General features: G+C 47.6%; 2 protein-coding genes across 4 annotated transcripts; both read left to right on the forward strand.

Moving 5' to 3' along the window:
- Positions 1-21,346: 21,346 nt before the first annotated feature.
- MAP2K2 (mitogen-activated protein kinase kinase 2) lies at positions 21,347-49,174 on the forward strand. Its single transcript, XM_063290943.1, has 11 exons — positions 21,347-21,638; positions 27,400-27,610; positions 31,770-31,916; positions 34,679-34,756; positions 35,017-35,068; positions 36,172-36,296; positions 38,201-38,414; positions 40,816-40,880; positions 42,295-42,356; positions 42,823-42,868; positions 45,357-49,174. Exons 1-11 carry the CDS (start codon positions 21,541-21,543, stop codon positions 45,465-45,467), a joined length of 1,209 nt encoding a protein of 402 aa, XP_063147013.1. The 5' UTR covers positions 21,347-21,540; the 3' UTR covers positions 45,468-49,174.
- A 12,121-nt stretch (positions 49,175-61,295) lies between these two features.
- Positions 61,296-99,936, forward strand: ZBTB7A (zinc finger and BTB domain containing 7A). Of its 3 annotated transcripts, none has more exons than XM_063290954.1 (3): positions 61,296-61,330; positions 93,585-94,792; positions 97,831-99,936. In XM_063290954.1, the coding sequence occupies exons 2-3, from the start codon at positions 93,600-93,602 to the stop codon at positions 98,264-98,266; spliced, it is 1,629 nt and encodes a 542-aa protein (XP_063147024.1). In that variant the 5' UTR covers positions 61,296-61,330; positions 93,585-93,599; the 3' UTR covers positions 98,267-99,936. The 3 variants fall into 3 exon arrangements, with proteins under 3 accessions (XP_063147024.1, XP_063147023.1, XP_063147025.1); XM_063290953.1 differs by lacking the exon at positions 61,296-61,330 and adding an exon at positions 62,079-62,184; XM_063290955.1 differs by lacking the exon at positions 61,296-61,330 and adding an exon at positions 63,501-63,636.
- Positions 99,937-136,893: the final 36,957 nt, after the last annotated feature.

Consider the following 136,893-nt stretch of genomic DNA (forward strand, 5'->3'; position numbering starts at 1 on the left):
AATAGTCCATGCTGATTTAAAATTGCTTCCTGGGATTTCAGACCAGGTCCCGCCAGTAAATCCTGGAATTTGGGATCTTCTCCATGCAAAGCATGTCCTTTGTTTATTTTTATTTATTTATTTATCATATTTTTCCACTGCCCATCTCGAAAATGACTGTGTTGCTGAGTTACAGTCTTTTCTGATGCGGCTGTCTTCCAAACATTCTTCACAATTCCAGATTTATGGAAGCTAATAAGTAAAAGGCCTGGATTCTTCCTTACAGCAGGTTAAGGCATGTGTTTGTCGAACCCAGGATTGTCCATACTGCACATGTTTCCAAGATTCCCACTCCTGATATTTTTCCCCAAGTCTCTCCAGAAACACTGAACATGGAATTGTTTGCATACAAAGTCAATGAGTAGTGCTAACATTTTGTTGCTTGTGATTCTGAAAAACTGCTCGGCCCTTATTCAGCAAATGCACGGGGCATTTTTTAGGGGAGGTTTATTTAAGAACAATTGGATCCGAACCTAAAAATATTAGCTAAACTTGGGCAGCAAAACTGGGGCTTGCATTTAGCAGCTTGCACTGGTGCACATCCCCTTGATGCAGCTGGAAGAGACGGTCCATTGGTTTCCACCTGAGTTTCTGCTCTGGTCTACCTAGTGGGGCTGACAGCAGAGACCCCATAACAAAGCCTTCTTGATTGTGCCCCCTTCCCTGCAACAGCTTATTTGTTTATTTGTTTATCAATCATATTTACAGGCCGCCCCGTCGGTCCAATTCTTGCCCTCAGACATCCAAACGCCACCTCCCTGCCTTGTTCTCCAAGGGCTGTTAAAACATGGCTTTTCAGAGTGTTTTCAGGATGCTAAAATAGGACCTGCCCCTGAGAAGTGACCCTGTTACTGCTTTTCTTTTTGTCTTTTGAGTTTATAGGTTTGTAATTTTAATGGAGTTTTTCGTATGAGTTTGTTGTTGTTTATTCGTTTAGTCGCTTCCGACTCTTCGTGACTTCATGGACCAGCCCACGCCAGAGCTTCCTGTCGGTCGTCAACATCCCCAGCTCCCCCAGGGACGAGTCCGTCACCTCTAGAATATCATCCATCCATCTTGCCCTTGGTCGGCCCCTCTTCCTTTTGCCTTCCACTCTCCCTAGCATCAGCATCTTCTCCAGGGTGTCCTGTCTTCTCATTATGTGGCCAAAGTATTTCAGTTTTGCCTTTAATATCATTCCCTCAAGTGAGCAGTCTGGCTTTATTTCCTGGAGGATGGACTGGTTGGATCTTCTTGCAGTCCAAGGCACTCTCAGAATTTTCCTCCAACACCACAGTTCAAAAGCATCGATCTTCCTTCGCTCAGCCTTCCTTATGGTCCAGCTCTCGCAGCCATATGTTACTACAGGGAACACCATTGCTTTAACTATGCGGGCCTTTGTTGTCAGTGTGATGTCTCTGCTCTTAACTATTTTATCGAGATTTGTCATTGCTCTTCTCCCAAGGATTAAGCGTCTTCTGATTTCCTGACTGCAGTCAGCATCTGCAGTAATCTTTGCACCTAGGAATACAAAGTCTTTCACTGCTTCTACATTTTCTCCCTCTATTTGCCAGTTATCAATCAAGCTGGTTGCCATAATCTTGGTTTTTTTGAGGTTTAGCTGCAAGCCAGCTTTTGCACTTTCTTCTTTCACCTTCATCATAAGGCTCCTCAGTTCCTCTTCACTTTCAGCCATCAAAGTGGTATCATCTGCATATCTGAGATTGTTAATGTTTCTTCCAGAGATTTTAACTCCAGCCTTGGATTCCTCAAGACCAGCTTGTCTCATGATGTGTTCTGCATACAAGTTGAATAGGTAGGGTGAGAGTATACAGCCCTGCCGTACTCCTTTCCCAATCTTAAACCAGTCCGTTGTTCCGTGGTCTGTTCTTACTGTTGCTACTTGGTCGTTATACAGATTCTTCAGGAGGCATACAAGATGACTTGGTATCCCCATACCACTAAGAACTTGCCACAATTTGTTATGGTCCACACAGTCAAAGGCTTTAGAATAGTCAATAAAACAGAAATAGATGTTTTTCTGAAACTCCCTGGCTTTTTCCATTATCCAGCGGATATTGGCAATTTGGTCTCTAGTTCCTCTGCCTTTTCTAAACCCAGCCTGTACATCTGGCAATTCTCGCTCCATGAACTGCTGAAGTCTACCTTGCAGGATCTTGAGCATTACCTTACTGGCATGTGAAATGAGTGCCACTGTTCGATAGTTTGAACATTCTTTAGTGTTTCCCTTTTTTGGTATGGGGATATAAGTTGATTTTTTCCAGTCTGATGGCCATTCTTGTGTTTTCCAAATTTGCTGGCATATAGCATGCATTACCTTGACAGCATCATCTTGCAAGATTTTGAACAGTTCAGCTGGGATGCCGTCTTCTCCTGCTGCCTTGTTATTAGCAATGCTTCTTAAGGCCCACTCAACCTCACTCTTCAGGATGTCTGGCTCTAGCTCACTGACCACACCGTCAAAGCTATCCCCGATATTGTTATCCTTCCTATACAGGTCTTCTGTATATTCTTGCCACCTTTTCTTGATCTCTTCTTCTTCGGTTAGGTCCTTGCCATCTTTGTTTTTGATCATACCCATTTTTGCCTGGAATTTACCTCCAATGTTTCTAATTTTCTGGAAGAGGTCTCTTGTCCTTCCTATTCTATTGTCTTCTTCCACTTCCGCGCATTGCTTGTTTAAAAATAATTCCTTATCTCTTCTGGCTAACCTCTGGAATTTTGCATTTAATTGGGCATATCTCCCCCTATCGCTGTTGCCTTTTGCTTTCCTTCTTTCTTGGGCTACTTCTAGTGTCTCAGCAGACAGCCATTTTGCCTTCTTGGTTTTCTCTTTCTTTGGGATGTATTTTGTTGCCGCCTCCTGAACAATGCTGCCAACTTCTGTCCAGAGTTCTTCCGGGACCCTATCTACTAAGTCCAGTCCCTTAAATCTATTCTTCACCTCCACTGCATATTCCTGAGGAATATTCGTGAGCTCATATCTAGCTGATCTGTGGGTCTTCCCTAATCTCTTTAGTCTGATCCTAAATTGTGCAAGAAGAAGTTCATGGTCTGAACTACAGTCAGCTCCAGGCCTAGTTTTTACCGACTGTACAGATGTCCGCCACCTTTGGCTGCAAAGGATGTAATCAATCTGATTTCGGTGTTGTCCATCTGGTGAAGTCCATGTGTAAAGCCGTCTCTTAGGTTGTTGGAAGAGAGTGTTTGTTATGCAGAGTGAATTGTCTTGGCAAAATTCTATCAGCCTATGTCCTGCTTCGTTTTGTTCTCCCAGGCCATGCTTACCTGTAATTCGAGGTGTCATTTGACTGCCCACCTTAGCATTCCAGTCTCCTGTGATGAAAATAACATCTCTTTTAGGCGTGTTGTCCAGTAGGTGCTGCAGATCCTCATAGAACTGCTCTACTTCAGCTTCTTCAGCATTTGTGGTTGGGGCGTATATTTGGATCACTGTGATGTTAGATGGCTTGCCCTGAATTCGAATTGAGATCATTCTGTCGTTTTTGGGGTTGTATCCAAGCACTGCTTTAGCCACTTTACTATTAATTATGAAGGCTACTCCATTTCTTCTGTGGTCCTCTTGTCCACAGTAGTAGATCTGGTGGTCATTTGATGTGAAGTGGCCCATTCCAGTCCATTTCAGTTCACTGACGCCCAGAATGTCTATCTTTAATCTTGACATCTCACCAATAACTACATCCAATTTGCCCTGGCTCATAGATCTTACATTCCAGGTTCCAATGGTGTGTTGATCCTTAGAACATCGGATTCGCCGTTCACCACCAGCACCGTCGGCCGCTAACCGTCCTTTCGGCTTTGAGCTAGCTGCGTCATCACGACTGGGGCTAGTTGAGCTCATCCTCTGTTCCTCCCCAGTAGCATTTTGACCATCTTCCGACCTGGGGGTCTCATCTTCCGATGGTATACCGACATATCTCTGGTTGTACTGATCCATTTAGTTTTCACGGCAAGAATACTGGGGTGGGTTGCCATTACCTTCCCCAGGGATCGCATTTAGTCTGACCTCTCTGTCATGACCTTCCCGTCTTGGGTGGCCCTTCACGGTTTAGCTCATGGCATCATTGAGGTGCTCAAGCTCCAGCACCACGACAAGGTAACGATCCTTTGCGGAGTTTCGTATGAGAGCTGGCAGGAATGCAACAGCATCGAAATGTTAGTAGATGAAGGAATACAGGCCTTTTCCTTTTTATACAGAAGTTGTTGTTGTGATATTTATGCTATAATGGCCATTTTAGGAGTTTCATTTGGATGTTAGGTGCTTGGAATCTTTGGAACTGGGCAGGGCATATATGTTGGCAAATAAATAAATAGATAAATAGATAAATAGCTCAGAAGTACATCCCACTGGGTTCAATAGGCTTCACTTCCAGATAAATGCATGGAGAATTGCCACCAGAAATTGTTAATAAGTCATATTGTTGATTTGATTTGAAAAATAAATAGCTGGTGGGAGCATCGGTTTAACTTTGTCTGGGCTTGGAAAACAAGCCAGATTAGTGACGTCCTTGGTACTCTCTGAGCTTGGTTGTCTACTTGCAGATGTTTCATCACCCAACCAGGTAACATCACCAGATGTTACCAGATTAGATTTGGAAACCAGATTAGGTTTGGATGGAAGGCTACCAGGATATCCCAGGGCTGTAGGTTAGACAGGGGAGTAGAAAAAAACATCTTAGAAGGGAGTAGCAAATCGCTTCCATCATATGCCCAGAAAACTGCATGGATGTGTCGATGAAGTCACCAGAAGTTAAGCCCAGCTCAAAGGAGACTGTGTTTTACTTCCCCTCATTTCTTTCCTTAAGGAATCGTTACTAAGTAAAATAAAGGGATAATTTAAGCCTGCCCTATAGCTCTCAAATATATGCATGATCCATCTATCCATTTAGTCTGATCAAAGCTCCCAGCAAAAACACAGAATCTCCTGGAAGTCTTTCAGAGAGACATGCAGTGGGTTCAGTATTATTGTCCAGTAGAAAAGGACAGTATTAATCCTGAAGAGCTAAAACTCGGTGGCGGATTTTTTATTTTATTTTTTGCAGGCAGAAAACTACATGCTCAATGGCTAGCATCTTTGAGGGGTGGGGGTAAGTCTTGCCCGAACCCTGCAGAGTCTCCACTGGTTCATGTAAATAAAGCCCATCAAAATGAACAGATACTGTCACTTGTTCAAAGACAAATTCCCATGTTCCTTTTTAAATTGCCTCTTTATTTATAGTCACAGGGACCGGGACCTTGTTTTATCTTCAGTGAAGGATGTCCAACCCGAAAGGTCCACCGGTATACTTGTCCCAAGAGAAGCCTTTGGCTCTACCCTGTTTTTATTTATTTATTTATTCAATTTATATAGCTGCCCATCTCTAAACCAGTGACTCTAGGCGGTTTTCATGAGGAAGGGAGCTGAGGCTTTTCTGCAGCAGCCACAGCCTTATGGAATTGTCTTTCTTTAGGTTCGACCCTTCTGTTACACTATTCTGGAAATAAGCTAAGTTCTGGAGAGCATTTGGAATCATAGAGTTGGGAGGGATCCTAGTGGTTATTTAGTTCAATCAGAGCAGGATCCACCAGAGTACCTCTGACAGATGACCATCCAGCCTTTGTCTGAAGACCTCCAGTGAAGGAGAGCTTACAGTACTACTTCAAGGGACAGTCTGTCCCAGTGACTGACAGCTCCTACAGCCAAGAAAGTCCTCCTGTGCCTCACCTGAACTTCTCTCCTTGTGGTTTGAGGACCTCCTTCTGGTCCTACATTCTAGGGCCACACAGCGTTCAGGTGTTAATATATTCTTGCCATTATTATTATTCCTTTAATAATTGTGTCATGACTTGGTTCTGCCACCTCGCTTGGGGCAGGAAGGAAAATAATAACACCTGGAGATGGTTAGCGCCTTAAATGGCCTTTAGATACACATGAATGATATTCCAGCTGCTACCGTCATCTGGATTTTATATTGTATTTATGTTTATGTCATATTTGTATTTATATTTTATTAGAATATTTTAATGTTTTTATCTTTGTTGTAAACTGCCCAGAGATGGGCGGTGGCTAAATTTAATAAACAAACAAACAAACAAAATAATGATCTGTGTTATTATGCTATTACTATCATTCTTTCAACCGGTCTATTGTTGACTATTGCTTAACATGGATGTTTTCATTGTTGATTCGTGATCAACTGCCCAGACTCACTGGGAGTCGGGTGGTGTATAAATTTATTAAATGAAATGAAATAAAATCATAATAAATAAAATCATAAGATGGTGGTATAGAAATGCAATCAATGAATAGGTAACAGTGGTGGAGTATTTGCATTCCATGCTGGATGTCCCAGATTTAGTTCCTCGTATCTTCATGTAGACAGTCAGTTTGATGTAGTGGTGAAGGCATCAGGCAAGAAACTAGGAGACTGAGAGTTCCAGTCCCGCCTTGGGCACAAAGCCAAGTGGGTGACCTTGGGCCAGCCACTCTCTCTCAGCCCTACAAAGAAGGCAATGGCAAACCACTCCGGAAAAACCTTGCCAAGAAAACGGCAGGGACTTGTCCAGGCAGTCTCCAAGAATCAGACACAACCGAACGGATTAAAAAAAAAATCTTCATGGAGGACTGGAACACGGGTGTCCAGAGGGGTTTTAAAAAAGCCAAGTTGGCAGCCACAAACATGTGACCAAAGGCTTGCCCCTTTTTATGTGGTTCACAATGCATGTAAAAAAAAAGTGGGGCTTTGACCATGATGTTTTTTACTCCCGCCTTGTGGACACCCCTGGAATTGAAAAAGCCCTGCTCTCAGTCTTTGGAAAGCCATTTTCAGCATCGTGTTGGTCTGGATGCACAATGACCCAACTGGTATTGGAACTCAGTGTTGAAGGGAGCCAAGACAAGGTTTTCAATGTACTTTGTGATCTACAGTACAAAATGTTTAGAAAGGGCCATGTTGTTTATTCGTTCAGTCGCTTCCGACTCTTCGTGACTTCATGGACCAGCCCACGCCAGAGCTTCCTGTCGGTCGTCAACACCCCCAGCTCCCCCAGGGATGAGTCCGTCCTCTCTAGAATATGGAAAGGGCCATAACAGCCCAATTTTATCTACTGTAGATCCTCATGCATCTCTTGGTTATACAAGAGTGGACCATTACTACATGACAATGTTTCTTAAAAAATGGAGGTACAACCACAGCGGAGACAGATTCACCGAGAAACGCACTCTGTACATATAGCATGCTTTTGACTAAGCTCCTGAGATAATCAGACAGATCTTTTTTGTGTCTGGGTAAAAAACTGAACCTGTACATTGACAGCGGTGTGTCTAACTCTACCCCCAGAAACGCACATAAAGATGTACGTTTTGAGGAAAACCGTGCAGCTATAAAAAGTTATATAAAGCAAGTGATAAATACTTTTAATTAATAAATACCAATTAATCCAGTCTTGGATATCCTGCAGTTAGGGCTCAGCCCCTGTACATGTATTCACACCGGAATACAAAGCAACTATTCGCATCTCTGACAGTAATTTGGAAGACATCCCTGGCTTTGAAAAGTGTAATAAAAAGCTTGCGGAAATGTGAGTCCACTTTGGGGTCCTTCTAATCTAAGGAAGTGCTCTGAAAGCTACACGGTCTGTTTGCTTGTCTATTGCCTTCTGATTAGCAGACCTGTCTCTGTGCACCACTTGCCCAGCGCTTGTCTCTCTTCTCCGCACCAACACAATTGCAGGCCCTGACCTCCGCCCTCTTATCTGTATTGCACTTGTTTCCAAAGATGGACCTTGTTGGGCTAAATGGGAGAGAAATGAGATTACACCACCTTACCTGCTCGCCAAAGTGTTTTCCGACCTTGATTTGGTTTCGCCAAACGTTTCCAATCCCAATGCTTTCCTTGCTGTGAAGATGCGTGCGGTGTTTTCTTCTCCCCTCTTAAGTCCCTCTGTCCAGTCAAAACCTCTTTCTACTATGTGGCAAAGTTTAAACTCCAACGATACAAAAATAGCGTCAGGCTCATTAAATCCCTCCCCTTGTCCAACTCGCCAATGGGACAAAGACTGTCAGCTCAGCGGGCAGAGAAGTAAAAAAAGTCAGGCAGTCATAACTGGGCCAAATTGGGTAACCATTATCTAAATAACTTCTGTCCATCCTTCCTTTCCTTTCTAATTTGAGTGGGTGCTGAGCGGATAGGTCCAAAGTCTTAGGCTGGGCTGTGTCACAGTGACCTTCTACCTACTTTTCAAGAATAATTTTCTCTCCCTCTTCCTTCAGGAAAACAACAACAGCATGTTCCTTAATTGGATTTTAATCATAATGGCATATTGACCTCAGCGGTTTCCAAAGACTGTATTGAGAATTTACTGGGAAAACACAAAACTGTACAGGGAATCTGGCTTATGCTCAAGCCTGGTCCTCTTTATTGAATACACCTGTGTGGTGAATGGTCCCCGTCCCCCATCACATCGCAGGGCACCTGCAGGACCTCTTGGGGTAACTTTACATGCCAACGGTGAGACACACTTTCTGTGCCCTTGCACCTGCTGCCGGATGGTAGGGCTGGCTCCATGATGACCTGGTTTTGCATATTACCATATAAAATATTACCAGAGTTGTCCAATGCTTGAACCCGTGCATTTTAAGGTGGAACCACTCAAAACGGCTCAGTGAAGGAAGAAAGTGAACGGTACGAGGCTTCCTTATTCCAGGCAGTGCCCTGGTTTCTCCTGATGTGGCCTGCTTAGGAATCCTTCCCAAACCCTGCTCTGGCATCATCTTTGCATGCACGATGCATGTTGTGAGCAGTTCAACTCTCCTCAGGCTTTACGTTTGTATCTTTAATCTGCCCTTCGCTCTCCTTGTCCTGCTGATGACTGAGTGAAGAGCCAGTGTCTCCACTACAGGGTGCTGGTCTGCAGGGAGCCTCGTTCCGGATTGCCATCAGTTCCATGGGAGTTTTCTGCCATTTCTTCAGTTGTTTGTCTTCTGCTGCCTGCAGCCAGGTTGGGGAAGGGGAGTGATGCTAAGCATCATGGATGAAGGTAGAGCTGGGAGGGTGGGGAATATCAGTTATTTTCTGGAGAAAATGAGGATGGGAGTCTCCCATTCCCCTGTGTCATGTTCACTGTTTCAATGTGCACTGTACATCGTACCGTTTCACATGCCATGGCGCTGACGCGCGTTTCTGTTGGGAGGGAGCTGCTGTGAAGCCTCGTGCCAAGCTCTGTATCTGTGTTCGTTTCAATGGAATGTGTTTGGGTTATGTGCTCGGCTCAAGGCCTTTTCCCGCAGACCATCAGAAGCCATTAGGAGCACCTGGGATTGTGAGCTTGGGAAGACTCTGCTGGGGGAGGGATCTCGTCTGCACCGAGGGTTTTTAGTTTGCATTTGGCGCGCTTTCATCATTCTCAGCTTTCTTTGTGATCCTGCATACTATTCTTTAATAAATCAGATATCTTTGTGATCCTGCTTATGAGTCTGATGGTGTTTTAGAATAGGCATTCATTACATAAAGCTGAGAATCACCAAAGTTGTACCATTAGCTCCTACCAAGATTAGTTTCTTGTGAGGGAAAACAGTTAACGATGGCCGAATGCAAGCTCACGACCGGGAGACTTGAGGAGCCGACTGGCTTGATGCCCGAGTCAACGGTCAGGAGCGGAGAACTGAGCCTCACCCCAGAACCTTCAGGTTCACGGCAGCATTCGAATTCCAGCCCTGAGGGAGAGGAATCCGAAGATGGGAGAGCACCAGAGCAACCGGCACCCAGCGAATCGCTCGCAGAGTTGATCACCTGGAATGAAGTGGGAGAACCCCAGCCAGGGACGTCCCAGGCGTCCTGGAAGTATCGGTTCCCGCTGACCCCAAACGTAGAATCTACCACGGTATCAGCAGGGAGACAGCCTAACGCGCGAGGGAGGGAGGAATCTCAAACCCCTGAAAGGCTAAGAGTGGTAGAGGCCAAATTGGAATCGATGGAGTACATGCTAAAAGCCCTGTCTCTGTCATGCGGGGGCAGCCGAGGCGCGAAGGAGATTCCAGCTCCACGCAATCATCCTCCATCCCCTCACCCGGACCACCGGCGGAGCGGGGCCGGGGACGAAGCCGGGATGAATCTCCACCCCGCAGAGCCCATCCATCAGTGTCCCCACCCCGAGGAGGGAGAACTACTGCAACCTGGGGCCCAACCACTCAAGCAGCTGCTGATTCAGCTCCAACAGGAGCGGGGGTGAAAGACTTTTCTGTCAAGTTTGACGGGGATCCAACTAAGTTGTCTTTCTTCCTCATTAATGCTAAAAGTTATATGAAACAGTTTGGACCCTGCTTCCCTTCCGAAGAGGCTAAAATAACTGCCATTGCCACCAAGCTGAAGGGACAAGCGGCTGACTGGTATGTTCAATTAAGTGAGGCTGGCTCCCCTGAGCTTGAGGATTTTGAGGACTTCATGTGGGCGTTAAAGCTGCATTTTGAGGATCCTCTGGCCAAGGCAAGGGCTAAAAAGGTGCTGAAGGATCTTACCCAGGGCCAGCTGTCTGTAGCTGATTACGCCCTGAAGTTTAAGGCTTGAGCTGGGAAAATCCCCACCTGGTCTCAGTCAACCTTAATAGAACGGTTTAAAGAGGGACTCAACAGGGACGTCCTGAGGTGGGCGTTGTGTAGAGACAACCCAGAGACATTGTACGAATGGATCTGTCTGGCCGGCAAAGCTGAGCATGCCCAGCATACCTTCATGCAAACCAGACGACCTGAAAAACCACCAGCCACCATGAGGGGACCCCGAAGTGCCGCAACTGCTACCCAGCCAGGCTACAGAGCCTGGGAAGAGGAGAGAGATCAGCGCTATGTGAAGGGTCAGTGTCTCCAATGCGGAAAGGAAGGGCATCGAGCAGTTGATTGCCCAAAAGCCAAGGCTGGAGATCGAGCCGGCAAGCTGCTGGCCAAATCGCCACCCCCCCTCGCGGCGGATGACGGCAGCCAAGGGGGCAGCCAACGCTGAAGAAGTACCCTACTTCTTGGGAGAGGCTGAAGACAACTCTAAGGAGCCGGTGGGAAACGCCAGCCACCTGCCATGAAGAGCACCTGCGGGCAGGTGGAGGAGGATGGGCGCGAAGATGCTATGGTGAGTGCTGACTGTCCCACTCTAGCAGTGAAAGTGAAATTGGGCTCCCACACAAAGACTACAGAGGTCTGGGCTTTAGTTGACTCTGGGTGTTCCAGGTGTCTGATTCACCCTGACCTGGTTGCTGCTTTGGACCTGCCTAGCTTTCCCCTCCAGCAGCCTTTGATCTTCACACAGTTGGATGGTTCAACGGCGGGGTGGGGGGGACCCATTTCACTGGAACTGTCGCAATGCAAATGGGCAACCACCATGAGACTTTAAAATTTATAGTAGCACCTGCTGACCACCCATTTTCTGGAGAAAATGAGTAGGGGAGTCTCCCATTCCCCTGTTAGCATGACTGTGTGCTGTCAGAGCTAGATCAAGAGATCTGACCAGGTTACTGGTTAATTGGATCAAGCATATTGTGGAAACAGAGGCGTGATCTCTTTGATAATTCTAGGTTTCCAAAATGTTGTTCTACATCTTGCATCAACATCATCAACATCAACAAAACGTTGTTCTACAGGGGCCTGGAGGCTCAATCCTATGAAGAATGGCTAAAGGAACTCGGTATGTTTAGCTTAACGAGGAGAAGACAGAGGGGAGACATGATGGCCGTCTTCCAATACTTGAAGGGCTGCCCCAGGGAAGAGGGCATCAACTTACTCTCTGTAGCACTTGAGGGTAGGACAAGAAGCCATGGGTGGAAGCTCCTCAGAGGGAGATCCAACCTGAAAACAAGGAGGAACTTCCCGATAGCGAGAACTATTAAGCAGTGGAACAGCCTGCCTCCTGAAGTTGTGGGCACTCCATTGCTGGAGGTTTTCAAGAAAAGGTTGGAAAACCATTTGTCTGAGATGGTATGAGGACTCCTGCCTTGGGAAGGAGGTTGTACTAGAAGACCTCCAAGCTCCCTCCCAACTCTATGATTCAACAGACATCTCTGTGTCAAAAGCCCATAATTTGTTCTTCAAGATCTCAGCAGGATGAATCGGCAAACCAGGAATAAAGAGGCAGTAAACATGCAAGACTACCCTGTTTTTCAGAAGAAAACTAATGCCAGCCACAGAAGTCACAACTGCAAAATTATACAGTAGCTCAGAAAGGCAGCGGGAAGAATCGAGGGGAAGAACCTGAGCTCAACTTCTTAGGAATCACAGCCAGTGCTGAAGCCTGTGCACAAACTGTTTTGCAAATACATTAACTTTTCTTCTCCTGAAACAGTTACCAGATTGTAATGCTAAGTATGACAGAAGGAAATTATTATTACTACTACTACCAGGAGCAGTAACAGTAGTAATAGTAAAAACACGGGTAGTAATCATTCTTTTTTTTCTTTTCTTCTTTCTCTACAGTAATTACCTAGCTATCTTTGGTCTGTCTGTCTGTAATTTATTTATTTTATTTATTACTCATATTTAGCCACCACCCATCTCCCCCAGAAGAGGGACTAAAATTCCCCATAAAACATAAACATTAAAATCACATAAAACAATTATAATAAAACCCAATAAATAAATAAAATCCAAGAGAAATGTAAAATCCAGGCTGGTGGGAGGGACTCTAGGGTGCGAGCCATCCCCAAGAATGGTTGTTCACTTTCCCGCCCCAGGCGAGACGGAAAAACCAGGTCTTCAGGGCCTTCCAGAAGGTCAGGAGAGAAGGGGCCTGCCTCACCTCCAGGGGCAAGACATTCCAGAGAGTGGGGGCCACCACAGAGAAGGCCCGCTTCCTGGACCCCGCCAGATGAAATTCTCTTATGGACGGGGTCTGTAACATGCCCTCTCTGGATGATCGGGTGGGGCGGGCCGATGTAATGGGGATGAGACGGTCCCTCAGGTAACCTGGCCCCGTGCCATGTAGGGCTTTAAAGGTAATAACCAACACCTTGAATTGGACCCAGAAGCAAACTGGCACCCAGTGCAGCTCGCGCAGCAACAGTGTTATATGTGCCCACCTAGGTGCACCAAAAATAGCCCACCGCTCCTCGCCGCAAGCCGCAGTCATTGTGAGCCCGAGCTGCCGAGGCTTGTCCGGAACCGCGGAGACGCTCGGGCCGCACCTCCCCGCCGTCGAGGCCGTCGTGTCGCCCAGCTCCGGCCCATTCAGCTCGCCGCACCAGCCCGCAGGCCGCAGAGTCCCCCGGGACCTCCTGACGCCCGCCGCAGCCCCCCGCTCACCGCCAGTCCAGGTATTGAAGTCCAGGCTGGGAAGACCAACAAATCTAAGCCCGGGCTATTTAAATTAAGCCCAGGCGATTCTTGTCCACCTCAGCCCCATCAGCAGCAAGGCGGGGGGTTGGTCAAATGGACCAAAAGAGCCGAAAGCCCCCGAAATTCCGCAGCGCTAAGAGGGAAGGAGCGGCAGCGGCAGCGTTTATTTTATCGATTTATCATCATTTTGGCTTTTTATATTTCTTTTTCTTTTTTAGCTGGAGAAAGACAAAGAGTTAATCCAACCAAATGTGTAAAAGGGTCTCATTTTTCTGATTGCATCCAGCCAGGGGATCAATTTAAAGTGACCCATTCTTTGCTGGGGAGGGAGGACTCACCAGAATGTCTTCTGGGGCCTGGAAAAAGCATCCCAGAGCGGCGTCAAATGAATTCGCTCAGATCTGCTTCAAGTTGGTTCCAACTGGGCGAGCTCTTGCGAGTTGACTAAGGCACTATCTGTTACGTGAGAAGTATTTGACCCTATAACCTTAGGAAGTGGTCAGGATCCTTGGGGGTGTTTACCCAGCCACCTGTCCGCTAGATTTATGCGCCTCTTGGTCAGTCAAGGGTCCTTGGGTCATGACGTGGTTGGGTCCATGTGGTGGTGACTGCTTCCTTGAGTGATGTGGTGTTTCTGTCTTGAATAAGGCCATGGCCAGATCCAAGTTCTGGACAACTTTTGTCCAGTCTCCAACCTTACCCTTAAGGGGAAGGTTTGAAAAGGTGATCAGATTGCAGCTTCAAGGGCCCTGGAAGAAGTAGATTATCTGGACCTGTTTCAGGCAAGGACGTAGCATCGGTGGCATTGATCGTACCTGTTGGTTACCCTGACAGAGCTGGGATGGAGATGGTGCAACTGTCCTGGTTCTTCTTGGTTTCTCAGCAACTTTCAGTACCACAATCCTGGTATCCTTCCGGATCGACTGGGGGATCAGGCGTAGGAGACATCATGTTGCAATTATGCCCCTCCTCCCCATAAACTGGTTAGGTGTCCATGAGGTAGAGTGGTCTGGCCTATGGCCTGGGACTGTGGGGTGCCATAGGGCTCAATACACTTACCTCTCCTTTTAACATCTCCATGAAACCTTTGGGGAAGGTCATCCATCAATACAGTGTCAAGTATTCTCAATATGCTGATGATATCCAGTTGTACATCTTGATCCCAGATTGTCCAGGCAATGCTGTCAAGGTCTTGTCCCAGTGCTTGGAGGCTGGTGGGGTCTGAATGGGAGGAACAGGCTTAAACTCAATCCTGCCAAGATCGAGTGGTTGTATGTTCCTGTTTCTCCCAGTACCATGGAATTTCCATCTTTAGTTCTGGATGGGGTGGCACCTGGACTGGGCAAACTGGCATGCAACCTGGCAATCTTCCATAAAGCAGGTGACTGTTATGGCCAGGAAGTCCTTTACTTAGATTCACCTGATATACTAACTAGTTTTAGATATCTTGAGATTAGACAGGGTAGGAACAAGTGGGAGACGCTGCTTTAACTCAGGTAGAGCTAAGAATAGCTTAAGCCTGTCTCACTAGGCTGGGGACAGGACAAAGCCAACATCACAGATCAGGAGCGGCAGAAAGAAGAGGCTGCTGAAGCATGTTTGCATCATGGTTCGATACCAATGGGGAAAGGCTCTTAAGCGTTTGTCTCAGAGCCTGTTTCCAAGAACAGTAAATTTTCCAAAATGGGAACTGTACTATTTATTGTATGTTCCTCTCAGCCACTAATTTAAGAAAAGTAAAACTTACAAAGATACTTCTGCAATGAACAAAGGTTTTTGAAAACTATACTGATAGGGAAATCCCTTCCACACTGCATCGTTGGTCAAAAAGCCTATCAAGTGAAGATTCTGATTCTAAGGCAGGGTTCAGCAGAAGTTAGATTTCGATCTACTGTTGGGTCGCTAAATAAATCAACAAGGATGTCAACAGTTGTTTAACAGCAGAAGCAACAAAACCATGCTTTGTTTCTTAATCAGGAATGGGTTTTTCTATGGACAAAATGTCAACTAATTCTGACCTTCAAAATTAATGGGCTCGGAAATTCTTTAAATGTGTCTATTTTTTTATATCAAGTTGGATGACCTTGAGAGTCTAGCAGAACACAAAGGTAATCCCGCAAACCTACAGGCTATATACAGTATCTAAACTATAAGGCACTTCAACTTTGAGAGGTGTGTTCCACATCCACAAAATGTCTTTTTTCTTCTGAAACATGTTGGGATGCACATCACTGTTCTTTTCAAACTGATAAGCTTCTAAGGAATCTCAGAATTTCCCAGAAAACAAAGTCTGAAAACCTATGGACCTGAGGACAGATATGATAAGATACACCTGGAAAGCATTGAGGTTAGGCCCTACTGCCTCCCCTCAGGTGACCAGCTGTGCCCTGAGTGACCACTGCTCTACAACAAGCCCACTTCAAAATATCAATTTTGACAGCTATTTTGAGGGCAGAGCCTCAAGGAGATCTGACCAAAGACCCTGCCTACTTCTTGGCTGATCAGGTGTGCATGAAGCAGTCCCTGACAGAGGGAGGAGGCAGATATATCGATAAAAAGAAATCTGTCTTCTCCTTGGATAACCAATTCATTGGCTTGACTCCAAAAGACAATTATGTAAGTAGGTGATGCCGGCGCCAGCAGACTCGCCAAGGTGCCCCTTGCACCCCAATCTTTGCCCCACGCAGCCTCACCCTGATCACGAGTGCTTTGCTCATCTGTTCTCCAAGGTTACTTTAGAGAGGGGAACAGCAACCACTTCCCTTCGATGTGAGAAGCGACTAAGGAGAAAACAGATCCTCGCTTGTGCCTTTGGCTCCATGACTCCAAAACTCCTGCTTTTCAGAAAAAGCAGTTCAAGCATGAAGAAAATTTTTTTAAGAAACACTGTTATAGATCATTTGTAAAATGTTAAGCCAACATTGCTTAAATATTAACAAAGCAGCAAAAACAACAACACCTAAAATAATCCTTTTCTTTTCTCCTAATACTTTTTACCCATCTGGTTTTCCTCAGGATTTTTTTGCCTGAATCATTGCAGAGTTGCTGCAGTTAATAGCCCTGATATTTCTGGGCTAGATAATGATCTAAAATAGTGTTTCTTAAACTTTTTTCTCTCGGGACCCCTTCCCACTGTTAAAAATTATGGAGGACCCCAGAAGAGCTTTTGTTTGTATGGGTTATATTTATGAATATTTACCGTATTAAAAATTGACACATTCACTGCTGTTACTACTTCTCACCATTGTTTGATGGAATTTTAATACTGTATTATTTTTCAACATAGGCTGGCAAATAATGTTGATTTCAAGGACCCCTGAGAGGGCCTTGGGGACCCCCAAGTCCTAGGACCACATTTTGAGCAGCACTAATCTAAAACACTGTAGACGTTCATTTGGTGGGCTCAACGTTTATATGTTCATCTGGTGGGATGTTTGCAGTGCAAATATGTACAATAATAACCCTTTCACCTACATATCTATTTCAGTAGGGCAGCTGTTTTAGTCTTTTGCAACAAAAGCGAAGCCAAGGACTCTTGTTAAATTGCTCCTGGATTTGAATAACCAGCCGGCCATGCGCATCTCTCTTGGCCATTGCAAGTGTTCCGTTTCTGGTCATCTGGCAAGACACAACTACATACAGTCCTTCTGAGTACGTATGTCTCAAAACATGCAGAGAGAAATTGTGAGAAGGGGAAAAGGTTACTTTTTATCCTTGATTTATACAACAGATACCTCAACCTGGTTCAATACGATAATTCTCAAACCATTTCTTGCTGTTTTAAGTGCTTTTAATTTGCTTTTCATTCTATGATACCAGGAAAACAAAACAGAAACGTAAGAAACAAGAGGTATCACAGCATCATAAAAATGTAAAGCATTGTCTAGTTTTTTGTTCTCCGCTCTCTACGATAGCTATGCTTTGTTGCTTCCAAACCAAATACATCCCGTCTACTTTTATTCCATTGAGAATAGACACTCAAGTGCTGATTAGTTTAGATTTCAGGACACCATTTGTAACCTATAGTTTGCACTAACAGACCATTAAAGCTGAATGTTAATATTCATGCATGTATCCTGAGTACATAAACATGTCCCAGACATCACTTCCCAGAGGTGAATATAATATAGCTTTAAGGTGTACAAGTGCACATCTTCATTTTTTTTAGAGAGACCCTTGCATGGATATAAATTAAGAAATGGAAAAGCAGGCTGAGTTCATCTCCACCAGAAGATGCAGAGAGTTATGTAAAGTGTTTCTTTCTCACTCAGGCACGTGTAATGCAACGCTTCTGTGTGTGTGCGTGTGCGTGTGTCACACCAACGACTCAACCTGTTGGCAAACCCTGATTTGTCTTTTATTGGAAGAGAACAGATCTGTTCTGTTCTTTCTATTTTTAAGTGACTAAGAGGTGTTTGGCTGCCATGGGAATGTGGGGAGAGCAATGTGAGTGGCTCAGCAGATGGATGGGGTAATGCAGTGGGTGAGAACGAGAGGAACGGAACAATGCTGCGGGTGTGAATCTTTCGCCTAGCACGTGTACACGGCCATTTCCCCCAGGGTACCTGGATGTGTTTCAGGATGGTTAGATGGATTCATGACATGTGGCTGTTCCGCTAGAGTGCTGAGGAAAACTTTAATGAAAGGCACAAAGAAAAGGGAGAGGTGGGAGGAGAGAGGGATGCCCTGTGGTCTGGGGGGTGGCATTTTACACCCCACTCCTCAGACTCAGCAGAAGTCTCCGGTCTGGGGACCTTTCCAGCTGTTTTAGCTTCAGCGTTCAACAAGCGTAAAAACGAATCCTGGTTCCCCCAGCTTTTATTGGAGATGCTGCCAATTTCCTGCTGTTGTCATTTAGAAGTCTTGTATTGACTGAACAGGTGATCCGTTCGTGGTTGGTCTGTGGGCTTTATTCTCTAACTGGGTTGCTGTTAGGTTACATTATGGCAGACTGCTCAGGGATGCTCCAGCCTGGGTGACAAAGCAGCAACAGAGCATTTTAAAAAACCCTTTATTTTTGCTTTACAAGCTGATTATGTGCCATCAAGTTGGTGTCAATTCTCAGTGACCACAAAAACTTTTTCCATGAACTGTCCCCAACTTGGCCCTTCAGGTCTTCGAACGGTGCATCCATCCACTGCTATAATCAAGTCCTTCCACCTTGTTTGCTGGTTCCCCTCTTCTTTTTCCTTTTCACCTTTCCCACTATTATGGACTTCTCAAGAAAGCTAGGTTTTTGTATATGTCCAAAATACAATAATTTCAGCCTGGGCATTTCTAGCTCGTCCTTTGAGAACTCTGGACTGATTTGTTCTATGATCCATGTGTTTGTTTCCTTGGGTATCCATGGTATTCTCAAGAGTCTTCTCCAACACCAAAATTCAAATGGGTCAATCTTTTTTCTACTCTGCCTTTTCTAACTCCAACTTTTGCTTCCATAATGTCACTGAAAAAAACGCAGCAGGCACAGTTCAGATTTCTATAGGTCCACTCACATCACAGTTATTTTAAAATATTTTTTGGCTTTCTCAATTATCCAGCGTGCATGAGCAATGATGTCTCTTGTTCCTTGGCCTTTTCTAAAGCTTGCTTGAACATCTGACATCTCCTTTCCTTCCACTATCCAAGGAAGGGCAACCCTACTGAGGATCAAAGATGACACATTGCCAGACCTTGGGGAGCTGAAAACCCAAAGCCACTCTTGCAAGGGTTGAGTCAGAGCCAATTCCTCTCCATCCAGACCTTCACCGCCTCCAGACGCCCGGTGAGTATCTCAACAGCATCACCTGACCAGCCAGGATTGGAGATTTACAACTGGGTAACCTAGCAGTTCAAAAACATGCAAATGTGAGTAGATTAATAGGCACCGCTTCGGCAGGCAGGTAATGGCGTTCCGTGTAGTCATGCCGGCCACATGACCACGGAGGAAGTGTCTACGGACAAACGCCGGCTCTTCGGCTTTGAGACGGAGATGAGCACTGCCCCCTAGAGTTGGATGCGACTGGACTTCATGTCAAGAGAAACCTTTACCTTTACTATCATCAGTGTGAGAGCCAGTTTGGTGTAGTGGTTGAGGCATCAGGCTAGAAACCGGGAGATGGCTTAGGCACAAAGCCAGCTGGGTGACCTTGGGCCAGTCACCCTCTCCCTGCCCTAGGAAGGAGGCAATGGCAAGCCACTTCGGAAACACCTGCCTGGGACTTGTCCAGGCAGTCTCCAAGAATTGGACAAAAAATCATCGGTGTACTCAGTGTACTAATAATACCAACCCCGTCCTGACTGAATACCTCCCCAAGCAGCTTCATGCAGATCTTAAAAAGGAGTGGGAAGAGATCCAGGTCCGAGGCACCCTGCACTGTAGAGGCCTGGGGCTGGATCTCTCTGCACCGCACCAACGCTGACTGGCACCGGACATGGAAGAGAACCACTGCAAAACAGCACCCCCCAACCCCCGGGGCCGGTCCAGCCAGATGCCTCGGTCCGTGTACTCAGAAGCTGCCGAGAGAGCCGGGAGGGGCAGGACAGTCGCACCACCTCTGTCCTGAGTCCCCCGATGTTATGTTCATCGTTTCGATGTTCATGGTACATCGTAACGGTTCACATGCCAGAGCGCTGATGCGCGTTCCTAGCTCAGAGGGAGCTGCTGAGAAGCCTTGTACCAAGCGCTCTATCTGTGTTCGTTAAGCAGGAATGTGTTTGGGTTATCTTTTTGGTTCAAGGTCTTTTCGCCCCTTGATCAGCAGAACTCGTTAGGAGCACCTGGGAATGCGAATTTGAGACGTTTGAAGGGGGCGGTGGGACTGTTTGTAACGGGGCTATTTAGTTTGATTTTAGGCGCGCTTTTCTCATTCTCAGTTTTTTTATGTTTGCACTCTATCCTTAATAAAAATCAGAACTTAAACTTTGTTTATGAGTCTGAGTCCTTTATTGGGAAAGGCATTAATTACACCCGAAGGTCATCCACAAGGACCACCGACGCCATCCCCGTACTAGAGCCCGGCCTGAACAGGGTCCAGATAATCTGCTTCATCCTGCACCCGCCGCAGCCGAGCCCCCGTCGTTCTCAGCCAACGCAGCGCTCGCCGAGCACCAGGTTGGCGATGGCGCCTCCAGAGAACGATGCACTGCATCGCCCTGCGACAGGGAAAACTGCCACCACCAGAGCCCTTCCATGGATTCCTCATCGGTAGAAGCAGCCCCTCTCCAGACATGGCCAGATGCACCCTCATTTCCAGTGCTCCATTTTAGGAAGCACAACAGGAAGCGCCTTCCCTGACAACATTTCGCCATGAGGCTTTTCTCGGGGTACCAAGGGAAGAGCCGGAAAAGTGTACGGCAGGCTGTGGCGGGGAGAGAGAGAAAAGCCCTCGGGGGCACGTCTTTTGAGATTTCCTGTAAAAGCACCCACTGCGCGGGCAGACGAGAGGCCCGGGAGGCCCAGCAGCCGCCGCCGCCGCCGCACCTCAGGCTCGGCCTCGTCTGACGAGCGCCTGCCCGCGCGCCAAAACACTTTCCCGCCTCGTTCCCGAGCTCGCGATCCTGCTTGCCATGCCACGCGCATGCGCCAACCTTCCCTGCTGCGGTTGGGGACAAAGCCTTGACTCCGAGTTCTATTCTCGCGAGACTTGCCTCCTCCCCCTCCCCCTCCCCCTCCCCCTCCCCCTCCCCCGCTAATCTGCATGCGTCTCTCACTCGACGTCTTCTCACTCTTGCAATTCTGGGCGAGTCGACCAATCGCGAGGAGGGCTTCGTCTCCTAGGCGCGCGCCCGGCCGCCCGCGCGCACGGCCCCTCAGCCCTGAGCTCTTCCAGCGCCCGGCCAATCGGGAGAAGGGCTCACGCTCGCGCCCCAACTCTCGGGCAGCCGACCAATCGCGAGGGGGGTGGCGGCAAGAGCGCCAGCCAATCGCGGCACGGCGAGGTTGCGGGAGGCGTCCCTCCTCTCTCACTCTCTCTGCCCGGCGCGCGCGCGCGCTCTTCCGCTTCAGCCACGCCCCCTTCCTCTGCTCTCCGCGTTCCCCTCAGGGCCGGGCTGAGAGAGCGTTTAGGCCTCGCGTGCAGCCTCGGCCTCGCCTAGGGCAGCGAGCCGGGCGATGACGACGCCGCCGCCGCTGCTGCTGCTGCTGCTGCTGCTGAGGCGGGTCCCTCGCTAGGCGGAACGGAACGAAGGGCGAAGCCTCCGCCGCTGCCATGCCGGCCAAAAGAAAACTGGTGCCGCCGGCCCTCAACATCACCCCCACGATCGCCGAGGGACCCAGCCCCACCGGCGGCGAGGGCGACGGCCCCGAGTGAGTGGCTGACCCCGTCCGGTGGCGCGGCGGTCGGAGCGGGGCTGCCGGAAGGGGCGCCGGTTGCGGGTCTGAGGGGGACGGGGGCCGAGGTGTCGCGGGGGAGACGGCCCGGGACGGGGTGAGGGCCGCCGGGGAGAGCGAAGGGGGGGGGATTTTCTCCTTGGAGGTACTTCGGGGCTGCGGTGGGTGTGGAACCGCGGTGAATGGCCGGGGGAGCCGCTGGGAGGAGGCCGCCGGCCCTTCGAGGAGCCTCCCGATCCGCGAACGGCGGGAGCCTGGCGGGGGGGGGCGCCTCCCGGTGAAGCCCCGAGAGAAGGCAGAGCCGGAGGCTGCGAGCAGCTCGGAGGGACCGGCGGGGGCACCTTCGCCTTTAGGTCCAGGAAAGGGTGGAGGAGGCTGGGCACGTTGGGGTGAGCCCCGTGGGAAAGAGGGGTGAGCGGACGCCGAGGCAGGTCCCCTCTGCCCTGCGAGAGGCCCGTGCGAGCCTTTCCTCCTCGAGAAGGCGGCCGCGAAGCTCCCAGGACGTGGACCGAAGAGAGGGAGGCAGCGGCCGCCCGGACACGGCGAAAAGAGCCCACGCAGGTGGAACAAATGGAAATAGGTGGCTTGGTGACCTCGCGGGGCAGAGCAAGTGTTCGTTCTGTAATTACGGGAGGAGGAAGCTTTTTGTTGAGCCGTCACTTTAAAGAAAACAGTGCCACGGTCTTCACCTATCTCTGGCTACGGTGTGAGGAGCAGAATTTGCTAGTTACATAAAGTTGTAATTGTTTGTGAACAGATGATGGGGAATGGAATGCTTCCTCCCCTGCCTGACAGATAATAGAATGTAAGTTCAAGCCAGACTGCAAGGGTTCATAGACTGCTCATCATGGTGGAGCCCTGGCAGAAAGAATTTGAAGGGCATATATATATATATATATATATATATATGCCCTTCAAATAATCTTGGAAAAAGTATGCCCACTTCTGCCCGAATAAGTCCTGGTTTCGCTGCTCCGGTTGAATGTTATGTGAGAGAAACAATAGACCATTCCATTGTTTCTCACGCATAACAACAGGGTGGCTGGAACAACCTCGGGTTTAAAAGATGCCTTCATCTTCTTTCAGTGTATTTTATATGGCATCCTTGTCTTTCAGCTCCTTATATGTGGAAACCTCTTCCATAGCATTCTTGCCCAAATAAAATGTGAAAGGGGCATTCAAACGATCTTTAAAATGCATTTTTATAAAATAAAACTAGAATTGGGGAAGTGATTTATTATGGCTGAAGTAGAGATGCACTATAGGAGGAAGACTGAAGTGGCAAAGTAATGACCCGGGAGACAGCTGGAAGAAGGAGAATGTTGGGTATTTAAAGCATAATACTTTGCAAATTTACTTAGAAGTTGACTTTCTAATCCAATAAGCCACACTCCCAAGAAGGTGTACGTAAGGTTGCAGGCTTGAAGAGATCTTTGATGAGAGGGAACTAAAGAGGTGTCTAAGAAAAGACCAGAAGCTTGGGCTGACAGGGCAGTGGCATTCAAAAGACTTTGTCACTTTTAGAACTATTTGTATTGAAATTTTGTGTTTTCATAAATAAGTTGAGGTGTCATTAGTTATAGGGGTGAAGAACAACTGCTGTCAGTGCCCTGGAAAGGCATAATTGTGATGAGGGATGTTAGCCATATAAAGAAAGAAGGCTGCATGGAAATGTGGACAATTAGCAAAAGGATTGGATGCTATTAAAGTACAGTGTTTAAAGGTTGTTGCATTTCATATTTACATTAATAGTTTCTAGAAAGCATTGACAAATAGAAGCTTTTTGCCCTCTCATTGTTGGAAGGAGGAAACATTGAAACTACATGTGGGGAGATAATAAGTAATAGAAGAGTTTTTAGCTATATATATTAAATATAGTTAAATACAGTTTCAGTTTGTATATACATTTTTTTTGCAACCATAGGTTTTAGCAAAACGTATAATATAGTTAAAATATGCTTCCATTGACATCACTTGTAATGATAACCATCAGATTAGAATATTTTTAAAAGTAGGTGGCTGCTAATTTTGATAGCAGAATAAAATCTCCTGATTCACAGGCTTGCTGCTGAGGAGTGACAATGGAAGAGGACAGTCCTCTCCCTCCACCCTTAGCTTCCAGAATGTGTCTGGTTGGCCACTGAACAACGCAGGATGCAGGACTAGGTGGCTTCTTACCCCGACACAGCAAAGTTTTTCTTATAAATGACATTAATATGGTAGTGACACACACATTAAAGGTTTTTTAGTAATCTTCATCAGCACTATGAATAATATGGAAATGAATGTTGAATGATGGAGAGAGAGAATCATTATCGGTCCAGAAAGTATGAAAGGGTGTGCCATAAAACATTTAAAAATGGAATATGTGTATTGTAGCAGGGAGAGGAAATAAGGAAGAAAATTAATTGGGATACTGAGTAGAGAAATGGTGTTTAAAGATGAGCAATAGTTTAAAGTCGATAATAGAACTGAATAGTAATATTGTAATTATTTTTATTATAGAGTTTTATCCTGTTTTTTCCAAGGGGTTAAGGACAGCATTAATGGCATTCTCTCTTTTGCCTGGCTTTCACTCTAATGTCATTCCAACAACAGCTCTGAACAGTTGGGAGTGTGGAAATGTGTAACTAGGACCACTGTGTATTTGGGTTCTGGTGAAAATTATTTGTTTTTAGCCCCAGTCTGTAACTAGCTGCAGCCATTTTGTGAATTGGTTATCCTCTACGGCAGTTAATTTGTGAGGGTGCTCATGACACTTTCACAAAACTCTTACTATGCCTTATAAGCTAAAATTTTGGAGCATATATATGTGTGTGAACATTCATTTCAGAATTTTACTGATTATTGAAACCCCTGTTATCCTTAGAAAGCTCAAAGTGTTCTCACTCGCTCACTCTCGCACACACCCATACTCTCACGTGTAATTTGGCTGAATTTGCATAACCTGCTTATTCCTCATTAATTTAATCATGAGTTACTCAGTGACACACTGAAGCATAAAAAGCCACACTTGCTGGATTTGCGTAGCACGCTAGATAAAAATGTCCTTTCTTTGTTGTTAACAGTGTTGTCCGAATTCGGCCTCACACTTCACCAACATAAGAAACATGTGAAATAATGAAGTGTGAGACTCGTGGTTTATGGCCTTTATGAGCAGTAAGCTACATGGCTGAGCAGAGATTTTACCTTGGGACCACACACTAATCATGTGTGTTAGAGGTCCATCATCTGGAAATGTGATGGAAATTTAATAGGTTGGGGATTGTTAAAAAAAATGAGCTGATTTAGTTATCGAGCAGTGATAGGAGACTTGGGTTCCATGGGAAACCAGTGCTCTGATTTGGCTTTAGGAAGGTGTCTGTTTTAAAGGGGGCTGGTGGGCTGTAAGCATGCAGATAAAAATGGGTACAGTATGGGAAGAAGGGGAAGTGGCAGAATATGTGAGCTGCTGATGGTGAGAAAAGACAATGTGTGTTTCAGAATTAAATTGTTCAGATCTATATAGTGAAAAAAAAGTAGCATCTGTTGAGGGTATTTGGGGAAAAGAATGGTGAGTTGGGAGTTCTGAAATGCTTAGAGGGGAGCATCCAAGCTTATAAGAAGGAGCAGCGATACCTAAAAAGACTGAGCTGGATTGATGGAAATGTTGCAGATTTGCAGAAAACCAACAGCTTGGTGGAGGGTGACTGACTGTATATAGTGTGTCCTTGAAAGTTTTTACATACTTAAAAGATAAACAAGAACAAATGTATAAAAGAAAAGTAGAAAAATATAAAAGAAACATTGAAAGAGAGGATGAGAAAAAGAAAAAGTAAAGAAGCAGCTTCCAAACTTCTTTACAGCAGTGACAATCATTTCTCCTCATTTAGAACTACATTATATAGTTCTCTTCTTCCCATATTAAACCCCTTTTAATCAGCAAACCCAGAAATCACCAGTTCATTTTTATCCATTTTCAGCAAAAAGTCCATAAAAGGTTTCCAGTCTTTTATAAAAGCCCTACCTATGGCTTCAGATACTTTAGACAGGACATACTTTAAATGGGAAGAGGGGAATTTATGTAACTTAAGAGCTGGAAACTGGGAACCACTGGGAGTGGTACAGAATTTTACCGTCCATCCTCTCATCTTTCCACCCTTTTTTGAAAAAAGCTTGTTTCGGTTTTTCTCTTTTTCCTAAGGAATGTTTTCCCTTTGAAGAATATCTGAAGACACAGTGTTTACAGCCCATAACAATAGCAAATATTTAAAAAAAACACACATTTGCCCAAATTGACCTTCCTCTGCCTTCTACAGTGAAAGTGGGTTTTTTAGATCACAGTTCTATGGATTCTTACTTAAAAATAAGCATCTCTGCATTCTGCTTGACTTCCTTTGAATAAATATGCATAGAATTGCAGATACAGTAAACTTAAAATGTGTAGGGAGCTAGGGTAATAAAGATTCCACAAAGTGGGCATTGCAGTAGAGAAGCTCCTCATAATGTATAGCCGAAGACTCGGAGAGGTTTAATATTATTTCTCTTTCACTGTAAGGAGTAAAGCTTGAGCCAGTGGTTCCCATGCTAAAGGGAGCCATCATGTTAACGTAGCTTACGTACCTTCCAAGGTCAGTGGGAGGTCAGCCAAATATCCATTGACATGGGTCAACCTAGAATTAAAACCCTGGGACGTAGACCTCTGGAGTAGTTTGATGCTTGCGTACAACAATACAGAAATGTTCTGTGCGCTTAAGACTGCGTTGTCGTCTGCACTGAAGAGATTAACGTGGTCAGGTTTTCTCTGTGAGCCATCTGCGGAGTAAGCCAGTTCCTGAATAAAGCCTTAGCTGTCCAGAGAGCTGAGATTTTGAGTTGCATCTTTGTGAGGTGTGAGGCTCACTTCCTTTATGTACAGAGTTTAAAGCCCACCCAAATGTCGCAGGTTGCAACATTTCAAAGATGAGTAATAATGATAATTCCTTCCCCGATAACGCTTAAACTGAGTTGAAGGCTCAAGGAAATTGAACTATCTTCAGTGATCTTGTAGATGTCACAGGGTAGGGAGCTATAATTCACACTTACAGCTGCAAATAGCACGTTGCTGAATGGAAGCAAGGTATAGAGATGGAATGACGTGCAAATGGGTTAGCTGCTGGGAGAGAAGAAGCTAACTGAGGAGCTTATCTAGTAAATTATTGTCTGAGTGAGGAAAGGCAGGAAATCATCTTGAATAAAAGGGGATTTGGAAGAAGCTACTATCAATGGGATGAATTAGGCGAGGTTGAGACATTTAGAACTAAGGGAAGGGGATTGTGAAAACTAACCATCTCACTAGAAGTGAAAAGCATCCAGAAGAAAAAGGAAAATAGCCCAAATATACTTTAAAAGGGCAAATCAAAAGATAAAACCATCTGGCAGAATGTTGTATTTGATAACGGAAAGTGAAACCCCTATCAACATTTTGTTTAATCGGCTGGGAGAATACCCTCTTTAGACTGAGAAAATAGGCATTCCTTGTAACCAGCACTGAATATTAGAATCCAGCCTGGTGCAGAACTAAGAAAATACTTACAGTCTTTGGTGCAAAAATGTGGGGAATCACGGCAGCCTGGTGATTTTCATGCAGGCCACTCTGACAGCCTTTCACTGTCACTCACGGATGTAGAGATGGCCGTGCTGCTCCACTTCGGTGTACGCAGCGGTGTGTTACATAGATCTTGGCAGGTCTGATGGCTCTCCCTCTGTTTTCCCTTAGAGCACATCTTGTTGACCTCCAGAAAAAACTGGAAGAACTGGAGCTGGATGAACAGCAGAAGAAACGATTGGAAGCTTTTCTCACACAGAAGGCCAAAGTTGGAGAACTAAAAGATGACGATTTTGAGAGAATTTCAGAACTGGGAGCTGGCAACGGTGGGGTGGTCACCAAAGTACAACATAAACCCTCAGGGCTAATTATGGCACGGAAGGTGAGACCGGGTAAGGGGAGAAAAAGGGCAAGTAATTTTCCAACGTGGGCCTGAAGTAAGCCAAAGATCTCAAGAAGTGATACCATCGTAGCAATAAACATATAAAGTGATAAGAATACAAGTTTAATTGTAACTTTTGAGCTGAGCTGTCAAAGATCATACAAGTAGTCCTCAACTTACGACGGCAATTGGGGCTGGAATTTCTTCACTAACCGCATCGCTTAGTGACGGCAATCCCTACAGTCCTGGTTGCCGTCATTAACTGAATCCCACGGTTGTTAGGCAAGGCAACTTCCTGCTGGCTTCCCACAACCAAAGTCAGTGGGGAAGCCGGCAGGAAGTTGTAAGCCCTAGGCGGGCAGGCAGTTAAGTGGCTGCTGCCAGGTGGGGAGGGAGCGAGGGAATGCACAAGAGGGGTGGGTCGGGGGTGTGTGTGGGGGGGTGCGAGTGGCTGGCACAGCATGAGTGCAGAGGGGCTGGGGAGGGTGCAAGGGTGGGTGGTCCCAGTAGTGGTAGGGGCACTTGGGGCTGTGACTCCCAAGCTGGGAGAGGGGCTCCAACAGATCCCAGGAGCAACATCAGAGATCTCTGTCCAGAAGATGCAGTGCTAGGAACAGCCGAGATCCTGCGCAGAACCCTCAAACTCCCAGGCCTCTGGTGGAAGACCCGAGGTTAAGGAACACACATACTACCCATAGGGGTGAGAAGGGAATTTTATATATGACAGATGACTGGACACCCCAAACTCAAAAATGCCAAGCAGCCAATAACCAACCAAAGGGGCTTGACCCCAACCTTGCCAAAGGACTGGGAAAACAACCAGGTCTTAAGCAGTTTGCGAGGTCAGAAGGATGGGAGCAGTGCAAACCCCAGGGAGATGATATTCCGCAGGTTTCCTTGGTCCCTTAAGATGACACTGCTTAATAGGCAGGACCTGGAGCATGACCACTCTAGCTGACTTGACTGGACAGTTGGAAACACGGAGACAGGTGGCCCCTCAAGTAACCAACCATTTTATTCAACTTCCAGGTTGTGGCCATTTTGCTGAAGGAGATTTAACAGCTAATCTGGAACTTTGTTGCTATTTTTTTTAATCCATTTAATCCATTCATTCAATCCATTCAGTCGGAGACTGCCTAGACAAGTCCCTGCAGTTTTGGCAAGGTTTTTCAGAAGTGGTTTGCCATTGCCTCCTTCCTAGGGCTGAGAGTGTGTGGCTGGCCCAGGGTTACCCAGCTGGCTTTGTGCCTAAGGCAGGACTAGAACTCAAGGCCTCCAGGTTTCTAGCCCGATGCCTTAGCCACTACACCAAACTGGCTCTTGCTAATTAATAAAGAGTATTAATACTAAAATATTACAAGTACTCAGAGCCACCACCACCATGAATTTGAGATCCTTGTTTTTAAATACAATTTTCTGGACTCTGCCTTGAATACTTGGGAGTTTTCTAGATTTATTATGGTGTCTACAGAATTTCATTTAAGAGCCTATTTCACTGGCTGTTAAAAGGTAAAGTCTCCCTTGAGATGACTTCACCTGATGACTGCACAAGTATATTGGTGTGGCTTTCTTGGCAACTTTATAGTATTTTTTTCCTCTTCTAATCTAGCCTGCTATCCTGAAATTTCCTGGCAGTTTCCCATCCAAGAACTCACCAGGTCCAACCCAGTTTAGCTTTTCAAGTCATCGAAGATTGGCTAGAGGTTGTCATCTGCTATGACTTGCCAGTTACCTGGATCTGGATCTGACCCTGTTAGCCTTCCATAAAGCTCTGAAGACCTGGCTGTTTCTGCGGGCGTTTGGGCCGGGAGGTTAGGCGAGCCCTGCTGGTTATGTGGTCTGACGACTGGAACGTATTACTCACCTCAGACGTCACGGGGTATTATTTTTGATCGCTGGTTTTAATCTTTGTATGTTGCCTAGAGTCACTGTTGTGAGATGGGCATCCATATAAATTTGTTTAAATAATCTTTTGGTGCAAGATTGCATTAATGGCACTATATCGATGTCTGTTTAAACAGCAAATGTGGGGTTCCTTTGGCTTCTAATTCCTTTCAGCCCACGTCCGACCCATAATTGTAAAGAAAAAAGTTAATAGGTGCTGCTTCTCTTAGATGAAAGGAGGCATTGAGATGGACCTCTCCCATCTCTGTAGCACCACGGTGAGAGAAGTTGAAGTTCCTCTGTGGCGTTGGCCATTATTTCCTAGCTTGGCTCGTGTGCCACGCGCTACTTACTTGATGACAACATTGAGATCAAAGCAAAAAAGATGGGAAACCCTGATAGGGGCGTCTCTTTGAGTTTTGTGGCTTCCCCTTTTCTTCTTTCTGTCCTTTCCTGTGACAGGGGAGAGAAAGTCTGATGATTTAGCAGGATGGGTATCTTGTGCCTTTTTCCTGTGAGGGATATGAGAGGGGGTTGGAATTGAACTGTTGGGCTTGCTTTCCTTTGGAAAATTTCACATCTGGTGTGGAAAGAACATCGAGCAACGTGAGGCGTTGAGCTCCTCTCTGAACAGTCTTCAGCGAATTTGTTTCTGTGCTCCATTCCTGAGCCTTGCAGACGTTCCTATGGTGACTGCTTACCTCCCACTTTTCTTCTGCTGCATCTTTTCTTTTTTTGCACTGCTAAGTAGGTTATGCTGCACGTTTTCCTGGATGCGGAATCATTAGCAAATGCAGAGCTATAATTGCAGTCCCTCAGCTCTCCGTTATTGAGCAAGAGTGTCCGCCAACGGCCTTTAAAGGCGAGGAGCACAGATCAGGGCTGAAAGTGCAGTCGTGGCACGATGCAACCTTGTCTTCCATGCGAATGAATACTGTATGGCAAAGCGATGTTTCTAAACTTGCATCCCTCGTATTTGCCCATGTTCTTGTTTCTATGATTTTAAAACGGGAGTATTTATTTATTTCACTGTTTTGTGACCTGCCCAAATGCATAGACAATGGCCCAGGTACAACAGATTAAAAATGCACTATAAAAGCCATAAGACGTGTAATTAATAGAAATTACCCAGATGGTCACTAGAACATTAAATTCTGGTTAAATTGAAAATAAACCAAAAATTTAATTGTTTCTCAATTGCAAAAATGACTTGCTGGAAATAGCCAAACTCTGAGGGCTTATTTCCTGCTCTTTCTGTAATGTTAACCAAATGGAAGATACTTTTTTTAATCGTTTAAGCAAGATGGAAAAAAGGCAAAAAGAAATACTGAATCAATATCAGTGTTTTAGAATCCTGGTACAGATTCAGATAAGGCTAATGTATGGCAGAATCAGCAGCATGTGAAAAAGTGCAAATAGAGAGTGCCAAATCTAGAGGTCTATCCATACTTTTGTCTGGTTGTCATTCTCTTTCAAAATGTGTTAATAGTCAAAGACTATTGACTAATTTAGAAATGTTTGTAGTGACTAATGACTAATAACATGGTATTTCATCAGTTAAATTGGCTCTGTGTAATGCTAGCTTATTTGCATGAAGCTCTTCCATAATAAGCTGTGCTCCATGAAGCAAATTTTAGGACTCCACACAGCGTGAAACCGCAGTTGAATAGCAGAGCTATCTGTGATGCAGAGTACACGCTTTCCCAGTCGGCCTTTTAAGAGAGAGCAGAATATGCCATTATGTTAACAACATCACAACTCAGGAACCTTGATTTCTCTTAGCAAGGAATTTTAAAACAGCAGCAACCCTTCCCTCCAGGAAGAAGTATGTGCTTGACTGATTCAAGCCCATCCATTATTCCCCCTTAACCGCCTTTCATCTATAGGGCTGAAACCTGTTTCTCCTGTTTATTGGCTAATGTACCCTCCAAGTCTCCATGGCCTGGAAGAATTTAAAAAAAAAATTTAGCACAGGTAAGATAGTTGCACGTTTAAGCAGTAGCGTGCATTGCTGTAAAAACACAAAATCCTTTAGTTTGGAAAGGTTTCCCAAAGGACACCAGAGTTTCTGACTGGGCTATTTGATGTTAACTGATCGTTCAAAGGACTGAATCTCACCTCTGAGTTAGGCTTTTGCCTGACTGAAGTGCTAATCTAGTCCTTATATATCCAGGAGGCGTTAGCTGGCTGGAAGAAGCTGTCGCACTGCAACTGCTGTTGCAACTGTTTTGCAGAGTCTTCATCCTTTGACGCCTCTCTCCTGTTCCCTCCACAGCTGATTCACTTGGAGATCAAACCGGCCATACGGAACCAGATCATCCGGGAGCTCCAAGTGCTTCACGAGTGCAACTCTCCATACATTGTTGGCTTCTATGGCGCCTTCTACAGTGATGGGGAGATCAGCATTTGCATGGAGCACATGGTGAGAGCATGTTTCCTGTTGCCAAATGTGACAGGTGCCTGACCCAGCATCAAAGGTTTTAGTTAAACTGATCAAGCTTTGGTTATTCTAAATGTTAATTCTAAATCTTCTCTGCATTTCTGCCTTAGCTTTCCATTGCATCAGCTTAAACTGCAGGTCTTTATTACTAATCACAATCCACTTTCTTCCACAGTATGAGGAAAATTCTGATTTATTGGGATTGGCTAATGTTCCTGATCTTTGCTACCAAATTGTTTTGGATACTGGCTATCAGGAGAACAAGTCAGAATTCCAATTCAGATGTAACACAAAAGCAAGCAGACCGAGTTACCATAGTTTCTTTAGCTTTCCCAGCATATTTGCTTGATCCCGATAAGAGATCAAATCACTGTATATTATTGAGATAGCCAGAGTGGTTCAGCTTATTTGAAAACGCTCATGGCTGCATAACTGTTTCCTTCTTTGGGAAATGTTAGTACTCAATGGAAAAGCATTGATATTCCAGCCAAGATTATATTTATTCCCTTAAAAATGTATGTTTTGCTTTATAGTCAGAGTTCTTGAAAAGGAAACTAACCCATATGTGAGATTAAAAAAAGAGATAGAATAAGTTACAAAAAACAGTCAAATGTGCTAAAATCAGCAGTGGTACAGCCTCTACAGAGTCATCACTGAGTCAAGATACATTTCTCAGTTCTGTCAGCTTGGAAGAGGACAGCTTTTTATCATTGAACAATAACCTGGGTGCCAGGCAACCTGAATACTCTAACAGGAAAAGCCTTGCTTCTCATAGACACACGAAGTAGTCCTCTCTGCGAGCCCGTCTGGATTGAAGCCTCAGCCAGTGATCTTGATAAATGTGGTAAATATCTGTTTCATAGGATAGAAAACAAGTAGGTTGATCTGCACTGACTTCTTGGCAAGGCCAGTATCTCTCTAGCATGGAATCTGTCACCAGAGAAAATGTCCTCTTTCTGCCATCCTTGCTCACTTTGTAGTGCAAAGTAGATGCTGCCATCTGTTGACTTAATTATAAAACTGGCGGAGTCCTGGGGAGTTTGCATTTCAAAAGTAAAGCTATCCAAATACATTATGACGACGAGGACCCAACTGTAGCCTTGCGGGCTTCTTTAAGATGCCCAGAAATCATCCTTACCGAGTCTCAAGAGACAACTACTGTGGGTACCTTCTGGGACGGGTAGGCTTTAGTTCTTCTGGAAGCAGGTGCTCAAATCCTAACCGGCTGAATGCTTGCTCGGGAGTAGGATTTAACCTCTGACATTGCTTCCCTATTCGCACAGCAAAACAGCGATCGTCCTGCAGGGCGGCTTGGAAAAAGTAATGATTGTAAAGCATTTTTCATGACAGAGGATTGGGAAAAACTGGCCTTTGTGGCGAACATAGGGGTAAGAAGCTGCCTTAGTTAATGCTGCATAAAGGTGTGCCGAATGCCAAGCTCCTGCACGTGCCACAAGTCTAAGCACAGATAAATGAATTGAATTTCCCTGTTTAACTGTCCTTCCACTTCCTCCTCCTCCTCCTCCTCCTCCTGCCATTTCTCTTTTTGCTGTATTTTAAGTTCCTCAGGACAGGGGCCTCTTCTTTTGTACCTTGTAAGGTGCCATATTAAAGTCACTGTGCAAATAATAAAAATGGGATAAATATGTAGTGGTGAAGGAGGAGAGGTTTCCTCTGATTACACCAATTGGTCCCTGACATCTTATAAGCGTTCACCTTCATCCGCCTTGTCTTCTTCCGAATCATCCAGTAGTGTAGTCTGGAACGTCCTCCTCTCGCTGAATTCAGAGGGTGGCTCACGTATTCATCTTACCTCCCTGCTTACGTCCCAGTAGCTCAGGGTGATGCACATAATACTCCCTCATCCACTTTGTCCTCCTAGCAACCATCCTGTGAGATGGATTGGGGGTGACAGATACTGAGGCCTGTGGTCACGTGAGGACATGAACATGAGCCTCCCTGGTCCCGTTCCAGCTCAACAGTGGCATATGTAGAGAGGCACTGTTGGGGTTTGTCACAGCCTTGCAGCTTCTGGCCTTTTGGGACACGGAACCTGAGTATTTTCCATTTGTTTGCAAAACCGCCCAGAGTCCCTCTGGTGGGAGGAGATGGGTGGTGACAAATCTGATAAATAAATAAAGATTTTAACAGCACACCAAATACAGTAGCCAGGCCATATTTTGTTCCAAGTAACACGGGTGTTGTAACGTGTTCTGTGCCTGGGTCAAAGAGGAAGGTACCTTGAATTACAAAAATATACTCAGAATCTTCAGGAAAATGAGAACCTGCTTCATTAACCTCCCTGAACTACAGCTGATCAAAGCAGATGGCGAAGGCTTGGCAAAGAAGAGCGCTTAACATTTTGCCTTCTGACTCTGTGAACCGGAGCTGTTGAGAATCATCTTCTCTCTCAATCAACCTTTCTGTAGATTTCGTTATTAAGAGGCTTGGTTGCGGCAACGTGGGGTTGTATCTTCTCTGGCAACACCCCATTTGCAGAACTGAGGATAGCCTGACCCTTCTTTGTTCAGTTTCAGGCAAGCTGATGAACCTTTATGTACCTCATATCTTTTAAGGGGTTGTAAGGCGTTCTCTGTGACCTTTCTTACTTAAGTATGGCTTCTTTCCCATAGTTCATTTGCTCAAGCGGGATGTTTTCTCATTTTAAATTTTAAGGTAATGTAGGCTAGTGGGCTTTCTGGCCTAAATAATTGTGAACATAAGCACCTTTCCACTGATTTTAGGATGGAGGTTCCTTGGATCAGGTTTTAAAAGAAGCCAAGAGGATTCCTGAAGAAATCCTGGGCAAAGTCAGTATAGCAGTGAGTATGCAACTGCCTCCCTTTAACTCCCCCACACAGGGGTTTGTGGGGGACAAAGCCTCATCTGTGTCCTACCCCAAGGCGCTTGAACACTGAATTGCCCCTTCAGTTGGGGAAGGCAGTCCTCTGTTCTGTCACACGTGTGTACGTCTCCCTTTTTTAGTTTCCCATCTGTGAAATGGGGGGTCACGCTTGCTTCCGTCCCCCAAATCCTGATCATTTGCCTTCTCTTCTTCCTCCCTCCCGTCCCTCCACTTTAGGTTCTGCGCGGATTGGCTTATTTACGAGAGAAGCACCAAATCATGCACAGAGGTGAGAGTTGGTTGTAATAGAGGGGGGAGTTTGCATTTGTAAGTGAAACAGGGTTTTGTAGATTTGCTGGACATCATTCTAATTCCAAGGCCTGGTTTTACACATTGTTTAACCAGGAGCATTGCATAGGGGTGGAGGCAGTTATCAAATGCCTTGTTATATACATTACATCACATTAACTTTTTTTTTTTTTTTTTTTTTTTGCTACTGTGGCTGTGTGGTACACCACCCAGCCTGTGGACTGCAGTGGGTCGCAAAAAACTGGAAATTGTGTTGTATTCTATATTGCACTACGCTTACACAGGCCATTGCCACCTCCTTTGGCAGCTGCTCTCGAGGGCAGCCTCTTCTGTCACCTTTGTGCTAGTGTTGGGACTTAGAAAAACTCCAGCTGCTTATTAAGAAAGGTCCTTCACGATCCTGAAATTCATCAGCACAAGCAGTTTTAAGCCTTCCGGATGTTACTCTCCGGCAACGGAAGGAGAATTTTGTGTGTGTGGGGGGGGTGTTTGTTTCCATTGCAAATTTCCTGAGTCACAAAAAAGTCTATTGGGGACCATGTCAGCCAATTTACTGAACTGCCTCGCCTTTCCTGTCTCTGTGCTGCTCCATCCCTCTGTGTGGACAGAGTGGAAGTGATTGCGGGACGTCCTCCGGAGGATACCAAGGGATGGACAACATGGACGTGAAACCAGCCCAAAGTCACAGGTTCATCATGCCCACGTTAAGAGTAGGAACTTACTGTCCTGTAGTTTACAAAGTTCTGAAAGCCGAGCCTTTCTGGAGGGCGAATTCTACACCTGAAATCGATAAGAAGTGGTACTCCTTTATGCGGTGATAGTTGAGTGGTGGCTCCCAGCGTAAGCTGCGCAAGGGGCTGTGTCTTACGCCCTTACGGGAAACGTGAACGTGCTGCTGTTGGACTTGTGCCTTCGTTGGGAGCTGCTCAAAAGCATCAGTTTGGACCATTACCTTCCAGTGTTCGCTATGTGGCGGATGAGCGTGTAGAGTTTTCACCAGAACGGTCTACAGCTGGAAGTGCTTCTTGCGGTGCATTTTCAGTGTTTTTTCTCTCACCTTTGTCTCTAAAAATTTGTTTGCAGATGTGAAGCCTTCTAACATCTTGGTGAACTCACGGGGAGAGATTAAGCTGTGTGATTTTGGAGTCAGCGGGCAGCTCATCGACTCCATGGCAAATTCCTTTGTGGGCACCCGATCCTATATGTCTGTATGTCCTCTTGCTTTCTTGCATACCGTTTTTAAAGAAGTTGTTGGGACAAGCAAAGCTCGTCCAGTAGGTGGAGGATAGCTGCTCTATGGCGGCTGGTGTGGGGATGATGTAACGGCTATTGCCTGTCTTCAGCAGTCTCTAGTGATTGCTTATGCGGTATTGCAGCCAAGTTGCCTTCGACGGTGTCTTCCTTTAAGCTGTATCTGCTTCTTTCTGATCCCAAGTCCTTCTCTTTCCTCTGAGCTATGAACGCCTTTGCTTTTTCAGCAGTAATTGGTCCTCCCCAAAGCCCTTCCTTAATCATGTCTGGTGTAGATGAAGCAGTCCAAACATCTGTACTGAACACAGCAGTGCCATATAAATGTTTAAATTAAGGCAACGGAATACAAAGCCAGAATTCTTTATACTTCTGGCTGTGTGTGTGTGCTGGCTTGGCTGGCGCACCATCCCGTTGCTTCCGTTGGGCTCCTCCTGCCGGCAAGAGGAGCGAAACAAACTAGGAAGCTTCTCCTGCGCCCCAGTTTGATCTCTCAATAAGCCCGGAACGCAGCACCTGACTTCCGATTCTAGTGTGTTAAAGAAACAAAGTCAAGGTACAAACGTAACGTATACAAAATGGAGCATTTTTGCAGACAACATGAGCAAAATGGGGAGCAAAGGCACAATCTTGCTTGATCAGAATAAGTTGGAATCCGACTTTACTTTCTGTGCTAACTGGTCCAGTGGGTTTGTCAAGAGAAGTTGTCTAATAAGTAGATGGTGATATTCAGAAGATCAGTCTTGGATGCATTACCAAAAAGAGTATAGTTAAAATGTGTTGTTATTTCACATTACCCTAAATAGGTCTTTCTAGAGAGTAATCAACATTTGGACTGGAGTATTTGCCACCCTCACCCAGTCTGGCGATATGGGTGATGGTAGCTCCTGGCCTTCCGGAGGAACCTGAAGACTTGGCTCTGCCATCTTGCTTGGGGCAGAGAAGGGAGTAGCTCGCGTGGGGATGGCTGGCACCCTAGAATGCTCCTCACCTACATGGACGGTGTTAGATCTCGCCACTTGGACTTTATTTTTACCTCTTTTTTTATAGTTATTTATTAATGGTATTTATATTTTTACCTATTGTATTGGTATTTATATTTATTGTTTTAATTGATTAACTTTGTGGTAAACTGCTCAGAGTCCCTCTGGTGGGAGGAGATGGGCGGTGACAAATTTGATGATAGATAGATAGATAGATAGATAGATAGATAGATAGATAGATAGATAGATGGTTTAAAACAGAGTTTTTCAGTGATTCCTAAGTTACTTACTGAAGTTTTAGGCTGGAAATGATTTATTATTTAATTTATAGGATTATAGGATAATTTATAGGATGCCCAACTCCTAAATGACTTGACTCTACTTCCTGAGTCAAGTTGTGTAGGAGTTGGGCATCCTATGAATTATCCTATAATCCTATAAATTAAATAATAAATCATTTCCAGCCCAAAACTTCAGTACAGTTTTAGTTTTCAGTATGTTATTAACAGCAAAGGCAGCACAAAAACCGCTTTTCTCAACTGCAGGTGAAGGAGGGCATCTTATGCTCTCTATTAAGTACATCTGTATTTTCTGCTTTTTGTTCATTTGCATATCATCCAGTAAGCAAAGTTCTCCAGACAGTTTGTTGTAACTCCTGGCCTGGCTTCTGAAGAGCTGTTCTTCAGCTCTGGTAATTAACTCAGCATCTATCCTGATAGGGAAACATCTTTAAAATTCAACCCTTCCGTTCTTGCTGGCTTGCCATAAATTTCTAACATGGACGTGTACCAGCAGACACCTGTATGTTGAAGGAGCCACTGGGATTGACAGATGTGTTTTGCAAGAGAGCACTAACCCACGTCTGTTTTGACCGCTTGCAGCCTGAACGTTTACAAGGCACTCATTATTCGGTGCAGTCGGACATCTGGAGTATGGGCCTCTCCCTGGTGGAGCTGTCAATTGGAAGGTATCCCATTCCCCCGCCAGATGGCAAGGAACTGGAAGTGATCTTTGGTCGTCCCGTGGTCGATGGGGCAGAAGGGGAACCCCACAGCATCTCTCCACGGCCCAGGCCCCCAGGACGTCCTGTTAGCGGTAGGGGCTGACTCCTGGGGGGTTGGGGAAGTTGCTGACAATTGAAATTATATCACTTGTTTTGTTTCGTTTTAATTTTTGAAGGCAGCGTAATCCCTGGTAGCTAGACTGGGGTTAATTCCTCTAATTAATGAAGTTTAATTCAATCTTGTGGGAGTCAAAGCTGCTTCCTGCCATGCTGGCCATGATCTGCCAGCTGTTTCAGAAGCATATACATCACTGTGAATCATTCAGGCAGCATGGTGATTATCACTGGAATGTCTGACAACCAGGGCCCACAGCTCCTTCTGTACATAAAAACAAAACCTATTTGGGGGTGGTGATGGTGGCGGAGGACAGGTTTCTGATGGGCCCTGCTGGAGGTAAACAGTTCAGGATACCTGTGGTCACGTAATGGCCTCACTACTTCGCATCAGTCAGCCTGATATTTGAGATCAAGATGCTCATGGTAATAAAAACAAAAGATTTCCTGGCCAAGGCAGGCTGAAGTCCCTTGAGCTATCATTCTCTCTCTCCTTTGTGGCCTCCCAGAATCTTCTGGGAATTCTCAGTCTAAGTAAACCTCACGCCTATCTGGGTAGTGGCTAGGGTGTTGGATTTTGGCAGGGAGGACCCTGCTTAGATCCTCACTCAGCCATGAGACACTCCCTGGATAGCTTAGGCCAGTTACGATTTCTTAGTCTAGTTTACTGCGCTGAGCTTTTTGGAGAAAGGGCAGGACATTATTGGAATCGTGAGAGGTCGCCATGTTCTATTCATCACAGTCATCTTGTGAAAAGTCTGAGCTTTTCTTGATTATCTGACTTTTTAAAAAAGATCAGTCAGAGGATCTGTTCAGAGATGGCAACCCCAACTCAGAATAACAACGAATAATTTAAACGGAGTCCTATTTAAAGGATCAGGAGGGGCTAAATAAGGTGAGCAGAATGGACAAGTTGGCAGTTTTGTATAGTTTGATTAGATCTGGTTCCCTCCAGTTACGTTGGACTTCATCCCCCAACCAGCATGGCTAGAATTGTTGCCCAAACATTCCAGAGGCATCAGGTTGAAAGGTCAGGTGTTAAATTTCAATAAATACTAATAGCCTTTCAGTTAGCTTTGATGTATTGTTTCCTGAAGAATAACAAGTTACAGATTGCTGATTCTTACATGCTTTGCACTTCCCGTGGTTCATCAGTAGAGAGACTGCATTCAGTGGGCTTTGAAATGAGACAAGCTGACTAGAAAATTTGCAGGGAGTTTCTTTTCAAGACTGTACAGTCATTCTTCCTGATGTGATGCCCTACAGGTATGTTGGACTATACCTGGATCTGCCTAGCTGGCACAGTTGTGCTGCCTGGCACTTAGGAGAGCTACAGTCCAAGATGACTGGAGGACATCCGGTGGGGGGGCTCGACTATGGCACATACTGATGCAGATATGTAGGTGATATTCCAGCAAGATTTTACCTGTCAACATTGTGAAGCTTTGGGGAATAAAAGGGCACAGTCTTCAAGCCCAAAAGATCCACAAACTCAAGGAATCAATGGATAAAAATATCCAGGATCCAGAATGGAAATAGGAGTCTTCTTGGTGGTAATTAGCCACTCATGCTTTTTCCCATGAATAAAGATGTTCAGGCCTATGCAGCTTCTCTTCTATCAAGAGAATCCACTAGCCACATTTTGTGGGTCTCAGTAAACTTAGACCAGTTTGGTCTAGTGGTCAAGGCGCTGGGCTAGAAACAGGAGTCTGTGAGTTCAAGTCCCGCCTCAGGCCTGAAAGCCGGCTGGGTGCCCTTGGGCCAGTCCCTCCCTCTCAGCCCAACTCGGTGCAATGCAGACTAGCCTCCTCGTGGTGCACCCCGGCAACGTGACTTCTCACGGCTAAATAGTCTACACATCTGGCTGCTGGCCCTCACAAGGATTTCCCAGCAAGAAAAGCAGCATGAACACCAAGCTGCTGTGCCGTTCAATTAAAAAAAAAAAAAGTAAACTTAACTTCGTTCTTCTTATCTTGGCTTTTTGGACTCCACAATGGGAGAAATTCAGTCACTAGGCAAGGTCATTGTTTAAGGCTGACAAGGTGGATCACGAATGGTACCGGCTGTTTCAGCCTGGCCTTCTGCCCTGTGTCGTGACCCCTCCCTCCCCCCTCCCTCTCGTTAACCCATAGCTCACACAGTGGGAGCTGGAACTGGCCATCCCAAAAGCACGCTGCCGCTTCCGTGGGACGTATTTTAGATTACAAGACCAACCAGCAATGCCTCCATGTTGGGTTCTACTCTCCTTACGTTTTCCTGAATTTTCTTGTTGCTTCTTGAAGATGGAAGTCTTGGGGGGAGCGGGGAGCAGGGAGGTCTTCCTGACATGTGGTGTGCATACGGGTTTTCATCTGCCCTTTGCTCCTTTGAACCCTGCAGGTCATGGGATGGACAGTCGACCCGCCATGGCCATTTTTGAATTGCTTGACTACATTGTGAACGAGGTCAGTGGCTGGGAGAAGACATTTTGACTCTCTTCCATGGGCTGGTCTTCTGCTTTGTGCCTCTAAATCACGTAACGGGGGGTGTGGGATTGAGAGAGTATTGTGGGCGGGTCAAGAACCTGGTGGAATATCTGGCTTTTTGTGTTTCTTGGCCAGGCGCCTCTGCTGGTCAGGCTGGTCTTTGCTGTGAGCCTTCTCATTCTTTCCTATCAACGTGGTATCTAGTAAATAAAGCCCCCAACCAGTTTAAACTTTCGTACGTCACGCCACGCCCATTTCAGTGAGTCCCCAAGTTGGGAGGGAAGCATCTAGTCTGTCCTCCCCCAGAGTGTCATTTGTGTCTGGCTGCATATGAAAACAAGGTGCTGCCAGTAAAATGAAAACAATGCAAGCCTGGGTCCTTCGGCTTGTCAGTCTCAGTAAAAATAAGGGGAAAGGAACAAGAGGCGAATGAAGATGTGGTAGACCGGTTAAGCTGCCAGGGGGAAGACACGCTCTTGTGTTTTGAAATGAAAGGAGGAGAGGCGGGAGCCTGAAACGTCACTTGTAGAGCAACAAGAGGGAAAATGTCACGTCACCGAGGCGAAGGGTTCTATCTGGGTTTTGTGGGAGGAAAAAGGGAACGAAGAGAGAATGGAGAAGCTGCAGATGGACTTAAGCACGTAGGAAGTGAGAAAGCAACACTGCAAGTCCCTGGAAACGGTGTGGCTCCCCCAGGACTATTTCGGTTCAGCGTAGGAAGCAAGAATGGCCCACCCCCCAGTCCTGTCTGCGGAGAGGCCACTTCAGGGAAGGTGCCAGCGCTACCACTGGCATTAACATGTCAGCGCTCTTTGAGATCCTGAATGATGGGCGGATGCGTGGCGTGGTCAGATGCGGGAGAACAGGTGGACTTCGGAGCCTAGGCCCCCGAAACCACGCTGGGTTGTTTTCCATCCCTACCTTCCTCGGCTTCTCTTCTCAACCAGTGAAGCCTAGAAGCTTCTATCACTTAATCTTTTTTCTCCCTTCCAGGGCCTGATGATGTTAGAAACAGCTGAGGGCCCTTTTATTTTGATGGCGTATTTGTACATCAGTGTATTCAGATCGCCGCGGTAGCACCTCATTGCCATAAACAGTGATTTGATGCATCTCCAAACATTTCATTTAGCTCATTTCGTCAGCCTAACACTTCGTATGCATTATAAAATTTAGCAGTCCCAGTCATTTATGTGCACCACCAGTTGTTAAATTACAGTAAAGCTTTCAGTGTTGTCAGGTCTCAGGAACGATACACAACTCCTTGTGATCCTTCAGAGGCTCTGTGATTTCTTTTCATCCCCCACTGCCTCACTCCCAAGGCTGTTTCCTTAACTGACATGGCTTTTCCCAAATCCCAAGGCACTTCATCTCTGCTTTTTCCTGTGTATTTCAGCCACCTCCAAAACTGCCGAATGGGGTTTTCACCCAAGAATTCCAGGAGTTCGTAAATAAATGGTAAGAAGTCTTGCTTTTATCAGTGGGAAGTACAGAACCTTGGGATCAGGGTCAGGGAGAAAAGTGGAGTCGGCGTGATTGCATCTCCTGAAGACACGCCAGCTCAGGATGATAGTTTCCCCCTCTTGGATGCCAGGCCTGCAGATGGTGCCCTTCAAAAAGTAAATGCCATGCCTACAGGGTAGCCACAGATAATTGTCATAAGGAGGTTAGAAGGGGTGGGTGGTAACTTCTGAATGCTGTTGGCAAAGCTGTTGGTTCCCCTCTCTCCATAGGGATGAGGCCACTCTGTGCTCTTGTTCAGGGGTAAGCCGTGTGGATGGAGTTGGGGTAGAACAGCTGATGAGAGCCTTGCGCACCTAGCACCCCCCAGACGCTGGTGCTGGGTACCCCAAAGAAAGTGTGTGCGCGTGCCTTGCCGCGGGCATAGTTGACCAACCTCCTTACTGCCCTTTTTCCCCCCCAGCTTAATCAAAAACCCCGCTGAACGGGCAGATCTGAAGATGCTGATGGTAAGAACTGCAGATTTGTTTACTCCGTGTGCTCAGATACCTAATTTCTGACACTGAGCAAACCCGAATCCTCGTACAGGACTCAGGCAAATTGGTCCACGTCCGCTGCTTGTTTTACCGTTACTCCCTCCTGGTGGTGAGCCTGTATGCTCCACCGGTGTACGCTTTGAGGAGCTACCGCTCGGTCTGTCCTTCTCTTGGGTGTACAGCCCCACGTGCAAAAGGTCCTGAGAATCGCACAGCAGTTGTGTAGATTCTCCAGCGAAAGGCCCTGAAGGGGGTACAGAACCCTTTCCTTCCAGAGCCTATCCAGCAGAGGGGTGGTGGTCTCAGGCTGAGGAGTGGTGGGGTCCTCCTGCGCCACCAGCGGCCCTGGAGGCCAGGAGATGCTGGCTGCGCAAAAGCTGCATCTTCCATTCATAGCCATTCGCCCCGGTGACTCCGGCCTGTTCCGACCGGATACAGCCTTTTTCTTCGCTCCTGGCTGGTGTTACCAGCATCCAGAAATGAATCTCCAGAGTTTCCCCTTTGGGGTTTCCCCCCCCCTCTTAATTGGGTTATACCAGCAAGGTGCTGATTGTGAGTTTATCTCAAATGAAGAATCCAGGGAACGCCCCAAAATGTAACGTCTTCTGAGTTCCCCTGCCCGAAGTGCACATCCTTAAAGATTTGGGAAAGAGTTGCTGGGAAAGGTCCCTGGGAAACAGGGAATGGGTTTCTGCATCCGTGTTTCCCATCCGCATCAACTTTAAGATACGTGGACTTCCACTCCTAGAATTCCCCAGCCAGCCTGCTGGCTGCAGAGTTCTTGGAGCTGAGACCCACCCCTCTTTAAATTGCCACGGCTGGAAAACACTGCTCTGTACCGACACAGAACGTCTGCTCCAACCCGGGGCTGCAATGTCCCCCTGTCCCCAAACAGGAGAGTGGGCTCCAACTCTGCAGCGCTGAGATAGACTTCCAGTTTTTCTCAGCCGGCATTCCTTGCTCTGAATATTCTTGGGACCCAGGAGCAGCTCTCGTTCGGAGAGTGCTGGTTCTGAGGAAGCGTTTGAGGGAGAAATGTCGGACTCCATGCAAAAGAGCCAACTGGGTTTTTCCTCCTAAAGTACTGAAGGAGCTTATTTATTTATTTTCAGCCCCACCTTTATTGTTTTTTTTTAATAAATAGCTCAAGGCGGCAAACATCCCTAATGCGCCTTCCTCCTCCTCTTTTCCCCACAACAACAACCCTGTGAGGCGGGTTGGGCTGAGAGAGAGGGACTGCCCCACGGTCACCAGCTGGCTTTCGTGCCTAAGGCGGGACTAGAACTCTCCTACTGCACCTGATTGGCTCTTGGGCTGAGAGAGAGGGACTGGCCCACGGTCACCCAGCCGGCTTTCATGCCTAAGGCGGGACTAGAACTCTCCTACCGCGCCTGATTGGCTCTTGGGCTGAGAGAGAGGGACTGGCCCACGGTCACCCAGCCGGCTTTCATGCCTAAGGCGGGACTAGAACTCTCCTACCACGCCTGATTGGCTCTTGGGCTGAGAGAGAGGGACTGGCCCACGGTCACCCAGCCGGCTTTCATGCCTAAGGCGGGACTAGAACTCTCCTACCACGCCTGATTGGCTCTTGGGCTGAGAGAGGGACTGGCCCACGGTCACCCAGCCTGCTTTCAGGCCTAAGGCAGGACTAGAACTCACAGCCTCCTGCTTTCTGGCCCAGCACCTTCACCACTAGACCAAACTGGCTCTCAAGTTGTCTGCTATCTATAAGGAACAGGCATTCTACAGAGTTGCTGACTCTCTAAGAGGCCTTAAAGGCGGCGTTTTCACGCCTCATACACCCTATGTCAACAAAATATCAAAGATAAACATGAACAGAATAATAACAGGAAGACCGTGCAGAAATAAACTATACATTTTAAAATATATTCAGTTCGGAATGTGTGTGTGTGTGATTGTAAGGAGTTAAAAGCTTCTTTAAACTCAAGTTTCTGATTTCTATTTCCTTTAGAGCCCCCCCCCCCCTTTTAAGATGAAATTAAAATGTGCCATCTGCTACGTGAAACTACTTTGCGTTACGGTCGGAGAGCCCGTGCCTCTTCGGACGCTGGCAAGCTGCGGCTTTCGGCATTCCTCGCCGCCGTAGACCCGGCTGCTGTGCTGGGGGGCCACGGGCCCCCCGTCCGTTGTGTAGAGCCGGAACTTAGACAGGGCTCCCAGACGCTTAGCGCAGCTGGCATTCTTTGTGTTCCTCTTAGAAGCCCAGCACCGTTTCAGAGGAAGGTTCGGAAGGGGAAGGAGGTTTCAGCAAGCGCATCCCCGCCAGAGCAGGGCCTTGCCCGGGTGGGGGTCAGCGAGGGTCGACAGCCGCAGTTCCCTCCCGTCCCCGATCCTCGCTCTTGGCGGCCCGTGGAACCCCGTAACTCCCTCTCCGTTCGTCCTCCGGACAGCCCGCCCAGCGCCCGTTGTCACAGCGTTGTTCCCTTTCTCCTGCTTTCAGAATCACGGCTTCATCAAGCGCGCGGAGGTGGAAGAGGTGGATTTTGCCGGCTGGCTATGCAAGACGCTGCGGTTGAACCAGCCCAGCACTCCCACGCGCACGGCCATGTGACCGCCGGGCCGGCTGCCGGGCCCTTTCCCCCCTCTTTTGTGCACTGCTTGTCTGCTGCTGTTTGCTGCCCTCCAGCAGAAGGAAGAGCCACCTGCCTCGCCTCGCCCTCCCCCAGGAGGGCTCAGAAACTGTTCGCTCGTCCAGCGGCCGGAGAAGAAATGGGCTTTGCTTCGTTCTGTCCCTGTTTTATGGTTTGGTTTCATTTCTCTTCCGGCGGTGGGAGAATCACTCGCGCCCTGACGCTCTTGACCTTGGTGGGTGGGGCTGGCCGAGAACTGCTCCGCTGCTGCGTGGCTCGGGGGAGGGGAAGAGGACGCTTCCAGGACAGGCTGGCTGCACCTGTGTGTGTGTGTGTGCGCGTGTGTCCTTCTTTCTGGGTGAGCCTGAGAATGGCTCACATGGGCTCCTGCTGGTGGGCAGAGACATCACTGCGTGGAGGGGCCGGGGCAAAGGTGGCGGATTAGCCAATCAGACGGCTTTGTGGCTGCCTCTTGAGTTGGCAGAGAAGCGGAAGGCCTGGGCCTGTTTGCTTCCTGGAGGCTGTTTGGGGGAGATAGCAGAAAAGCTGCAAGATTGAGGAAGTGGGTCTCTGGGCAAGCCCTCAATTCCTTCCTTTGGTCATCCTCCCTTCTCTGTCTCCTCGCCTCGGGTTTTGCTCAGGGACACGGCCCTTCACATTTTGGGGGGTAGGCAGGGGCTGGGGGGGAGGAGGCGGGCAGGGCGGGTCCTGGCTCTGCCTTCAGAGATAGCGTGCTCGAAGGACCGTCTCGGTTATGCAATGGGTCAGAACATGCTACAGAACGCTGAATTCTGGGGAGAGAGTAGGTAGCCCCTTGGAGGACAGCTTTAGGTTGGAGGGGGAAGAGAGCTGCTAGTTCCCGGTTCTGTAAGGACCGAGGGCCGCGTCCTGTGACCGCCCCCAGCGCCTCTGGCCTTCACAGGCCCCTCTCCCACCAGGGTTTTGTTACCTTGTGCTGCTGCTTGGATACAGCCAGGCTGCCTTACCGTGGTCCCTCTTTTTTCCCCCGTAAGGTTTCCCCGGCTTCTGTTTTCCTTTCTTTGGGCACTGATGTTTCTGCAGCTCTGTCCCGAGAGGGTGCAATGTAATCACAGCAGTTCGGCTGTGCACCTGGTGCTCCTCTGATGCTCCTCTGAGTTTTGTTCCTCCGTGGCTCAGAGAAAAGGCCACTTCTGCAGCAGCTGAAAAAGAGGAGGGAGGAGATAAACTTCTAAAAGTTTCTTTGGCTGGGCCGTAATGTTTGGCCACCTCTCTCTTTAGCCCCTTCGCCTCACATCCTCGGTCCTCTCCAGGTCCGTCCGTCCGTCTTTCCGTCCGCCCTTCCTCATGCATATCTATCCTTAAAATTTCTATGTAGGCTAAATGCATATTTTGAGTGCCAACATCGATGTGTTGGTTACAAAAACAGTCGCAGCCCTGGAGGCAGCTGCATGAGCAAGAACAGGGTAATATTTTTAGTTGAGGTGAAAGGAAATGCCCCAGTCAGCCAAACAGTAGTTGGGCCCTTGAAGGGTGGTAGCATTTCACTTCGCCTTCCTGCCCCTTGAAAATTAAGCGCCAGCCAGGAAGAAAACCCCAGCAAGGGGTCTGAGCCGGACAGAGCCGCCCTCCCTGGCCAGGGCCGAGGCTCGTCGGTCACGCTGCCTCGTGAACCAGGAACCCCCGTGCTCGCAAAGGGTTCCCACCTCAGAGGCAAACGTTGCTTGTTGAAGCCACCTAATCTCGGTTACACGTGGAGCGACCTCACCCAGCCTCGTTGGCTGCCTTCCTAAAATGGCAGCGCCTGGCCCAGAAGCGCCTGGGTGAATCTTCCAAGCTCTCTGGAGCAAGGAACGCAAAAAATAAGGTTCAGCCGCCTAACCGGCTGCGGCCAGTCAGATGCCTTCGGCGCATCGACGCGGCGCTCTGTGCGTCTCCGGCGGGGCTTCCCCGGACACCCACGCCCCCTCCTCCCCCTCCCACCCAAGTCTTGCCGAAGAACGTCCAAGCTGTTTTTTGAAGCTAGTAGCGAGATGGAAGTTTTCTCTTTCGTGGGGGTTTAATATTAGTCCCCAGAGTATTTCTTGTACCTGTAGCAGTGACGCTGGATCCCACGGGGGTAGTTGAATTTGGGTGCATTGCCTCAAACGGAGGATCGGCTTGCATTGGTCTTCCATTCAGGATCTTCAGGCAGCATTGCTCTTCTTTAAGTCCTGCTTCCGGGAAACCCAAGGCAAGAAAGAGCTTACTCTTTCGCCACTGATGTTGCACCTGTTAGGTCGGGGTCCGCAGCCTTCCTTTTGGGGGGGGGGGTCTTCTCAGGGATGGTCTCCTAATTGAGAAAGGCTGGCTCTCCTGCCCGGCCGCCCCCCCCTCCTCTGAATTTCTCCTTTGTTCTCCGTCTCTGAACTTCCCTATCCAAGAGGACCCATCGGCTTTTATCTTCCCTTTTGCTTTTATTTTCCCTTTCGGCTGACTTCATTTGACTTCAGAGGGAAAAAGGGGCAAGGAGCAGGAGGTGGCCTGACTACTGAGTTTGGGGTTGCTTCAGGGGGAAAAGGAGGCAACGGTGGGCAGTTACTCTGTGTCAGGAGGAACAATCTGGGGCCCAGGGGAAATTTGGGTTTCTCTGTTGGTCCATCCTGTGCTGCTGGTTGAGCTTCAGATATACTGGGCGTTGCAAGTAAAATATAATGGATTGTATTTCTTTCTTTCTTTCTTTTTTATTGTCTAAGTGGCTCAGCCATGGCTTTTTAAATAAATCATTTGAAGGCCTTCATTTTTAAGCTGGAGTTCCTCTATTTGAATGCTTCAAAGACATCCAGTCGCATCGCTGCTCTCGTAGTCGACGAAGCTAAGGCGGCGTGGAGCATGGAGTGTTAGGGTGCGTGTTTGTGGAGGGTTTCTTCCTCCCCCTTCCCCCTCCCTCTGGAGACCAATGAGAAAAATTCAGATTCTCCCCAGGAACAGCAGAAAATGCAAAGAAAAGCAAATCTTTAGGCAGTCGGTGGGGGGGAGGGATGGGTGACCACAGGGTTCGGTCAGAAAACGTTGAGATGGTGATCACAAGGGTCCATTTTTTATGCATGTCGATGCGAATAAAAAACGGGCAGGGCTTCCGTCATGCTGTCGGGACGTCCATCTCAACTTCCTTGACCCTGCACCCCTGGTGGCCTGTGAGAAGTTGCGGCATTATTGCAGGCGGATCTGTTGCGCATGGCTCTGTCTGGTTTTCCAGCTGCTACTGTAACTCCCCGCGTCTCCCAAGTGCAGCCGCACTTTGCTCCGATGGGGTGACTCCTGCAGATTGAATGTATCCTGTTCAGTGTTTGAGTTCAGAGGTTGTCCCTGGATCGCTCGGTCCAGTGGCACCGCTTCCTTTTTTTATTTTGACAGAACCCCTATCTGGACAGTGAAGCTTTAGCTGGGGGGAGGGGGGTGCGCGTGCCCAGGGACGTGTCTTACATTTCTCGGCCTCTATTTAAATTTTTAAAAGGAAAACGACTTAGTAAAACGTTTGGCAGTTCGGTGTGTTTTGCTCTAGGTTTTTTGGGGGGGGGTGTCTCTTCATTTTTTCTTCCTTTTTTTTTTTTTTTGCTTTAGTTGTTTAGGGGTGTTTAAGGAGAATGTGTTCAGCATTATGATGGTGCAATTTTTTTTAAGAAACTATTTTCATCATGGGGAGATAAAATAAATGGCACTTTACATTTACAGTGTTGTGCTTCTCTTTCTGTTTAAAGTATGAATATGGGGGACGGTGGCCAACCATTTCTATCTTATTTCCAAGAAAACATCACAGATGCACCCCTGTGGGTTTCAAGAGTTGAGCTCTGTTCAAGGGAATCGTTTCCATAAATCATTACAATTCTGTAAATTGCGAAGCTATAAAAACAAAATGGCTTCTTCTGGGACAAGGAAGTCCTTATCCAGTGGTTCCATTGCTATAAAATATGTTTACACTTCTCTTCAAGTTAATTATATTAGGATGCCATGGAACAAGACTTTTAGATAGATTTCTAGATCAGTCACCCACTCAGGAAGTGGTAGGACCAGCCTGGCCTTCCCTGGGCTCCAAACCACCATGTAATCCAGAGTTTAGGCTGGACCAGGAGACTGAAAAACATCCTGGAAGAAAATAGTAAGCCATTTACTTACTTATTTTTATTTTTATTTCATTTTATTATTAATACTTTTAAGGCTGGTTCCATCATGACTCTGGAGGAAGAGCCAGGTTCAAGAGCTCATTTAAGCAAAGTTCGGGGGAGGGTCATACGAATCTCTGGAGGGATGTTTTTCTGCAGAGGGAGTGCCATCACAGAGAAGGCCCCCTTTCTGGGTCCCATCAAATGGCACTTTAATTGACAGGACCCAGAACATGCCCACTTCAACAGGGCAGCAGAAACCATGGGAGACAGGCGGGATAAGCAGGTCCTGTGCCGTGAAAGGCTTTAGAGGGGATCACCAGCACCTCCTGGAAGCCAACTGGTAACCAGCGTAGCTCACAAAGCAGAGGTGTTTAATACTACGGCCTGCCCATAGCTGCCCATGCCGTTGCATTCTGGACCAGCTTCCAAGTTGTTCTCAAGGGCAGCCCCATACAGAATGCATTGCAACATGTAAACCGCATGCAAGGTGGTGGCAAGGTGATGGCAAGGACTGTCTGAAGGGCCTCCTGGTTTGGGTGCAATTAGCGCGGGGGGGGGGAATTTGTGCAGAGGGCTTCCAGGCCCTCTGCCTACTTGATGATCAGGACCCAAGTCCAAGAAGACCCCCAGACTGCCCACCAGGCCTAAGGACATAACCTGCATGGCCCACATACACAGAGCTATTGGAAGTTACCGTGCTTGAAGCTGAGTCTGTTCCTCCCACCCAGCCTCTAGACACGGGGAGAAGGCCTTGACAGCTGATCGACCTGGAGCCAAGATGTACAACTGGCCATCGTTAATGCCCTGATGATATTTGACTTCAAACCCATGGATGACCTCACTCGGCAGCCTCATGCAGGTCTTGGACAGGAAAGCAGCGGGAGAAGCCTTTAGGCACCCCTCATATCAGGAACCTCAGGCTTGATCTCCCCCACCCCACTCTGACATCACTGACTGGCCATTGGCAATCGGGAAAGGAGGACACTGCGCCCTCGCAACACTGTGCCTCTGACTCCCAATAGGGTGGTCCAGAAAGACACTTTGGTCAATGGTGCCCAAAACCATTGAGAGACCAAAGAGAACCAGGACCTTTGCAGTACAGCTAAAACCTGACTGGGAGAGATCTAGAGGATCACTTTCTCCCAGGACCCTCTGAAGCAGCATCCTGACCAGTTTCTCATGGAGCCTGGAAAAAATGGTCCAGGACTATTGGGCCCAGCCATGAGTTCTTGAGGAGGGGGTGCACCACCCCTTCCCTCAACAAAGCAATAACCACCGCATGGACCCAGCCACACATCACCTTCTGGGTGGCCTTCACCAGCCAGCAGGGGCACAGATGTAATAAACAGCTGGCCAGGTTAGCAGTTCCAGGAACTCTCTCCACTTCCTCAGGAGTTACAGGTTCCTACTCGCCCCCGGTGCCACACACAACCTTGCTTCTTCCACTTCAGCAGGACTTGCTCAGTTGGGGTCCAAGCAACTTTATCACCAGACTCTCTCTCACAGAGGCCTTGCAGCGGGTTCTGTAGCTCATCCCTCCCCAGCAAAGAACATGACACTTTAGAAAGGGATGCTGGACAGTTATCTAAACTGGTTCTGTCATCGTGCCTAGGGCGGGAGGGAGAGTGGTCATTCCTGGGGATGGCTAGTCTCTTAGGAGGACCCTGCTCTGCTTGCGAATCACAGAGAGCTTTTAGCCATCGTGATTCTATTCTATTTATATTTATTATGTATTGTATTATTTTATAGTTTTACATCCTCGTATTTATGTTTTATTGTAAACTGCCCAGAGTCCCTTTTGTGGGAGATGGGCAGTGATAAATCTGATTAATAAATAAATAAAATAAATCTGTGTGCATGATAGGAGGAAAAATACCTCTTGCCACTTCTACTGCCACAATGTAATCCCTAATACTGGACCTTACTCACGCTTGGTCAGATTCATCCTAGGCATCTCCTCTGGTGTTCCATCGCCCAAGTTTCCCAGAGAGCCGAGGAGCACCTACAGCCAATCAACTGGGAGAGGCTATAGAGGAGAAATCTGATCCGAGGTCTTTGTCACACACAACCAACCAACCTTCCAGAAACTCCAAGCTCCCTTCGAAACCCATCTGGGTCCTTTAGCTGCCTGGGGACGGACTGATCTAATAGGTCCTTCTCCTCTTAGGGGAGCTGCACTGGCGAGCCGAAAAGAAATCGGAGATGGATCTGACTATGGCAAAGGCTGATGGTAATGTCTTCCCCACTCAGATCACGTCACGACTGCTCTGAGACAGACCCCAGATCGAGGGTGCAAACCCAGGGTGGGCTAGGCTCTCAGTGACTTGAGTTGAGTTGGTTGCTATGTTGGCCATGAACTGTACCAGCTCAGGCTCTGCGTACCTGGGGGCAGGTTAAGTCCTCCAGAACGATCAGCCTTGGAGACTATCAGAATCCTGCAAATGCTCCATCTTCATCCGCACCGTTGCAAGGCAAGTGCAAACTCTAAAACCTCAGCTCGACTCTGGACCCTCGCCGACACTGCCCTTTCAGGCACCATCTTGCTTTGCTTTTGCGTAGATACCGTTGCCAGGAGATGAGCTTGACCTCTACCTTTTACCTTTGCTAATTGCTCTGTGTAGTATTTCTCCAGTGGAAACATCCGTTCTCAGGCAGTCCACATACTCTGCCTTGGCAAAGGCAGATGTCATCTGACTCGGAAGAGGTTGGCACCCCCGAGTGTTTTTTCTTGGGGAAATAATGTTTTGGTCAAAAGTGCCAACATGAACCCCTGCCTGTGTAACATTAGCTGGCAGGAGACCCTCACTGTGTGCAGGCAGATGGGTATCTTTGGAGGCAGACTGTTCCATGCCCCTGAAGACTCTGGGCCAGCACAGGCATTTTGACAGGGCAAGACGTGTGCTGGGTGCACTACTGTTTTACAGACTTGATTGGCTGCTGCATTTTGTACTCAATTTTCAGAGGAAAGCTTCCAGACTTGGAACGTGTCTGTTTTCTCTGAGGGCAGATATCTAGGGTGCAATTCTAGGGCAGCCTTTCTCAACCTTTTGACCCTGGAGGAACCCTTGAAATATTTTTCAGGCCTGGGGGAGCCCCTGCACATTCAGGCTCAAATAGAGGCCAGGAGTTACAAAATTATTCTATTCGTTTCATGGGTAGGCCTGTATATATGCATTAGCAGCGTTCTTAAACTAAAAATAACAAATGAAACTTACCTCCTTAATGTGAAGTGGCCCGAATTCGAAATAATTTTTTAAATAAATTGTGGTCTCCCAGGGAACCCCTTGTGACTGCTCATGGAACCCAAGGGTGCCATGGAACCCTGGTTGAGAAACCCTGTTCTAGGGTGTCTTTGGCCAGGAGGAGACACAACCTTGCTGAACAGAAGCAAAGTGTGCACCAGATGTGAATTAGGGTATATTAAGTACAGTTTGGTGACTAAGCTCAGTTAAGCTGGGTTGGCATGTTGCGCTAAGCCAAGAACAAACCATCTTAATGGAGAGTTGCAAGGGACCACAGAAGCCCTTGGGAGTCACTTTAAAATACGTTGCTCCCAATTTATGGAATGACTTGTACTTTTTTTAAGGAAGAGAGTCGAACCGTCTTAACTGGATCCATAAATTTTCCTACTGTGTTTAACTGGGTTTTAATTTTATTGCTTCGTTGTTTTTTTCATCTGCCATGAGCACCCCAGGATGGAAAAGTAAGATGCCAACTGAGAGAATGACATTTCACCCAGTCTTCTAAGTGAGCCCCCAAATCAGGCCCATACAGCCACTTCACCTTTGATAGGGGCTTGCCAAGCAGATGATTCTGGCAGCTGGAAGAGAATAAAACCTGTTCAATCGCTGAGCTTGTTTTGAAACACTCTGGAGCAGCGTTTCTCAACCTCGGCAACTTTTAAGATATGCCAGTTCTCCTGACCGTGGGGGGCCAAAGACCCACAACCACTCCACTTTGGAGTGGCACAGCCGGTTTCTTCCCCATCTAGGCCCTTACAGCCTCCAGACAGAGCCAGCACCTAACAGCATCACTTGCCCAGCATGGGGTAGAAATGTATAATTGGGGTATCATCATGCCGGCCGAGGATCTCTCCCGGCAGTTTCATACAGATGTTAAATAGGAAGAGAGAAAGACCTGAGCCCTGAGGCAACCCACATAGTAGGGGCCTGGGGCTGGACCTCTCCCCCCAGTAGTACTGACTGGCACCAGCCATGGAGAAAGGAGTAGAACCACTGCAAAACAGTAACCCCCCAATCTCCGGAGCCAGTACAGCCAGTTACCCTGGTCAAGGGTATCAAAAGCCACTGATAGGTCCAGAAGGGCCAGGATGGACACACCACCCCCATCCCGAGTCCTCCAAAGGCCATCCACAAGTGCGTATTGTTGCAGAGTGCTGGAAAGCGTTTGGCCCAGGAGATCAGAAAAAAACACACCAGGCATTTATATAAAAATAAGTGTATTTAAAGAAAGGATAAAACATAAAACAGTTTCCTCATCCAGAGCTGGATGGGCTCAAAAGCTGCTTAAATAAACATATTTACAAGCTCATGCACACGCACATGTGCAGAGCAGGAAAGAAAGGCTGCTGAAGTGGGCTGGAAGAGAGGCTGCAAAAAAGAAACTGAAACTTCTGGTAGCAAGTCCAGGCAAGTTCCTCCAGGCAAACAGCAGCTTTTCTTATTTGGTCATCCTTTCCACATCCCAGCCTGAGGACAATTAAGTCTGACCTTCTCACCCTGCCTAAGTGATTTTTTACCATGGTAAACAGGGCGCCTTTGAGTCTTACTCCAAGCAGAAACAACCTGAAATACCAACACATATGTTGCATATTGTTTATTGGTTCAGTCACTTCCGACTCTTCGTGACCTCATGGACCAACCCACACCAGAGCTTCCTGTCGGTCGTCAACACCCCCAGCTCCCCCAGGGATGAGTCCATCACCTCTGGAATGTCATCCGTCCACCTTGCCCTTGGTCAGCCCCTCTTCCTTTTGCCCTCCACTCTCCCCAGCATCAGCATCACCAGGGTGTCCTATCTTCTCATTATGTGGCCAAAGTATTTCAGTTTTGCCTTTAATATCATTCCCTCAAGTGAGCAGTCTGGCTTTATTTCCTGGAGGATGGACTGGTTTGATCTTCTGGCAATCCGAGGCACTCTCAGAATTTTCCTCCAGCACCACAGCTCAAAAGCATCAATCTTCCTTCGCTCAGCCTTCCTTATGGTCCAGCTCTCGCAGCCATATGTTACTCCGGGGAACACCATTGCTTTGACTATGCGGACCTTTGTTGTCAGTGTGATGTCTCTGCTCTTAACTATTCTATCGCACAAATGGATATGTTGCATACCTACATTTAAATCTTTAATTTTGCAGTGCTTAAAACCAGCTATTAGCCACAGTAGATTGGCAGTGTGATCAGGCCATGCTTAGAGAGAAGATGGGAGGGAGGGGTGTCTCCTTGTGCTGTTAGTACCGCAAGCTATTTTAATCTTAATTTCCCTTCCAACTTTAACCTCCTTTCCACTCTTATTTTAATTTTTAAAATTTTATTATTCAAAACCCAGAAGATGCTGCAGGATCAGGCCCCACCCATTAAGGCCTGTGCTCCAAGTCAGCCAGCCCCCCCCCAAATGCACTGAGAATGCTCCTAAGTCTATATCCCTATATTTATACAATTATGTGTACCAGGAATTAAGCATCCCCCAAAACAGCATTAAAATTAATTACTTATCCAGAGGGACAGTCATAATAACTCTTAGCTTTTTCTCTTTTAACTTTGTATTTCTTGAACTTTTTATAACGGTTCTTATGACCTTTTATTTGTAAGCTGCCTAGAGTCACTTCCATAGTGGGATGGGCGGTGTATACAGTAAATTTAAATAAACAAATAAATAAGCAAGCAAGCTCTGCCTTAGTGAACAGTACATCTTCGGACTCCTTCAGAAGGGAAAGGCCTGTTCAGCTACCTGGGAGGCGATTGTATGGATGCAAGTTTAACTTCGCCCTGAGCACCAGGGAAAATTACTGCGTCGGGAGAAACCTACCAGGTCTGCAGTAGCTAGGTTTTCTGGCTGCTGAAATTCCCTGGTTTAACCTCTCTCTTGTTGAAAGATGAAGCAGCAGGTGATGGGGAAGGTCCCTGGAACAGGGCACCTGGTCCTACAGCCCTGGGCTGGGTGGACAGCTGGCCTCCCCCAGCTTAAGGCAGCTTGATAGAAATGGAAGAAGAAAGCATTCTGCCCACTGGGCCGGATGGATACCTCTGTGTTCATATTTTGCAATTTGGGGAGGATATCTTTTAGCTGGCAGTAGAAATGTGCAAGGCTGAACCGATTTATTTATTTATTTATTTATTTATCTATCAAACTTCTATTACCACCCATCTCCCCCAAGAAACGAGGACTCTTGGGCGGTTTACAATCAATTGAATTATCTTAGAAGTTCATCTCCTGACTCAACCAGCCACCTTTGGCAATAAAGGGAGAGTTAAAGATATCAGGTCCATAAGATAGTACTCTCAACCTTGCAGTCTAGACTTAAGGCGTGACTGGAGATTTGTCAGCTTTCTGCGCCGGGTGGCAGAGGATTTCAGGGGCTAATGAATAAACCAGCTGAAGCGTTCTGCAAAAGCTCAGCCAGGATCCCCCACGGGGTAGAGGGGGAGTCACGGATCTAAAACATCCTTCCAAAAGCTTCATACGGTATATTTATGCATTCTTTTTTAATTTTTAGAGCTGCCCATCTCACATATGTGACTTTTATTGCTGGCTTACAATAAAATACTGTAGATAAAAACAAATTTTAAAAGTAATATGAAATAAAATAATTAAAAATTATGTAGCTAGTCCATTTGCAACTAGCCCTGAATTAACTGGTGAGATTTGCCTCCCTTCCCAGAAAGGTTGGTGGGCGGGAGCCCAGAATCCCAAGGCAAATTTATGTCAGTTGCTGGCTTCATTCTGCATGTATTTAACTGCATGATAATTTTCAGGGTTTGACACAGCAAAGAAGTGATAAAAATTGGCTTGAGAGGACACAAGGTCAACCGAGGATGTCAACAGCTGCTGTCTTGCAGGAGGCCCTTTACTTTATCCTCCTGTTCTCTGCTTTTTCCATCCCCCACCCCCTCCCCAGCTTCCTGCAAATACAGGGAATGTTGACATTAAATTTGTCCGGAAGAAAACCCCAATCTCTCGGGGCCTGCTAAAGGGACATTTCATTCATTCATTTCTTGCAGTAACCTGCCTTCCTTCCTAGCCTGAACAATTAATTAAAAAAGAAAAACACCTCTGCAGAGAAGAAGGGAGCAAAAAGTATTTCAAGGCTGATTTAAAATGTAATAATCTAAGAGGGGGCTTTAAGATATACCCCTGGGTGTTTCTGGGGAGTCAGGCCTACCACAGACGGTGTGCCACTGCAGCTTTTCCCAACCAGATGCTCGGACTTCAACTCCCAAAGGACGTGCTAGGGATTGTGGAAATAAAGCCCCACCGGCCTGGAAAGCATTAAACTGGGGAGAAGGATCTGCTGAATTTGCTCTCCTAGAAATTCTGCTGGGTTTCTTGAAATGCAACGAGGCTCTTTTCTTTCCATCTCCAAATCCGTCCCTTAAAAAACTAAGGTCCATTCTGGGACGCAAAGGACAATTCCCAACACAGCTGACAAATGCCCAGGAAGAGGACAGATGTTAAGAAAAGCCATCTTGGGTCAGCCCAAAAGATTTGGCACAGGATTCTGTTTCCAGTCCCCCTGGGAAATCTCCAGAAAAATAATGAAGGTAGCCCCTTATAACCCTCAAGCAGGCTTGGGTACATGGACAAGTCTCTGCAACTTTCTTACGGCAGTGAATAAGTGGTTTGGACTTTTGCATCTAATCGACTGCCCTAGGAACTCCTGGTGGTCTCCCATTCAAATACGAACCAGATCCAATCTTGCTTAGCCCCGGGATCACGCAGGGTCAGCTCGGTGCTGCCAATTGACATGCCTGCTGTAGAGGTGCAGAGGAAATCTGTGGAAGTTTCATGAAGTATCTTCCAAGGCTAACAGGCTAACTGGTTTCTCTTACAAACTGGTTTAATTTCCTCTTCACTCAGTCCCTTTAACCCCCAGGGCCCCCCACTCCATGTCTTTAGTAGCAGGGATGTCTAGAACATACCTGTGCTGTGTGAAGCATCTTCTCTTCTCCATCCTGGGCCACCTTATCAGTTGGTGATTAAGTTGTTGTTAGAGGACTTTGTTTACTTTGTAGATGTCTCTGGACAGGGACGGCAATGACAGATCAAAACGCCAAACACCACTTTTTTCCATTCTCTTCCCTTTGGAGAAGATACTCTGGTGAGGTGTGATCTAAACATCAAAGCTATCCACCAACAAGGTGGTGTCCAAAGTGCCCAGATTAGCCTTTTCCAGTTGATTCTACATCAGTCTGGACCAGCTCCCATGGCCCTTTGCTGGCGTGGGACTCTGGAGTTCGGCCACGACCCTAGGAAGGCTGCTCCAGAAAAAAGCCCATTTACATCCCCCTCTCCTTTCTCAATATCCATTGTTGGTTTGGCCCTCCCATTCCCCAGACTAGCAAAATTATAGCTCAACATCAAGGAACAGAAAACCAATTCTGGCATTATTGTTAGATCTCTGGTGTTGGCCTGAATGTTCATGGCCTTCCATGTCCTGATTCATCTACTTGCTTGGAGAAGATGTTAAAATCCTGCGGTGAGTGGCCGTATTAACGAAGCTCTCTTTGGAACAATGAGGGCAGGCTACAAATTCATAAAAATTAAAAGTGCTGCTGCTTAACAGAGGGACAAGGGAGAAAAAGAATTGGAGGTGGAGGGAAAGAGAGAGGGAGAACCTACTGAAGGAGCTGGGGGAGCTAGGAAGGAGATAAACCCCCTGGAGTCAAACCAAGATGGCATAGAAATATTGGAAATAAAATAATTTTTATACCTACAAAGAGCAGAATCGTGCAAGCCATGGTACTCCCTGTGACCCTTTATGGAAGTGAAAGTTGGACTTTGAAGAACAGGATAGGGAGAGTACTGATACCTTTGAACTCTGGTGTTGGAGAAGACTCCTGAGAAGACCATGGATGGCCAATAAAATAAAATGATGGATCATCGGACAAATCAGCCCAGAGTTCCCACTCGAGGCACCAATGACCAGGCTCAAACTGTCCTTCTTTGGACACATGATGCAAAGACCCAGCTCTCTGGAGGAGGCCCTGATGCTGGGAAAGGTGGAAGGAAAGAGGAATGCTGGGACTAATGCATAGACAATTAGAAAAGCGTTATGGAAGACTATTTTTATATACTGTAGGTTGATTGCTGCAAGATTATTGTATGTGCAAAAATGGAAAGACTGAAACACCTGCCATGGAGGAATGGACGGTGAAGATGACAGAGATGGCAAAATGGACTTGTTTAGTTAGAGAAAGATCAACATCTACATTTATTAGCGACTAGAAACCCCTTATGGACTTTTTGCTGAAAAAAGAGAAAAATGAACTTGGGATTTATGGCTTTGATGATTAGAAAGGGCAGCTTATAAAAAGAAGCAAATTGTGGTGTAAATTTAGAGCAGTGTTTCTCAACCTTGGCAAATTTAAGATGTGTGGACTTCAATTCCCAGAATTCCCCATGCTTGGGGAATTTTGGGAGTTGAAGTCCACGCATCTTAAATTTGCCAAGGTTGAGAAACACTGTCTTAGAGGGAGAGGGTAAAATATAAACACATTTATAACCGCTGTTAAAAAGATTGGAAGCTGCTTCTTTATATTCTTTTTTTCCCTTTTGTCCCTTTTTCTTTCCTTCTCTTTTTCCCTTTTTTTCCTCTTTTCACTATGCACTATTTTTCTTTATCTACTTTATTTCTTTTCATTATCTGTATATTTTTTCTCTTGTTAAAATTTCTTTAACAAAATTATATATTAAAAAAAGAGAAAGGAAGAGGTCGACCAAGGTGGGGGGACTCAGTTACAGTGCAGATGGGGCCTCCGTTGGGAGACTTGAAGAACAGGTTAGGGACAGATCCTCCTGGAGAAGGTCTATCTATGTGGTCACTAGGCGTCGAAAACGACTTGATGGCACATAATCAATCAATCAATAAAAAAAAGCTGAGAGGGGTGGCTGCTCCCAGGGGAATAGGTGGACCAGATCTGGACTGCGAAAATGTGGAGAACCACTAGATGGCACCACAGAGTGAGCCAACAAGGGCCTCTGGATGTTTCCACCCCAAATCTGACAGCCCCTTTGGCAGTGCCCCAGCTTTCAAATTTCCACGAGGCTCTGTCCATTCTGGTTAGTCTCCACCCCCTGTTCTGCCTGCCCCCGGACCCTATTTTTTGGCTACTGGACTCCTAGAGAAGCTACACCCAGTGTGGGGAGGGGAGGACGCTTCACTATGGACCCATGGACTGTAAGGAGGGGCTTCATTAATCCAGGGGCAAGAGGACAATTGACGATTGAAGGCTGGAAGGGGAAGGAAATCTGCAGGGGTCTTACTTTTTCTTTCAGGCCAGCTGAGCATTCTGGACCCTGGAGTCCCAGTGCATTTTGAAGGGACCCCCCTCCCCCCAGTTGGCATGGCAAGGCCAAGGTTTAACTCTGAGACCTGCCTGCAAATTCATCTCCACTGGTGTTGAAATTAGGGCTGGCTGCAGATTTATTTTGATGGTGGTACCCAACTGGTTATCAACTTTTTTTTTTTAATAATTAGCTTACTAAAGATGCCTTAAGGCAGTGTTTCTCAACCTCAGCAACTTAAAGATGTGTGGACTTCAACTCCCAGAATTCCCCAGCCAGCCAGTTGAAGTCCGCACATCTTGAAGTTGCTGAGGTTGAGATACACTGCCTTAAGGGTTTCACTAGAATTACTATAATACCACTAAAATTACATTCTGTCTGAAGGGGAAGTGGTCACTGGAAGAATTCAAACAAGACTGTGAATCTACACTCGCTATTTCCAACTTCTGCCATAAACTCCGGAGGAGGCGCACAGTTACGGCCTACCTCACAGGGCTAAAAGTTTCCCCCAAAAACTCAAACGTGTTGGGCGAAAATTTCAAATTAAAGAGCAGGGTCGCAGTTCCAGGCTAGTCTGCAAGTTGGCCTGCAAGCCTTTTCTTCCTTCGGTCTTTACTGCCTGGAGCTTTAAGTGGTTCCAGGCCAGGCCAGCCTCGCCCCGTCTGCAGAAGGGAGATAAAGGCTGACCTACCGCGCAGGGTTCCCGAAACCCTTCTTGCCTATAAAGCTAAGCGGCGATCCTTCTCCCTATTTACTGGCATGTAAAATCCGCTGTTTTGGTCCAAACTTACTGCTAGATAAAAGCACACCCTGCTTTCCTGGGTCCGACAGGTTTTAATTGGCCGAATTCGTGGTTAACTCCTCTCTTTCGGGCAGGATCCGCTGGGTGTGCCTGGGTGAGCATGTCAGCGTGCCCATGACAGAACGGCTCGTCACCTTGGGCACCCTTTGGCAGCCCAGGGGCGATCGACCGATTTCTCCTTTAAAATGCAACGTGGAAGCGTCCCTGAAAGCCGCCGGATGCCGTAGGCCAGCGGGGGAAGCCTTGGTGGGTCGCGGCCAAGCCGCGCGCCTCCCCCCAGACGGCCGGACCGCAGCGCCCGTCACCCGAGCCGGCCCGGCATTCTGGGCGCCGGCGTGGCGCATGGGCGCTGTAGTCCCGCGCCACCGGAAGCTGCCGGCGAGAAGGCTGCGGAAAGGTCCGTCCTTGAACTTCGCACACTTTTAGGATTCCGAAAAGGGGGGTGCGGGGTGCGGGGGTTCTTTCCCCCGGCTCCCCAAAGCAGGATCCCGGTCCGCCATCCGTTTCCTTCTCCTTCTCCTGCTGCTGCTGCCGCCGCCTGCTCCGAGCTGATGTGCGCGCGTGTGTGCGTGCCGGCGGGCGGGCGGGCGAGGGATGAGTGTGCAAAGGAGCCGGCTGGCTTCGCTCTGTCGGGCAGAGCCTCCCCGGGCGCCGCGCGGCGTGTTCGGGCTGAGATAACATGGGATCCCGCCGCCTCGCCTTTGGGAGGGGGGTCCCTGCGCGGCCGGGGGCGGGAGGCGCGGGCGAAGGCGAGGCGGGGCAGGGGAGGCAGCCCCGGGCCAGCGCCAGCGCCGGGGCCAGAGCGGCGGGCCAAGTGTGCGCCCTTGGCACGGAGCGCGGCGGCAGCCCGGGCGCCAGCCGCGGCTGAGACGTGGCAGCGGCCACCGGGGCTGGGGGCTCTGCTGCCCGCCTGCCGTGCGCCCCCTCGGGCTGGCCGCCCGGCCCGGCCCCGCACGGCGCGGCGCGGCGCGTCTCCCCAGCAGGTTCCCCGGCGAGCGCGGCGGCTGCACCTTTAAGAGAAGGGAGGGACCCCTTTTTCGCCCGGAGAGCAACCAGGAAGGGAGTTCACGGCATCATACGGGGCTTTGCATCTACTGTTACAGTAAGGGCAGGCACGGCAGAGCCAGCCAGCCAGCGAGAGCGAGCGAGCGAGCGAGCGGGAGGCCGGACGCGCCTGGCTGCTCAGGACCCTCCCCGCCGCCCGCGCCCCTCGCCCGCCGCCGCCGGCCCCGCGCCCCCCGGACCAAGACGGTAAGGCGCGCGGCGGGGCTGCGCTCGCGCGCGGGGGCGGCGGGGACCGGGCCCTCCCCGGGGGGCGGCGGGCGGGCGGGCGGGGGGCCCGGCGCTCCGCCGAAGTCCCGCGGCGACTTTCGGGGAAGCTGAACTTTCGTCCGCGCGGCGGATCACCTGCGGCGGCGGGCCGGGGAGGCTGCGCGCGCTCGGGCGCGGGCGCTGCGGGTGGGGGCGCGAGGGCGGGCGGGGGCGCAGAGGGGCCCCCGGGTGGGCTGCGAGGTCCCCACGTGGGGCCGGGCGGGGGGAGGCCGGGGGAGGGGGCCGGCGGGGGAGCCGAGGGCTGGCGGCTTGCAATAAACGTCGGAGGAGGAGAAACGGGCGATCGGCGCAGGGGGGGCGCTTGGGGGCTTCGTGTCCCGGGTTGCTCCTTGCAAGGGGAGGCGCGCGCGCGCTCGGTGCACGGGGCGTGGGGTTGCAATCGGGCGGGGGCCGGGAGGGAAAGCGGGGCATAACTTTCCGCCCCCTCCTCGCCTGGCCTGGCCTGGCCTCCCTGCCCGAGCCCCTATTCCGTGCTGCGTGCCTACGTTGTACTCGCTCGGGCGGGGGCTCGCTGGGGGGGTGGGGTGGGGTGGGGGCAGGATATGTTTTTTTAAGGGAGGGGGCTTGTAAGCCCGAGGGGAGAGTGCTCCCTCGGCTTCCTGGGAGTTGTAGTCTTCCTCGCTACTTCGGCCCGCAGGTGCAAGGGAGGCAGGGGACTACGTCTCCCGAGATGCGCCGCGACGGGGCCTGCCTCGGGAGGCGTGTTGACAGGCGGAGGCGCCAACCAATGGCGAGCGCGCCTTCATCTTTTCCCTCTGGCCTCCGCTGCGGCCAATGGCGGCTCGGTGGGGGAGGTGGGGAAGGGAAGGGAAGGCGGCCAAGGGCTCGAGCGGGACCCACGTCAGCCCCTCCCCCGGGGGAGTGGTGGGGTCCCCGGGCGCGCCGGCCAGGAAAGGCCGGGGATGCGAGGCCTAGCGAGAGGCCCGCGCCGAGGCTGAAGCGGTCTTCCCTCCCCCGCCAGCCGCTCCCGTCGCGGCCGCCAAGCGCAGGGGAAGCCGGCCGGGTCCTCCTCGAGGGAAGCCCCGCCGGGAGGGGACAGCCCTGGAAAGGGCCGAGGGGAGAGTTTCGTGGGGGGGGGGCCCAAACAGGAGGGACTTTCCTGAGCCCCCCGAGTGGGCATAATAGGACGCCCGACATCAGGGTCCAACCCCTCCACGGCCCTCGGGGTAGCGCTGGGCCGCTTTGCGAGGCGGGAGGTGCCTGGAGCGGGGGGGGGGGGGCTGGTCGGGCCCGTCGCCCATGGGGACCCCCCCGCTGAACCCCGCCTGCCTTCTGAGGAGGCCTGGCCCGTCTCCCGCTCTCGGCGGCCCCGCAGGCTGGGAGAGGCTGAGCCCGTACGGATGACGCAGGTCGGAGGCACCTGCAGGACAGGTAAGCGGCCAGGTGACCAACCCGGAAGTCCCCGGCGTCGAGCCCGGCCGGCCTCGGGGCTTTCCTCGCCAGCCTTGGAGGCGTCCCGGGCCAGGGTCGGAGGGAGGCCGCGCTGCCACCCTCCTCGCGACGCCCCTGCGGGGTTGGAAGGAGGCCCTGCTGGCTGGCGGGACTCGCTCCGGGGTTTTCCTGCTGCGGGACCGCGACGGCGCTCCTGCGGGAGACCCTGGTCCCTGGCGGGGGGCAGCGCTGCAGAGCCGCGAGGGTGCTTTTCTTGCCCTTGTGGGCGCCTGCGAAAACAGGGCCGAGGGGCGGACAAAGTTCTCCCCGGTGCTTCGGCGTTTTCCAAACGGGGAGACGGAAGCAGGCTTATCCTGGAACAAGAAGCGATTTAAGTGCTTTTTAAAACTCTTCCTGGGAGCCTCGGATAACTCTGAGACCCCCGCTGGACAGCAGACTTCGTGCTCTCTGAGAACGTGCTGCGAGTAGAGAAGCAAAACGGTCAAGCGGATTTGACTTGCCTCTGCTCCGGCCTGCCTCCCTCGGCCACTTGCTAGCCCAGGGTGATGGTTACGGGGGAAGCGTTTGGAGGGGTAGAAAGGGAAGTTGTTTGCAAGAGGAAAGAGGGTTGCAGCCTTTAAAGATGAACCCACTGATTGCAGAGCGGACTCTGATCCCTGAACTTTTATCAAGTGTGCAGAGTAGACTTCTAAGAAAGGATAGGATGGAAGAGTTATTGTGGGGGAGTGAAAGACGAGGGAAGAGGGAGGGGTGAGAAAAGGTGTGTGGCAAAATGGCTTAGGGGGGACGGTGGCTACTAACCAAACTGCTTAGGTGAGGCAGGCATCATTGAGTTAGGAAACTCTTTAGGTAGGCCGGGCAACCAGAAAGCTTGGTCTCCGTTTAATCCCTGGGAATGACATTGAATCTAATCAATTTTAGCTCAACTGTTTCTCGGTGGCATTGGTCTTTACCATGCCTTTTCTCAAAGGAATTGGCTGTTTTATGAGGTTGTCGTCAGAAGGGTTAGGAGTGCAAGAAGAGCACTGTTGGCTTCAAGAATGCTGTATCAGGCTTATGGCGATGCTGGTAATGTGTTGGGAAGGCCTGAGGACAGTTGGCTTCGACCTCCCCGTGTGAGTGTTTGTGGGCATGAAATAGGAGGATGCTAATGCTGGCTTATCTAAGAGGATTATTGCCAGGTGAGGAAATACGGGGGAGGATTACGAGGAGGGGTGCAGCAAGAGGGGCTCGATGACTTTGGATGCAGGAAAGTGAGGGTGCTGGTGGTGAAGACGCTTATAAAGAAGTTAAGAGGAACATAGGGGCCCTGTCTCTTATGAACCAAACCGTGGCTGCTTAGCTCAGAGTGGTTCGAAATGACTGTAGTGGATCTTGATGGTTTTCGGCTGGGGAATTTCCAAACCTCAAATGGGGACTCTGGGACTGAATCCGGGACTTTCTGCCTGAAGAACAACTGCTGTGCAACCGAGGCATGATTCTTGCCCTAATATAAAGTACACTTCTGGCCTGTGTGGATTCTGAAGAGCAGGCTGAACTGAGAAAATAGACTGTTGTAAGCTGATTGTGTTCATGCATCGACATAAGCCGCAATTAGTTGGTTTGGTTTGAGCTTAGCCTGTTACAGGAGTCCAGCTTTTTTTTTTTTTCTTTTTGGTTTGGTGCTTATTCAGCAAACCATGGTTAAGCTAAACTACGGTTATGTGCACTATGTGGACTCAGTCTCTGATTGGTCCCTGTTGCCAGGAGAATGAACTTACCTTGAATTGCTGTTTGGAATTTTTTTTCTGGCCCTTCTTGGAGCTGGGTAATCTTCTGGCTGGTATGTAATCAACCAGGAATTAAGTGATATAATTTAATTCTGTGAAATAAAAGTGAAGCTAAGTAGGATGGGATGAAACTGGTTGGTCATGAAAGGGTGTTTTTTTTTTAGAGCTGTGAGCACTTAGAGAAAGAGAAGGAGGAGAGGAAAATTGAGAAAACAAAGGGGATGTAAAGAGTTGGTCCAGGTGTTAGGCTGGAGAACTTTGAGAGTGGAGATGGCCCCTCGCCGCTCTCTTTTGACATGGCAAAAATTCTGCACGGGGAGCTTTTATAAAAGTGATTCTTCTCTGCATTATGGTCAAGAAAGTGACTATAAACCTACTATTTTGCAGGGCCAACCAGTAACTAACATTTATGGTTGAGTCAAATGCTTATTTTCCTCCCCTTTGATGCCATCGTTGGAAAAGGTCTCCTGGGACTTGTGAGGAGCATGGCGGAACTCTGCCTGAAGGGCTGGCATTCCCATTTTTAAAATGAGGAATTGAATTACATGAAACATCTGCTGCTAATTGGTGGAGAGCCATTTTACCATTCTGGGGTGGCTTTAAAAATGCCCTCCTTGGCAGCGGTAGGCCTTGCAAGGGAGCAAGAATATGCTTTGGGTGGCTCTAAGGAAGTTAAAATGTCCCCATCTATCCATGCCACAGGTCCTTGAACCCTCTGAGATCTTGGAGTTGATGACATGCTGAGTGGCAGTGGCTTTTAAAAAAAACCCAACATAATTCTTTGCCTCAATAAGGTAAACACCTTAAGCTTTTACACAGAGCAATTAAGCTAAAAAGACTTGGGGGAGGGGAATGGGGCCCAGAGAGGGGGTGTGGTAGAAAGCCCTGGGAGAACCTGAGGTGAGGAACATGGGATCTTCAACTCCTGCAAGGTGGAAGCTTGTTCTGGGAAGGGGCAGGTGAGCAGAGAGAGGAGAGGAGGCGGAGAGCAGGCAGATGTGCTTGGTCTTGTCTGCCTCCCAGGGCTTTGGAGGGAGGGGAGTTGGGTGGGGTCCTCTTTCACATTAAGCCCTGGAGAGCTGGAGGTTGAGAAAGAAAGAAAGAAGAAATGAGTTGCCCACTTGATGGATTTCAGAAGCAGCCGCTCTGGCAGAGAGGGAGGGTGGGGAGCATGCAAATTTGTACTGGTTCAGTCTCCCCTCCCTGCCTTTCTTTGGCATGGAGGCCAAGAGTGGAGGAGGCAGCTCAAAGACAGATTGTTAATGCTCCCCCAACCGGTCTCCACCCTTCCATTTTCTTCAGGCCTGGGTCTCCACTCTTCCGGCTGAATTATGGGATGGTTGAGGAGGCCTCCGAGGGCCACCGCACCAGGATGCTTCTGTGGTGTGCATGTGCTGGGGAGGGTTCTCGTCCTCGTGGAAAAGCTGGCCTCTTCAGCTTTTCCACCAGAGCACAGCCAGAAGGACCGGGACGCCTTTGCTGGGTCGGCCGCCCTCTTGCCCGGCCGAGGGGGTGGAGAACCCCAGCCTCTCTGTGGATGGCTGTGGGCATGGTCCCTGGCCTGTGGTGCTCTTGGCCTTTTTTCAGCAACTGCTGCTGTGGTGGCAGCTGCCGCAGCTGCTAGGTTTTTCTGCTGGGAAGCCGTATCTGAGCAGGCAGCCCAGGTCGGGTTGAGAAATACAGAGCAAGGCGGACCAGCCACCCGACGTGGGAGAAGACAGCTGGAGAACTGGGGCACTTCTTGTCCTGTTACCCAGTTCAGATAGACAGGCTGACCCTGTCCCTTGACCCTTTCTCAACCTTTGACCCCGGAGGAACCCTTGAAATGTTTTCCAGGCCTGGGGGAACCCCTGCCCGTTCAGGCTCAGATTATAGGCCAGGCATTACAAAATTATTACATTAGCTTCATGGGTAGGCCTGTATTTATGCAGTCACAGGGTTCTTGAACTGCAAATAAAGAATGAAACTTACCTCCTTAATGTGAAGTGGCCCGAATTTGAAATAATTTTTGAAATAAATTGTGATCTCCCGGGGAACCCCTCGTGACCTCTCGCGGAACCCGAGGGTGCCATGGAGGCCTGGCCGGGAAACTCTAGGGTGCTCTCTCTCGCCTGGGTAGAAATACCTAACGTCAGATTGGTACTCGAAAGGGTTAAGCTTTGGGAGTGGGTGTGACTGAGCGCAGGTATTCATTGCTGCAGAACGGGGCCTTCCGATCCAGCACTCAACGTCCCAGGACTGGGTGATGCTGCAAAGACACAAGCCAGAGATCTTGGTCCTTGTTTCACAGTTGCGTCCCCTGCCTCCAGGCGGTTGCTGCGTTTCCAATGTCCGCGCGCTCCCTTCTTCTCTGCGTCATCCTCGGAAAAATATCCCAAACTGGGTGGAGGCAACGATGTGAACGTCTGGCTCCTCGGCACGGTGGAGGCTGATCTGATGCTGAACAGCCGTTGGCTGGAGTTGGAAGGCTGGAAACCGCCAGCGTGGGGGTGTTTCTTGAAACCTACGACTGTGTGGCAAAAGGAAGTGTAGGTTACCTCACAACACGGGCAAAGAGGTCTTTTTGAGAAAGGTTCCAGTCGTTTATAGGCGAAGTACCTTGCGGTGTTTGCTTAAGGTGGAAGTGGTGTGGGAGGACAGCCTTGAAATCAGGGGTCGGGGGGTGGGTGGGACATATTCGTGGGGGCTACGGTGCTGGGCTAGGAACTGGAAGATCTTGAGTTCCGGTCCTCCCTTAGGCATGGAAGCCAGCTGGGTGATTTGGGGCCAGTTGCTCTCTCTCAGCCCACCCCACCCCAAAAGGTTCTCTTTGTGGGGAAAATACAGGTAGTCCTCGCTTAACAACCACTCGTTTACTGATGGTTCAGACTGACAATGGTGCTGAAAAAAACGACTTATGACCAGAACTCACACGGCCGCCGCAGCGTCACCATGGTTACGTGCTCACGGTTTGCGTGCTTGGCAACTGGTTCACATTTATGACCATCACAGCATCCTGTGGTCACATGATCACCACTTTCGACCTTCCAAGCCACCTTCTGGCAAGCAAAATCAATGGGGAGCCATGTGATTTGCTTAACGAGCACGTGGTTTGTTTAATGCCCATGGTGTTTCACTTAGTGACTGCCGCAAAAAAGTAAAATTGGATTGGATTCGCTTAATGACTGCTTTGCTTAGCAACTGAAATTCCAGTCTCAATTGTGATCATTAAGCAAGGACTACCTGTAGGAGGCATTAGGTGTTTATGCCAACTTGAATTGACCAAAGATAAAATGGGATAAAAATCAAATAAAGCTTGTTATCACTGAGGATTCTTTGTCAAGACAGTTTCCCATTCTTTTTACCTGGAGTAACAATTATTGGGGAAGTGGTTTGAAGCAGGAACAAGGCCCTGCTTGGCAGGGAAAAGAAAAGTCTTCCCTGTTTAATAATCATTTTGGCAGCTGTTCAGATCTTTTCTGGGAAATGTAGAGAAGTCAGGCAGCACCACCCAAGTGAACTTGAGAGGGTGGGCTGTTGTTTGTTTCCCTCCCTCCCTCTTTCATTTGAGCGCTGCACACGAGGACATTGTGAATGTTTCTGGGCTTGCGCAGAAGAGGCAGTGTGCTGCTCTTACTATCGCGGGCCAGAAAATACAGGGCCCCTCCTTGCCCTGGGCTTCTTGTTTCCTCTGAAATGGGCCGGGTGGGCGAGGGGCTACCACTGCCAGCTTCCCGGCTGATGTGCAAAGCCCTTTCAGCCGAGGAATTCTGCATGGCCGTACTTCAGGCGTCCTTTCTGTTAAGACTCCTTGGGTAACAATTGCTCAAGTTCAGCGTGACCTCGCATCACCCAGAGACTTTACTACCTTAACCGAAAAGCTGGGGAGGAGGAGTACTAATGTGGCTTTGCAGAGGAGTTTACAAAAGAGCATGCGTTTGAACGTGGCTTGTGTGAAGGCGTTGGAACAGACCAGAGAGTGCGACTGCTACCTTCAAGTTTGGCTGTGGGAGAAGGATTGCTGAGTGGGCGGTCTTCCTTTGAAAATCAGGGGTGAATTCTAGGACTGGGCTCTTTGCTTGCTCTTTCGTTCACTGTGGCGCGCTTCTCTTTCCACTGATTTTAATCTCCTCCCATTGCTTCTGAGGTCCACTTGACTTAGGGGTGGGGCACACCGACATTCCCGTTAAAATCCACCAGGCCTTCCTGTTGGTTTCCAAACTTCGTCCTTGGAAGCTGCCTGAGATCCCAAGCGTCACGTGCGTAAACGTACCTTAGCATTTCCAGATTTTGGAAATTGACCAGAAAGCCAGCCGCTTCCTAGAGTCTAGACCCGGTCCAGGGGTGTGTATACAATATAGGCACGTACCTATTTCTGTATTGTAGCTGCAAATGATCTTTTGGGGTTCGGTAAAGCCATAAGTATCTCTGCTCAGTACGAACATGTCTCTTCAATGAGAATGCAATTATTTAGATTTCCTACAGTGGTTTAACTTGATTTCAGGACTGGTATAACGAGTGAGGAAAAAAAAACCTCACTAAGGTCCTGCAGGGAAGTTTAGGGCTGGTCTTACGTGTAGGTAGTGATGAAATACGATGAATAACAACTCTGGGTGAGTTTTGTGAAAGGCAGAATACCTGGAAACGCAGCGAAGGGCCTGACCAGTTATTTGCTAGAATATTTGAAAAGTAGAGCACTCCTCTGCCATTTTTTCTGGTGGTTCTGGTTCCTGGCAAACCAGGAAGAGAGACTTCATCTTTCATCAAGCCCATGGTTATGTCGGAGTGCTTCCAGAAAAGCTAGCAGCAAAGCTTGGTTTAAAACTGGCTTGTGGTCCTGGCTTGGCAGGGAACTGCTAAGCATATGGTTTAGATGTAATGCAAAATTATGTCAGTTGCATCAAGAAAGATGCACATAGGGCTGTGATCGCCACCACACTTCATTCGCGTTATAATTCATAGTCTGGCTTAAAGGCTGCATTTTTTTTTAAGTTTGAGAACCCAAACTCTGATGAAATAACATGGTGGATTTCCACCAGGTAACTGGAAATCTAGGAGCATCAAGTATCTACCCCTTGCTGCTTTTCAAGTGTGTGAATGTTATTGTGCCAGGTTTTTCCTGTCTTAAGATAATGAGTGCTGTCAAGTTGTGTGTGCTCGCACTCCGAAACGGGTTCAGATACTCTGGGTGATGGTAGAATGGCTGCTCAGGGACCTGGTAGGCTGCTTTTGACGACTAAACAAGGCCCCACCCTGTTAGAGTTCACATAATTAAGGGCACCTCTGCAAAGAATTCAAAACTCCTGGGGAGTTCTAGAATCGTGGCCGCCGCTTTGCTGTTTTCCCCTTGGGATCCGCCGGGTTTGGTTTCTTCACAGAGTGAGTCTGTGGAAATCTGGCGTGTGGTCCTCAGAAAGCCCAGGCTTTACATGCAGAACCATGGCTTCCCAAGGAGGGCTGAGCGATGGTGAGAAAGGGGTCTGGCCTTGGTGGTTCTCCCAAAAGCGGAAAAGGGTCATTTGAACAACAGGGACTTCTGGCTGCAGTCGAGGGAAGAGTCCTTCCCCAAGTCCAGAGGACCCAGTTTCTCCTGTTAATGAAAGGATTTGTGGTGATCTAATCCCAAATGGGGAATCTCTCTCACAGGGCAGGAACATCACATAGGCCTGTGTGGCCTGGCTTCCCAAGTGCAGGTAGATGCTGATATTTCCATATAGATTTTATTTCACTTCTTCTTTTTCCTGCCATGCACTCTGAATAGCTTTACAGACTGACAGAGGTTATGTTCATCTGAAGTAGCACTGCTCTAAAACAGTGTTTCTCAACCTGGGCAACTTGAAGACGTGCGGACTTCAACTCCCAGAATTCCCCAGCCAGCATGGCTGGCTGGGGAATTCTGGGAGTTGAAGTCCGCACGTCTTCAAGTTGCCCAGGTTGAGAAACACTGCTCTAAAACAGGAACTGCAGTTCCTAGAATTCCCAACCTTTCCAGGAGGTCTGTTGTGGCAGGGAATTCTGGATCCTGCAGTCCTACATATCAGCTCCCTTTGGGCTTACGCTTGCCTGGGTTAAGTCAGTCGTGTTGTCTTCACTTAGTCTGGTTTTCTGGTTTCTCCTGGTGAACTATAAAATAGCTATACAGGCTTAATTTGTATTTTAAGCCAGCCCCCCCCCGAACTAAGCTTAGCAAGATCTGCAAAACCAGCTGGGCTCACAGAGAGCAGATCCAAAGGAGTTCCCTCGGCCTCTTGTCTTCCCCCCCAGTGTCTGTTGCTTTCCTTGCCGTGGTTCCAATAGGCCATGATAATATCATTCAGTGGCCTTTTTTTTTTTACAGGGAGAAGAGAGCAGGAGCAGCACATAGCTAGTTGCCGTGATTGCATCTCAATTTGTGGCTTTTACTTAAGCATCTAGGGTACCCGTAGGAGGCAGATGTAGGATCTCCTGGCTTTTCACCTTGCATGAAGCGAAGCTCATCTGGCTGGTGTTCAGCTTTTCTTTAATCTCTCTCCCTAATTCAGTTTGGATGCCACCCAACTCCAGCCAGCTCTGAGCTGCACATGTGAACCTGCTGCTGCCTGCTACAAAGAAGCTACGGTGTTGTAGGAAAGCCTAGTTTTGCATGAAGAACATCCCAGGTGCAGATCCTCTCCTAGCATTGCAGAGGAAGATCTTGGAGGCTTCAGACTGAAGCAGACAGTTGGACCAGTCATGAAGCAGGTCCCCGTAATGTGGTCGTAGCAAAAGCCTTGTGAATTTCCCCAGGAATGTTCCATTTGTCCCCTTGGGCAACAGGGAGCTTGCCCGAATGGCTGTTAAGGGTGTATAACCCAATACCGGTAGTCCTTGCTTAACAACTGACTGCAGTGATTTGCTTAACGGCTCCCACAAAAATTCGTAAAATTGGGTTGGAGTCACTTAACAGCCGCATCGCTTAGCGACTGAAATTCTGGTCGCAGTTGTGGTCGTCAAGTGAGGACTACCCGTACTGATTTTTCATTTAATTTCTTCCTGAAATTGAATTGCTGACGGGTTCTTTTCTGTTGGATGCAAGATGGACGGTTTTGCGTCTGTGGTCCACGTCTCCATGTTGCACGCATTATCTACTGTGTGCGATGCCACAAGTGTGTTTCTTCTTCTGGCTCACAGGTCATTATTCCGGAGAGGGAGCCCAGGAAGGGTGATGCCTGGGTGCTGCGTGTCCCCGTTCCATCCTTGGATTGAGACCCCCAGGCACTCCCTGGTGAAATCAGGTCTTGCGAGCAGCAACCCAGTGGTCACCTCCGCGTAAACCCTCCTGAGTCATGGTGGATTTACTTCTCAGCAGACACGGATAGGTTGCATTATGAAAAGTCATCTTCTTTTTTTTTGGAACAAAAAGGAAGAACTTGCCCCTCACTTAATCTAATCTAACAGGATGAGAATAATTATTTCTCTGGAAAAAAGTGTAGTAGTAGTAGTTGTTATCCAGCCTTTTTTATATATAACTCAAGGTGGCGAACATACCTACGTAATCCTTCTGCCTCCCATTTTCCCCACAACAACAACAGCGCAAGCTGGGCTGGGCTGGGCTGGGCTGAAAGAGAGGGCCTGGCCCAAAGGCCTCCAGTCGGCTTTCAGGCCTCAACAGGCCTAGAACTCACCGTCTTCTGGTTTCTAAGCCAGCACCTTCACCCCCCCCCCAAACTGGCTGATTTGCTGGGGTATAATATTGGGGTACCCAGTGCCGCAATTAATTCCCTTCCTGCAGGCTTCCCGCAGGCCCTGTTTTCGGGTGGCCCTGGGCAAACTGCAATTTGCATCTTTAGGAAGACGGGCCTTCCCCCGCCTCCCCATGCCCTGCTGAAGACTACCCTTAAAAGAGAAGTTTGCGAAGCCCAGCGTGTTGGGGGACGGCCCGGCAGAGAAAAGTTGGGCCTTTGCTGCTGAAGGTCTTGTGGTTTCTCCTGACCCCAAAGTTGCGGAAGTTTGATTCGTAATTCATTCCCCCCTCTCTTTTCCTCCTGTCCAAACAAGTAGAAAGAAATCTGTTTGCCTTTTCCCTCCCTGGTTTACTCTGTTGCCCGATTTTGTCTCGCAGGAAGAAGAGGGGTGGGTGGGACTCCTAATAATAGGGCACAGTTCCTAGGAATTCGTGCTGGCCTTGCTTCCTCCTGGACTGCAATTTTTTTTTTTTTTAAAGCCGCACATCATGTCAGGAGCCGGTGAAGTCAAAACTTTGCTGCAAAACCACCCCATGGGAACTGCCTAAAATTTGGCCCGGACACTCAGCGTGTTCTTATTCTCTGGTCAGTCAGACGTGTTCTTCTTTCCTTCCTTATTTTCTGGGGTGGAAAAGATCAGGGCCCCTGAGGGTCGGAAGGTTGGCGACGGGCTGCACGTGGCCGGCGGTGGCCAGTCACACGTTTGGCTGGGTCGGCCTTTGATCCAGCCCCACGCGGCTCCTCCTCTTGTGCCAACTTAAGTGGATTGGCAAAGGGGAAATGCATGAAGGAGTGAATTTAGCCTGTAGCTGTTAACTTCTGAATGAGAAATGGGGATCCTCCTTGTGCAGGGGCAGTCTCTCTGAATATCACAAGGTCTCTGCACTGGGGAAGCCTGCTGCCCCTTGGGCATTTGGATCAGCTTTTGTTGGAAACAGATGTTCTATCTGAGGGGGAGTTTGGACACCTAATCCAGCAAGGGAATAATTGTGCGTGGTGTTTCCCTTCCTTCCTTAGTGTGATCTGTTAAATGGGCACCGTGGTGTGCTTCAAAATAGCCGCAAATGTAGGAATGAGAAATTTGGAAATTCAGGTTCTGAGTGTTGGTTAATTCAGGGTCCAGGTAATTAACTTGACATGCAGTTGTGGTGATGTGGGGGTAAATCCAGTTGACTCAGTGGGCCTGATTTCTCAACAAGTATATAAAGTGGCAGAGGTCTAGCGTAGAAGGAAACTTCTGTTTTGGTCACTCCAGTGAACTTGTCTGCCCTTCCTACTTTTTAAAATGATTCAGTGTTTAGATTACACTGTCTGGCTGCCTTTGTGTAACTGGCTTAACCAGGTTGGTTAATGGTAAGTGTTAACCCTAACACGTTTGGGAGGGAGGAACCTGCCGCGTTGTGATCATCCACAGCCTGTTTTGTTAAGTTTGTGGTTCAGTGTGTGAACCTAGAAAATTGGTTAATTCAGGAACCAGGTTAAATGCATTGTATGAATGCAGTCGATGATGCTCTGCGGTGGTTCTCCCTCATTGAGGAGACTCACTTGCATGGATGTAAACATCGGAAAACCTCGCCCAGTGCCCTGTCTCTGATAGCGGATGGGTACAGAGGGGCCATCTATTCGGACTAGTCAAATTTCAAGTGGCCTCTTTAAAAATGGTAACAGTGCCAGATAAAAATGTGTGTGGTGTGTAAATACGCAGATAAGTGATTGGTAAAACAGATAGGCTTGTCAGCTGAATTAATATATTTTATATATATACACCTGTGTGTGTGTAACTGAGGTTCTCACAGACCTTGGCTTGGTTCAGTTGCGAGGATCTTGTAAGGTGGGCCAGTCAGTGGTGGCAGTGCAATGTTTTAAATTGGGGGAGTGTTTAGCCTTGGATTCAGCAAAGAGGAAAATCTGCTTGCAGAATGTGTGGCGTCTTCAGAGGGCAGGGGGCTGGCTTGTAACTTAGCTGCCAAACAGTATTTTTTTTATTTTATCTTATTATTTATGTAGCATTTCGATAGCTGCCTATCTGTCAAAGGCCTGACTCCCTCAGAATAAATGTGTAGTCGCTGCCCAGTGGGCCTGTGAAGCTGAGACTGGGACTTGCACGTCATGTTAAGTTACGGTTTATTTACTCGGGGTTTATTAAATAAGCCACAGTTCGGCTGGGTTTGTGCAACCTGCTAAACCCAGGCTGAACGGTCTGCATTATGACTTAGCCCCGTGTGGGAATCTGACCTGAAAGAGAGAGCCGATCTTTTGCGAGGCCTCCTGGCTCCAAGAGGGATGCCTGGGGTGTGTGAGCAGAGGCAGGGATTTCCCCAGATGGCTTGGTGGTGGAGTGTTAACTCCAAGCCCTCTGGTTGGGTAGCCCCAAGTTCTGGTCTGCGCAGTTATCTGCTGGGTTGTGGGAATTCACGCTGGCCGCCTTCCCATTCAGTTGCAAACAAGCAAGTGGGGTTGTAGAGCCCAGATTATATTCAGCCCAGACTGTGTGCTGGAAGGACCAGGGGAATTGGGGGTTTTTTCCCTGCTTCTGTTGCCTGGGGTTGAAACGCACGCACACACACCACAGCCGGTCACTCGTGATTCACACCCAAGCCTGGTTTTTTGACTCCAGTGGAAACTTACTGCACTATGCTCCGTTCCCCCTCCCCTCTGTACATACCAGAAGTCCCTCTGTGGCTCCTTGCCAGTCAGGCTGGCAACCGGCTGGGGAGGTGGTTGGCACCGAGGCTGCTGAATGGGCGTTTTTGTTTTGTTTTTGTGGGAAAGACTCTTTGGGGGTGGGGTGGGGGACACAAGCCCAAATTCGCCAGAGGTGGATTAAATACATTTTTAGGGAGGAGGAGGAACGACCGCAGATATGCATGAGATCACAGGCCTGTGTCTCCAGCGTTCTGACTCTTCACAGCGGGACCGACACCGACCTTGGGTGCCAAGAGCGAACCGCTACGGCACTTGGAAGGGGGGGCGCTCAGCGGCTAGGGCCCCTTGGCCTGGGTTGCCAGCTGCTACCAGGATACCCTGGCTTCAGTTCTGCAGGCCCACTAATTGCAAGTCATAGCTGGATTACTGCAGTGCCCCCCCCCAAGACTGCCCTTGAAGACAGTCCAGAAGGGGCAAGGGGCAGCGCGTCAACAGGACCGTGAAGCAAAGTGCTGGGCTCTTCCGGGCACCGTTTGGAAGACCCTGGAAGGCGAGCAAGGCTGTTTGGAATAGGAGGGGCTTCCCGCTCGAGGGAGTTGAATTTGAAGCAGGTGGTCGCATCCTTCCCCGAAGGGCCTCAAGGCCATTTCAGCCTTTTCAGAAGCATCTCATGCGAAACAGATTTTGGGAGCTTGAAATGTTCCTGGAACGGTCCAGCCACATTTCCTGGAAGGTGGGAACCACAGTTGCAAACCCAGAACGGAGAGCATTTCCAGCAGGCGTCCCTGTGTTTCGAACTCAGGGTACTTTGAATGTGGATCATGTTGCCCGGGGCTACAGTCCAGTTACTCAGGGCTGGAGTATTCAGAAAGAGTGTCTTCCCCAGGACTAATCAATCCGTGCTTGGGGGGGGGGGCTGCTTTTGATCCCCGCTGCAGGAATGACCCAGAGGGTCACTATCCACTGTCCAAGAACTCAGAGGAGGAGGAAGTGTGATTGTCCGTCCCCCCGCCACCCCCCCCCGCCCGGACAATTCCTGGGGGCTTTGGCTACAGGGAGCCTCTTACCTGCCCCAGGGCTCTGCAGCTGGGTTCTAAGATTGCGCAAGCCTTAATGTCAGTTTCTTGCCTGTGGCTTAGAATGTCTGAACCCAGGGCATTGGCGGGGACGGGGCGGGGGGCAATGACACTTCAATTCTGGGAGCCGAAGTCCACGCATCTTAAACTTGCCACGGTTGAGAAACCTTGTTTTAGATACTTGCAAAGGGCTTTCATGCACACCCTAGTTTTCTATTCCTTAGCTAAGCAAAGTCCTTTACAGCAGGATTGAAGGTACGAGATATGCTTATGAAAGCCCTTTTCAAATACCTAAAGCAAGGTTTCTCAACCTTGCCAACTTGAAGATGTGTGGACTTCACCTTCGCTAAGCATGTCTAGTGCCTTCAATCCCCACTTAAAAGACTATTATTACCCACCTTCCTCAACCTGCTACCTTCCAGATGTGCTGAGGATTCTGGGAGTTGAAGTCCAGCACATCAGAAAACGACTAGGTTAAAGAACACCAAGTCATCATTTCGTGCAACGGTGGGATGCATCCCCCTATAGCTTATTCAGCAGATTCCTGGTTGAATAAACCATGGTTTAACATGATGGGTGAAACCAGTCTCTCTGTGTGCTTCCAGCTGGAGATCTATTGCTTTGTCCCAGCCTTACCCCAATGAGAGTTCAATTATTATTTCTTCTTTGTTTCTGCTTTTGTCTTCCTTCCTCCATTCTTTTAACTCTTCATCCCCCCCTCCATGTTTCTGCAATGTATTGGATTTTTACTGTGTCCTTTTTATTGGTCCGCCTTGGTTTGAGATGCCTTTGCACAGAAAGTGGTATAAAACTATAGGTAATAAGTAATGTTTTCTTGGAAGTAAAAGTTGCCATCCTGGGGTTAAGTCTGTGGTATGGAGAGGCTGGTTAGCATAATTACTTCCCTGGAACTGGGTGCACTGAGATTCTTGGATTCATCTTTGACTTCCCAGTTGTTTGTAAGCCATTGAAGTGACTTCCTGCTCAGCCCTGCCTGTGGGTGGAAAAGGAATCCAGACCTGCTACGTAAAACTAGAAACCATTATGTTCCTCCTCCAGGTAGCACTTACCTTCACATTCAGCTTTGTAAATAAACCCAGGAAAGTTACTAGTTCCCCCCCCCCCCATTACCAGCTAGCTAGAGACAGACCTATGGTACCAATCGAAGTGAATACTCGTAGCTCAGGGTTGAACCATGGAGTCCTGGTGCTCTCTGAGCCTGGTTGTTTTCTTGCCGACGTTTCATTGCCAGGCTAGGCAACGTCTTCAGTGCGAAGAGGGAGAGGGCCTTGCTCTCCTTAACCCTAACCCTAACCCTGAGAGCAAGGCCCCCTCCCTCCTCGCACTGAAGACGTTGCCTAGCCTGGCAATGAAACGTCGGCAAGAAAACAACCAGGCTCAGAGAGCACCAGGACTCCACAGACCTAAGATACTGTACTTGTGTCCCGTTTTGGACACCCCACTGTGGAATGGGTTCAGAGAAACTGGAAGATATTCAGAGAAGGGCAAAGGATTAAAAACAAAGTCTTTTAAGGCAGGATTGAAGGCACTAGACAGGCTTAGCTTAGGAATAGAAAACTAGGTGGGCATGAAAGCCCTTTGCAAATACTAAAACAATGTTTCTCAATTTGAAGATGTGTGGACTTCAAACAAAGCTGGCTGGGGAATTCTGGGAGTTGAAGTCCACACATCTTCAAGTTGCCATGGTTGAGGCACACTGCTCTAAAAGTGTTTCTCTGCTCTTATTTTTATTTATTATTCAAATTTAATTACCGCCCATCTCCCCCAAAAGAGGGCCTCTGGGCAAACTTACTAGTTTGCTAAATTTATAGGCTGTTGAGTCTAGGAAGAGTCATAATGGAGCTTCCTTGTCTCTGGATGTTTTTAAGCAGGATGCCTCCTGTCACGGAGGTTGCAGAGGGCTGCACTAGATGACCCTTGGGATCCCTTCCAACTCTCTCAGGTCTATGACTTTGCAAGGAAACGACAACCTCAACAGATAAAACGTTCATGAAACGTCCGGGGTCTCCAATAAATATTAAAACAGGAACTGGTGCAGTAATTCCAACATTCTGTTGAAACATCCATGGTAGAACTATCCATAGTAACTCAAAAATGACTACTGCTAAAATTCATACAACACCTCCATCAAGGTGGCCATCGACTACCAAAGGCCCCCTGGAACAAGTCTGTCTGCTCTGCAACCTGAAGGTCTCTCCTGTGGGGGGCAACCTAATATCGAGGGCAGTGTTCCTCAAGCTTGGAAGATTTAAGATGTCTGGACTTCAACTCCCAGAATCTTGGGAGCTGAAGTCCAGACATCTTAAACTTGCCAAGGCTGAGGAACATCGATCTAGAGGAGGGCAGTTCCATAAAATGACTGCCTACGCAGGAGAGTTCCACCTCCTCCTCTTCTCAGCCGCCTTGATCTGGTGAAGATGGTGGTCTCTTCTCTATTCCAGGGTGCAGGTCATGGAAGAATGGATTTACGTTCCAGGAAGAGAGGTTCTGATTGAGTCAGGGCAGTTTAGTAGTGAGGGCAGTGACCCTTGAGAGTTGAAGGGCTCCTCTTCACTGGATGGGTTCAGACTGAGGCTGGACAGCCCTTTGTGATGGATGTGTTGATCTGGATTCCTGCCCTGAGCTGCGGGCTGGTCTAGATGCCCTCGACGGCTCAACTCCAGGACTTCCTCCAAGTTGGGAATGAAGGGGGGGGGGCGCGTGGAGGAGAGCGGGGTGTCTCCTCTGCCAAGCCGTTTGCTAGTTTGAAAAGCAGGGCCCTCGACTTGTCTTTGCTCCAGCAGACATTCTTTTTCTGCTGTTCTGTTGAGACGGAGTTACCCCCAAGTGCAGATGCTGGTGGGATTGTAAGCCCTTGACACCAGGAAGGTGAGCTTCAGAAATCTTCCAGTAATCTCCAGAAGGAATGCCAGTTTAAAAGGGCCCACAGCTGGCTGCGCTAACTTGCCTTACTGAGAAACTGTTTAATCTGTTGCCCAGAGCCAAGTCACTGTGGTATCCAGGCAGAAGGCCGATCTGATATGTCCAGTTTGAAGCCGGCTTGGTACCTGCATTCTCTTGCTACCGTTTCTAGCAGGATGGGGTGCAGATTTTCCTTCCGCAGCCCCTCCAAAGCAGGCTTAAATAGTTGCTAACCGGGAAAAGGGAGGGCTCCCTTGAGCTTGGCTGTCGGTGACTCCATGGGGGGGAATCTGTGTGGGGCGCGCTCATCCACAGTATGGAAATAATTTGCTATTGACCTCCTCCGTCTCCATCTCCCGCAATATGAAAATAACCAGGTATTGCTGGCGATGTCTGTCTGTCTATCTGTCAGGAGTCAGGTAGCACTTTTTCAGATCCACAAATGTTATGAAGCGGCAGAAGATTTGGTGAGCTGATCTTTTGCCACCACCAGTGAACGTGGCTCTCCTCCTCCTAATGCCTACAGCAAGCACCAGCTATTGTTGCCAGCTTATCCAGGATCAGCCAAGGGTGCTGCTTGCTGGCTGGAAAGGCGCCAGGAGCAGCATATTCTCTCTGAGGGAAATAGTACCTGAGCTCCCAGTTGTACAAAGAATAGGGCAGGTGAATCTGACTGTAGCCTGGTTTGTGCATAGCGTGGCTTGCCCAACTATGGCTTGTTCAGTAAGCTACAGTTGGCTGGCACTAACCAAGATGGCTGAGTTTGAACTGCCCAGCAGGCGAAACCCCAAGAGAGCCCCTTTGCTCCTGGCCCACACGTCCATCTCCCACCCAGCTAGCCCCGCGTGCGTGTCGAGAGAGATGCGGGTCCAGAAAAACAGCCAGAGGCATCCAGGCTGGGGAGACGGCCGCATCTCGGGAGCTGCAGTTGTGTTCCCAGCGCATCCGTGTGGTCTCCTTTGACACACCGGGGGAGCTGGCAAAGAGGATTTTGGGTGGAGCAACCTGTTTCAGGCAACGGCCTCGTTGCGACACCCAACTGTAACTTGGCCTACTTTTGAAACGGTGGTGGCAAAACTTGCCTTCGTTCAGGCTTGGGGGGAAAAAAACCTGTCCCATTGGAGTGCCCTCTGAGCAGACTAGCCGGCTCGGCTGGATTTTGCCCAGCGCTTGGCACTGCCTACCTTTCATGTTGGCAGCTGCATATTTGGGGAAAGGGCCCGGCTCCCTGCTGAGTTGCCCTACTGGTTCTCGCAGCCCTGCCTAGCAGCTGCCCGCAGCTGAGGATGGTCTGCTCCTAGGGTGCCATTACAGTCCTGAAGCAAACAGGCCCAAACAAGGCTAGCGCGGATGGGCGCCATTCTGGGAAGCTGGCGTGCTTTTTTCGGAGCGCCTTTCATTTTATCCAACAAGTGGGTGTAGCTGCCTGTCTCCAAGAGGGGCTCTGGGCAGTGAACAGAGAGGAAGACGCCAACTAAAATTTATAAAGCTATACAAGGGGAGGGAAGTGTGGGGTGGGGCCTGACTCAAGGAGTGGAAGGGGAAGGTTTTGCTCGGCATCCTCTGGGGGTGGCCCAGCTTTGTGCAGGATTGCCGTCTGCTTCCTGGTCACATAAATTTCTGCTGAACACCCCCCCCCCCCAATGGTCTCTCACTGGGCCCTTGGAAATCTATGCAGGATGCGGGGGGAAATGGCGGAGCGTGGTACAAAAAGATCAAGTGAGGATGAGACCAGGCGCAGCATCCCTTGGGACTTAGGCTCTGCCCCTCTCCTGCAGCATTTTGAAGAAATTCTGCTGGGAGACTTTAGTGCCCCCCCCCACGTTAAGCTCCATTGTCCAAAGGCTGTTCTCTCCATCCCGGCTGAACACCGAAGAGAAACTGCCCCCTGCAAAACAGAGCCTCGTCGGTTGTGGCCCCGGCTGGGGAGCCCCTGAGAGCCTTAAAAGGTCTGGTTCGGGATAGAAAACTAGGCATGTCTCAGCGCTTTTGCCCAGTCTGTGCTGCTCTTCATAATTGGAAACTGATTCCTTCTCCTGAGTGGAGTTCTGGATGTGCTCCAAGAGCACCGGAAGGCAGCCGGCCCAGAGCTGTGGCTGCCCCCGTGGGAGGTCTCCGCAAAGAAGCCGAGGTTCTGGGCCCGATGCAGGAGAGGGGTGTGTGGGGAGCCCGCCTGGGTCGATCAGAAGCCCTGCGATTCAGGGCAAAAGTTTTCCTGCAGGAGTTGGGGGGTGCAAGGAACACCCCCCTCTTTGTGAGCTTTCGCAGATGGGACCCCAGCTCCCCTCGTCAACCGCCAGGCCCGCTGGCTTCTTCCCGTTGGGCTCTCCCGTCCTTCCTCGGCAGCTGCCACCATTGAAGGCGGCTTCTCCCCGTTCAGCCGAAAGACCTGGGGCAGCTTTGCCACTGCAGCTGGCGTTGTGCAACTCTCCACTTCCCCAAACGCGTGTGGGCCCCCGCCCAGCCCCTCTCCTTTGGTTGAGGGTGCCGCTTCCTCCCCTTTCCTCGTAGCAAAAGCAAGCCACGGAGGAGCCGTATTTGGCAGCCCAAGGAGGACGGGGGCTTTCTGTCCTTGCATGCCGGCAGAGGGAAAGCTCCTTTGCGGCCACGGCCTGTCACCTCGTAAACCACATGCATGGATTAAGGGAAAGCTGCTCTCCTCGGATTTGCTCCCGTGGGTATACTCTTCTGCCGACCCTTTTTGACCACAGGAGGCAGGGAACAGATTGGAGCCTCTTTCAAAGGACCCCCAAAGCACATGTCCCACTGGTGGATTGTGTTTCCCCCTCTCTGTTTCTCTTTACATCTGATAAAAGTTTCTAGTCCTCAGTAATTCTGGACTAAGAGTTACAGGAACGCAGGAAGTCACTCGACTTGCATCCAGCCCACTACAAATTTATCAGGTTGGTCTTTCACATCATCTGCTACCGTTCGAATCTCCTCCCCACCCACCTGCCCTTGCTCAGCTGGCGCTATCTCAGAAAACACATTTGGGCAGATGCCTCTTTGAGATGGGGTCTCCAAGACTGGGTTTTAGAAGTGTGAGCTTGCTTTAAAGGACCCTTCCTCTCATCCTTTGGAGGCTGCAGCTCCTGGAATTTTGCTAATGGAGGTTGTGCTGTTGTCTGGGCCCTGAAGATAGTCCTTGGATGGGAGACCACCAGGAGATCCCAAAACCATTGATTAGGCTAGGAGCCAGAACAAACATCCCAGGAGAAGGCAGAAAGGCCAGCCACTTTGGTGTCACTGCCAGGAAAATGGCACGGATGTCTTTGTGAAGCTGGCAGAATTTCAGCTTGGCTTGAAGGAAGATTTTCCTTTCTAGAGGCTGGAATTGTGACATCTCTGGAAGAGGCATTAAGCCGAAGAAATGATCTGTGGTCTCATTCATAGATTAGGAGACTATTAACTGATATTTAATCTGCATAATCAGCCTGGCAGATTAATTAAGCGTTTGTTTGTTTGTTTGTTTTTTGCATTCCCAAGAAGAGGCAGTCTGTTTTTTTTCTTTATTCTTTCCTTAGTTTATTTTATTCTCAGGTGGACCTTTTCCCTGCTCTGAGCGATTCTTCTGAAGCAGGTGGCAGAGGTCAGAAATACCCCCTTTTTTCAGGTTTGCTGTCCAACAGGAAAAGAATGGATTGGAGTCAGGTGGCATCCGAATTGGATTAAATATATAAATGAGTGCAGAGGAAGAAAAACGCCCTCCTTTCGTTTTTCCAGCGCCTCCACGTGTTCGAAGCATTCCATATGCCGCACCTGATGTAAAAATTACCCATTATCCTTACCTTGTATGGCGTATGGGCCTGATGAGGCTCGGAGGGGGCAACTGTCCCAGTGGTTCTCAACCTTGGCCACTTTCAGAGGGGTAGACTTCAACTCCCAGAATTCCCCAGCCAGCCAAGCTGGCTGGGGAATTCTGGGAGTTGAAGTCCACCCCTCTGAAAGTGGCCGAGGCTGAGAAACACTGAGCTGGCCAGCAGCAAGTTTTTGCTAGAAGCGAAGAGTTAATCCATTGATTTCCAGAGTGCAAGAGATTAAGCAACATAGCTTTATAGTGCCGATGTAGGTACAGTTAAACCACGTACATTAGTAAAATTAATCTCCTGCGAGAGGTCTTGGGGTGCCTTCTGGCACTAAGCTAGCACGAACAGGACCCTGATCGTTGGGGATCCCCTAGCGCTTGCTTTGATTTTAAATGCCCAAACATTATCACCTGTACTTGTTTGTTTGTTTTTTGGTGGCTCCTCAATGTATGGTTTTGTTTCGTTTTCGTTCCTCTTGGTCCTTGACCTGTTTATTTCTTTACATCCCCCTTTTTTAGCTACAGGCAATCAGGGTGTCTTTTTAAGGGGGCGCTGTAACGGTCAGTGCCTGCAGGGGGCGCAAGCAACAAGCCGGGTCTCAGTACATGGTAATGAAAATAACACAGTGATGTAAATAATTAGACCATTTGCGTCATTTATGTGGTCGTGCAGGTAACACGGCGGCTTCTGACAGGTACAGTGGCGAATAAAGGTGAACTGCTGAAGGTGCCTTTTTTTTTTTTTTTTTGAGATCTCTGCCCCAAGAGGGTGCAATGTAAAACAAACGGCCATGTGCCTTTCGCTTTCTCGTGCCGAGGCATGGTGCAAAAGAATTCTTCCTCCGTTTTCCCTCTGAACATGATCTCCCAGACTGTTAATTTTTTTTCAACGTTAGTAATCCATATGGATTATGGAATCACAGAGAGAGCTGGCTTAGGGAATTGGCAAGGGTCGGATACGACTGAATGGATAATTCGATTTGAATCCATGGGGGGAGGGGGAATCGAGGGCCATTACACTCCAATTCCCATTTATGTCTAAAGGACATTGAGGGTGAAGAGCATCCCGCTGTAAATCTGCCAGGAACACAACATTTTATTTATTTATTCTGTTTATCAAATTTGTCACCGCCCGTCTTCTCCCACTGGAGGGACTCTGGGCGGTTTACAACAGAATACTCAGTAAAACAATAAATATATGAGATGCCTTACAAAAATTACTTACCATTAATAATATAAATGAAAGTAAAGTCCAGATGGCTGTGATCCCATTCAGTCTGCGTGGAAGGGGTACTTCCAGGCACTAGCCAATGGGGTGCGGGCTGGAGAATGTAGATTCTTTTGCATTCCCAGCTTTCATTTAAACAAACTTCTAGTCCTTATGCCATCTTCTGATCTCTCTCTCCTCGGAGAGGGTGGCTCAGCGAAGGTTTCCAGTGATGGGGAAAAACGGATTTTAATGATCTACGCTGTTTGGTAGGTTTCTGCCCATGGGGGAGGAGGGAGCACACCCTTACATGGCAGGCAAATACATCAAAGAGCTTTAAGAATAAGCACTAAAATAGTAACCGTAGTTTGGGCTATTGCTGAATCAGTCCTCCGAGAGGAACAAAGCAGCTGGTTCATGTGCAAAATTTCCAGTGGATTTTATTTTAAAGAGAGTTGCGGGTGAAGTGGCTTTCTGGATTCCTGGTCCTCTTGGTTTTCTGGGCAGGAAGTTTATTGGCTCTGTTCTTGGAGGGAAGGTGCTTTCCAGTGGCATCAACCTGGCCTGGTGGGAGGGGTTGTTCTGGTTTTATTCTGGCGTTGCCGTGAGCCGCCTAGGATCGCTATGCGAGATAAGCAGCCATGTAGCTTCCTTGAGTGAATAATGCCGGTGGGAAGCGCGCTCTCAAGAGCTGTGGACCTTGCCTGTCGTGCACGCACACTGGATTTTGCAGAAGGTTCCCAGGCGCTGGTATTTAGCGAATGCAAGGTGAAACCTTGCTGAAGTGAATGGTGGGCACGGGGGCATCTGTGTAAACCCACCTGTGTTTGGTTACAGGCCCTCTCCCCTGCCTTTTCCTCTAAAGCAGGGTTCCTCAACCCTGGCAGCTCTAAGCTGTGCGGACTTCAACTCTTTGCTGGCTGGGGAATTCTGGGAGTTGAAGTCCGCACAGCTTAGAGCTGCCAAGGTTGAGGAACCCTGCTCTAAAGCCCAGATAAACAAAAGGCACATCCCGCCTACTCACCCCCGGTATTTTGGAGTCGAACTCTCAGAATCTGGCTTTGGGGGAATGGTGGTCCAGAGTAGATGGAAGACCCCCACGTTCCAGAGCTCCTGCTGTAAGAACGAGGGCAAAGTGATGCTTGGAAAGCTGGGTGGTGATCTGGTTCACCGTCAAACAGCCCTTGCTGAGTTTATTGTAACGTCCAGTCCGAACCTGCCGTCTCGCTAGGCTGCAGTTTGCTTAACTGGGTTCATTCAGTGCGCTAAGCCACAGATGCATGGTTTGCAAACCGGACTGGCTGGGTTGCCAGAAGCCCAAACCAAGCAAAGTGAGTGGTGGGTGCGTGAACTTTGCCAGTGTAGAGACACGATCAGGTTATCTTCGTCAAATCGTTGAATGGAAAGGTTGGAGGCTGTCCAGTCTAACCATCTGCCCAGGACAGGAATGACCACTGCCGTGTCACTGAGATGGCCGTTAAGCAAAGCAGAGTCCAGTCCGTTGGTGGACAGCTCTTCTGTTTGATAGATTGTTCCAACCAAAACTTGTTTCTTTAGTTGAAACCCATTCTTCCTTGTCTAGCTTTCTGGAACAACTCCTGAACCATGCCACCCTTCAGATCCTTGAAGACAGCTTCCATGTCTCCAGGATAAAGATCCCCAGTGCCTCCAACTGATCGTCTACTGGACTCACTCCAGTTTGTCCATGTCCGTCACAAAATATGGTGCTTACAACCAGATGCACTCCTCAGATGTAGTTTAACTACAGGTGGTCCTCGCTTAATGATCACAATTGGAACCAGGATTTCGGTTGCTAAGCAAAGCAGGCATTGAGTGAATCAGACCCAATTTTATGACCTTTTTGCAGCAGTCATTAAGTGAATCACCGTGGGCATTAAGTCAACCATGTGATCATTAAGCAAATCACGCAGTTCCCTATTGATTTTGCTTGCCAGACGCTGGCCAGGAACGTAGAAAATGGCAATCACGTGGCCACAGGACTCTGCGATGGTCATAAATGTGAATGGGTTGCCAAGTGCCCGAATCATGACTCTGGGAATGCTGCAACGGTCATAAGTGTGAGGACTGGTTGGAAGTTGGTTTTTCAGCACTGTTGTAAGTCCGAACTGTCGCTAAACAAATGGTCATTAAGTGAGGACTACCTGTAATGCAGAATGGATTAACCCTGACTTCCCCTGATCTTTACATATGCTTCCGTGGATGCAGACTGGGATCGCATTCGCTTTTTTTGCAGCTACATCACACCACTGGCTCATGTTTACCTTGTGGTCCATCAAGACATCCAGATCCTCACTTGTATTATTTGTATCATTGTATTTGTATTATTACAGTGCAGTATGACACACACATCCTGTCTCACCCACCCGATAGTCATACCTCTGATTTTTCCTGCCTTACTAGGTTGAGGCAAAGCTGCGCGGTCTGAGTGCCACAGTGCTCATCAAAGCTACTCAGTGTGAGCATTCACATTTTATATGGCACTCTTTGCAGTGCCCTTTGATGCATGCTTTCAGGAGAGCTTCTTCCAAACCAGCACAGGCAACAGCAGTTTTAGAGCAGGAGTTGAAACTTGCTGGACCTCCATTTCCACCCCCTCCCAAGTATCGTGGAAAGAGAGATGGATGTCCCCTCGCATTGCTGGCCAGAGGGCCCCCCACCCCCGCTGGCCACAGGCTCAGTCTTGATGCTGGGGAGACAGCAGGGTCCTTTGGGTGACCACCTAATGTGTGCCTCGCTGGCAGGATTTCAGCAAGGAAATGGAGTCGGAGAGCACGGGCTCTCTCCGACTGGCTGGCTCCCACTCGACTCCTGAATTTAAAACTCTGCAGGTACATGCCCAGACCTGGCTCGGCTTTGCTTACCTAGCGGGTTAATGTTGCTGAATGGCTCCTTCTGCAGCGGTTCCTACACTTTCAGCAGAGTGCGGGGTAGGTCCCCAGGCAGGGAGAAGCTTGTTCGGGCATGTTCGGAGAGCGGCGTTGGCAGGCACGGCTCATGTTCCTCTTGAGCCTCGGGGTGGCAGGCAGGGAGGGGGGGGTGGGGGAGGAAAACTGCAACAGCCCCCATCCAAATTCCACCTGGGCACAAGGGGCTCTTCCTGCTTGGCCCTGAACTGAGGTCTTCTTGGATCTCAGAAGGCTTCTAGATGGCAGAAGGAGCAAATCTGCCCCAGGGCCCAGTGGATGCCCTTCCTGTTGCCCGGCTGGCTGCTGCGCTCCAACTGTGGCTAGCTTCCCCTGTCTCTGCCGGCCCACAGACCCCACTGTTGGCGTGATGCTGAAAGGTGGGTCTTGGTGCCCTGCAGAGATGGTGGACCACAGCTCCCATAAGTCCCCTGTCAGCTGGGGCTTATGGGAGCAGCAGTGCGGCGCCATGGGACGGGCTTGAAATCCCTGCCAGCTCATCTGCCTGGTTGTGAGTCCAGAAATCTATTTATTGATTGATTTGATTTTCTATCCGGCCTTCATTATTTTTAGAAATAACTCAAGGTGGCGAACATACCTAATACTCCTTCCTCCTCCTCTTTTCCCTACAACAACAACCCTGTGAGACGAATTGGGCTGAGAGAGAGGGACTGGCCCAAGGTCACCCAGCCGGCTGCTCCATTTATCATTGATTTCTTGATTAATTCAGCGGCTTTGAAAAGGTGGTTTGCAGCCAGGGGCCCCCTTCACCTCCAGGGGCCCCCTTCACCTCATTTGGGGTGGGGATCCTCAGCTCAGAATCCAGAGGGGTGAGAAGGCCTGATCAATAGATGGGGCTGAGCCATGGAGGGGCTGTGGAAGTTGCTGTTCCAGCCCCCTCCCCAGTGGTCAAATGAACGTATAATTAGTTTTTATCCTGCCTTTATTTTGTGCCATTCAAGGCCATGCGCATCATGCTCCCCCCCTCGTTTTCCCCCACAGCAACAGCCCCATAAGCTGGTTGGCTTCCTGGCTGCTCCATTTGCAATCCACTGGTGGTCTTTGCAGCCAACCCCATGGGAAGTAAGTGTGTGGCTGTAGTATAACTGCACGGGGCTGAGGACGTGAGTCACTGTCCTTGGGGCTTGCGCAGGTGATGGTTGGCCATGCGCGCCTGAAGTGGGCGATTTCAGAATGTAGAAAGGCCAGAGGCATGCGAGGAAGGCCTGTGGGGGAGGCTGGTCTGATCATCTTTTCCATCTTGCATGGGGCAGAGTCATGGTTGACGACAGCGTTTCCCAACCTTGGCCACTCGAAGATGTGCGGACTTCAACTCCCGTGGCTGGCTGGGGAATTCTGGGAGTTGAAGTCCACACATCTTCGAGTGGCCAAGGTTGGGAAACACTGGTTTAGGATGTAGAAGGCATCTTCACTGACTTGATGGGCAAGGCTGGATGTGAACCAGGAACTTCTGAGCTGCTCTTCCTGAAAGCCAGGGTGGGGTGGTGGGGAAGGGGCCGGGGTAGGAGTGGGCAGACCCAGGTTCTGGCCTCCGTCTGCCACAGAAGGCCCCTGGAAGACGTAGGGCCAGTCCTCCCTCTCAGCCCAAGGGCCAGAATGGCATAATGGGGAAGGGGCTTGACTAGGAATAGCAAGATCTGGGTTCTGGTCTCCCTTCCTCCACGGGAGCTCCCAGGTTGAAATTAATCAGAAGAAAAATATTTGGGGCGGCTACCCTCCACAAGCCAGGATTAGTCCAAATGCCGTAGTGGCTGCCTTCTCAGGAAAGCTGCGTTCCTTGCTTGGGTCCTGCAGCGGGATGCGTTGATTGCCAAGCCTGGGCGTGGGTGGCGATTCCTGGCTGAGGGCAGCCGGGCGGGCACTTCCACATCTAACTGGTACAGTAGTGCTTCCCCAAGTGGCTATACATTAGCTGGTGTGCAGATTGCACACCAAGCAGCCATTTTGCACCAGGCCCCAGGATCCTTGCCATCTCACGCCATGTGGCTGATTCTCCCCTCTCGTCCCAAGGGGGCCACTCTTCTCTGGTTGCTGGTATCATATATATGCTTAATTAAATTCCAGACCGTCAGGCGACAGGGCTGTGGCCTAACAAGCCTGTCTGCCGGTTCGCTTTCACCTGCAAAATTCAGGAGCTGGTTTGTGCCTGGCTTCACCTTGCAGGGTTATTAAGAGGACGAAGGGAAAGATGGTCAGCCCTGTTTTCTCCCTCCGTGGAGAAAAGGGCGGGTGTGTGTGTGTGTGTGTCAAAAAGGCCTGTGAACAGCTGAGTCGGTGCCATCTGAAGAAAGCTCCTTTGAGACCTGGGATTCAGGCTGGGCATTTGAGGGTTTCTGGCATTTGAGGGTCTGTTAGCAGGGTGTGTCCTCCACGTCGGCAGGGAGGAGGGATAGCAGGATCCAGATTCTGTAGGGCACTCAGCGAAGAGGCTCCGGATTGGCCTGATGTATGAACGGAGTTCCATTGGTGGGTTTCCATCTCTGGAGGCTTTTCAGAAGAGGCTGGGCAGCCGTCTCTTCAGGAAGGTTGAATTGGTTTTCCTGCCTGCACGCAGAATGCGAAATCAAAGGATTGTGGGGTTGGAAGGGGTCCCAAGGATCATCTAATCCAATCCTCTGCAACGTGCAGGAAAACCCACCTAACAAGCCACGAGAGGCGGCTCTCCAGCTTCTTCTTAAAACCCTCCAGAGATGGAGAGTCTCCCCTCTCTGTGGGGAGACCATTCCACTCTTGTTCAGATCTTACCACCAGGAAGTTCTCCCTTAAAACTAAGCCGCTGCCTAGTCCCATTATTTCTCGTCATAGTAGCTGTGACTGGAAATGTCGCTGAAGGGCCTGCTGGATGGATGATCTTTGCGGCCCCTTCCGACTTCATTATTTTTATTTCCTCCTTGAGTTCTGCCTTCACTGCTGAACTCAAAACTCGGGAATCATCACGTGAGGCTGGCTGCAGCTGTTTGTTTTTTTACCCACCTTTGGAGAATCAGGTGTTTCGTTTTGACACCCAGAAAGGACATTTCTTATCCTACATTGTAGGAGAGGAGAGCTGTTTATGGTGGCAAAGAATCAGGATGAATCCGGTAGCACCTTCTCCAATTTGCAAGTTTCATTAGAAGGCAGACGTTTTTGTGAGCCGCAGCTTTCTCAGAAAAACCATGGCTGAGCTGGAAGTGTGTCCACCTGACTAGAAAAAAGTGGCTTCGGTACCACAGAAAGGTCTTGGCTTCTACCCAAGTTTCTCAAAGCAATCCTTTTTATAAAACAGCCAATGTTTGCAGAAAATTCATACCTAGAAGAAAAATCTGTAACCCAGTGGCGTAGTTTATCTAGAATACATCTTCCCTCAATAATCACAGCTATTTTGCTCCTATGATGTCCCTTAAGAACAAGGAAGGTGGATGTGAGGACTAGCAGCATGCAATGTTTAATAGGTGGCTTAAAATATAATTATTACTAAGGGGGGAGGGCATTTTTTAAAGTAACTTGCCTGTTGGTGGGATGTATAGTGGTTTTCACAGCATCCTGGGTGGATTGTCTGCCATCAACTATAGTTGAGGACATCATAGTTTGCTTCTCTTCATCCCTACATTAGCATGTGGTGAGTGGGGAGCCCGTCTTTCCTGTTGGGATACTGCTTGGTCTCTGTTACGGCAGGGCGGTGCTCAGCTGTGCAGTGATGATGCTGAAATTACTTCTGTACAGAACGAAAGGAACAAGCATTCGCAGCTTCGCTTCCGAGGAGCTAAGGCTTTCCACAAGCTTGAAAGCTTGGATTTTATGTCCATGACCCCAGAACCAAGAACCTTTTTTAGGATTCATGAAAACCCCAAGTACAAGTTGTTAGCCCTTTAGGCTTTTGAAGATGCCCTTGTGAATTTTAGAAGAGAGCAAATAAGGTTTCCTGTTCAGGGGTTGGATGTCGTTGCCGTCAGTCACGCCTTGATTAACCCCTTAGATGGATCAAAATAATGTATGCTATGTATATATATATACATACGTATATGCATGCGTGCATGCATGCTCATTTGTATTATGCAGGTTGCAGACTTCTGTGGTTTTGAGAGCAGAATTGAATTTTTTCTTTTTTTAATTTACAGTAGAGTATTTGGCTATAGGAGCTGGTAAAAGGAGCAGACAAGCAGTCCTGGTGCACTCATTTTCTTTCTGTTCGTTAATTTTGGTACAGCTTAGCTAAGACTGCTTGACTGTAGTCACACAGACTCGGCACGTGTAAACCTTGAGCCTCAGTGGGTAGACCTCTTGGTGGGCAAGGCGGTGGGCAAGGTCCTTCTGCCTGTTAGTTTGGCCACCTCTGTCAGACCCTGGTCCCTCCTGGGCTGTTAAGGCGGCGCGGGTGGTGACCAAAGGATGGCTCCATGTGGTGGTATCTGCCTCTTCGAGAGAGGAAGTGGTTCTGCCGGCTTGGAAGGAGGCATGGTGTGCCCCCTCCTTAAGAGCCTATGGTTGGACCTCTCCATTCAGGACAATTCCATCCAGTCACCAACCTTCCCTTCGTGGGAAAAGGTTACAGAGGATCTTGGAGGAAACGGATTATCTGGACCCGTTTCAGTTGGATTTCAGACCAGGGTACAGTACAGAGGCAGTGCTGGTTGTGCTTGTTGATGACCTTTGGTAGAGCCGGGATGAGGGTGGTGCTCATGATATTGTGGCTTTCGATCTGGATGGGGCAGACAGACCTAGGCTCAATCCTGCCATGACAAAGTGGCTCTGGCTGTTTGGTCCCCCAGCTGGGGACGTTTTCATTGTAGGTCATGGACGGGGTGGACCTTCCCCATTTTAGATGGTGCACAACTTGGGGTCTCTTCTGGACTCAACAGCTACTGGTCAAAGAGCAGGTGGCAGCTGTGGCCAGGAGGACCTTTGCACAGGTTCATCTTGTGTGCCAGTTGCACCCCTTCCTGGCTCTTCAGAGAGTTACTCGTGCCCTGGTCACCTCACAACTGGATTACTGCAGTGAGCGTTACATGGGGCTGCCCTTGAAAACCATCCGACACTGGTACAAAATGCCACAGCACAAGCAGTGATGGGCGTCTCCTGATAGGTTCATGCATCACCACTGCTCCATGAGCTGCGTTGGTTGCCAGTTGGCTTCTAGGTGCAATTCAAGGGGCTGGTTGTCACCTATAAAGCTCTTCATGGCATAGGGCCAGGATACCTGAGGGGCCGCCTATCTCTGACGGTTTCTGCCCGCCCAGCACGTTCTGGCAGTGTGGGTATGCTCCAGGTCCCTTCTGTTAAATGTTGTCATCTTAGGGGACCAAGGAAACATGCCTTCTCTGTCGCAACGTTCTTTGCCCTCCGGAACAGCATCCCCCAGAGATTCAGACAGCGCCCTCTCTCCTGAGGTTCTAAAAAGCCCTTTTGAGACCTGGCCTTGGCCCCGGGCCTGGGGTTGATGTGTTTGCGGGCCCCCTCGTTTGGTCTGAGTTGTTGCAGTTTGCTTGTTTTAGTTCTGCCTGAGGGGTTGTATGTTTTTAACTGTTCTTATTATTTTGTATTTGTAAGCCTCCCAAGACTCTATGGGAATGGGCAGTTATCATAAAGTTAAAGTGACAACGACAACGGAACGTAAACAAAAACAGTTTTCTTGGCAATACCAGATCATTTGCCCGCAAAGAGCACGGCACCGATTCTGCAAAAGCCCATGAGCAGCATCTCCCCGTCGCCTGTTCAAGAGCGAAAGGCCATCTGGTTTTTGCTTTAGTCAATTAACTGGGCAAACTGAAGCTAGTTGCTGTCGTCCATTTGGGTGGATGAATCGGTGCGGCTGTACGAAGTTGAGGAGTGGGGCAACGGCGGCTCCTGACTGCACGTCTCTTGACTGACCGCCTCTTTCTTGCCTCTTTCTCCACAGCCCTCTGGTGCCAGCATGGAGGGCGGTGTGGACGGCCCCATTGGGATCCCCTTTCCCGACCACAGCAGTGACATCTTGAGTAGCCTGAACGAGCAGAGAAACAACGGGCTCCTCTGCGATGTGGTGATCCTGGTGGATGGGCAGGAGTTCCCGACCCATCGCTCCGTCTTGGCGGCCTGCAGCCAGTACTTCAAGAAGCTCTTCACCTCAGGGCTGGTGGTAGACCAGCAGAACGTGTACGAGATAGACTTTGTGAATGCAGACGCCCTGTCGGCATTGCTGGAATTCGCCTACACCGCCACTCTGACCGTCAGCACGTCGAACGTCGGCGAGATCCTCAACGCCGCCAAGCTGCTAGAGATCCAGGCGGTGAGGGACGTTTGCACGGATCTCCTGGACAGGAAGATTCTGGCCAAAACTGACCAGATGGATACAGTAGATCAAATTGATCAGAGGAACCATCTCCGAGCAAAAGAATACCTGGAGTTTTTCCAGAGTAATCCCATCAATGGCCAACAGGGCAACTTTCCATGGACCAACCAAGAATTGAGAGACCTTCACAGGCTCAACTTCCGTGGCCGAGAGGAAGAAGAAGAGCATGGACTTAGCAACGGCATGGACTTCTACTCGCAGGCCGCCCTCAGTGACAGACCAAAGGCAAACGACTGTGATCTTGACGCCAAGCACACCATGTGGGAGGACGACGAGGTGACGGCCCAGGGACCCTTGTTCCCCCCCTCTCAAAATGGACAGTTTGGTGGGCGTAGCCTGCCGGCGGCCATGGGGGAGGAGGACGCACCAGCGGCAGTACAGTTGGACCAGCAGGAGGTGGGAGATTCTCCGGCTTTTGCTTCCGGGGGACTGAAGCAAGAGGAAGTAGATGCCCGGGAAGTGGATGGCTTGGCCGCCAGCGCGCTCCTGCAGCAAATGATCAATTCGGTGGGACGGCAGCAGCTAGCCGACGAGGACCGCAAGGATGACGACGGAGTCATGGATTATTACTTGAATTATTTTAGCACTTCCCAGGAGGGCGGCGAGTATCCGTCCTGGTCTCAGAAGGTGGAGAAGAAGATCCGAGCGAAAGCATTCCAGAAGTGCCCAATCTGCGAGAAGGTGATCCAAGGAGCTGGCAAGCTCCCGCGCCATATTCGAACCCACACTGGCGAGAAGCCGTACGAGTGTAACATTTGCAAGGTTCGGTTTACAAGGTAAGGGGGACGGCAGGGTGGACAGAGGTCGGGGTCTGCCTCGCTGTTGTGTCTGAATGCAGCCGCAAGGCAAGGTAGAGGCAGGTTGGGGTGCATTTCACTTTCCGTTGGGAACTAGACCGGCAACCTTCTGTATCATCCTAATTCCCTCCAAATATGTTGGGTTTGCAACTCCAAGAAATTCTAACATTAAAGCAATCCCAATGAAACCGTGGCTAAAATTCCCAGACCTTGATTGAGGCCGGCTGTTCTTCCACCGTGCCTTTCTTTTTAGCCCTTTGGGGAATAACTGTTCCCTCAAAAGAGGGTGTGATGCTTATTTGCCCTCAACATGGAGAATCCCGGGCCACTGTCTGTTCAGTTTTGAGGAGCGTTGTTTTAACTTGGTCTTCCTACACTTTTGGGAAGGAGGTTGATGAAGATGTTCCCAAATTTTACTGGGCCATCTGCACCTGGGCATATTTTTGTGTGCTGAACGGTTGACAAATGCAGCTCCTCCCGGGCTCTGTAAGTAGAATCATGGGGACCACAGCTGAACAGGATATTCGATCTTCAGCAACTCCCAGTTGCAACAAACTTGGTCCCTGGTATTCTCCAGATGATTGGGCCTACAAATCCCACAGTCTTTTAACTGTCGGTTGTGCCAGCTGAAATTGATGGGAGATAAAGCCCCAGACATCTCCACGGGACCAGGCTGCCTCCTTCTGGAGAGACTGTAACCAGGACTCTCAGTTCCAAAGCAGGCTGCTTCTGATGCTCTTCTCAATTCCCCAGAGACTTTGGATGGGTGGATTAAGTTTAAGACCTATTAGAGCAAAGGGGCAGCAGGCCTTGACCCTTCCTCATCAGGACTCGGTTAAATCTCTGGTGGCTCCCTTCACAGAGAGCATAGGTTTGATGAGGTTTGACCTTGGGGGAGGGTTGTGCTTTTTTGTGGCTGAGCAGGTTGGGCAAACCCAGCTTGCTCGGTAAGTTGATCATTCGGTGTATTGTGCAAATCCAGGCATTGGATTCATTTGGTAACCAAGTTAAATGGTTGGGTGAACCTGCCTATGAGTCTTGGAGTTAGTGAACAACTTGGGGTGAAGAACCATTGGGCAGGGTTAGCCTGGAAGAAGTCGGTGCATCAATGCCCGAGAAGTAGGCTGTTTTTCAGAAGGATACTGCCTCTCTGTGCAGGAGGCTGGCTGGTTCCTCGTGACCTCATAGAGTATGCACATTATTTCTCCCCCCACTTTAATGTTCTTAGATCCATTCTCCCCCTCCTGGAAAGCCGGGGGGTCCCTTTGCATTAAGGCTGTTCTTCCATGCCCTGCCGTGCATTAGGAGAATTTATGGCAGGGGCCTTTGCCGAGCAGCATGAAAGCAGTGCGACAGGTTGCAAACAGAAGGTGGCCAGCTGCCTTCCTCTCCCATAACCCTATTTGCCAAACCTTACTGAAGAAAGGAGGAGAGCGGGGATTAAACCCCCACTGAAGCCAAGGCTTCGAAACCCAGTCCGTGGCACAGGGAAAAAAAGGCTGCATAATCTTCTCTTCCTTTGGCAAAAGACGCTGCCTTTTGGTGGGGGGAAAACAGATGAGGCTTCGTCCTCTCCCCACCCCACCCCCGGCCCCCACCCCACCCCACCCCCCAAACCCAAAGCGATTGCTTGAGCGCCCTTCAAAGCCTTGTGCTGAGATGCAGCTCGGTAACAGACCACACGATCTTACGCGGAGAAGGCCCTTCCACTGCTTATTGTTGCTTTTGTTTACGGCACTTTCTGTCCTGACAGCCAGGAACCACGCTGAGACGAGGAGTAGGTCTCTAGTGCTTTACTACTGCTACATAAGACAGAAAATCCTAACAAACTGAAGAAGCGTGGGAAAAACCCAGACAGACAAACCCCAGAAGTCAAGGCCGGTCTGATCTGTGTCTCTTTGAATGGCTGCTTAATTCCTCCGTACTAGGCATGCGTTTCCCACCCTGGACAGGGCCCCCCCCCGCTCGCCATCAGTACCCATGACACTTTCAGCCCGTCCAGTAATAGGAATTCTCTGAGCAGCACACAGTCCATTAAAACGCCGTAACGGCACAGAACGACATACGGCAATAGGAAACCGGTACATGGGGTCGTCTTTCTCTCTGGAACTCTGGAGCGCTGCCGAGAGCCTGGGCTGCCTCCGAAATTGTGCTGCTGTTGCATCGCAGCACATTTCTTTTCCATCTCTGCGGCTGTGCTGGGCAGGGCAGGTTTGAGGGTGGCAGTCCTGATGTACTTGAAACGCTCATTGAGGCGGTTGCAGGACATCCTTCTTTCTTCCCACCCCTTTGGTTTTCCCTTCCCAGCATTCCACGCAAATGGGTCTGACTCGACTCTTTTTCCCCTAAAAGGTTTTTTTCCCTCTTTAATGCTTGCTTTTGAACTTTTGTCAACTTCAGGGCCCTCCCAGGCATGCCAGACCTCCTCCCTTCTTCTCCCATTTTGGCTACAGTCAGGTTGGCACTCCACAACTCAGTTTAATATTAGAAGCAGTTGGTTCTTAAAGGGAAAAGGAGTTGTATCATATCTGGGTAACCAAGCAGAAATAAACCCCAAGTGGACAGGCAAAACCTTTTAGCCTGTTCTGGGAGTTTGGGGGACATGGGTTGTAGGGAGGATAGTGACTTTCCAAAATGGATGCCCTCCTGAAGCATGGACTTCAACTCCCAGAGTTCCCCAGCTAGCATGGCTATTCCGGAGAATTCTGAGAGTTGAATTGCATTAAAATAAATGCAAAGGAAATAATGGGGGGGAAAAATAAAATTAAAAATGGCAGTTGAAGTCCATGCATCTGGAAACGTTGGGTTGGGAAAAGTTGCTTTAAATCAGTTTTTTTTCCCCCAAACTTGACAACTTTAAGATGCGTGGACTTTGAGTCCCAGAATTCTGGGAGTCCAAGTCCAGGCATCTTAAAGTCGCCGAGACTGAGGAAGACAGCTGATCTTCTAACGCTGATCTAGCGGAAGACAATTCGAAGTGGGCCCAACCTGCCCTGACTCCCCTTCTTCTTCTGCAGGCAAGACAAGCTGAAGGTCCACATGAGGAAGCATACTGGCGAGAAGCCCTACCTGTGCCAGCAGTGCGGGGCAGCTTTTGCCCACAACTACGACCTGAAGAACCACATGCGTGTCCACACGGGCCTCCGCCCCTACCAGTGCGAGAGCTGTTTCAAGACTTTCGTCCGATCCGACCACTTGCACCGGCACCTTAAAAAAGATGGCTGCAACGGCATCCCTTCCCGGAGGGGGCGCAAGCCCCGGGTGAGAGAGGCGGCGGTCGCCCCCGCCCCGGCCACGAATCCCGACGACAGCAGCAGCCTTGCGGGGGCCGAGGAGGCCGAAGAGACGCAGGGGCCCGCCGCGCCCCAGGACGAGTTAGAACAGCACTTTGAGGATAGTTCGAACGCCGAGGCGGCGTCAGGAAGTTTGAATGTAGCGGGGGGGATCGTCTGAGGGTAAAACACAAGAACTCTCCTAAACCAAAAAAAAGAAAAAAAAAGTGTCACAAAATCTAGTTATAACTTTCCTCCAGTTTCTCTTGGAAAATATGGTTTCCCCACCCCCACCCCTTTTTTTTGTTTTTGGACAAAAAAAAAAAAGAGAAAAAAGAATAGCCTTATAGGTGTATAACATATCTCCGTTTGTGATCTTCCCACTAATAACCAGTTAGTTACAAACTCTCGAAACCATGGATTGATTTTTAAATCTGCTCCCTGCCTTGAACGAAGGTCACCCAGCGAGTGAGGTTTGGGCTGAGACAGGGGCAGAAAGAAGCTTCCAGAATTTTAGTTCTAAGTTTTAAACCTATATATATATATATACATACATATTATATTGGCCTTTTTTAGGTATTTTAGAAGTCGCTGTTCCAAAGGGATGCAACGAGGGAGGTCACTGAGTTGGCTGACTTAAAAAAAAAAAAAAGATGAGGAAGCTTTAGGAAAAAAATACCTCCATTCCCCCCCACAGTCTAAAGTGCTCATTTTTTCTACAAGCCCCCTTGTGGAGTTTTCATTTTAAGTCAAATACTGTTCTTAGGGCTGTTGGCAGAGAATTTCAGGCCTGATTTTAAATGTTTGGTGAATGACACCAAGTGACTGAATTCCAAGGCTTTTTATAGCATTTTTGGTTCATCCTGTACACTGTAGAAAAAGGGGTTCAGCATCTCTTGGGCACTATTATCAAATTTTAGGTCTGGAACAGGATGTTGACCTGTCAATCAGGGAAAACCTGTGTCAGCGACTTAGTTTCTTCAAAACTGGACTCCCTCACGGTGTTCTGTGGGCAAAAGGCTAAACGTACCGGTCTCGTGGATTATTGGTGATCAAAGAAACCTCGTTGCCCTTCAGGATTATAACAATCCAGAGTTTCCAAAACTCACTGAAAGCTGGCTGACGCCAGGAGCGTTGTACGCAAGCAAGGGAACATCTTGGCTTACCAATTTCAATCTGGTTCCGTTTCTGGGATGGTTTTCATCAGTTTCCGTGTGACTCTCTGCCACCAAAAAAAGATAAGCTTTTGAGCGTCTTTGGTGCTTTGTTCCGTGCTTCGGCAAGGATTTTAAGATGGTTAGTTAAAATCTCGTTCTTAAGTTTCCCTCCTGGGGCACTAAAACAAAGCCACGTTACTGAAAGTTGCGGTACGTGTTTCTGCTTCCTGTCCTCAAATAGGACCATTTTGTCCCAGCTGAGATCTGTGGGAGGGGATCCCGTGCATTGGCTTGGTGACGCGGGGCCATCGGCTGGGCTCTTCCAGTGTCCCTTACCCCCAGGCACAAAATATTCCAACCTTGATGTCAGTTGGAAGATTATCCTTTAATTATTCAGCAGTCCCAGACCTCAGGGGAAGCATATCCAAGACACTCCAATTGAACTTAGAAATTCCACCAAATCATCCGGACATCCAATGCCAGTCAGGTGATTAGTTTCGGTCAGGCAGGACCTTTGGCTGCAGGCAGCGGCTGAGACATCAAGACCGGTGCCGTTTGAGGGTGCCCCACATCTCCCGGGTGGTGGGGTTGGGCATGGAGCTGGACCGTTGTGAGCACGTTGGGCTGGGAGAGCCCTGTGTTGCCCCCGAGGTTGTGGCATGTATGCCAGGGGTCTTGATTTTCTAGGGAAGGGCCAAAGGTTGAGGGGGGGGGTTGTGGAAAAAAAAGGAGAGGGTTAGAGAAGGCATGCCTTTGTACCTAAAACCTCTCCACTTCCCCTTCTCTGCCTCCAGCTTTTCGTAAACATGTCTTTCGGTACCCCATTTGGCCCTAAATGAGCCTTAAATCTATGCCCAGTGGTGGCTTTGTAGGAAAAATGTTGTGCTCCTGGCACAAATCAAACCCTAGCTAACTCATGGAAGCAAAAGTAGGTTCTCCCCACAATTATGTCTCTCCCCCCCACCTTTTGTATCCTCCCTGGTCCTGAGAGTCTTAGATAGCTGGATTCGCACTTAAGGGTGTTGATTTGGTTCAGGGTCCAAAACTATCTTCGGGGTGACTCACCAAATCTCTTCCTATTGTCCTCTCATGTCAGTAGAAGCATAAAGCAGTAGCTATATCAAAATTTATTAAAGGCACAGCTCCCTCTAAGCTAAAAAATAAAAAAGCTAAGGGCACCTTTTAGCCATTTCAGACTTTTTAAATGCACAGTTTAAAAATGATATATATATATATAAAGAGAGAGGGTGAATTTTAGTCTTATTATTTCCTTTTTTCTTTCCTTTTCTTTTTTTTTGGCAAGCACTTTTTAGATTTCCTTTTTAATATAAATATTACAAAAGGTGAACCGTTTGGCCGAATGTAATTAAACAGGGGAGTGTGTGTGTTTGAGAGAGGATTTAAAAAAAACAGGCTTGGGTGGGACAAGATGGATGTTTTATTTAATACAAAAAAAAAGCAATAAAAACCACAAAAAAAAAAGATTAGAAACAAAGAAGTCTTAGCACTTTGAAATGGAACGGGTACTTTGAAATCACTTTATCTTAATTTAAAAGAAATATATATCTATATATCTATAAAAAGAAAGAAATGAATATGTTTACACGTTGAAACCATCTTCTACGGAAAGAAATTTATTGTTGTTTATTGTTTTTATTAAAATAATTCCTAAAATTGAATTTATTTTTGTAAGAGAAAAAAAAACTATGTATATATATATATCTATATATTTGAGAGAGAGAGAGAGAAACTCAAATGGAATTTACCATTTTGGTTTGTGGATTAATATGGAAACAGAAGCAAAACAATGGGAGGATTGGATTTAATTAGATTCTGTGACACACTGCAAAATTTAGGCAGAAATAAAGCAACCCTCGGAAGTGGTTTGCACTTCAGAAAACAATATATATATATATAAAAATGGAAGCTTGAATTTTTAAGCAGGAATCATGGGTTTTTTTTGTGTATGGTTTATTTTCCCCCCTTTTTTCCCTCTTCTTTTTGTTGTTGTTGTTTTGTGTACATGTCTCATAGCCGGTGCTGGCCTGTGCGTTACCCAACCACAACATGGGTCTTAGGGCCTTCTTGCTCGAAGGGCTGACCAGCAGATGTCTTTCCTGGCCGCTGCAGAACGGAGCAAGGCTCGGATTAAGAGTCCAGGCCTCGTGAGGCGCCCCTTCGCTGTAGGGAGGGTGGTCCTAGTAAATCCAGATCAAGATAATCCTCCCTCCCCCTTCTGCTTTAGTCCCCGGGATTACGACCCACCAGTTTTCCTTTCCATCTCGTGAAGGTGGAAAACTTTGGGGACCTGGAGATTGAGCGTCTCTCTCTCTCTCTCTTTCCCCACGGAGCGTGTGAAAAGGTCATTTTCTACCCCAGGGCTACAGGAGAAAAGCATCCTGTTCTCATAAAGATAATCCCCCCAAATTTATGCGTTTTGGCTGGGCCTGGATGATCGATTCACCGTGAAATTTCCACACGGGCTTTTTAACGCCAAGCACCAATCCAAAAGCAACGTTCAGCGGCCAGCTGAGCATCATCTTCTGAGAAGGACCATGCCTGTCCTACTGACCCACATAGATTCTAGAAAGATGAAGTGGTGAACAGAAGTAGATCTGTTTTAAGTTGAAGTTTCTGGACATGTCAAGTTCCCTGGGTCCATTTCCTCCTTTTTTTTTCCTTCTCCCTTTCCATCTTTTGCACCGTTTAAGTCCATTCGAGGGGAGGGGGAGCTGAAGAAGGTCCTGGGGGCCTAGATGGTTCTGTCCCCCACCCCACCCCACCCTCAACCTTCTCTTCCACAGAGATCCTCAGCTTCGCACTGATTTCAGTGATTGCATATGCAAACATTAGCGTGGACTTTGTAAATAGGTAGATACATGAGATTCCTTATTGTAACCAAAAGTTGTGGTATCTCTTCCGGTTTGTTTTACACCTCTGTCTCCATCACTGTTCCTGGTTGTGTGTATTTTTCTCTCTCTCTCTCTGCGCCCTTCCAAAGCCACCTAGCAACTTGTGAATCCCACCTTGTTTCCCTTTCACCCCTTTGATGCCTTCTTCTCTGAAACCCAGCTTGTACTTTCAGCTAGACGTGGGGGTCCTTTTTGGCCAAGAGACATCAGAAGACTGGCAGGAAGTCGCCTTGGTATGAGCACAATTTAGGACTGTATTTTTTTTTCTTTCTCTCTCGGTCGCTGTGGTCGCTGTTGTCCAAATGGGCTTTTTTCCCACCTTGCAAAGGGTCTCCAGTGGTCTCTTCCCAAGTCTCTGCAACGCTGCAAACCAAAGTTTGATCTTGGGTGCAGCTCAGCCCCCTTGCCCCATCCCAGGGCTGCCTTTGCTCCCCCAAGCACAGCCACTGCCCCACCTCTCAGTCCCCCTTCCCTGTTTCCTTCTCTTCAGAACTGGCTGGCTGACCGGGGATATCCCTGTAGACTTGTCTGCACCACCCATTTTTAACCTGGTTTGTTTATCATCCCTGCTTCCTAGAGAGAATCCGGGGGATTGTGTTTCGTTTTATAATGAGGATCTTGCCAAAAGGAAAAAAAATGCATACCGTCCCGTCCCATCCACCCCACCTTTGCCAGTAGTAACCCCAGTGATGCTTTGAGGGGAGTTACCACTGGGTTAAAATCCAATCCAGAGTGTGCTGTTGCACCTTGCTTGGCGTGATTTCTCCCATCAAAGGCAGCGGGACGGGAACGAAATCCAAAACGGAGGACGTGGAATCAGGAGTAAGCTGTGTGAGTGGTGGCAACACTTTGACACAAGCCTTTGATGTGTTTGCACTAAAGAGCAAGAACGGCATTACCGTCTTGCATAAGGAGGCGCTGGCCTCTTGAGTACGTTCTGCCTTAACCCTTCTTAAATCCTCTTTGTACAAGTGACGATAAAAATAACCAATCGCATGCAGGGTTCCCATCCTTCAATCGCATACTGTATATAAGGCATTTGATTTTTTTAAAATTATAGTTGAAAGAATATATATATATATATATATGTATGTGTATGTATGTATGTATATATATATATATATATAGAGGTTGTGGTAAAGTGTTGCCAAAGAAACTTGATTTTTACCACATTTCAGGAAGAAGCAGTAGCTGACCTTCAAAGTGAGATGATGGATGATGCAAGTCCAAAAGTGTTTTCCCTGACTAGATTTATTTGTTAATTCCAGCTAGGTGCTCGAAGTGGTCCGAGTTTGTGTGTCTTTTCTGTCATTTGCTTTCGCATAATTTGGGGGAGCTCGGGACGCATTCTGCGGCCCCTGACCGATTTCCAAGAATTAGACTATCTGTTGAGAGGGGGACGTTGTGCTGTTCGAAATACATCCGGGAGCTTCTGGGTTGGGGCCAGTGGAACGGATTCCTTTGAAAAATAAACAGGAATCGCCCCTCCACCCCCCCCCCCAAAAAGCTATTGTGATTGAAATGGATGTAAGATTCTGATCTGAAGAAAGACTGCAACCTGGGGAGAGTACCCAAAAGTTTATTTTGTCCATTGTTCCTGACTGAGAAGGACACACTCACTCTCTTTGTTGACACCGTTAGCTGTTCTCAGGTCACCTCCTCGTTCCCTGTGTGTGTAAATTGGAGACATGATGGCAAGAGCTGGAAAGAAGGTGACTTGCCAACGGTGAGGAAGGTTGGGCCACCGAGGCGATCAGATCCAAAATAGCAGATTTTTTTGATGGGAAAACCAACTGTTTAGCATTCTAACCTTCTGCCATTTCTTGCATCTCCTCCTCCTCCTCTCCCCATGGGACTGGAAAGAATTCACCTTTTCGTCGCCAAGACGGTTGGGCTGAAGCCTTTCCCAAGACCCTTGATTTGAAGCATTGCTTCTTCTCGGCCACCGGAGCAGGTGGAAAGGGATCTTGTGAGGCGGGCAAGATGGAGGCACGCGGAGAGCGGCCCCCCGTCTCCAGGAGCAACGGCCGGTTGGCCATCCCTCTCCCTCTTCCTTCCCCAACAGAAGAGATGCCTCCGCGCGAGGGGGCTGCATCACTCCTCCTTCCCCTACCCCACCTAGCTCAACCCAATTTAACCCACTCAAAGCCTTAAGCCTAGATGATAAGAATAAAAAGAACACAGCATCTTTAAATTGTCAAGGACTTTTCTTCTTTGCACTAATGTTGACCCATTGGATTCAGTGGGGAAATTCTGTTGCACTTTTCAAACAAAATAGAAAAAAGAAAAAAAAAATAATGCTTTTGAGGATGTGCTCAGGAGCAGTGTATCTCGACCTTGGCAACTTTTAATGTGAGTGGACATCTGGTTGTGAGTCGACGTAGCGGTAGAAATCTCCCAGTGAAATGGGCTGCTGCTTCTCTTCGAAATCTTATGCCCTTCGTACTTCCTTCTCTCCCCCCCATCCTCCTCCCCCAATTTAAAAGGAGATGCTCACCCTTTGGACAGCTTCCACTTCTGATGGGGGGGTCCCTCTTCCATTGTGTCTTACTGAGGTTATTCCGTAAGGCACGGTCTGAATCAGGTTGTTCTCCTACCTAAAGCCGGATAAGCGTTAAACGTTGAATTACATCCAGTTTCCTTGTTGCTTCCTTCTTTCCTAATCTCTCGGCCATCCGTAATCCGTTGCCTCTTCTTGTCGTCTCCTCTTCCTTCAGGTCCAGCCACCCTATAAAATGAATCCACGCGTGTATTTATATTTTCAGCTTACGCCGAAAGTTTTATTTACGTTGAAAGGAACACGTTCAGTGTTACTGTTGGGTTTTGTTCTTTGCTTTTTCAACATTTTTTTAAAAGAACATTTCTTCTGACTGTCCACGTGAGATTAGCTTCCTAGGTGGGTGTCCATTTAAAGAATCCCTTTTTAGCCTATGGAGAACTTTAATAAAATGCTTTATTAAAGCTATGTGTTCTAAGAAATATATATTATGATATATGAAATATATATATATATATATATATATATATATATATATATATGTACAAAAAGAGAGAGTTTGAATTTTATTCTGAGAGCGGGTCATAAAACTCTCTTTTTCCCTTTACCAAAAACCATGTTGTTTAGCTACAGGGAGGATACAAGATTCCATCAGCTAAAAGCCAACTTTCTTAAATCCTATTATTACTGTTATCATTCAGAGCACTCTAAATGTTCATTTTCTTGTAAAAAAAATAATAAACAGACTTTAAATGACTAATTTACTGTTGCTGAGTGAGGTGAGCAAAGCACAGACATTCCATGTATGTTTGATAGGGTTTTTTTCTTAGGAAAAAGAGTTTGGGAGATAAGTACAGAATGAATATATAAAACAAAATGCACTTTTGCAGAGGGAGGGGCTTAAAATATATAAAATTAAGATGCAGTTGCTCTTTTGTTCTTGTATATAAGATCCCCCTTTAAAAGATAATGTAATAAATGCTAATTTTAATTGCCTATTTTTTGATATCTTAATTTTTTTAAATAAAAATCTCTAAAATGTTGATACTCTGGTTGGAAATGTGAAGAGAGAGAGAGAGAGAGAGAGAAAAAAAAAAAAAAGATGAAGGATAAAGGCAGTTGTTCGGTCAAAGGGCCAACTTAGGGGATGGCTCTCAACTGCTTGTCTACATCACTGTGGGATTTTTAAATAGCTGTTGAACCTTGTGCCACTTCCCAAGTAGCCCTTGGCATGTCTTTTGTAAACTAACCAGCTCCTTCCACAGAGGCCAGCTTTGAACCTTCTTTGTAAATCATAGCCAGGAAAAGCAGATTCTTTTCCAGATACTATAATGCCCCACCTCCTCCTCCAGCAAATAGATGGATAAGCTCCCATCCAAGGTAGGAGTTATTTAGGCTTAGGATTTAGGATTTGCTCTGATCGCAGACGGGGTCATTAACACTATTCAGCAGGTGCCTCCAGTGAGCGTGTAGGAGCAGCTGTGGCTTCTTTCTAAAAACGCAGCTTTAGAGCCTGGAGTTTAGAGCTGGGAGGGAGGGAAGGATATCAGCTTCCCATCTGCCCAAAATGGCCACTTCTCCAAAACTTCAAAAAGCAATTTTCAAAAATCTCACGGTTCCTGTCTTTTTTTCTTTTTAGTGGAGCCTATAGCAATCAGATGGGGTTGTTGCATCCAAGGATGCCTTTCAGACAGCAGTTTTAAGTCTGAAGAAATGTTCTGTGACATCCTTTCAAAAACAATAGAATACCTAACGTATTGGCAGTTTGTGACTCTTTTGCCCCTATGGTGGGCGTGCTGTTGATTGGCCCATAGGTTTCTGAGGGAGGTTGTGGGCAGTAAAGCTAATGAGACCCTGTTTGGCCCAATGTCAGGAATTTTCAGTTATATAGCAGCTGTGCTATGTGAAAAATAGAACTGGGGGGGGGGATTGTGAGTTAGATAGGAACTCGCAAGATGGGAATAGAAGTATTTGAAGCTGTCCGGGTGGGGTGGGGGAAAAGGGATGTTTTCAGCTTGGGATAAAATAGCCCGACTCAAAACAATATGTTGGAACGGCTGAATGGGCTCCGTTCTGTTAGAACAAAATTGGAAACGTCTTGAGGGTTACGTCAAACAGAGCTTGTCAGGTTTGCTTTGAAGTTGAAATGCCCCAAATCAGTGTTTTTCAACCTTGGCAACTTTAAGATGTGTGGACTTCAACTCCCAGAATTCCCCAGCCAGCATGAATTCTGGGGATTGAAGTCCACACATCTTCAAATTGCCAAGGTTGACTAACACTGCCCCAAATGAACCCATTTGCCCTTGTTTTCTATGGGCAGACAACAGCTGCCATTAGAAGCAACTGAGTTTTGTTTTGAGAGCAGACCGAAATGAGTTTCATGCTGGTTTTGAAATAAAGTTCTCAGAATATGTGAATTGGGATGCTCAGATTGGCCGTCTCAGCTTGAGTTGGCTTTTGGACATGAGGAAGTCAAGAAGGAGCTTGACGGCTTTAAACTTTGCATGCTTCTTTAAGAGCAACCCCCTCCCCTCTTGAACTCAGTGGAATTTAGTACACCATGGCCTTAACCTTGTGTTCCCTGTTAGTGTTGTCACTTATTTTTAACAAGGTCCCTCTTAATGCAGCATGTGAAAGCTTTAGACTTAACATTTGTCCATAAAGTTCTCTTTTTGGATCTGTCCAAAGACCAGATGGCCAACGATGTTGGCATTAGGGGTCCAAGAAGATAGGGCAAGAACATGATAATCATAATCACACAACCTATGTGTCTGGTAGTCTTCCATGGGTGGGGTCGGGGAGTGACTTCCATTTTCTTCCTCTTCTGCAGTCTGTAAGCCTTCCCCCACCAGCTTTTAATCACCCATTTTTTCCCCAATGGATGCAAGCTTGCATTTTGCAGCACAGTAGCGTCGCTGTCTTTCAACTCAAGATGTGTCCCTCTTCCAATCATGTGGGACTTCATCCCCTAAACATGAACAAAACATGAAATTTGTTTCGTTACTTTTGAAAATAAGCGGATGAGATAATCTCCAGATCATTAGGCAGTGGGTAACTTTGGACCAAGTAGATCTGAAGGAGTGTTAGATGTAGCAGAGCATCAGGAAAGACAGAGTTAGCTTGTTTGATTGTCACCTTACATTTTGACTCTCAAGGCCACCTCTCAAGAGTTTTCTCAGCTGTGTTTTGATCACTGAAGAAGGGAGGACCGATGCGGGTAATAAATTGAGCTGAAGGTACTGACCAGCTTCTACTAACCATTTTTCAACTCTGGGACAAAGAACCCACCCTTCTTAACTTGGAAAGATCCTTTCCAAAATTCTAGCCCTAACCAAGCCATTAGGTTCTTCCAGATGCTCCTTCGAGCAACAAGGAAGAAGGAAGCCATGTTCACCCAATTCCATGGTGCCTCGTATCTACTCCAACCTTGCTCTTACCAGACAGGTTACTCGGGAATCAGAGTTGGACTATCTCCACGGCGGTGCTATTCGACCAGTTTCTTTTTCCTGATGTGGAATCAGTGAAATCTCAGTGTCTTGAGATGATGATCCTCATAGTTTCAGGCATCATTCCAGATGAATCCTTGAGCGAGGAAGACGGGCCCGGCTCTTGTTGCGATGCCGGTTAAATAATAAAGCCAGGACAAAGTTTAAAGGTGGAGGAACCTGTCTCTGGTTCTGGAAGCTTCTGCCAGATGGTGAATGGCATCACTACAGATGTATTTTGGCTTATTTACAAAATAATTGCCCCACGTCTCCAAAGTCTTCATTTTGGAATTGTAAGGGAGACAAGGATTGGAACAGGAAGTAGGAAATGGGAGGGCGAATCCTTTAATGTAAGTGAGCGATCACAAATTTAGCATCACCCTCAATTAAATTGGGCTCCCTCTGACCCCTGTTTAAAGCACTTTCGCTCATTGGAAATCTTAATTTAATTTCATTTGGAAATTAATTTAGGAAATCTTAATTGGCTAATAGAGCTCTGCCATCCTGGCTGTATTCTTGCTCCTCTCAAGGATTCATGGGAATTGTAATACAAAGTTGGGCAAACGCCAGCACTCTGATGAGACTAAGAACCCATCTCTCCTTGAAATGTAACCTGGCTTAAACCTGGCTTAGCTGCCCAGTGTCTGCAAAAGATCCCAAGAAGGGCAGTTTTGCTGAAGATTCTTCTTTCTGCAGCTTGATCAGTCTCAGGGGTTTTTGTGTGACATTCTTGAAACTGTGGCAGTGTAGAAATGCCATCCAAATTTTCTTGGAGAAAGCTTTGATAGTTCTAAAATACCAGTGCTTTGAAGTGTAAATTTCGCCTTAGGTCCGTCTCTAGTTTCTGCCTTGTATCCAGCATCTTGTCAATTATATATCCAATATCCAAGCTTCTTATTTTTACTTTATTTTTAGCAAACTGTTGGGGGGGGGGGGTTGGGGGGGAGATAGCTGAACATCTCAAAAAAAAATTCCCTGCCAATAACAATAAGCAAATAGTTCAGAGAAAGCCCATCTATTCAGCTGATACTTCATCTGCTTTCTTTTCTACAGTTGTCCTCCGTTGATTCTTCGGTACACCTTTTTCTGAAGTCGCTTTTGCAAAGCTTTTCCCCCACATCATCTTTTCCCAAAGTAGCAAAGAGTCTGATGCGCGCAGGACTGGGTCAGATACATTTTTCTCCCCTTCTTTCATCCTCCACCCCTACTCACGGGGAATTACAACTTCTCACGGATTTTTCTTCTCTTTCTTCCCCTTTCTAAATCAGCAACAGATATTTCTTGCTTGCTGTTTGTCCATCAGTTGGAGAATAGTTAATTCAGGAAGGCGTGAGATTTGTTGGGAGGCTTTGGGAAATATTTCATATATATATATTAAAAAAAAAATCGAATTATTTTTATGGACACCCAGGCTGCGGTATCCGACACTAACTTCAAGCTCACGGGTGAGAGAATGTGTTTTCTCTCCCTGACTATTTTGTGTTTGTTTTCTAAAAAATACAAAAGATGGACTTCATGCAGAAATTTAAAAAAACACATAAATAAAAAACAAAGTTGCATCAATTTTCTTCTATTGTTCGGAATTGGTTGTTGACTAAAATCAAATCAATTGTATGTTCTTTTTTTCCATATATTGTACTGTACTAGAGAACTGTTAATTTTTTTGCACTAATAGATTTCCTTTCTCTCGAATCTTGGCTGTGTCTCCGTTTACTTGTTTTCTTAATGTATTTCTTGATGACGATGGGTGGTTTTATCTATCCATTGACAGCATTGCTATTCATACTCTGAAACAAGTCCTTCATACCTATGGCGCTGAGATGGTTTTAGAATATTATCAGAGGCCGTTGCAAAGACTCTCACTAAGGGTAAAACTCAAAAGATGGATCAGCTGAACTTTTTTTGTTGATTTGGTTGTCATGAACCGTGAGATGGAGAAGAATCTCTCTCTCAGTTGGTGCGGGGAGGAACACTCCCTTCCCTAAGCTGACTTGGGCCCCATCTGCTCGTGGGGCTCCACTGCCGATTATGCGCCTTGCGGGTTGAAGGATGGAGAGATGGGAAGGAAGAACCAAAGTGGCTGATTTTGAAGTTCAGGTCCTTTAATTGCCTGGTCTGGGAAAACTGGATGGTGCAAGCTTTTGAAAGTGCTGGTCTGAATTACAGTTAAGTGGGGTTAAAAATAGAATGAGGCATGGAGGGGCTGCTTGGCATAGAATAAGGCGAGGAGGAGATGGAAGAGGAAATGAGGAACTGGAGGAGGAGGAGATGGAGGAGGAGAAAGGAAGAGGAGGATGGAAGGGAGAGGAGAAGGAGAAGGATGGGACAAGGAGGAGGAGGAGGATGGAAGGGAGAGGGGAAGGAGAAGGATGGGACGAGGAGGAGGAGGAGGATGGGAGAGGAGAAGGAGAAGGATGGGATGATGAGGAGGATGGAAGGGAGAGGAGAAGGAGAAGGATGAGACGAGGATGGAAGGGAGAGGAGAAGGAGAAGGATGGGACGAGGAGGATGGAAGGGAGGAGGAGGAGGAGAAGAATGGGATGAGGAGGATGGAAGGGAGAGGAGAAGGAGAAGGGTGGGATGAGGAGGAGGAGGATGGAAGGGAGAGGAGAAGGAGAAGGGAGGAGGAGGATGGAAGGAAGAGGAGGAGGAGAAGAATGGGATGAGGATGGAAGGGAGAGGAGAAGGAGAAGGATGGGACGAGGAGGATGGAAGGGAGAGGAGGAGGAGAAGAATGGGATGAGGAGGATGGAAGGGAGAGGAGAAGGAGAAGGGTGGGATGAGGAGGAGGATGGAAGGGAGAGGAGAAGGAGAAGGATGGGACGAGGAGGAGGAGGATGGAAGGGAGAGGAGAACGAAGGAGAAGGATGGGGCAAGGAGGAGGAGGAGGATGGAAGGGAGAGGAGAAAGAAAGGATGGGGCGAGGAGGAGGAGGATGGAAGGGAGAGGAGAAGGAGAAGGGAGGAGGAGGATGGAAGGGAGAGGAGAAAGAAAGGATGGGGCGAGGAGGATGGAAGGGAGAGGAGAAGGAGAAGGATGGAGCGAGGAGGAGGAGGAGGATAGGGCAGGTGATCCAACCTGGCCTTCAGCTCCAGATGTGCCAGCCCTAGCACAGCTGGAATTAATATCGCCTAGCTTACAATTCTGGCACTTCCCCACCAGTGTGGCCATCCAGCCCCTGAGAATGGTGACATTGACCAGATAGCAGAAGGCAAAGAGAAGCTATGAGAAGGAATGCCTAGGGAATAAATCACCTGATGGTTTGGGGATTCTAGCAAAGAAAAAGCAGGATCACAACTGACTTTAGAACCTAACTCTGTGCTTGAGAGTTGCTGGGCCAGAAAGCAACGCTGATCACAAGTGAGTCGACCCCTTGGCTACCAGGTATCTTGAACCCTGACTGCCCAACCGGCTTCTCTGGTGGCTGGTGGTCACTCCATTGCTTTTGCCCTCCAGTTAGATTAGGCTTAGGGTTTGGCAGGGGTGTCTGCAAGGTGTGGTCAAAAACGTCAAAATGGCAGCCACAATGGTGCAATTGAAGTTGTTCCAGGTTTTTATATGAACTAACTTCTCTGGCTGTGAGTAATTCTTAGAATTAGTCTTCCCACTATACAATCACACTTTGACTTCTCCCAAAACCTATCTCCCACCCAAGACTTGACACTGATAGAACCTGGCTAAACCCTGGTTTGCAGCAGGATGGGTCTTAAGAAATGATAGTTTAGTGGGTTAAAAATTGAGCAAGGAATCAGTGTGTCCCTAATCCAGAGGTCATCTGTCAAGAACTTGTTGGGGGAGTAGGGAGAGAAAAGGACAGTTTTTGGAAGATGACTCAATGTGGGTTACTGTCCGGATGTCAATCTGGTTATGCTTGCCCAGTGAATTGCTTTACCCGAATGAATGCACTCCATGAAGGCTGAAGGGTATTATTGGCATGGAAAGTCAATGTTGCACTTTTAAAACAATAATTAGGTTCATGCTAAGCAGTGGAGTTAACTATGGTTTGTTGAATGTTAATGGCTTCACAAAGGCCCAGGAAAAAGAAAGATTTTAAAAGGCTTTTTAAAACTTGGGAATATCTTTCCTTCCGTTCTCTTTCATCTTGAGTCAGACACATCAAAGTCTAAAGGGTCTGTTCTTTTCAATTCAGAACCAATACCGTTTTTTCAAGGCCTGTGCCAGAGGGAAGGCAAGTCTCTTCTCCACTTCCCCATTTCTTGTAGGCATTGGTTTCTAAACCCTTCACCAACTAGCCAGCCCTCCTCTGAACTTGCTGTTTTGTCACTGTTCTTTCTGAACCTGGTGCCCAGAACTGAATACAGGACTCCAAATGGGGTCTAAAGAGGGCAAAGTAGAGTTGAACAAATATTCGTGATAGTGCATCCCAAGATTGTATTTGCCTTTTTAGCAGTTGCATCACGCCGCTGTCTCACGTTTAACGAGTAGCCAAGAAGGACACCCAAATCCCTTTCACATGTGCTACTATCAAGCCAGGTCTCCCACCTCATATATTGTTGCCTTCCTTTTTTCCTACCCAGATGCAGGACCCGACATTTCTTTTCAATTCCCTTCTTCTAAGCTCAGTTCTCAAGCTGGTTAGGATCTTTCTTAATCTCTTCCATTTGCTCCCCCCTCCCAGCTTTGGGACATCTGCAAACTTGATAAGGGGGTCTATGGACTAAGAAGGACCATAGAAACCCACTTCTTAATGGTTTAAGAAAGAAAGGGGAAATGTCTGATTTAACTGGACGTGGCAATTTGCCTGTTGTTGAAAACTAACGCTCTCCGACCAGCAGTGCCAAATGCAAGAAGTGGAATGGAGTTTCAGTCCAACCATTTCCCACGCCTAGGAGCTAGTCTTTGAACAACCCTGGATGTGAATCTTGTCTCTAGGCTTATCAGCTGGGGTGACACACTGCGCTGATCCTCATTATGGTTTTTTGGTCTTTATGCATGTACAGGTAGTCCGCACTTAACAACCATTCATTTAGTGATGGTTTGGACTTATGACAGGGCTGGAAAACCCGATTTGCGACCAGTCCTCACACTTAGGACTGTCACAGCGTTCCCCCACTCATGTGATCATGATTTGGGCGCTTAGCAACCGGTTCGCATTTATGACCATCGCAGCATCCCGTGGTCACGCGATTGCTATATTCGACCTTCCTGACTGGCTTCCGGCAAGCAAAATATATGGGGAACCGTGTGATTCGCTTAACAATCGCCACAAAAATGGTCCTAAAATCGGGTTGGGTTCACTTAATGACCGCTTTGCTTAGCAACTGAAATTCCAGTTCCAGTTGTGGTCATTGAGCAAGGACTACCTGTAGGCATTTACTTCTCTGCAACCATTTCTAGCAGATCACCTTCCTTTCAAAGACTCAAAAGTATAAGCCTCAAATGAAATAAAAAACAAACTAGGTTCTGGCCCACCGTATTGTGTAAATCAGTCTCTCGTGGTTTTTAAACCATGATTTGTGGCATAATGTGTTTGAACCCTAGCCAATGGTGATTTAATTAAACCATGCTGGAAATAATTTGAGAACGTAGTGGTTCTAATGAAATTGGTGATTTGTTCTTAATTTCACTGCAGAGCAGCCTTTATTTGCACCTGGGGCCCTTCTGGGTGTGTCGTACCTGTATGTGTCAAAGGCACAGCAGCAAGGAAAGCTGTGGCAAGAAATCCATTCAGCCTGGTTTTCCTTCCCACTCAGCTTAATAGCTTCTCTCCCCCTGTTGAAGTTTAGCATTTGGGGGACAAGACAAAGCCTTGGGGCGGGGGGCAAGGTTCTGCTCTCATTTGCTTCTGGGCTGTACCAAGCATCACATGTCCTGCACACCTTGCATGCATCTGTGTGCTCAAAGAGTGAAGCCAACCCACATTAGGGGTGGCAGGAAACATGAAACCCTGCAGAGCTGTAGGTGGAGTGCTAAGAGCTAAGCCCGAAAGCAGGGCAGAACTGGAGAGCCAGCTGGGAGCGAGGCCCAAAGGACAGGAAAAGGACATACGTGTGGGAAGCTGCTTGTGTCTGGTGAAACTCTCACAATACCCCTGTTGTTCCAGCAATTCCTTTCCTCGTGGATTGCACACACGTTCCCCCAATATTGCATCTGGAGGGGTGAACTGAGGCTTAGGGGGAGCAGCTCATCTAAGGCCACCTCATAAATTGCAGTGTGAAGCTCAAAGCTTTCTGACTAGCTGTCCGTCTCTTGCTTGTCCTGCTAAGCTTCTCCACCTGGCACTCTTCAGAGAGGTTGAATGGTCACTGGCCCCCTCTAGGGACGACTGGGGGCCACAGTCCAGAAGATCAGCTCTGTAGATTACTCTAAGCTGTAGTGCCATGTCAGGATCTGAAGCGACCCATTTTGAGCCCTGGATGGCTAATCCTAAAGCAGCTAAGCACTCTTCCCACCTTGCTTTACGTCTTGTCTGAGTTTCAAAGGAAAACTTCGAATTTCAGCACCACGGAGAGCTCCAGGATCAGTTTCAGCCAGTCCTGGGGGAAGATCTTTAACTTTGGTTTCATTGGCTGGGGATGATGGGAGGTGTAGTTCAAGCCCTCTTGAGGACACCCTAACTCTCACCTTCAGATGACTTCTCTGCTATGGGTCACAATGTGAAGTTTCTGGATTAAAGGGCCTTTGGGTGGCAGCTTCTATGAAGCTGAAGACTGGAGGGGAGAGAGGCCTAGGACTCCATACTGGTAGGTCTTGTTTCCTCCAGTTTGTTCGTTTGTTTATTGTTTTCTATCCTGCCTTTATTATTTTATAAATAACTCAAGGTGGCAAACATACCTCATACTCCTTCCTCTTCCTATTTTCCCCACAACAGTTGCTTAGGATGAGCCCTTCAGAGACTATGAATCTAAGCGGGGATTTTAATGTATGCAGATACGCATTTTTATGGCTCTAATATATAATTACTGCCTATTATATTGATGGTCACTCATGCCCTTGTCATCTCATGTTTGGGTCGTTTTAACTTTGTCTCCATGGGGCCGTCCTTGAAGACTATCAGAAGCTTCAATTATCTCTAAATGTAGCAGCCCAGCTAGTAGCCAGCTCAGCTTTCTTCGCTCACATAATACCATTACTATAGGAACAGCACAGGTTGCCAGTTGGCTTCTGGATGCAATTGAAGGCGCTCGTTGTTGCTATTCCATTTCTGAACAATACATTGAACCATGTCCATGTGAAATTATATTGATCGGCCTTTCCATTAGATGGATAGCCAGTTCAAAGCTTGAAAGTAAAACCTTTTTTTTTTTTTGAAGTCCAGAAGCCAGTTTGGATTTCAAGCATCCCATATGCATTTTTAAGTCAGTTAATATACTAGGTCTGTTTTCAAATGAAAAAATGCATGGAAGAGACACACAGGTTCTGGAAAGAGGACAAGGCAGTCCTTACTTGCTTCTTTCCTTTTCTGGTGGTGGGAGAGACTGAGATGTTCCACCACCCTCATCTTGCCTTCCGTTGACCTCAGGCCTTCTTTGAAGGCAGCATTTAGCATCCGTAGGCCTTTGAAAATGTTTTTGGATAAAATGTAAACACTTCTTTTGAGAGGTCCCTGTTTGATTTTGCAAGGCATCTTCATACATGACTAAGGTTCTGATCAGTGGAAAACTGTAGCCTTGGCTATCTATGCCAGATACATAAAGAATGAGAGAATCAATCTATCTCCTTTCATCCATTCCTCTATGTCCTGTCTATGCTTGTCTGTCTGTCTGTCTCTCTATCTCCCTTCATCTATATCATCCATCCATCCATCCATCCATCCATCTCTCTCCATCATCATCATCTTCTATCTCTATCTCCCTCCCTCCCTCTCACTCTATCTCCATCCATCCATCTTTATATATTATCTATTATCTGTCCGATCTATATCTATCCTATACCTATACCTATATATCTATATATCTGTATCTATATCTATTTTTATCTGTCTATTTCCCTCCCCCCTTCCCTCTCTTCTTTGACCCAAACTGTATACTTCCAGTGTAAGATAAGACATTTACCAAGGTAAGAAAGCCCCAGAAAACAAAAGGGGTGGATACTTTCAAGTAAATGGTTGGGGACCAGGGGAACTTCCTTACACCCACTGATTCTCCTTCAAAGCTGTCACCCCGACTACAAAGTAATTTCTTCTGTGCTGAGGCTCCCTTCCAGATTTGGAGGGGGAGAGAAGAGGGAACACTGGCAAAATAAAGAAAGGATGGATGAACTGCAAAAAGACAAGCAACTTTCTCGCCATGGCTGGTTCACACAACATGCTAGACTACACTACAAGATGAATAGGCATGTTTTGTGAACTGAGCCATCATGGCAAGCCATCATGTGGTGTGTTCTGGGCCACAGAACGTTATGTGAACAGAGTCCTTGCCCTTCTGCAGTTAGGCAGATCTTCTGGTGGATTGTTTGAAGCCAACCCTTCTTTCTGCTCAAGGGGTACCTTAAGTGGCTTTGTGGACTCAGCCGAGGAAGGGCTCTATAAAGTAGTAGGCATTGCTACCCTTGCAAATGGGTAAAGAAGATCCGCTACATTCTGGGGGTGGGATGGCAACATGAATGTTCTCCTGTTCTTCTGAATGGGAGACCAGGGTTCTGTGCCAAAGTCCTGCTCTACTACAGTGTCCCCTTAGAGTACTGCACCTGTTGCACTTTGCTTAGCTTGGGCAAAGCATGTTGTGTGAACCAGTGTTGGTGGCTTGTTCACCAAGTTCATGGTTTAGTATGTAGCATGAACCCAACCAATTGTAGCTTACTTGATGAACTCCATGATTTAGGGCAGTGTTTCTCAACCTTGGCAACTTCAAACTATGTGGACTTTTAGCAAATAACATTATTACTTTACTATTGTTTATTTTTGATGTTTTGTAAATGTATTGAGAGCTCCTGCACCAAAGTCAAATTCCTTGTATGTCTCATCCTACTTGGCCAATAAAGTATCCTATTCCTATTTAACTCCCAGAATTCCCCAGCCAGCATGGCTGGCTGGGGAATTCTGGGACTTGAAGTCCACACAGCTTGAAGTTGCCAAGGTTGAGAAGCACTGCTTTAGGGGGAAGCCTCACTCCTTGTCCCCCAGCAGCACGCTAAGACCAGGAACACAAGCAAACCAGCCATCAGATCTCCAGCTGGGTTCGCAGTCAGAAAGCTGCAAACAGTCATTGTGAAATGTCCACCTGTGCAAAAGTCAGAAGCAGGTTTGATGAGCTTTGCCTCTCCCTCAAGCCACCCAGAGTGACCCTAATTCCTGTTACCCCCAATTTGAAGAAAGGAAGAAGCCCAGCAACTTTCAGCAGAGAGATTTTGAACGGAAACAGATTTGGGGTTTTTTTTTCCCCAAATAATTTTACTAAGAATGCCAAATGGAAAGAACAAAAACTAAGACAAACTACCAAAAAAAAAAAAAAAGAAACACAAAAAGAAAAATACGGAAAAAGGAAAAAGTGTAGAAAAGAAAAAGAAAAAAAGAACTTCCCCCTTCATCCCAGCAAGTGAAAACTATTTTAAGAGCTTATCACTGTCTCTCAATACAAGATATACTCTCTTCACATCCTAAAAAACAAAATCTGAAAGCCTTGTCAGTCATTCTTTTTCAGCAAAGGTCCAGTAAGGGAAACCAGATACAACTATTTTTCTATTTTAACCTTGATCAAATAAGCCAACCCTGTATTCCTTCCCTGAATGTTTAACTATCTTAATTTTTAATCCCTTCAAATATAGTCCCATGTTTTTGGTTCATCTTTTCTTTTGACCCAAGAATCTTTCAAAACTTTAACAGACCTCTTTGGTGCATCCAGTAAGTAAAATTTGTCCTTTTTAAAAATAATTTCTCACAAAGTCCTTCAAGTTCTTAACAGGCCTCTTTTGTAGATCCAGTAAGGAAAAGTTATCCAAATTGCTTTTCTGGTTTAGTAATTGTACATCTCCTTTAGGCAGTGAAACATCCATCTGTTTCATTTGTGTATCCAGAACATCTTTCTCCATCTATTGCTTGACACATTTAAGTCCACATTCAAATTAATTTCAGACTTATCAATTCTAGCTTGTTCTGTAACTTCATTGACACATGAATTGTCTATCATATCAAATAACTTTGAAGACCAATATTCAAAAATATCCATTAAGGTTTTCTGCTCCATTCTTTATTTCTTTGTTAACAAAATGAATTTATTATCCTCTAGCTCCCTGTGGTGTCAAACCTTCAAGGTCCCATCATCATGTTTCCTCTTAAAAGAACCCAAACAATCGCCATTTCCCATGGGAAGAATTCTTCTAATTAATTCAAAACTATAATTCCAAGTCCATCTGGACCCTTAATCCATTGTTAACTTTCCAAAATCCATATTCTGAGCACTCTTTTGCTGTTCAATCCAAAAACCAATTTTTTTTCCAGAGCTTTTAACATCATATTTAAAACATCTTTCTCCAAGGAGAAGGCAACTCCCTGGATGAATACAGTAAAACCTTGACAATTTGAAGGGTCTTAATATTTCCAGAACAATTTAAAAAAAAATAAATCCAAAAAGGGATTAAGAAATGAGGCTCAGTCGAGCTTTATGTCCTTAAAAAGCTGCATTGTGAGTAGGAGCTTGATGGTACCCCTTGATTCCCAGCCACTCAACTCATAAGCCAACTGCAAAACAGCAGTTCCTGTGGTCTACTCATGAGGAGTGGCTGTCTGGAGTCACATGGGTAATCTCAACAATCTCTCCTTCTCTGGAGAGATTTCCCCGGTCTGGATCCAGCATCTAGGTGCAATTTCCCCCGTAAATGCGGTCCTGCTACCAGCAGGACATCAGGTCGCCATAGTGCTCACCGGAAGTCATTGGAAACAGATTTTTGCATGATAAAATGAAATATTGATTGAACTTCAGTATTTGGATTTGCAAGCATATGCAACATTCCTGAGCACTTTAAAACTTGCATGTTGGGACTGATGGGACTATTTGGTTAATCCCAAACTTGGTCATTCTTTGTCATGCCTGGAGCAGGTGACTGTCCCAGAAAAAGAAGTGGTGACACAGAATAAATAAAGGTAGTCTCTAAATTGATGTCAAATCTGGGTGATGATGGGACCACAAGGATGTTGCCTTCTTGGCCCCTGTATGCTACTGCATTCTTCTGGGGAATTTTTAAAAACTTCTCTACAATCTTGGGATGTCCTAGTGGTCTCCTTTCCAAAAACTAATCAGCTGTATTCCTGCTTAGTTTTTCAAGATCAGTGCAAAACAAAGATCCTCACCTGCCATTGCAACCGAAGGCACCCCAAAATCATCACCCACACATTAGCCACCCTTCAGGAGAAGCCCCAGGGCCATTTGCATTTCTATTCTGGGCCGCAATTTGGCTTGACCCGCCCCTCCCAGTCTGGTTGCATTATCTTCACACCTTTCCTTTGACAGAAAAGGCCACCATATTGCTACAAAAATTAGCTTGTGTCATAAGCCTCCTATTTTTTCCAAGCCCCTGGGAGAGATAAAGGAGCTGATCTCCTGGGATTAAATGATCGTATCAACTTCTTTAAGGCCACTTATGGCTTGAATCCATGTTTTTCATTAAGGGCCTAAAGAGCAATTAGCCTGGACAAGCCCAGCAATTTCTATGAGAGAGGATGAGAGGGGTGTGTGCAAGTGTTTCTGTCAGCCTTACCAGGTAGACCAGACAGGAAATACAACCAGATGAGCTAATTCTACTTTATTGTAAGGCTACATGAACAGAACCTTGCAAGTCTGAAAGTACAATTCTCCCACCGTCCCCTTTACAGCCCGAAAAACTGGGGAGGGTCCCTTCTGAGCCTCTTGCCCTACCCATTATGCAGCTGCAGGCTATGCCTTCTCTTATCTGACCGTTCCCTAGGCAGCATCTCTCTGCCCCATTTCTCAAGGACTTTCCCACATACCATTACAGTTTCTGAATGGCATCTTCTCCCCCACACCCCAAGACAGGCAACTGAATCCTTCCCATGGGTCTCCCGATCCATGGGACGTAACACTCTGTTTTGGAAAATGGAAAATGCAGCAGCAGTGGTGTTAAAAGAGAAAATCAGACAGAGTGAGAATTGATTCTTGCTGATCGTTTCCTCTTTGCAAGCTCCAGAGGAGGCATTCCAACATGCAACCCCCACCACTGCCAAAATGTCACGGCGTAGGCCTGTCTTGGGGCAGAACAGCACCTATCTGGGGTGGGGTTGCTCCACAGGTTGGGGTAGGGTGGAGCGAAAAGGGGGCAAGTGACATCACATGCATTATGACATGATTGCACAAATGTGACATTTGTATCCATCTATGACACCGTTATGGCTTGGACTGAATAGCAATGCATCCAGATAACTATTTGCCCCAATTCCAAGCAAAACACCCGGCTGCATATAATACACCTCCCCGCAGCCCGTGGAAGCCTCTGGAACCAATAGAAGGTTACAGCATTTTTTTTTTTAAATAAAAAGAACTCCAGAAGCTGAAGCTTCACTTTGCAGAGCACCAGTTGTCTACTTATTTTTAATTAAATGGATCTTTCTTTCTTTCTTTCTTCCTTTTTTTTTTTTTTTAAAGTCAGTTGGGTGCCAAAGAAGGTTTCCTTGAAGTGCCTTAAGGTAATCTCCCTATGGAATAATATAATTAATGAGAATTAAGAAGGGCTTTGTTTGAGATAAAGCTCATTAGAGCTGAGCCCCAACACCTGCCTTTGGTGTCAGGCTGAATTCTGACTTGAAAGAGAGAAGAGTGCATCGCGGCCCCGGCAGAGGACCTCTTCCTTGAGTTAAATTTGGAAGTTCAGAGGTTTCAACGTCAACCTGAAGATGGGCGGTCCAGATGCTGTTTGACCTAAAAGGGATTGCTAGGTCAACTCTGTAGCTCTGTTTACCTATCTGCATTATGGGTATAATTTAATTAAGGATCACTGTAAAGATTATCCCAACAGCATGTGTGTAACAAAGCTCCGACGTAACCTCTAACCTGGCATGGTTTCTTGGCTGAGATAGCTCGGCTGAATGCATGCTAGATGAGGAAACAGCTTTGCGGATTGTTAATCAAAGGCAAACAACAGGTGGGCATCTACTCCCTCCCCTCAAATGCATGCAAGATATAAAATATTAATAAGGAGCCGCTTTACAGCCCAGTGGCCATTTTTGGAAAAATACAGTTTCAGTCCAACGCTATGCGATCACTCTGAAGAAACCTTGAGCCTTACAGGTAGTCCTTGCTTAACAACCATTCATTTAGTGATGGTTCAGACTTGCGACAGTGCTGAAGAAACTGACTTGTGACTGGTCCTCACACTTGCGACTGCCCCCGCATCCCCACAGTCACGTGATCAAGATATGGGTGCTCGGCAAGCGGTTCGCATTTATGACCATCACAGTGTCCCGTGGTCACATGATTGCCATTTTTGATCTTCCTGGCCAGCTTCTGGCCAGCAAAATCAATGGGGAACTGTGTGATTTGCTTAACAGCCATGTGATCTGCTTAAGGCCCACAGTGATTTGCTTAATGACCACTGCAAAAAAGGCCATAAAATTGGGTTAGATTTGCTTAATTACCACTTTGCTTAGCAACCAAAATTCTGGTCCCAATTGTGAAGTGAGGACCACCTGTATTTAGGGAGACAAGGCAAAATCTCCTCCAGGTCAAGTTCAACTCATGGTGACTTTGAAGGCATTTCGTTGTTGCTTCTTTGATGACCTAGGGGTCAAATCTCCTGGGATATCCTTACAGCCTTACGTGCAGGCAGTTCCTTTCCCCTCTTCATCAGATCCAAAGATGAAGATCCAAAGAAATGATTCAGCAGAGTCATTTGGCCACTCCGGAAGTAGCCAACCTCGCTCACTCAAGCTGGCCACAACGGCTGGACAGACAAGTCCTCCCTGAATCTTTCCCCTCTTGATTCTCATGCAAGCTGATGAAAGAAATTTTGCCTTTGAAATTTTAGAGCAAGGCCTGTGAGTGGAAGGGATCTTACTGCACCTGCTGAGGTTGGAGGTGATAAAGGCTGGGCATGTGACCCCCCAGCCTTTCACAGCTCCACCCCCTCTCCCATAACCAGCAGCCTCCCTGTCTTTTCAGGCTTCTGCTCAATCTCAAGAAGACTTCAGGAGAAAGCTGTCTCCGTGAAGGGGGTGTCCTGCTCTTGAGAAATGGCTGGAGAAGATCTCCATCCCCTGGAGAAAGACAGAGGAACCATCCACTGATTTTCTTGCATACAAATTTGGCAGGCGTTCTTGAGAAGCTGCTTGACTCAGGACTAGGAAGCACAGGGGAGGTGTGCTCAGAGTTTCTGTGTGGAGCTCGCAGAACAAAGTTTGGTCATCAGGTCCCTTTTGAACTGGCCATGCAGCTCAGGGGCAGGGGCCCCAGGAAGATCCTGGCTTCCATCCATGGTGTTCCCTCCACTGAAGGGCTGAACCAAGATGCCAAGCCTTCTACCGACCTTCCCTGAAGGGAAGATCTTTTCACCAAGCGGCTGCAAAGGAGGAGGGCCCCTAGTGGGGAAGAAGTCCAAGGGTTGGCGCTTGATGACCTTGGAATCCCAGACTGGCCAAGATGGAGCTGTGATTTGTGGATGGGAACTGCTCCAGCAGCTGAACTTCTTTTTGGCTTTGGATCGCTCTCCGCTTCCACCGGCGAGGAAGGGGTGAAGCCAAGAGACCGAAGAGGGCCACAGAAAGAGAGGCCGGCAAGGTTCAGGCAGGTCGAGGCATGCAGAGTGGGGGAACAGAGAGCAGGAAAGGCAGCACTGGCCCAGAAATCTGCAAGCGAGTCCGTGCCTGTTAGGAACGTAGGGCTGGTGGGAGCCCAAATTGGCCGCCATCCTGGGAAATACAAGCAGGGAAAGAGTAGGAGAGCTGTTTTAATCTACAGTAGCCAAAACCCAGATGCATTTTCAGATTAACAAATGTCCTGCTTGGCAAGCTTATGCCTTTTAGTAAAATGTGTGGGTCTGAAAAGGTGCTACCAGATCCATCTGATCATAAGAAAAGAAAAAGAAACACTGAAGAGGGGTCAATGGTTTTGCAGCCAAAATCTTCCAAGGTATGGTGGGTAGGGACGATGGGCAGTCCTTCAAGAGACGTGGCTGGAGATGGTCACCTTCCCTTGGATCGTCCACCAACTTACTTGCATACAAATTTAGCCAGGGGGTTTGAAAGGCTGGTTGCACTCAATGGGGCAGATGCAGAAAGAGGAAACATGCAGAGAGATGCTCAAAACCTAATTATGGGAGTTTGGGAAACGAAGCCTGATAGTGCTAGACACCATTCCAGACTGGCCATGCAGGGCACAAGGCCTTAATGTCCATCAGGACAGCTCTGAACCCACGTGTGCCAGAGAGAAGATTCATCCCTCTCTCACCAGGACTTCAGCTGGGAGAGATGCTTGGGAGACAAGGACTGGCACACCCACCCCTGTCGAGGTCTGCACGCAGCCTCTGGCCCACAAACACCAGCGGTTGTTTTCTATCTTGTTGCTCTTTGGCAGCGCTGATGCAACCTCTTGCAAATGTGTCAGGGTTTTACCTTCAAAAGGTAAAGGAGGGGTCAAAGAGAGATGGGGAAAATGTTACTTTTAGGGGTGGGGATGAAGGACCTCATTGCCAGAGGCAGTAACGGGTGGGGACAACTTCTGCACAAACCTCTGGAGAGATGCTGGGAGTCACAGCCCAGCTGCATCTAGAAAACCATAGGAGGTCCTTCCTTGCAGGGCATCCGTGGGGGGAATGCCAAAAAAAGTCAAGGTGGAGGCTGCAGTTGAAGCCACTCCCCTTTTTTATGCATGTCAATGCACATAAAAAGGGATGGGGCTTCTTAACTTTGTTGACTCCCCCCCCATGGAACCCCCTGTCTAGCAAATGCCAGGGGAAGCATCTGTTGCTCTTGCCAGATCTACATTCATCACTTTTGAAATCAAACATCCATGTGAAAAAAAATTAGGCAAAAATCTGAAGGTTAGCTATGTATTATAGTGTGACTGTGTTTGCTTAATCATGGCTTATTGATTAAATCTCCTTTAGCTGGATTCACACAACAGTACAGTAAGTTGGGTGATTTCAACCTGAGATTCAGTTTGGGTTGACACACTTTGCATCAAACTACTGTATGGAAGAAGCCGTAATCACTGTATTTTCACATTGCACACAAGTGTGACTTGGTTTTCTGAATAAGCCGCAACTGGTAGGGTTCACACGCTGTGCTAAGTCAAAAGGCATAGTTTGTAAAAAATCATAGCTAGTCCTGCCATTCTGGCCTGAAAAAATCCAGATGACCACTAGGTGGTGGCAAATAGCATGTTCTGTATCTTCCCTGTAGCTTCCCTTTATGGAACTGAACCTGGTTATCATGGCTCCCATCTGTCTTCTTTTTACCAGATTATAAACATCCCAAGTTACTCAATGCTTGGGAAAGCCCATACATTTTTAGAGGCATTGCTGTCACTCATGGAATCCTAGAACCGTAGAGTTGGGAGGGATCCCAGGGATCATCTCGTCCAACCCTCTGCAGTGTGCGGGAGAACCCATTCAACCGCCCTTGAGAGGTGGCTCTCCAGCCTCTTCTTAAAAGCCTCCAGAGATGGAGAACCCACCACTTCCATAGGGAGGCTGTTCCACTGTTGGACAGATCTTGCCTTCTGGAAGTTCTTCCTTACACGGGTTGTCCTTGTTTAGCAACCACAATTGGGACCAGCAACTTGGTTGTTAACTTTTGGGGAGATGGGCGGTGACAGAAATTTGAAATATAAACAAACAAACAAACAAAATCATGCCCGTGCTTATGATCTTCTCCTTTATAGACCTGCAGAGGTCATCAGTGTGAGGAGTGGCGCAAAGTTACTTTTTCATCACCATCGTAACTCTGAACGGTCACTAAACAAGGCAGTTGCTAAACAAGGATGACCTGTATTTAAATGAACAGCTGCAACTTAGACCTGTCATTTCTCCAGCCATGGAAAAGAGTTCCTGACACTCTTCCCTGTTGCTTTCCTTCATGGACTTGAACCCAGCTATCATATTCTCCCCTCCATCTTCTTTTCTCCAGAAGGAGCATCCCAGTTCTTCCAGACTGTCCTCTCAGGACGTGTCTTTGAGTCCCTGCACCATCTTGGTCATGCTTTTCTGAACCTCTTCTACCTGTGAACCCCCTTCTGGAAATGTGATGCAGCCCAGCACTGTGTTCGCTCTTCCAGCAGCTGCCCCACGCTACATGATCAACTATTCCGCAGCCCAGATACTCAAGGCCCACATGCAATGCACCAAGCCAAGGCCTTTGACGGCTTTGAGTGGTAGGTAAACCAGGCCAATGGCGGAATGACAAACACCAGGAGGGGAGGAGCTTTAGGCAATGAAACTAAGGTCAGTGGAGACGTTTAAAGGTCTTACCCTTGACTGAGATGAGTTTGGGAAGCTAAGAGAGATGGCAGGGGTGCACAAAACGTCATGATTTGAACCATTCCCACATGAAACTTTGTGACACTGGCTGTTAGGAGTTTTTTTAGAAGCAGCGTGAGCTCAAAGCAGAGTGTCACACGGGAAAGTCATCCCAACAGCTCTTTTCGCACTTGAAGTTGTTAGCGTTGTGCTCAGAACATATCGGCCTTATGAGGTGAACCGGACAGGAAACCCGACCAGTTGAACTAATTCTACTTTATTATAAGGTTACATTAGCAGAATCTTGCAAGTCTGAAAGTACAATTCTCCCCACCCACCCCCGTCTCCTTGACAGCCTGAGAAACTAGGGAGGGTCCCTTCTGAGCCTCTTGCCCTGCCCACTGCCCAGCTGTGGGCTAAGTTGCCTTTTATCTGACTGTTTCCGTGGCCGCGTCTCCTTGCCCTGTCTCCCAAGGTCATTCTCACATACCATTACAGAATGGAAAAGTTCCATAAAGTTTCATGGTTTCTTGCTCAAAACAATTCAAATCAAAAACCCGCATATCCATAAAAGGGGTTTATTCTACATACAGTGTGATTGATGAGCACAGTGGGGTCCGTGGGGGGGTCAAAAAGGGTACAGGTAGTCCTTGACTTACGACTGTTCATTTTACAGGCTGTAAAACACTTCCGAGTGTCGCAAAACATTGCACACACCCCTGCTGTCACATAATCGCAATTTGGGCACTTGGCAACCGGCTTGCATTTATGACTGGTCGCAGCGCCCCGCAGTCATGGGATCGTGTTTTGCGATGTTTTTTGCCGTTTTCGGCAAAAAGTGCTCATGGGGGAAGCTGGATTTGCTTGAGGACCTGTGATTCACTTAATGACTGCTATAAAAATGGTTGTAAATCAGGTCCAGTCACGTGGTGACTCGACTTACAGCCGCAATGGCTTACGATGAAAATTCTGGCCCCAGCTGTGATCATAAGTCGAGGACCACCTGTAAAGGGTGGGTCTTGCATCGCAATGCTGTGCCCACCATCTTCCTACAGGGGTCACTTAGGGGTGACCGCAGCACCTTTGCCCCTCACCTCTGGATCCCTCGCCGAGCTGCCCGACGGTGATAAATGCCTTTGGAGAAATCCTCCAGGTTGTCGGGGTGAATGGTCCAGAAGTGTCCTTTCCCGTTGTTGCTGTGGCCTGCCTTGATGAAGCACTCGTTCAAAGAGAGGTTGTGCCTCACCCTGTTGCGCCAACTTTTCTCCTGCATGGAAACCAAGCCACACCAGTTGAAGGGGGAAAGCAACAGGGAGGGTCCCCTTCTTGGCTCTGGAACCAAGAGTTCTTAATGTCGAGTAGGGTGGCTATAACGAATCTAACAAACAAACAAACAAACAAAAACTGGGCTATGGGCTTCGTTTGGACCCAGTCCCAGGGAAACGCACTATGGATTCATTAGTAAAACCTACTAGTGTCTCCGATCCAGTGATGCAGGTTTTTATTTACAAAGCCACAGTACATCTTCTGAAGAACGGAACCTTAGCTGAGTTTGGAGATCTGAGCTAGCCTGGTCTTGCTGGTAGAGTTTGAAAATGAACCTCAAAGGAGGCCTGGATTTGAATCCTTGCTGTGACATGGAGAAGGCGAACCTTAATCTGTGGGCATCTGATGCCACTTCTCTACCCCCAAACAGGGCTGTTGTGAGGGATCAGACCAGTGTTTCTCAACCTTGGGAACTTGAAGAGGGGTGGACTTCAACTCCCAGAATTCCCCAGCCAGCATGTGGACTTCAACTCCCAGCATGGCTGATTGGGGAATTCTGGGAGCTGAAGTCCACACAACTTAAAGTTCCCAAGGTTGAGAAATACTGGATTAGATGGAAACAACCCTGTGGCTTCTCATTTAAGAAAGATGCAACAGGAATGTTTAACATTAATGGAGAACATGAGAAGATTTTAAGAGAAGGGACGTAATGCCTTCACAACACTTGCTGGGTGTTTGGTTAGCCCGTCTCAACAGCAATGGAACAGAAAGATTAATTAGGGACTAGCCTGCTATTTTTGTTTTTTATTGCTGGTCTCTCAGAATCATTACGTAAACAAAGAGGACAGAAGTATTCCTTAAGTCCTGGGAAGGGAGACAGTGGTAAGAAGATACTTCTCCCTGACTCCCTGTAGTATAAGGCCGGGGGGCGGGGGGCGGGGAGGAAAAAGCTTGATCAGACTTGCAAGATTCTGTTACTACAGCCTATCTCAATAAAGTATAGTTCTAGTCTTCCCGTAGAGTTGGTTTCCTGACCTAGTCTACCTTGCAGGGCTGCCATCTGCAGCCCTAGTGAGATGCTCAAAAGGTAGCAGTCTCTCTAACTATCATCCCAAGCCCTGGTATTTATTTAGTTAACAGTATTGATAATCCACCTCAGACCTAACAGGTATTATTTGCACCTACCTAGATTTCATTTAAATATAAGGAAGAACTTCCTGAAGGCAACATCTGTCCAAAAGTGGAACAGCCTCCCTATGGCAGTGGTGGGTTCTCCATCTCTGGAGGCTTTTAAGAAGAGGCTGGAGAGCCACTTCTCAGGGATGGTTGAATGGGTTCTCCTGAACACTGCAGAGGGTTGGACTAGATGATCCATGGGATCCCTCCCAACTCTACAGTTCTAGGATTCCATGAGTGACAGCAATGCCTCTAAAAATGTATGGACTTTCCCGAACGCTTGGCGAGTAACTTGGGATGCTCAGTCTGGTAAAAAGAAGTTGGAGGGGAAGCATGAAAACTGGGTTCAGGTCCATAAAGTGGAGCTACAGGGAAGATGGCCAAAAACTGTTTTCCATGACCACAGAAACCAGGACCAGAAATAACAGATACAAGTTACAGCTACCTAGATTTTGTTTAAGCACTAAGGAAGAACTTCCTGATGGTAGGATCAGTGCAAGAATGAAATGATCTCCCTACAGGGGTGGTGGGTTCTCCATATATGGAGGCTCTTAAGAACAGGCTAGTCAGTCTCCTCACCTGGATGGTTGAATTGGCTTTCCTGCACATTACAGACAGTTGGATCCTAATGTTCCCTTTCAGCTGCAGAATTCTATGACCTTACAATCTGTTGGACTTTGGGTGGTGAACTATAAACATTAAACATTAGATAAACAATAAATGACAATACAAATCCCAAACTCCGATGGGGGCCATCTGCAATCAATAAATGAGGACCTAAAGCAGATGGAAATAATACCAGTTTCAGTTGCTGGCAGAATGTAAGAAGGGTCTGCGCCAAGCCGTCTTCCAGGAAAGGCTGGAGCTGACACCAAGAAGGTCTGTCACCTGGTCCACACCCTACATAGCTTTTGAGAGAGGGATTCGCAACACACCCACTCCAGGTGAGCAGACTGCAGGGGTATGCCTTGTCATAGTATGAAAGGACAGTGGGGAAAATATGTAGATTTACTTCTCCACCCAGGGAAGAAACCAGCCAAGGTCCAGCAGGTCTCCACCCTTTTGGTTTTCTGCTTTTTTCTTGTTTTTCTTGATACTGTTTGAGCTGTCCAGAATGGTGTTTTACAAGATGGGCAGCCATATAAATCTTCCAAATAAGTCAATGAATAAATGCCCCTATTTGTTGAGGTGAGCTGATAGCTTCATTAGATTTCCAGCTTGGAATACGGGGCGTTCTCCAGTGGTCACGATGAGCAGCAGAACTTGGACCAATATCTCCCTGCTGCATCCCTGTGGAACTCACCTTGTTTCTGAAGTATGGGTGGTTGTCCATAATCCACCGGTAGATGTCAGAAAGCAACAGCTTTTTTGCTGGGGATGAGAGGATGGCGGTGGAAATCAGGGCAACGTAAGACTGGTTCGGTTTGCCCAAAAGATCCACGGACACCGGAGCTCCAGATGGTTCCGGGATTGGGTTCTTGGTCTTCTCCTCAGCTGTCTCCTGCAAATCTTTCAGCTCTGGGCCTTGAGAAGATGGCTCGCCTTCATTGGACAGAAGGCGGTCAATGGTGAAGGAGATTCCAGGCCGCCGCTGGCTTTCAGCCTCAGCTCTCTCCATGGTTCCTGCAACTGGGTGTCTCTTGATCTCAGCACATCTCTGCCCCGCCGGTGAGTCAAGCAGGATCACAAACCACATGGGACAAATTAAGGCACCTCCTCGAGGCCAGCTTGCACCGAGGAGATTGGCAGTTTCCTAATTGCGTTTGCACACGGAGGCTGGTTGCCGCTTATCCAGCAACGCCTTGGGTTTTAGCAGGATTTGGAACTTAAGCCTAATATATATATATATATTAATGAATCCCCTTGCAGGGGGGCATTGGAGCTGATTTAGTCTCCAGGTTGGTGGCAGCTGTAGTCAGTTGGTTGGGGGGGGGGTCACAACCCAGCAAGAAAAACATGGAGCTGGTGAGGATATAAAAATGCATTTCCTGCCCTTTCGTTGCCCCTGCAGTGATGACGTGTCCGTGCAGTCAGAGCCCAACAGGTAGTCCTCAACTTACAACCATAATTTTTATTGTAAACCGCCCAGAGTCCCTTTTGGGAGATGGGCAGCGATAAATTTGATTAATAAAATAAATAAATAAAATAAATAATTGGAACTGGAACTTCTGTTGCTAAGAAAGGTGGTTGTTAAGTGAGTGACGATTTTATGACCTTTTTTGCTGTGGTCGTTAAGCGAATCACCACGGTTGTTAAGTGAATCCGGCTTCCCCCATTGACTTTGCTTGTCGGAAGCCGGCTGGGAAGGTTGCAGATGGTGATCACATGACCCTGGAACGCTGCAACAGTTCTGGGAGCTGGTCACCAAGCACCTGAATTTTGATCATGTGACTGCAGAGACACTGTGATGGTCATAAGTACAAGGACCAGTCATAAGTCGCTTTTTTCAGCACCGTTGTAACTTAGAACAGTCGCTAAATGAATGGTCGTAAGTCAAGGACTACCCGTACGTGCAACATAAAAAGGGGTGGGGCTTCACTTATGCAGGCACAGCCACTATCTTTGTTTTTTTTATAGCCCTCCCCAATGGATGGCATTGAAGAGCACCCTGCAGGTTCCCAAACAACGATAAAGATTTATCATAAAAGCACCTTAAGAGAAATAACAAAGGAAGCATCTTGTGCAAAGTGGGACTATTGGAAAGGCTGCAACTGTTAGATTCTCTTGACATGGCAAACTGTGGTTTATTTGCCCATTTTTTTAATGGAACCACCTGGCTAGATTCATAGAACCCATGGAACCATAAACCAGGATTTGACAAACTACAGTGGCAGGGTCTACATCCCATGCTAAGCCAGGACTGCAAGAGCAAGACTTAACCAATATTCGATCAATACTTAATCTGGTAGATTCCCTATAATCAGCTAAAATGGGACTCTCCCGCCCCACCATGCCACATTAAGCCATACTGTAATTTACCGTCCTGGGCGCAGCTTTTGGTATGAACTCAGCAACGTTGTTTCGTTAACCCAGGTTTAGCGCATCGTGTGACCTCAGCCTCTGTCAAGTGGTGTGATGTGGGATCTCATCCGCAGACTGGAAGTAACTCTTTGAGGCAGGGGCATCCTCACGTGGGGTCAAAAAAGTCAAGATGGCACCCACAACTGCACAACTGAACCTGCACTCCTCTTTTACAAGTGGCAGTGTCCTGCTCTGAGGTTTAAATGGGGCCTTCCCCAGCCTGTCTTGGCAATGGAAGGAACTGGATCTTGGGCCTTGTCTTGGACCACCAAGCCACGGGTGGACATCAAGCCTTCCCCTCTCCACAAGGCTGCATTCAAACAGCACTTAGCCTGGTTACTGTGATTCATGGGTTCCTGCAACACTAAGCCACCCCAACCTACCAACCAACCCACCCTAACCAAGTTCAATGCATTGTGGAATGCAGCATCTGCTAAACCTAAGCCTATTCAGCGGGTGAACCCTCAGGACCCCTGGTCCAGATCACTGTTGTTTCAGATGAGGCGAAGGGACATTCAGGGCCTCAGATTGGACGTTTCCTTCCTTCCTTCCTTCCTTCCTTCCTTCCTTCCTTCCTTCCTTCCTTCCTTCCTTCCTTCCTTCCTTCCTTCCTTCCTTCCTTTTATAATGACTATTAGGTTTTAAAACAAAGAGAAAAAAATCTAACAGAAACTAATAAAGAAAAAGAGGAGTGCAGAAAAAGGAAAAGAAGGAAACAGAAATAGAAAAAGGAATAACTCCCGACTTCTTTTATAACAGATATAAGTAAAACTTACATTAAACTCTTAGTCTAAGGTTACAACATAACATCCATTTTTTCGATTGTCAACTAATATTATTAATCATCAAATCCATATATCATAACTTCATTCTTTTCTGTTTCACGCAAAAAGTCCAAAAGGGGCTTCCAATCCACCATAAAATTAGTCGATGTCTTTTCTCTAATCAAAGCTGTCAGTTTCACCATCTCAGCCGACTCCATCAACTTTACCATCCCTTCTTCCATTGTAGGTAAGATCGAGTCTTTCCACCTTTGAGCATATAAAAGTCTTGCTGCAGATGGGACGTTTCTGACTCAGGCATGGAAGATGGGAATCTGGGGCTTTCTGCCAAGTTCCTGCACTCCAGCTGGCTTTTGAAAAAAATAAGGTAACATTTGAGTCCTCTGGCTGGAATGGACTGATTAAAAAGAACATTGGCTCAGCATTGCTAATACTGCCCACCACCAGCAGCTGAGGGGCAGATGCCCAGGGTTGCAACAGTCAGCCCTGAGAGAGAGTCCAGATAACTAGCACAGTGATAAATTCTAGTCTATTGTAAGGTTACATTAAGAGAATCTTGCAAGACTGAAAGCCTTCCTCTCCTCCTCTCCTTTTACTTTCCGGAAAACTAGGGAGGGTCCCCTCTGAAATGCTCCCCACACCCCCTCTCCTTCTGTGGGCTGAGAAATCTTTTACATGCTGGTTATCCAGTCTGCGGCTCTTCCTCCTGTCTCCCAAGGTTGGTCCCACAGACCATTACAAACAGAGATCTTCTCTGACAAAATTTGTGCCCTATTCCCTCTAAATTAGAGCCACTGAAGTGATCACTTTTAACAGGTAGGATGGATCTAAGGTGGGTGCATCAAAAAAAGTGCACACTTTAGCCCTCCCTTCGCTTATTGTTGCAAAGACTCTCCAAGTGACATAGAATGGCAGAAGTAAAATAAGTTCAAAACTTGACAAACAGCATGAATAAAAATCATTACATGCCTACAAAGTAAGAACTAGCTGCTGATCTCCGATTTGAATCCCTGGGCCAAATTTGTAAAAAATAGACTCCAAGCAGTCTGCGTGAATGCATCCAGTGTAATATTTTTGCTCCAGTACGGAATAACCAATTGATCTCGTTTTATTTAATTATGAAGATGGAACATTACTGTTAACATTGACTTAATAATTGTCCAATGATTAATTAATAATCAGCTGGTAATTAACAGATTGTCTTATTTAATCTCTAAACAACTGAAATGGCTTGTTTATGACCAACTTAATTGCTTATTTCATGTATGTAATTGCTGAATCCTTTTGTCCATTTGATTACTTTTATTTAGATATTTTAAAAGTTACTTCTCACCAGATCTTTATTTGCTTCTAATTGCACTGTGACATTTTTTAAAATTTCTTGTTTAAATAAAAACTCAGCAGGACCACTTTCTAAGGGCAAGGGGTTGCGTGGGAGAACGATGATCAGGCGTGAGGATGATTGTGTGTTTAGCCATAAACTGGTGATTGGTGATTACACAGATAATAACTATTATAACTCTACAGGAACCCTTCAGATGTAGCTAAACTAAAACTCCCAACAGCCCCAGGCAGTGTGGCCAACGATGGAGATGCTGGGAATTGTAGTTGACCAACCTCAGGAGGGCCATAGGTTCTCTTACCCATTGACAGGACCAGCTGGGTCCATGGGGAGGGTCAATCAAAGTCAAGATGATGGTTGTGACTATACAGTTGAAGTCTTGCCTCTTTTACACATGTGTCAACAACGTACCCACATACAAAAGGACAGGGCTTTGATGACCCTGGGGGGCGACATTTTTGACAGACCTTTCAAATGCATCTGGACAGGGATATCAAAAGAACATGGATGGGTTGGCTGCTGACTGTAGCCCAAATTCATACATCACACTAAGTCCTAAAAAGCTTCCTTTGGTTTGGGATTAGCTACAAATCCAGCCATTAGTGATTTGGTGTAGAGTCACCAGGATTAAGCCAGCACTGAGCTGTCTTTTCATGTCATGGCCATTTAACGTTAGCAGTCATCTTTTTCCCACATGCTCTCCCTTAGTCATATGAGGTTGGTCCATGGAAGATAATCCTCCATATTAACACTCCTGATCTAGTAGTGGATCCCTACATTGGGCAGGAGGGCCTCAGCAACTTCGAGATGTGTGGACTTCAACTCATGCAGGTTGGGGAATTCTGGGCGGTGAAACCCTTCTAACCCTTGCACTCTGTGACCAAGAAGAATTTCTTAACTGTAAGAACTGCTCAGCAATAGAGGACACCGCCTTCAGAAGCAGTGGCCTCTTTTCTGCTGAAGGTATTTAAACAAAGATAATCAGATATCTGCCCTGGGCAGGGGGTTGGATTAGATGATCTCCATGTTCATTTTTGTTTTGTTTTGTTATGAGGGAATGAGCAACCTACACCTACAATACACAAATAATTAAATAATCACCACAATACTTTATTAGATTCATTGAGTCAAGGCACTCTGCTGGGTTAAAAAAGATCATAAAAATCCCAAAGGGTTTTTTTTAAATCCCATTACAATTACGTTGATTGATCTGGCACTTTTAATCTCTCTCTCTTTTTGCAATTTTTCTTCTTCTTTATTTAATTTATGCATACACAATTAACAAAGCAATCTCTGGTCTTAAAAGAAAAAGAGAAAAGGGATAACCTGAAACAAATGAAAAATATGAACTAAGAAAAGAAAGAAGAAAAGCAAAAAAAAAAATTCCTTATATTTGACACTTATCAATAGTCACTGGATTACTAATTAATTCATTACTATAATATGGCACTTGTAATCTGCCTCACCTGTAACCTTCATTTGCATAATTACCCCATCTCCCCCCCACCTCAAATCATTCCTCAGTCCAGGGAAGGGACCTGCAGCTCCCAAAAGCTTCTGCCTTTAAATGAAATGTCTTCGTCAGAAAAGATGCTCCCAGATTCCTGATAATCTGGCAAGTAACTGCAAAGTAACAAACTCAAGTGCAGATGGACCTACCTTCCCACAAGGGACTGGCATCATCAAAAGTGCAGGAGAACAAAGCGAGAATCTCTTAGCTCTGAACTGCAAACTGCAAACAAATTCCATATTTGAAAGCAAAGTTACTTGCTAGAATTCTTGTGTTCTCCATCCAGCCTTTTTCCTAATAAATCATAACAACTGAAGCTCAGGAGAATTGTCCCATGGATGTCGTCTTCAGTCCTCATTGCTGCTATAGATAGGCTGACCATATTTCCTTGAGACAAAATGGGACACTGGGATGGCAAAATGGGGCAGGGCTGGGCAAGGGGCTGGATCGGCAAGCAGGAACTTCTCTGGTTTTCTCAGGCTGGGAATCTTCGGATTCCTTTGTTTGCGAGTGGCAAGGCTGGGCTGAAGAGTCTAGTGAACGGTTGTCCCTGACAAGCCATTCCTCCTCTGGCCGTGCTTTTACATTCTTTTCTTTCCACCCTTTCAAGGCAGGAGCCAATCGGTTTGCCCTTTGATCACCACTTATCAGCCGATCCCGTTTTTTTCTTTTTAGGTTTCCCGCCGGGTTGAGCTCTGCGGCTTTTTTCCCGCTGTTTCTGCTGAGCTCCCCCTCCTTCCACTCAAAGTCAGACTGCCTTCTGACAGGTTCACAGGAACTTTCAAATGTTTAAGTAAGGTTTTTAAGAAAATGGGACAAAATGGACATTTATATTAAAACGACGGGATGGTCTGGAAATGTTAAAAAAAACAGGACTGTCCCATTCAAAACAGGATGTATGGTCAGCCTAGCTATAGACTTCTCCTTCTCCTCTTCCTCCTCTTCCTCCCCTCCCTCCTCCTCCTCCTCCTATCTTGACTCCTTGGGACTGCCTGGACCAGCCCTGCAGTTTTCTTGAAACCTTTTCGGAAGTGACTTGCCCTGGCCTGCTTCCTTCTGGGGCTGAGAGGGAGGGACTGGCCCAAAGTCACCCAGCTGGTTTCGTGCCCAAGGCAGGACCAGAACTCAGGGTCTCCCCGGTTTCTATCCTGGTGCCTTTAACCACTGGGCCAAACCAACTCACTATAGAGATATTATACCGTGCATTTATTTTTGTCTTAATTAGTTTTCTCACAATAAATCTAATTATCAGATTTTAGTGATCTTGGAAATCTGTTCTTTCAATCTTTTGCCTAGAGGGCTGAGAGAAATGAAGCAGAAATATTACTTCTTGTGATTTTAAAAAATGGTACTTCTGTTCGTGTTGTCTAAAATTGTGTTTTACCTTTTTTGCAACTCTACTGCATTACTTCTTCCAATAATATTTTTTACAAATACTGCTGTAAAGCTAGATGTTTATTTATTTATTTTCTATCCCGCCTTTATTATTTTTATAAATAAGGCAGCGAACATACCTAATACTCCTTCCTCCTCCTATTTTCCCCACAACAACAATCCTGTTAGGTGAGTTGGGCTGACAGAGAGTGACTGGCCAAAGTCACCCAGCCGGTTTTCATGCCCAAAGCAGGACTAGAACTCTCAACCGCCTGGTTTCCAGCCCATTGCTTTCACCAAATTAATTCCTGATTCTACATCTGACATGAGTTTTGTTTCCTAGGGAAAGAATATTATATTTATCTTTCTAAATTTTCTTTTATTATTTTCAGCCCACTTTACTATCCTATCACAATTATTTGCATTTTATTTTTGTCTTCTAAGTATTAGCCACCGCATTTAATTTTGCGACATTTGTAAACTAGGTAAACATTTTCTTCATCTTGTGACCCATGGCAAGACCGAACCCATTTTGGCACCCCATTCAAAACTTCATGCCGGTTCAACGAGGAACTGTTAATAGGCACTTTTAAAACCAGTTATACATCCACTATTTGTCCAGCTTATACTTGATTAAATTGCTAATCAGCATGTCACGTGTTTACCAAATGCTTTGCTGAACTCAAGATATATTACATCTATGACATTCCTACAGTCTACTAAAAAAAGTTATCTAATCAAAAAAATAGCCTGGCAAGCTTCGTTCTCGATAAATTCATGTTATACTTTCACAACCATCAGCACATTGTTATCCACCATTTAATGGTCTACTGAAGAACATTTAAACAGAAGCAATGGGTTAAAGCTACAAGGTAGGAGGAACTTCCAGTCTGCATGAGCTGTCAGCTGGTGAGGAGGCTGCCAC

This window comes from Candoia aspera, chromosome 1 (genome assembly GCF_035149785.1).
Source record: "Candoia aspera isolate rCanAsp1 chromosome 1, rCanAsp1.hap2, whole genome shotgun sequence".
Taxonomy (NCBI): Eukaryota; Metazoa; Chordata; class Lepidosauria; order Squamata; family Boidae; genus Candoia; species Candoia aspera.

Coding starts and splice junctions, on each gene's coding strand:
- ZBTB7A (XM_063290954.1), top strand. CDS start 93,600: ATGGAGGGCGGTGTGGACGGCCCCATTGGGATCCCCTTTCCCGACCAC. Junction 94,793..97,830: donor TGCAAGGTTCGGTTTACAAG/GTAAGGGGGACG, acceptor CTTCTTCTGCAG/GCAAGACAAGCTGAAGGTCC.
- MAP2K2 (XM_063290943.1), top strand. CDS start 21,541: ATGCCGGCCAAAAGAAAACTGGTGCCGCCGGCCCTCAACATCACCCCC. Junction 27,611..31,769: donor GGCTAATTATGGCACGGAAG/GTGAGACCGGGT, acceptor TTCCCTCCACAG/CTGATTCACTTGGAGATCAA. Junction 38,415..40,815: donor CCCAGGACGTCCTGTTAGCG/GTAGGGGCTGAC, acceptor TGAACCCTGCAG/GTCATGGGATGGACAGTCGA.